At 23.3% G+C, this 144,179-nt stretch overlaps 1 protein-coding gene across 2 annotated transcripts; it reads left to right on the top strand.

Annotated features, from left to right (window-relative positions):
• The first annotated feature begins 45,149 nt into the window (after positions 1–45,149).
• Positions 45,150–139,808, top strand: LOC100871590 (lachesin). 2 transcript variants are annotated; one of them, XM_031919097.2, is made up of 10 exons: positions 45,162–45,231; positions 66,616–66,642; positions 81,992–82,098; positions 90,876–91,061; positions 108,666–108,749; positions 120,925–121,048; positions 126,411–126,548; positions 126,656–126,775; positions 134,498–134,665; positions 139,516–139,808. In XM_031919097.2, the coding sequence occupies exons 1-10, from the start codon at positions 45,162–45,164 to the stop codon at positions 139,806–139,808; spliced, it is 1,317 nt and encodes a 438-aa protein (XP_031774957.1). The 2 variants fall into 2 exon arrangements, with proteins under 2 accessions (XP_031774958.1, XP_031774957.1); XM_031919098.2 differs by lacking the exon at positions 66,616–66,642 and having other exon boundaries at positions 45,150–45,231.
• Positions 139,809–144,179: the final 4,371 nt, after the last annotated feature.

The following is a 144,179-nucleotide window of genomic DNA, read 5'->3' as shown; positions in this document are numbered from 1 at the left end:
TGTGGTATCCTCGTTATTCACATTGTATTACGCGAGTAAATTGTGGATCTGGAAAATTATTCCCATACTTTTCTATTCGTCAAGCGGTTTTTTTCTTCTTTTTTTTTTTTAATAATATCGCAGCGTGAAATATGTGTATTTCGGTTTAAAACGTTTCACACGTTCTCGAATATATGGAGATTTCTATATATAATTTTAATCTATTGTAGTCATCTATTATTGTAGAAAAAATTATGAAATCATTAATGACTTTTAGTAAATTTTATGTATTTTGCATTGCTTTCTTATATTGGAATATATTTTGTTAATAATGTATTTAATGTATTTGAATGTTAATAATAATAATAATAATAATAAAATTATTATATGATTTAATAAAATTAAACTTTTTTTTTTCATAAATATATATATGCTTTTATAATTGTTTCTGTTATTTTTTATATCTTAGTTATTAAAATTTCATTATTTCACGGAATATATTTTTGTATTTGCTTGTAAAAGTTATCATATTTCTGATTTTAAGTATTTTGTTTTTAGATTCGTCTAAAAATTATCTAAAATGATTCTATAATTATAAATATACCATATAAATTTTTAATTTACTTGAAGAATTTAAAAGATTGAATTACTTAATTTAACATGTATTATTAAATATCTATTTTTAAATGTGAATACAAATACATATATGTGGTAGTTGAACAAATATTATTTTATATAATAATAATTTGCGTTATATGCCAATCATCCATTAACATGTTTGTTATCACATATTTTATATATATGCGATATCCCAGAATTTCGTTCATTATTTATTAGTTTTCATAAAAGTTTCTTATATTTAATAAAATTCTTCACGATGACAGTGATATAATTATAATAAATTTATTCAATTTTTTATTCTTTTTATATTACATAAAATTATTATAAAAGTATTTCTCTGTAAACACTAATGATAAAAATAATTAGCTGAAAATTTGAAATTACCTTCCAAATTTTAATTAATTTTATGAAAAATTAATTAATAATAATTCAATAAAATTTAACAAAAATAAAATATACGTTAACAATGTCCTAATTTGAAAAAATGATTAAGTTTAAAATTTTTTGACTCCATATATATTATTGATTGTTAAACTTTTGGTCGATAGTGTGTACAATATATATTCTGTATGCCCGATCCGCTTGAATAACGAAATCTCCGTGGCGAGTTTTCAGTATTTTAATGGATCCACGAGGTTTGAAACCACGTAACCACGTAAATTACGTGATGATGGTAGAAACTCGATTTAACTAAATGATTAAAAAAAATGAGAAAGTCTGTAAATTGAACTGTACACGTTTTAAAAATTGATGAAATCTTTGGAGAAAAGATTTATAAAATGAATATTCCGTGGAATTTCATTTGTTTGAACTTATCTATTTTTCGGAAGAATATTCATCAATTTGAATGATGTCTAATTAACTTCCTATTATTATCTGAATGTTACAAAGAATATTCGCGAAAGAATTGGTAAAATGGTAATTTTTCGAGCTAAAAGAAAAGGAAAATTAAAAATACAAAAATTACGCTTGAGTTGCTTTTGTTATTGATTATGAATGAAAACAATTCTTCCTCCAAAAAATTTTTATCGTGTTGCAATTTGAAATAAAATTAAAAGATAAAATACAAAAATGCAATTTCTTTATTCTTGATTTTTGTCTCGTCTTTCGTTTTATTTCCATTCTATTTTGATAATGAAAAATGTCTGTTTACAGTATTATGAACAGAAGTAGCATACAACAAAATTTTCCATTAAAATATTCAAATAATGAGTATTTGAATACTGAAGATTATATTATAATTATATAATATAGTATAATTTTTAAATGATTAATTATTTCCGCTGGAATTTTGACATGGATGGATGCATTAGATCTCGAGAATTCGTGGAAAAAGACGCGAGAAAATGGCTTTTGTGGCAATTCTACAAGAGTAATGTCCCATCGGTAAATTCGCCAAGTGGAGATAACGAGGACTGAATGAAGGTTGAACCACTTATGTTCACATTTATGGTCGTTTCGTGAGACACATTGACAGGCTATGGTTGATCTTTTTTACAGCATTTTTCGACGACCTTTGCCTTTGTTCCTTTTAGCGGGATATAATCTTTGTCCTCTCTCGAATTTTTCATTGTAATAATCCTAAATTCTTGCAAATATACTGAAACTGAGCGATTTTATTATCTTATTTTTGAATCTTTTCAATTAATAAAAATTATTACGAATGTAACAAATGATTTTAAACCTATTATTTTTTTTCATTCATAAATTATAATTTTAATATCGTTTTGAATTTTTATTTATAATCGTTAAAAAGATTCTGTTCTTTTTTGTTCATTATTTATAATTTTTATTCTATTTCAAATTTTTATTTATAATGATTAAAAATTCTTATGAATCTTTCTTTTTTATTAATATTAGAAATCTCAAATAATTAATAATTAATATTTAAATTAGTTAAATTTATTGTTTTTATACATATTAAAAGTATGTAACTTTTAGCAAAATTAATATTTATTTTTATACAAGCAGAAATATATTTTATGATATATATAATATATCTAATTATTTTTTAAATACTGTTTCAATTTTATTTATTTTTATATTTAACTACATATTATAATAAATTTTATAATCAAGAATTAGAATTACATCGTATTTCAAGAATTTAAGAAAGAATGTCAGAGATGATGTTAACGCAGAAAACTTTTCTATCTAAAATCTATCAAAAACTTATTATTGATATTTAAAACATTAATTTCAAATCAATAATAAAATTAATTAAAAATTTCAATAAATAAATAATTCTTAATTTTTTATCAGTTGTGTATTAAGAATTCTTGATTAAAAATATATAAATATTAATAGTAATATAAATTAAAATTAAACAATTATAAGATAAATATTTATATATTTTATTTTATTTATATGATTATTATATATTATTTCTATTATTTTTAATATAATAATTATAATTTAATATTACTATTCTTATTTTATTTTATACTTTATACGTTATTTTTATATTTTATTTTTTATTTTACTTGATTTTCTAGTGATATTGAATATGGAATACAGATGGAACAAAAGGACGAATTAATTTTCCATAAATCGAACCGATCGAAAGTATTCCCGATTCGCACAAGTAATTATAATGACATTATTCTAACCAATGACGAGAAATAACAGGAATAATCGACAAGTATAAAATTCTTAATCGAATACTAATTGGAGAATAGATTTGCATGAATTTGCTTAATCCAGAAATGGAATACATTTCAGCCTAAGTCTCTTTCATTAAATCGTGATCAATAGAAGATACGTAATAAATAAATAATCTTGATTCTCTAGATGGCATACATTTGAAATTCGAAATATAATTAATCTCATTACAATGTACAATGCCACGAAATACAATTTATTTTAATTTTACAATTTATTATTATATATATATATTATATAATTTTATTACTTAATAACAATTAATAATATTATTATATAATAAATACAATGAGTAATAAATTTCTGATAAAGGAAAATTATTAAAATAATTTCGAAGATTTATTATTTTTAATTATCAATATATATTGATTTAATTATTGTAAATACTCGTGAACATTTAAATTTGATCAACGATGAATTGAATAATTTTCAACGTTAAGACATTGGTTTACCACAGCGACTTGTTCTCGACAATTCCTCCATTCTTTTGTATACACATTTCCTTTGGGTCAAAGCGTAGAGATATAATTCACACATTTTATATACCTTTTCCCATAAATCTTTTAAAGGAATTCCTTATCGTTTGGCGGTGCCACGTACTATGTGCAAACACAAGTTTTATATGTGTAAAACATTTAATATAGCTCGTGTCGTGGAATAATTGCGGTTGTTTTAAAACGAAATATAAGATAATAGAGGAATATTTATTTATATATAGTTAACATTTTTTTTTTCTTCTTAGAATAATTTTTATTTAAATTTAATTTAGAAAATTGTCTTTACATTTCATACTAATTATATTATACAACTATATTATTAATTTTAATATAATTTAACATAATTTTTAAAATATTTAATAATATAATTTTTATGTTGCAATTTTTTTGTTTTAATAAGAATTCTCTAAATACTTTTCTCAAAAATAATATTTTCTCGTAATATCATAAGTTTTAACAGTTCTTAAAATAAGATTCTTCTTATTTCTTACAATAATAGGCAATAATATTTGGATAATCGAATGTTTTATTAAATAAAAATGCTAATAATTGAGCTTCTATTATATCTGGATTGATTGAAAATTAAGTACTTATTTTAATTAATTATCTTATTGTGTAATCATGTAATCAAACCAAATAATAATTTCAACTTTTTTGGGATCACAACAAATATCTTTCTTTTGAATTTTTAATTGCTCTAGTTAAATTTTTCCTTAATTATTACAATTTTTCTTTTTATCGATATATTTTCTTACTTTTATCCATTTTTTTTTATAACTTTGAAGAGCAAATTGCAAATTTATATAATAACGTAGAGTATTAAGTAGCAAACAAGTCTGCAAAACTTAATGCATGGTCTATAATATTCCATAATTGAAAGAATAGAAAGTTGATACAATAGAATTTTATATATATGAACTTGTTGGACGATAAATAAATTTATACACAATAAACTAAAATTCGTGATGCAAATAAAGTCGAAGAGATACTATACAATGAAACGAAAATCTAGAATAACAAAATTCAGTTTCATTTTCATAAAAAAATGAATTTAAAATTCAATCATATCACGTAAATATATTTGATTTACATTTAATTAGAAACGATTAGATAATTAGTACTATATGTTCTATATATGAAAATAAGTATAATTTTTTTTGTTTACGTTCCTTTTTTGAAAAATTCGATATATATATGATGGTTATATTAGTTGTTGATTTAACGTTGTTTACAAATCATATGAATATGTCAAACATTACAAATATCAATACATGTCAATCAGATTTTCTATTCATTTTTTTATTCTTGCAATCTGTTTGAAAATTAGAATGCAAAAATAATCAAATTTATGTGTATTTAACAAATTTTAATAAATTTGATTAATATTTAATAAATTTGATTTTTTCAAAAATAAAGATTCTAACTCAGTGACAATTATCACTTTCTATATCTTTAAAAAAATGAGTTCATTGGCAAATATTAGTTTACAAAATACATTATAATTTCATCAGTTTTGAAGATAGAATAATAAAATTTATAGAGTATTTATAAAAAAAAAAAGAACGTAGAATTAATTTACTTAAAAAATCTGATTTTTACATCTAATAGCATAATTTCATCATTCTTGATTTTTCTATTTCTATTTTGAGTCATGCTGTCTTTTTAATTTTATTTGTCTTACGAACTTTGACTATATAAATAAATTATATATAGAAGTGCATTTAATTCTTTTAATAATCTATGATCTTTTGTTTCAATTTGTATTTATAAAAGAGAATTTTTTTCGAAAATATGTAATAATTGTCAAATATTGGAAATAATATTTATTTTAAATTTTGTAAATTGCTTATTAAAATAGCATTAAAAAATATTAAAACTTTTTGAAAATGTTTCAATAGAAATTGTGTAATCAAAATTGGAATTTTTTAACATAAATTAGCATGAAAATAATGTATTTGAGAAAATATATTCTATTTTTTATTTTATTTTCTATATATTTAAATCAGAAAATTGGATCGAAAAGGAACTTCACAGAAAGTATTTTTATTATGATATTTTATATAGAGCTTTATTATTTATTAAAATATGTTTTTGAATATATTTTATTAAAACAAAAATTTTGGAAAATTGTTTTATCAAATAATCTAATTTAAATATTTAACTATATATAAATTAATTGACATAATTTAAATTCCATTTTTATATATTTTTTATTTTAATATTATTTTATTGTAATCTACAGTTGAATTTTTTTAAACATCATATGCAGATTGAATAAATGAAGCTATATCATTCAATTTTGTTATTCTGTTTCACCTACCATGTTTATGTATAATAATTACGAATATTAAGTAAAAATTCCATGCAGCATTTCTTTTGCAGAAATTAAAATACATAAAAAAAAAAAAAAAGAAACATTTACATACATGTATACACGTATAGTTGCAGTATAGGCAAAAATTTTGCTGCATGATTATAAAATGATAAACAACAAGAGAACGAATAAAAAATTTTGTAGTATATCTTCTTTCAATTTTTATTTTGTGCTAAGAATTCAAAATATATTTTCAATTACAATATATAATGTATTTATTCAGCGATACTTCAAAAAATAAAAAGGATCTAATTGAGCCATCCAAAAGCTAAACTGATCGATTTCGTAAATTATAAAATAATGAAACGAAGTTAATAAATGTTATTTACTTCAAATTGTACGATTATTTGTATAATGCGAGAAAATAATGAGATTAATAAAAATACACAAGACTGCGAATTTATTTTTCTTCTTCGAGCTAATTTTCGAAGAATTCAATATACAGTATCTACATCGCTAGGTTAAATCGGTCATACAATATTAATTTGCCAGTATAACTGCAACTGTTCGAAGCTTTGCATCGCGAGAAATTTTTAATTAGTCGAGTTGTCCAATTGTGTTCGAACGCGATTATTGTACGAATATCATTCGAGTACACACTTTTAATGGGCTTCGACACGAAATTTCTGAAATAAACAATTGAATCGATTTATCGTCCATTCGTGATTATTCATGTTCACGATTATTCTGCTTCATTCAACATAAAAGTTGTAAATAATGATGGGATCAAATATCTCGCAAGTAGATATAAACTTTGATTGAATTGAATCTTTTACTTTGGAGAACAAAATCATTTTAAAAGCATTCTAAGATACATTCGAATCTGTATGAAATAATTGTAAATAGTTTGAAAAATAGAGATTTATATTTTGATATAAATATGTGAGACAATATAATAATAAGAATAATAAAAAAAAGTAACATTTTAATTATATATAACAAATTCTTTTTTTCGTTAAAATAATATTTGAAGAATTCAACACATTGATCATTTATTGTGTGAAAGAATTTAAAAATTGGTTAATTGAATCATGTTTAATTGTTTTATCATTGAATATCAGAAGTTAAGTTGGAATTGTTATTAATTATGAAAAATTAAGAAAAATGATGCAGAAAACATTTCGAAGTATTAAAAACTTTTTTTGATCTGAATTAAAATTGAAATTGAAAGATAAACGATTTCAATTCGTGATTGATATTCAAAAATGTGACAAGACAATTAAACACAAATTCAAAAGCAGAATGACTTTTAAACTGAATTCTTGATTATTTATTAAGATTATTTTTGAGGGAGAGAAATAAATGCAATATTATTATTTTATATTTTTATTAGCCTCGTTATTTTCTTATTATGTTGCTATATTATGTTTATCACATTCATACGAGGTATATTTAAAAAGTAATAAATCCAATATTGATTCTCAATATTTGATAATATTATACAAACAGTATAAATACTACAGTATCGATTTTAATTGAAATAACATAAACAATTTAGCAACGAGATTTGAATAAGAATGTGTATTTGCTATTTTGGAAATGAAACAACGATATCAAGTAGTATTACTATTCAAATTTAGTCAATTAAATTTGGTTAAACGTTTCCATACTCTTCTAATCTAAATCTATGATGACTTTTTCTCTTTCCAAAAATCTTTTCATAACCGCTTCATTATTATTTTAAAGTAATAAGTAACATCCAGAAAATTGTAACTGAAATCAATTGGAAGCAACAGAAGTATTTTAGCACTGTCATTAAGATTTTGAGTTACAATTATTCGATTTAATGTTTAGACAGTCTAATTTATAAAATTACTTTTTATATACTTATTTAAAATACAATTATACAAATTCTCCGTATTTTCTGCACAATAAATACTTATTGTATATCTTCGTTGATGAATAGAAAAGAACTGTTTCGAAAGATATAATATCACAAAGAAAAAGAAAAACCTCTTATAAACAAAATAATATTTATATACTGTTCCATTGTAACCCCATATTTGTTCCTTTTCTATTTTCCTATCTTATCCCAATAGCTGAAAGAAGTAGTATCACCAACCCAATAATCTCACTTTATACATCCACATTTGCAAGGAGTTCGTGCTTCCACTGCCTGAACGTTCTTTCAATCCTACCCAGTCCTTTCACCTTTCCAGAACTTCATTCTTCGCAATTTGCTCTTGATATTTCGACGAATTTGAAGTAGAATTTGCCGCCGCACAGAAAAGAAAAAAAAGGAAAAAAAAGAAAAACCTTCGGCATCGGAAGCCCCCTTTTTTCCTCCATTTTTACGATCGCCGGAAACGGAGCGCGCTAAAGGACGTGACTGTCAGCACAAAGTTTCAAGGCGTGCGTGTTACAAAGAGCTCCACTCTGAGCAAAAACCTCAGCGGATAAGGATCTCGAGAACTGTCAAATTTTCTTCGCCAAACTTCCTCTGGAAATACTCTTGAAATAATGTAGGCTAGAAATTTTCCTCTGTGTACAGGGCGTACGATTTAACTTTCGCACCTCCTTCGTACGAGATCTTCGAGAGAGAGAGAGAGAGAGGGGGTAAAACGTAAAACATCCGGGTAAAGGAGCGGCGGAGTGAATTTCGCGAAATATGCATGCTCGAAAAATTATTCGAAAAATTATTCTCATCGTGAAATTGCTAGCCTTAGGGGGAAGAGCTTTTTGGCAAAACTCGGGAATGCGTGAAATTTATTAAAAATAACTGTAGTTTTTGGGATGCAAGATATTTACAGCATGAATATCAAGCGCGGGGGAATGTTAAATCGCGGATTTGATGCGAACTGGAATACAAAGAAGGAAGAGAAGAATAATTTGAACTTTTTTTTCCTTTTTCTTATTAAAGAGGAAATCTTAAAAGTAAAATAAATAGCAGTAAAAGCTGTTATACGTGGAAATATCGCGAGATATTAGATGGAAAATATTTTAAAAGTTAAAAAGTAAAGATTTGTTTCTTTGTGAACTCTTTTGTCTATTTAATACTTTCATTTCAATATCATTTTGATTTTCAGTTTTCTTTTATAATATACAAAAGTTTAAATTATTTTTTTCATAATCTTTTTTTGAAATTAGATTATTTATATATTTTACGTTTCATTCATTCATTTATATCTTTCTCTTTACACATATTCTCTAATATCATTTTCTCTAATATCATTATCTATATCATATAAATGTTATATCATGTGTTATATTTATATCATAGTATTTTACTTTTAAAAATTATATTCCTTAATGAGTTTCAATATTTGTCAAAAAATTTTTCAGAAATAGTTAAAAGTTTTTCTGATTAGTTACACATTGCAAATGCAAGAGAGAGAGAGAGAGAGAGAGAGAGAGAGAGAGAGAGAGGGGGAGAGAGAGGGAGGGAGGGAGGGAGAGAGAGAGGGAGAATCAATTTAATTATAATCAAATATAACATCGAATTCAGCATTGAATTTTAATTAAATTTTGTGTAAATATTGTAATATAGATTCTTTTATTGATGTATATTAATAATTTTATTATTGACTTTTAAATAACAAAGACATCAGGTTGAGATTTGTCTTGTATTTTTAATTGGGTTACAAAATTCAGTAAAGTAACCTTTATGTATGTGCTGATGTGTAGCTTAATTTCAAATATTTATTATAATATCAGTTGCATTGTTTCTTTTAAATTATACGAGTCACTAAAATTTCTCATTTCTTATTCAATTATTGCAATTATTATTAATCTATTTTAATTTTTAAGTTCAAACAAAAGAATTTTTAAGCATAAAATATACCATTTGAAATTGTTTCTGATTCACTGCCTAATGTAATATAAGGATAAGATAGAAAGAAAAAAAAAAAATAGATAATATAAGATAATATAAATAATAGATAATATAATTTGTAAATTAATGTACATCAACGATCAACAATAAAATAAATGCGATAAGAAAAACTATGATTTGAATTGTTAATTGTAATGTAATTAATTAATGAAACTAACATTATTTTTTTATTGTTAAAACGTTAATTAAATTTAGGTCTGAATTGAATTTTTTGAATAAATAATTTTTCCCAAAAATTCTATTTAAGAAAAGTCTTTTAGAAGCTTCGAGAAATCTTGAATTCTTTTCTGGATTTCAAAATTAAATCTTTTATTCCTTTTCTTATTTTCTTTTTATAATATAAGACTATATAAGAATATGTGCTAATTTGGACCAATTAATATTCTCATATATTGGAAATAGAAATTGACAAAAATTAACAAATAAAAAAATAATAAGAAAAATTATTTTTCAAGAACAATGATTTGATGTGTTATTTGAAATAAATTCTTTAAATATATAAGTATATTTTTCTACATCAAATGATTTTATTTAATGAAGGACCAGTCAAAGAAACTTTGAGAAATTTTCTTGAAATCTTCTCTCTATATACATAAAAATAAAATAAAATATATTATTCTCTTATTTTTCTTTAATCAAATAATAATATTGATATCATACTTAGATTGCAATATTTTTCACATTACATGTAGAATACAAATGTATATATTTTCTTTCTTTATATTAATTTTATTTGCATGATATTTGATATTGTTTTAATTGGATAAAAATCCAATAATCTAAAAATAATCAGTTTGTAATTTGAAATTTTAAAAATTATTTTATAAAAGGTAAACAATAAAGCATCGTGTTTTCTTTATTTTTCATACGAATTTTTCATAAATAACAATATCTTTTAAATTCTTGATTTTTCAACATAAATAACTTAATAGTTTTTTTTATTATAATGAACTGCATCATTTAATGCATAAAAATTATAAAATTCCACTAGAAAAATTAAGTGATCTTTATATGATCTCTATACGTTTATCTTCAGAAAAATAGGCACTACATAATATATTAAACAAAATAATTTTTTAAATACATATTATTTCATATTAGTTCATTTATTTAAATAAAACAAATACTTTGTATATATAATTAACTTGTTTTAACTGTATAAAAATCTGCTGATAACTCATAATGATAAGTTGCAATTAATATAAAAATAAAAATTATTTTTCATTTAAGCTGATGCAAAATTTTAACGAGCAAAGAAATTGTGCAAAAATTATTCTCTAAATATCAAAAAAGGAGAATTGTAAGAAGTGAAGAAAAACGTTCGATACGGCGTGAAATATTAAGCTGTCACTTTCAAAGCAGACGTAGTCTGATTGTAGAGAGCTCGACAGTCATAAAAAAATAAAAATCGAGTCAGATAGCATCACACTTTCGGACGATATCGTATGCGAGAAGGTGAATAACCAGGATATGTGGAGTAAGGATAGTTATTCAAATATTTATAGCAAAATGTGAACCTATCTCGACTTGGACCGACTTTGACATTAGGAAAATATACAGGCCGACATCGTGGGAAAGGGAAATATAGAGAAAGAGAGAGAGAAGTTAAGAAGGATTGGATTCATAAGTTACTGCATTAGTAATTCTTGTGCGTTAGATATACAAAGTGATATTAACAATATTTTAATGAATCTAATTTACTTAATTTATAATTTATAATTCTCAATTTGCATATATTTTGAATATATGTAAATATAAAATTTAATACTTTTCAACTTTTTCCTAACATACAAGATGAATTAAAATTTATACTCATTTATAAATATGTCCTTCATTTATTATGATATAAAGAATATTTTTGATACAATGTTAATGATTTCAAAAAAGAAAAGATCTTTTTTTATTAGTTTTGTCATTTTTTCTTGGATTTTTTTTTATGGCATTGATTTTTTTTATGTAAAAAATATGTATTTTTTAATACATCTATAGAATAAAAAATTATATTTACATATATACGAATTATAATTTTGAAATGAAATTTGAATTATGACTTTCATTTTGAACAATGAGATGAAATTATTAAAATAATATCCAAACTTATTTATGTTATTAAATGATATTCAATCATTTATACATCAATAATAATACATTAATAAATATTACGATCGTTATCAATCTCATTATTATAGGCTTAAATTATCTTAAATTCAAATCATGCCAAATTATATATATATATGTGTGATTCGATCGAATATGATTTAATATTACTTTTTGTTCCAGCAAATCGAGTATAATTGATCAATAAATAATATAAACAAAAATTTTTAATAAATTTAATTGATAAGTTTATATGACATCTCAAATCACCAATTACTATCCAGTGAATAGAACGAAAAATTATATATTATTTTTTTACATCCACAAAAAAAAAGATTAAAGATTATATAATGTGTTCAAATTGCAAAATGGAAGAAAAAAGATTTGTTACATATGCGAAATATATGAGAGATATGCAAGAAGATATTATATTATACAATAATGTTTTACATTATATAATTATAATTAAACTGTGAATGTTTATGAAAAAATTAAATATTTATGAATTAAAGAAATGAAGTTTAAATAAAGATTTATTCTTCAAATATTATAATTTTTTGTAATATTATACTTTGAATATTTTATGTCTTTTTTATGCCAAATGTGTTCTATAGGTTTTTAAACATCTAAATTTTGTATAAAAATAATATATAATTTAATTTTAACTTATATTATATTATAATGTAAATTATAAATGATAATAATTAATTTAATTTATATTTCTTTTTATGTTTAATTTACATTTACATTACATCAAAATATCTATGTATCTAAAATGTTATTCTATTAATTAACTCTTGATTGAAATATTGAAAATAATAGTGACTCATTAATGGTGACTAATTATGGATTGGCTGAATGAAAAATCTAAAAATCCATAAAGGATTAAATAAATTATTTTGTCAAAGAAAGGTTATTAGTTTTTGCTATGTTTACGTCATTTTAGAGCAAATTTGAAATTAACATTGTGATAAAATCGGAAATAAAGGAATTGACCTAATTAGATTGAACATTGAGCTATATTTGCAAATCCTATTTATGATTCGGATATAATTATCAATGATCAAATCAAAGAAGGACTACTTAACGTGTGATATTAATTCACTGATTGTTTTAATTTCTTTTGACACAATTACATTAATATCAAATTTGAATATGAACGTAATTATTTTTTTTTAATTTTTATTTTTATTTTTAAGTAAAAATCTGATAAAACTTAAATTGTCATTTTAAAGTTTTTTCCTCTTGTCTTATAATTTTGAATTTTTAATATAGGGATAATTATTTTCTTTTTTAGATTTTTATTTTTAAATAAAATATTAAATACAATAAGTGATTTAATTATTATGAACATTTAGAAATTACAATTACAAAAATTATTATCTGATGTTTTATCAAGACATTTGATCAGGATAAATTAAATTAGATAATAATTCTTATAATAGTACAATGATATAAATAATAAGAATTTTTTAAACATGTAATAGAATGTATTTTATACTTTTATATGTATGTATAATTTTTAACATTAAAAAAGTACATTATTTTTTTTATTATTATTTTATTATTTTTCTTAATATATATAAATTTAAAAAAGATTAGAAGGACAAATTAGAAGGATAATTTTTGTAAAAAGAAAATATTTGTATACAATTATTTTTTAATAATGTATATTTTTACCGTTTAATTCTATGTTTCTTTTTCATGAAATTTTTTATAGATACATAAAAATATAAAATATAATATATCTGTATTTTATTAATTAATACTATAAATGCTATAAATACGATAATTTTTAAATTCTTTTTAGCTAGATATTGTATGTTATATATTAAATATTAATTGGAATATAAAAGTCTCTGATTAACAAAAATCTTTTTAATAGGCAGTGTCATACATGTCAAACAACATTATTTTCTAAAGTATATGTGTAAAAAAAATTATTTAAAATTAAAATTTTTAAATATTTAGATATTTATTGATTTTTCTCAATTATTTAAATAATCAAAATATTATTTATCCAATATTGTGGTAAAAAGTGGCGAAAAATATTATTTGCTGACATAAGAATTAAAGGCAAAAATACTAAGAATAATACAGAAAATATATTCATGCATTTTTACAACAGATGTTGTAATCTAGTAACAGGATATTCGTTGTTTATTTTATTGTCTCTACACCAGCTTGAATGTGGTTTTTAAAACCTCATCATTTAACAGAAATTCGTCAGAAATGTTTTCGCAAAACGTTGTTCACCAACAACAATGCAAAACTTGGCGTTGCAGACATTTATCATAAAATACGACCTCGTTGCTCAGTTGGAAGTCAAAAGTAGAAAAGCCACGCACATAGTCCCATATGAGAATTCACAAAAAGAAACAATACAATGTTCTAGTTTTTCCATGACGTAAATTTTTATTATTTAAGAAAAAAAAGGGGGAAAAAAGGCAAAAAGTAAATAATACAACAATGAGGAAAAGTTTACGAAATTTTAATTTTAATTTTAATTAATATAATGTTAATATAGATACGATCAATTAATAAATAATACGATTGAGATAAATAAATTTATTATTAATTTTCGTTTAAATAAAATTTGTTGTATTTAAATAAACAAATATATCTATCTATTTATCTATATGTAATTTTAAGAATCAATAAATTTCGAGCTTGATTTTACAGATCATCTAATATTGATATCGTCTTTATTAATTATTATTAGGATTCTATGTTTATGTAATATTTACATTAAACTTTGAATCAATTATTCATTAATTTTGGAGATCTAGATTTGCAAAATTTATTCAAAATTAATGATAAACAATAAAAATATACATTAGTGAAAATAGATATAGATATATACATTTTATGAATAAATGTATATTTTTTATTAAATATTTAAATATTTCAGATATTTTAAAACAGCAATTTTTAGCATTTTCAAAAATTTATTCCATCAAAACTGCAATTAGAAAATTCCAGTATATATATATATATATAATATTATATTATATACATATTATATATTATATACATGTAATAATTTAAAATGTATATATGAAAATATAAATATTATTTTCTTTTAATAAAGTAAATATTGAAACAACCTGTAATTACAATTTTAAAAGCAACATTGAAAATTCTATTATGAAAGAAAATTAGAAAATTGAGAATGTTAGAAATTAATCAAATAATCTTAATATTCTCATAACTATCATTTATTCTAAAAAAATTATGCCAAATCGTAAAAGGTGAATGAATATAATTAGTGACAAGTCTCATATATAAATTATTATATTATGTCTCTTATATCTTTTTGTCTTTATTTATAATTAATATAATTAAAATCATAAATTAATATAATAATAAAATCATAACAAATATTATATATTCAAAAATTTAATTTTAAATTCCAATATTAATTATTTGTAAAATATTTCTTATATTTCTAATCTAATCATAAGTAAATATAATTGTATTATTTGTAAATAAAGCAAGCTAGTTTAATTTCAAAGTAAAAATACTTGATTGATCACTTGATTGATGGATTAATTTTCATTTTCCGCTAAAATTTCGTTTCAATTATACGCCCTTATAAAATTTACGAACGGCCATGAAACGGAAGAGACTGAATGTAGAAATAAATTCCGCCTATGAATCTCGATAAACGAATTTCACGTAGCATCCTCACTTCTAAATTACTTGATTCTTACAAGGCACGTACGAGCACTTGATAATTCGATTCTCTTTGCGTCAATATCGGAATTGATTGCGTGCCCGTGCTGCGTACTCTGACGAATGCGATAATCGGTCTGCGAAACGATGCCCACTCGAATCATGATGCTAGCCAAGCTTTCTGTCACGGAATTTCAACGTGCAGAAGGAACGACAGGTCCCGTTAGTTCTGCTATGTGTTCAACGATTAAAAATAAAAAGGAAAGAGAAAAAAGGAGAGGGAAAAGATATTCAATATATTTATTGTACTCGATTGTAAGATAATTGAAAATTAAAAATTTAATTGTTAATATATTTTTTAATTGAAAATTTTTGAAACAACATTTGAAATAATTATAATATAAAACATTACGTATATAATAATCGTAACAAGTGTGCAACTATATTATTTAAAAAAAGAAAAAATAATAATAATACGAACATTCGAACACTGTATACTAAGAAATCAATTATTTTCATCGAAATGAAATAACAACAGCGACGAACAAATGATTTCTTTTTTTCCAAAACGACAAGTAAATCATTGAATTGCAAATACATCAATTTACTTTTTTCACGCGAAAATACGTCAAAACTAATTCTCAAAAATCTTTAAAAACAGATCTCCCCTTCTAAAACGAAAGCAATAATTCGTATTATTTCAAAAATCTTAGTTATTTCTCAAAAATTTATTTAAAAAGTAATTCTAAAGCAATATAATTCTCCACCGCAACCCAAAATTCCATTTAACCCCGTCAAAAAACCTCGTAGAAACGACAAAGAAAAGATCCCAACCCCTAAAATGAAAGCAACCTTCCACTCCTCTCCCATTCTTCCCTCCTACGTCATTAAAAACAGACCCACCCTCTCCATAATCTCACCCTACATCCACACAACCCTTCCACTCGAGTCACAAATTAATAGTCGATTCATCGTGAGAGCCACACACCAAGGGATAACTCCAACGGAAACTCCACCCTTGAAAACGAATATCTCGGTCGCGAGATCAATTAGGATCGACCCCCTTCCTCGTTCGTTGTATCAAAAACAGGGACACGCAAGATTGGACGCGAGCATCGTTGCCTTAGGTAAGGAATACTCCCCTCTAGAAAGATTTATGAACAACAGAGCGGCCCTGACTTCGACGTGAGCCAAATCTATAGACGACGTCCGTGTCGTCGTTTCCCTCCCTCCCCCTCACAGGAAGCGGCCAACGAGAACTTAAGGATGGGGATATATACCTGACGTCCCCGGGATATATATCGCCCGGTGGATCTCTCGACCCGTGCTCTGATTTATTTTACGCCGACGAGCTTCCGCTTTACACACCACCCCCTTCCGCCCCTCTCTTGTCCGCGATTCCGAAAAGTCAGCAGACTGCCGGCGCGCAACGCGCAACACCACGCGTGTGTACCGGATTTAGGGAATTTCGGGGGGAGGGGATCCTGCCAAGACTGCGAGATAAATACCTCTCGCGTGTCCCGCCAATCTCCTCCCAACTGCTATGACAGACAGACGCGCGTATTGTCTCAACCCCTGAATTTTACCTGGAAGGATACGCGATGTACTGTGGATTTTATTATTAGGATTAGGCCGAATTCGATATGCGAATTTAAAGCTATGCTTCGTTCCAGATTAAGAATGTTAGTGTCTAAAGAAATTATTACTTGTGAAGTATATTTATGTATATTGGATTTTAATATTCGAATTAATAAATTTATATCACAGTTAGTATGATAGATAGGCATAGATATTATTAAAATCATAGAGATATGTGATGTATCGTGAAGCTTATATGTATTACAATTAGGGATGATTGTTATAGTTATTAAATTCGACATATATATACGATTCCAAATATTTATGTTTTGTTTTGAGAATTGAAAATATTACTCTGAAGAAATAATATTTCGATGATAAATTCTTGTGATTTGAATTTATGTTTGAATTTAAATATTGGAATTGTACTAATTGTAAGTTTTAAAAGTCTTACATTGTAAAAAGTATGTAGAGCATAATGGATTATATATGCGACAATTTCTTTTTAATGGAACATTATTTTAAGAAAATGAAGTCAACACTACTTTTTTTGTTCTTTTAAATAAAATTTTGAGTAATAATATATAGATATTATTAAAATCATAGAAATATGTGATGTATTGTGGAGCTTGTGTGTAATATAATTAGGGATGATTAGTATTAAATTCGACATATTAGTTTCAAATATTTATGTTTTGTTTTGAGAATTGAAAATATTACTCTGAAGAAATAATATTTCGATGAATTCTTGTGATTTGAATTTATGTTTGAATTTAAATATTGAAATTGTACTAATTGTAAGTTTAAAAATTTAATCTTTTTAATTTTTTTATTTTTAATGAAATGTTATGAGTATGTAGAGCATTGGATTATATACAATTCAACAATTTCTTTTTAATGGAACATTATTTTAAAATGAAGTCAACGCTACTTTTTCTTTTAAATATAATTTTGTAGTGTAAAAAAATTTAAATCATAAATTATGTTGTGAAATTAGAAATTAGAAAACTTATAGCGTTTATATGTCATTCTTAAAGATTTCTCTTATATATAATTCTTATATATAACTCATTATAAATAATTCAATAAAATCAAAATTTATCGGATAAAGTATAATATAAAATATAAATATTTATGACTGTAAATATTTCATATAATATCAATTATTGGTATATATTATTTAAAATATCAATTATTTCTCATTTGAAAAATTAAAATGGTCTTAATTCAGGAATTTTCTAGTAATTTTGATAAAATTGTTAAAAATACAAATTGAATAATCATTAAAAAAATGAATTCTTACAACTTACAATCCTTGGATTTTTTTAAATTGCAATTCTCTTTTACATTTACGTAAAAATAACACGAAACGTTTTTAAATTCCTAAAATTTTACTTTTTTAATATCGATTTCATAAAGAGAAAAAAAAAGAAAATAATTGTCAAATATATTTTTCAAAACCACGTCATACGTATTGTTTATAATAAAAATTATATATTTTCAATTGAATGTAATGATCTTTGGAAGATTGTAAAGATTGCATATCATATCAATAATGAATTTTTATATAAATCTCTTCACTATTGTATCGCAAAGTTTAAACATCCTTTCGACTTTCGCACAATAGATTCTTTTTTTCCCTTCGATTGTTTTAGATTTCAATAGGACTTGAATAGAACCATAAACTTTGGATTCAATGTTCGTGGGAATAGATGGAAGTTTCGAGGTGTGAAACTTGATGTGAAACCGAAACTGGTCTCGGAGGACTGAGTATAGGGTTCGGCGCGTCTGTCGGATGTTAATCTTGCTCACGAGGGCTGACTAATAGAGCGGACTGCGATGAACGAATTAATCCATTGAAACATTCTTGACTGTGAATTATTTAACCCTTTCCTGTCCCAGTTCTAAATCAGATATGTGTTCCACGTGATATTTTATGCTTTTGAATCGAAAATTAGTATTTTAATGTATATCATATACATTTGAAATTTAATGTTGATAAAAAGTGAAAACTAATAAATAAATAAATAATTGATAAATCTTAAAAAGTATTATAAATAAATGAATAATAAAAAATAACACTGTTATTTATGTAATATTATTTAAATTATACGTATAATGATATTAATATAATATATTAAATATTAATATTTAATATTAACAATCCTACTACATTCTGGATTTTTGAACTAATTTAATTTTTCGTCTCAACGTTGAAATTTTTTTAAAAATTTGTTGTTTATTGAAACGAGGGGAAATTTAAGATAAAAATTCGAAGAAAGGATTAATTAAATTATGAATATGATATTGCATTTTTAAATAATTAAAAAATAAAATAATTTTATTGTGATTCTTGTATCAGTTAGTTCTCTTTGTATATAAATATAACTTTCTGAAGAATAAAATTAATGCTAGTTATAAATTGAAACTATAGAAATTTGAAAGAATATAAAAAACTAAAAATTATAGAAATTTATAAAGACTATAGATCTTAAAAGCTTTAAAAATTAAATTCTTATCAATTATTTTGTTATAATATTAATTTCTATACTAATATCTCAATTATATGTTAGAAAATTTTAAAAATAAAGAATTCTCCAGTAAATTATTAACCATTCTCATTTAAAAGTTAATTGGACTATGGAAGATATTTCAGTAAGAAAAAATCAAATTAAAGTGATTAACGTTGTTACATTAGATTATAATATTTTTTTTATTTATTTCGCCAAAGTTTATTACTTAAATAAAATTTTAAAAATTCAAAGGCTAAAAGAGATCGTGATTAAATAGAGATTCTTGGTAAAAATTATTCTATTGTTTTTACATTGATATTAAAAAATAAAATGTTATAAAAATTTTGATAAAGATTTCATTAAGAAAATAAAATAACACATAGATATATTTATTTTGTTTTATGATAATATGAATCGTTTTAAAAAATGTGATTTTTATTGATTATCTAAATTATTTCAAAATTATTTAATAAAGAAATAGAATTATTTATATTATTATTTGTATTTTAATTTTTTATTTTTTATTGTATAATCGTAATTTTATTTTATTCTTTTTTTATTTTTTTTCTTTTTTTTAAATAAATAAATGTTATAATATAATTTATTTTAATATTTTATATAATATATATATGATATGAAATATATGTAATATATGTAAAAACTTTTCAAATTCTTATTCAAACTTTTTGAATGACTACAATTTCATTAAAATATTTAAAAAAATATTTCATAAAAATATTTTTTTTGATACAATTTTATAATATTTGATGATACTTTTACATTATAACAAAATTGAAAAAATATATTCATTGTTAAATACAAATGAATTCTGAATTCAATTATAATATAAAATTTTTTTTTATAAGAAAAGATTGATTAATGAATTAAATAAAATTGAAAAAGAATTAAAAAGTAAAAGATTCAAACGTCCAATTTTTCTCCATTTTAATAAATTTTATTAAATATTCGCAATAATTAAATATTTTATTAATTTAATTAAATATAAACAAACATTAGATCATAAATGAAATTGAAATTTTTATTAATATATAAATAATAAAATTTTTGCTACTAATATACATCATTATTTGCAACAATGATATAACTAAAAAATTACAACTTTAAAAAATGATTTCCTTCTATCCATTACGAATTAATGTGCATTTAACTAAAATTATAGTAAATTCAAAGCGATGTGTACCAAAAGAATACCTGTTTGAAACGTTTGGTATATAAAAATCTTCGTTTTGAATGCAAATCCATCTCTAAAAAGAGTCTTTCAACGATTGAAAAGATGATAAAACATTGCATAGAACTGTTATTACTATATATTTCCTTGCTATTTATATTATTTTTCTTCAGCAATAAAAATTGTTAAAATGAACACAATATTTTGTTATAAATTTTTCTTTTAATTTTAATTTAAAAATAATAGTAATAACCGTATCATTCTCTGTTAGAAATTTTCATGTTCAAATATTTAATATCGTAAATCTCACAAAATTTCAATAACAATAAACAATTTAATCAACGAATGAAACGGTTTACAATTATCATTATTACAAAATATTACTGTTATCAAATTGACACGTTTAATTATATTTTTTAATCTCTCTGACAATTTACACGCGCTCTATTCCGTTATATTCGCGTTTTTTTCGTTAAAAATTTCGAACTTTTAAGAAAGAAAAATCCCTTTCAACCACTTTCAAAAAGATATTTCATCCATCCTTTACAAAGCAAATATTTTTCACGCAATAAAATTTACGATTGAAAACACGCAAAAAGGACACACACGCCGCCCTTTTCATCCTTTAAAGCGGCCCTTTAACGATCAGTTTGATAAAACATCGTATGACACAGTGTTTCAACGACAAAAGGAAAAAGGAAGAGGAAAAAATGAGAAAGAATGGGGGGGAGGGAAAAAAGAAAGGTTAGAAAGGGTGAGATCCCTAATGGAAATTCACTTTTATTAATTACCGCGGTAAACCTTCCGCTATGCCACGAAAAGGGGATTCATCCTTTGGCCACAGAAAAAGGGTACGTTATAGGCGGATTAAAAAGAAAAAGAAAAAAAAAAAGAAAGAAATCCGTGAAAGATCGTGTTTCTTACGAGCTAGGGGATAAACACGTATTACTTCCGGGTCCTTTGCGGTTTGTAATGCAATGTTTTCGCAATTTTTCACTCTCTCACGTCGCTGATGATCAAACGTCTCGTTGTAAAACTTCTCTCTCTGATTTTAAGTTCGTCGCGCGTGTGGCGCCTCCTACAGCGCCTGTACTTGGGGAGGGGGAAATCGTTTCGAGTCGCCACAAAAGCGTCCTCGAGGGGTTAAAAATTTTAAACAAACTGCGAATCCGCGAGTTTTTACCTGGCTAATCTGTGTGAGGTGGTTGGATGGTGTAATTGTAAAAATTTGGACGAGTTTTAGAAGACATTGAGTTTCAGGGAGCGTATGTTGTTCGATTACTTTTCTCTCTTGTTGCGTCTTGAATAAAATTGGGTGTTATCGAGATAAATTGAAATTATCATTCAAATGAAATTTTTTATTCGACATTTTATTTGAATAATGATGTATTCAAAAGATAAATTATTTTTATTAAATTATTTGTATTATTTAAATATTTTTTGATTATAATTTATGATTATACTATTCGTATAAGTAATTTAATAGAAATTAGATATTATGCCAGATAAATTCTTGTTTATATAATTTTTTGAATGAAATTTTTGTTTTATTCTTTATTTGTTATGTTTGTCTTAAATAACCTTTGTCTTAAATAATGATATTTGAATAGTAATATATTTAGAAGATAAATTATTTCTATATCTTAAAAATTATTATAAATATTTTATGATATTGTATCTATATATATATATATATATATATATATATATATATATATATATAATTTATATATATAATATATATATATATATATATGTATATTATATGTTTATTATTTAATTGTATTTTTTATTTGTTCTTTGATTTTATTAAAAAAAATAAAGATGATTTCATGTAATGGAATAGAATTTTTCTACATTTCTTTTGTCTAAATCGAAGTAAACTGTATATTCCTTCTTTTACATTTTCAGTTACATAATTCTTGATCTGATAATGAAATTTATATTCTTTACGTATAATGATTTTTGTTATTCTTTATCTTTTATTCTATATTATTATTTTGAAATAAGATTATAGAATTTATTTGTATACACTTTAATCTCAGATAATTTTTCTTTTTAAATTATTTCTTTTCTTTGTTATTTTTATTTCATTCTATTATTTGGATATAGATTGGTTCATTGCAACTTGAATTTTCTAAAATATATAATAATTAAAATCCTTGATATCTTGTTTATTTTAATTACTCCTTTATAAAATCTAGATCAAAAATTACGATTATCTATTATTATTATTAATAATATCTAGAATTAAATAAATGATGTATAATAGTTAATTTTATATAAACTATTAATATATTTTATATTTCTAAGAACATATTTACAAGAATCTTTTCTAGAAATTTAGAAGTATTTTTTTTATATTTAAAAATTTTCAATATTTTATTATTCTTTCGTAACTGAAACTTTGATTCTTATCAATTTCGATAAATCTGTCTGTTTTTATTATCAATAACTTCATAATCTTCGTCGCAAAATTTTTTAAACGATCTTTATACTATTCTTTTATTTATGATATCATCAGTATGAAATTTTTCCTTTGAATTTTCACAAAAATAAGAAAAATATAATTGCACGAAAATACATTTTCTTTTAAATCAAAAGAAACGTTGAAAAAATTTAACCAAATATTATATTGCTTTTCTTAAATTACATGTTAAAATTCAATTTTTAAAGTATGTATACGTATATTTTTTTGTCTTAAAGATAGTAAAAATTCTTTCTTGTTGAAAAATCCGATATTATTTACTGGCCAATCACATTGTAATAATTATCCTCCAAGATTTAACGTTCATCAAAAAAAAAAAAAAAAACTACTCCAAGATCACTAAAGAAATCGAAAAATAAAAAAAAAATCTCTTTCTTGTTCTTGTAATAATAAGTTCACGAAACCATTATTTCAAACATATTTTCCCACGTCTCTAAATCTAAATTTCAGATTTTACTACTAGTTTTCGAAAACTGCCGGAAAATCGTAAAAACACCCCGGTCTGAGAACGTCAACTTTCGGACGAAACGGCAGAAGAGAAAGAAAGACAAAGAGCGGGGATATAGGCGAGTGGAAGAGACAGGCGAAGTCGGGAAAAGTTTTTGGGATCGAACACGACTTCCTTCGCAAACCTTCTTTCTCAGCTCCATTGTGAAAACGCGATCCCAGTCGCGTTTGTTTTCGCGATCTACCCCTTCTTTCTTTCACCTCTTCTCTTTTCATTTCGTTGTCCGCCTCGTAAAATTTATAAACCGACCACGGCATTTCAAAGTTTTTTTTTAATTACGTTAATCAATCGATCGTTAGCCACAGAATACGAGATATTATGATCATTAATCAGAAATGTCGAGGACAATTAGAGCTTGAAAGTTGACATCGACGATTAAATAAATCGACGATTCATATTTTCTTCGGTGGGTAAAGCAGATAAGTACAATAGATTTTAGAAAAAAAGAGGTATGTCCGTTCTTTTTTTAATCGAGATGAAGTTTGAGTCTTAAACATGGTTATTTGAATACTAGCCATTTATTTCCTTTATTCGATTTCTGAAAATGGATATCTTTTTGTTTCGAAGAAGAAATGTTGTTTTGTTTTTAGTTCATATATTTTTATAATTGGAATATTTTTGTGGAAAAATCAAAAAAAAATCTTATAATAAATATTTGTAAAAAGATACCATCTCTTAATTTTAATGATTTTTTAATATCAAGATCATCACATTGAATAATATATTTACGTGAAGTATTTATTTAACTCGATCGTTGTTTATTAAAAAAAAGTTACTAACAAAAATAATTTAGATTAGGTTAGATTAACTCGTTATTTATTAAAGTTATTAATCTAATCTAACGTCTTTGTTATTTTAATATGGAAAATATTCGTATATCTCTCAAGAAGATGTATAAGTGAAAATTCTAATGATAAAATGAATTATTATTAAAAAAATTTTTAAAAATAAAATTTTACTATTAAGTGAATATTACGAATTACGTTTGTGAATTATTGATACCAAGATCTATCGAAAGTAGAAATATATTCAAGTGCACGCGTAACCGATGAATATTCAATCATTTTTCTACAAGAAAACTCGCATGAAAAGCAGCTATTTTACATGTCCGATCTTTCTTTTTGAGCAAAACAATTCGTCTCTCAGTTTTATTTTATTATTTTTATATTATTCAATGTATCTTAAGATGTACATTATCTTGACATAAAAATGTAGAAAATATACAAATGAAACATGATAATTAATAAATTATTATCTATTTCTTTTCATTTAATTTAAAAATATTAGAATAATTTTTAATTTTCATTTAAAAATATTAGAATTTAATCTATTGTAAATTGTAATATTTAATAATTTGTAGTTTATAATTATCTTTTTTATGTCAATGATACAAACCTAAAGAGAAAAATATGCAAAACAAAATAATAAATACACTACAATTCAATTACATTACAATTCATAAATATTAGAATATTCATTGGAATATTCTATCGAAGATATAGCAAAACAATTTTTATTTAATACCCCTCAATTATTGAGACAGTTAAAAAAGATTGAATCATGCAAAGTATCCTGAGAACCGATACCAGATGTGATTTTACATTAATTTTACATTACAATGAATCGAAAAAAAAAAATAAAAATTTTTTGATTTGATTATTCCATTTTCGAGTAAGTTTGAATATTTCAAATATAAGTGAGAGATGATGAAATATATCGAGAGATGATTATTTTACAAGTAAAAATAAGAAAAAAAAATAGAATTTTTTTGATTTAAATACCAATTATCAAGAAAGACGAAAATTTATCAATTATACGACTCTGTCGTATTCAATGTCAAAAACAAGCGATCAAATTTTATTCTATATTTTTCTTACTTATTCTTTATTATTTTCTAAAATTAAAAAATATAAAAATACACAAATATATAAATAATCGTTTTTAAAATATTTACAAAATTTTGAAAGATATATCTAAAATTATGTATTCTGTATTATTATAATTTCAAATTTTATTTTAAGATATATCATATACCACTTTAACATGATTCTTAGCCATGTTAAATAATACTTTATTTATTTGCAATCGAATAAAACAAAAATATTACGTATCTGATATTTTCGATAGAAAAAGCAAAACAAGAATAGAAGTACATATCATGGAAAATTCGCACACGGTAGCATTGTTGTTTCATGTACAAGAAAGCATTGGAGGATCGCAAAAGCTATTTTATCAACGGTCTGAACTTCTACTGAGATATGATAGAAATACCATGGATGATCGTCGTTATTCTTTTTATCACAGACTTACCTCATGGTGGGATCAAAACTAGCCAAGAAAGGAAGGCAGAATCGCTGACAATAGCAAAGGAAAACGGAAACAGGCTTTTGAGTATCGTGTACGCCATTGAATTTCCATCCCATCTCTTTTTGTCGGTAGAGAACCTTGACCACGTGGTGATCGCCTAAAAACAGACAAGTTAAAGTTAGGTGAACGAGTTCCTGCAACAAACTTCTTACTTTCACGCGATGCTTTCGAGAATAATAGAGCGTAACTTTTATTTAGTGAATGTATAGTATGTGTATGGTAAAAAGCAAAGTATTTGGCCATAAGAAACGAGAAAAATTGAGTTTGTATTATGAAGATCTATAAGTAATGTTGCAAAATGCAAAAATATATGTAACAACTGAAATGAAAATATTCGAACAGTTTTTTTATTTTTTAACAATTCTTATTGATACTTTGAGTATGCAAAATATAGTGAATATATATTCTTTTTTTTTTTAATGTTTTCGTTTCTTTGAATATAATTTTGTATAAATAAAATAAAATTTTAAATTACGAAATGTTAGATTTTGATAATATTTAATTTTTCTTTCGTACTATTTTTTATTTTTTAAGTAAGTTTTTAAGATTTATTTCAATATCTATTAAATACTAAAAAAAAGAACTATAAAATTACGTAATAAAAAGTTGAAAGTAAGCAACTTTATTGAATAAAATAGGATTTAGGAAAAATTAAATGATCAAGATCAAGTAAATAACCCATTTTACCGAATAAAATAGATAAAGAAAAAAAAATCAAACATAAATAATTAATTTTTTTATTGAATAATATACTGTATATTTAAAGTTATAAAATTTTATATAGATACAAGAATTCTGAAAAAAAAACATTTCGAAATAAAAATGCAATATTTCCTATTTTGTGATATCCTTAAGTTTTTTTTTTTGTCTTAATATTTAATATCTTTAGTAGTTCAATAAAGTTAAAAAAAAATAAATAAATTTAAGTGTATGAATTAACTATGAATCATAAGAAAGCAAGCACTTTGTATTCCTGTATTACGTGAGGCAATGTATCACGTACACGTTTATTAAAAGTGGAAATGGGAGAAATTAGTTCCTTTGTTGCACACGGTGCGCCAGTGTACAACTGCATTTATGTGTGAAATATTGCTGCCGGTAACAAAATTAACGTTAAGCCGTGCAATTTATAACATGTAATAGTTTTAAAGTAAACACAATCCTTCTCTTTTTTTGTTTTGTAAATTACTTCAAGAATTTTTTAAAAAACTGATAGTAATATCATTATAACATTTAATATTAAAAATTTGAATAAAAATTATGCATATAACACGTGAAACGAATAAACTTTTTATTTAAAAATTAAAATTATTAGCAAAATTTCATGTTATAAATTATAAATATTAATTCTTTAAAAGTTTCTTAAAAATCCAAGAATTATTAACAAATCTATTCTTATATAATTTCATAGTTAGATAGCTTTATTTTTTCAATGAAACGAATTTTCCTATCATATTCTTATTATTTCCAGTATAAAATTCTTATAATTATATGAAAATATTATTAAATATAAAATATACTTGGATCTAATTATTTAATTTCAAAATGCTATAATAAATATCACAGTATATAAATAATTTTTGTAACCACAAAAAAGTATATAAACATACGAGAATGCTAAGAATAAATATTCTTAAGCCTTTCTTTTTCTTCTTTTTCTCATTATTTTATCATTAATATTCTGAAACTGTAGTTATCGTACAACAATTTATATCTTTCAATTCTTTGAAAATTACAAAACAAATCAAAATACGCTCCTTAAACAAAAGTATATTAATAAACGATAACATCTATTGCAAATATAAATACAATTTTTCTTCAACTTCATTTTACTTTAAATTATAATCAAAGATTCTACCATTACGTTCTAAAACCTTTTTGTATTTCATCTCTATTTTACTTCGTATTCTTGCCCTTCCCATTAAACAATAAATTATTATGCAAAAGACTAATATAAATAAGTCAAAGTACGAAACAACTTCTAATTCCAACAAGATTAATCAATTACCCGCAACGAACTTAACCTAACCTAACCTTCAAACTAAATTTCAAAGAAAATACTCCAGAGATCCACAATTTCACCCAAGCAAAGAAAAAAGCAAAAGCTTGAAACAAAAGCTTGAAACAAAACGCGACACGAGAGCGAACGCGTATTTTAACGGCGATAATTCAAATTAACCGAGTTAAGAAGACCGTCACGTCGCCGTCGTTGCAGTGGCGTGGCGGGTCGAGGCCGGGCAATTGCACAGGTTTAAAGCTCCGAACATCATTCGGTACGCAACGAAACAGAGCCAGCCGGTTGGATCGAGAACGAGGGAAACAAATATGCGTCAGCCGGAAATTTATCCCCCGGAACAGGCGGCATTAATTTTCCCGCGGGTACACAAACGGGTCTCGAGTCTCTCTTAAAACATTTTCAAACTTGTCCGGATTGTTCGCTGCGAGCTTGTCCTCTTTTTCCCCTACCGAGCGCATAATGGCCAATTCCAACCTCATTTTTTTTTTAACCCTCCGCCCTATTCACCAACGACAATTCAGACGTCGAGGATGACGGAGGATCCGTAATCGTAATTTGTTTGCAAGGGCTTTCACCGTGCCGCTTAACGTCATAAACGGAGAAGAGAGGAGGAGGGGAGAGGAAGAGGTTAAAGAGAGGGAATGGAAGGAAAAACGGAGGATCAAACGGATAAAGCAAGAAAACACGTGCATTGATAGCCTGGAAAAGTTTCTCCATGAAACTTTTGCTCTAACGAGAAAAGGAATATCGAATATTGCAATTGGTGACGAGTATGATCCTCGTTTTCATTTGTTTTTTAACGTACAGTAGCGAGTTTGATTAGATTGATTAATAAGATTGATAATGGATCGAGAAAAATTATGTGTTTAGATATATTTTAGTTAAGAGAGTTTAGTTGGGATAAATATGGTGAAAGTGTATCTTATTTAGATAATGGAGATCAGAATGGGATGGTGAAGTGAAAATAAAAGTTCTTTATTTCTTGCAATGAAAAAAAAGAATTTTTTATCATAATTTGAAAAATCAAACTGATAAATTTTATGAGTACTCTAAAATGTCCAAATATTCTATTAATTAATTAATATAAATAATAATTGGAATTTCTGTAGAACAAAGATTTCGTTGTAACATTGAGATGAGAATAATGTTCTATTTTTCACTGTACGAGATGAATAAATAATATAAATATAGAAAATTATTTTATTTATATACATCTAAATGTTATCTAATTATAATTAATCCTTGAACTATAATAATGTTATTACTAATAATTATTAAAATATAAATCAATATACATTTATTAATATTTAAATAAAATAAAATAGAATAATTAAAATAAATATGATTAAAATAAATTTAAAATTATTTTTTTGTTTCTTCGTATTATTCTTTTGCTTTTCCTTCATTCAACAATTGTACAGTTTATTTCATATTAATAATTTTCTCACTAAGATTTTTTGCAGAAAAAAAATAAACTCATTATGAAATAGTAGTCAAATTTATCATTTTTATGTTTCCCCTTATTTTTTCACTCTTTTATTTTAATTCTCTTCGTATTAAGTGTTCTAATGTTACCAAGATAATGTTTGATCTTCTTTTTCTTTTAAGTATAAGTGATTCGCATCTTCATCCATGATTTTTGATTGATCATCAATCATTGCTTCGTCTAATGCACTTTTTTCATTTGTATGCGTTCTTCATCAATAATAGTCTTCTCTGATATTGAACAGACATCACATCATCTATGCATCTCTTTCTTAAATTGTTCTTTGAGAAATGTCAAAGATTTAAAATGATTCTTGAATGCATTTTAGTTATTTCTTTATTGAAAAATTAAATCTTATCATTTTGGCTTGATTCAATTAAGAATAATAATAATAATATATAAAAACAGATCTTTTTAAAATTAATCTTTATATATCATATTTTATAGATTTTATTTTAATAGAAAAACAATCATTTAAATCACTTAGTTTTTCATATGAAATTTCACATGCTATAAGAGAGATAATTTGAATATAAATAATGCATATGAAATTATTTCTGTGAAAGTTATATGCTACAAACATTCCAGATCATTGTATAATAATTACAAAATTTTTCATTCAAAATTACAATGTTTTTGAACAATGTTGCATAATCAAATATAATCAATATATGAGAGAATTCTTATTTAGCAATGTTCATAGCTTTATTTTGAGGTGACTATGAAATCATTCTTTTGTTCTTAATAATATATCTGTAATAGTAATGGACGAGTCTCTCTCATAATTTTTAAACAATTTTATGCTTTATTCATGCATTTGAATATCTATGTATTTGAATATCAAAAGAATAGGAATCTGGAATCGATACATTATCAGTACATGTCATAACATCAAACTATATCGGTATCTCGACATCAAGAATATGGAAATCATTCGAACCGATATCAAAACCTTGGAATGTTTAGTAAATATGTTGCAATGAAAGCATCAGTAAAAGCATAAAAGTTCAATAAATAAATATATATATATATATATATATATATATATATATATATATATATATATATATGTATATATAGTCAATCATGAAAGTTTTCTTATGTAAACTAAATTAATAAATTATGTTATTAAAATTAACAATAATTTTATTTTATATAAAATATTGTGAATATGTAGATTATGTATATGAAACAATTTTTTTATTAAATATCCCTTTGAAGAAACAAAATTAAGTCTTAAAAATTCAATTCATTTGTTTATCGTTTTTATTGTTGAAATACAATTTCATAATAATAAATTTCGAGATAACGAGAGAGATCAAAATATTAAAATAAAATATTCGAGTTTTATGTCTATCATATTTTAAAAAATATATATCTATTTGCGAGATATTTGATCACTACCTATTGATTTCTACGAATAAATCGAAATAATCTTGACTGGATCAATCGATCCAACTGTAACTCCATTTTGGAAGCATTGAAGTCTACTAAAACTGTGCATTCGAGTAGTGTTCGTACAATAATCGCGTTCGAGCACAATTGGGCAACTCGGCCAATTAAAAATTTGCCGTGATGCAAAGCTTTCCACAGTTGCAGTCATACGGCAAATTAATACTGTATGACCGATTTAATGGTGGATATCAAAGGAGTCCGGTGCAACAATGGTCGATCGTAACAGTGGCGTTGTGTTCGAAATTGGAAACGACGCGTACACGAGCCATTGCTCTTTCGATGAAGTTTGAAATGCGGCTGAGATGGTTCTCGAAATGAAAATGTTGCGAAACTCGTTAGCTGATCGTTCGATAATTAAACACGCAAGCTAATAAAATTATACGTACAATCAAAACAAGAAAAAATTTCAATGTTCGTTTGATGTAGATTTGTAAAATATTGAGAAGAAAATTATATTTATTTTTGACTAGATGGATCTTTTTGTTATTATTTCATTAGATTATAATATTGCTTTTTAGAATAATTTTACAACTAGTTGAATTTAAAATTTATTTATCATTATTATTGTAAATTATGATTGAATATATTTATAGAGATTACATAGCTATCTAAATAAAATTACATAATAAAAATAAGATAAATGCAAAATTAATTATTTATTAATTATTTCAAAAGTTGAACGTAATCTAATAATAATAATAATAATCAAATTAATTGGAAAAATTAATTAGAAAGCTGGATTATTCTTTTATTTAAAAGTTAGATTTCAAATGATCCAGTCATAGTTAATTAAAGATTAATAAAAAAGTATCGTCGTAAAAATTGATAATATTTCATTGATTTATGTTTCTTTTTATTCGTATGAAACGTATAAAAATTGTACACAAAATTTGTTTTATCTAATATTTATGAATTAATTATTTTCTATTTATATTTTCAAATTATAAATAAACAAAATTTTATATTTAATTTTTAATATCAAGTTTCATAAATGTGATCAAGAAAATATTTCAAAATTAGTAAAATGTCTTTATGATATTACGAAATTTTTGAAGATATTCAACTCTTAAAAATACATGACTATGCTTGTTCCTTTACAAATTTTACAACATATTATTACAATATTATATTATTACAACATAATAATCCCTTTATGTTGTAATCCTTCGAGAACAATAGCTTTATCAAAAGATCGTAATATATATTTTATCCTATGTTTGTGAGGTTATATAATTAATAATAAATAAATATTGATCACAGTAATTAATTATTTATCAAATTTTAACAATTCATAGACCGCTCTTTCGACAATTCTATCCTTATGAAAGTGTATGGAAGATATCTTTCTAATTAAGATGGAGATCAGTAAAATAGAAATAACAAAACGAGTGCTAATTAGAAGAGAAATTTTTATTAGAAGTTTTCGATATTTTGAGAATATATTTTAATAATCATTGTTTATTATATATTATATATTATAATAAAAATGATACATCACTATATATATTACAATATAATACAATATGTGTATAATATTGTTTTAGAACTTTAAATAGATAGCAAAAAATTCAAATCTTATACAAAAAAATTGTGTTATTATATAAGATAACAGTAAAAAATACGACAAACATTGCAAAAAGGATCTCAATCTAAATTTTATATGTATAATATTTTACATGGTGCATAAAATGAATCAGTAAAGGAAAAAGAAAAAAATTCTATCTTTTTCAAATCAAAAAAATTTGAAATAAAATACAAGAGAAAAAATCAAAATCGAATCATTTGAAAATAACTATTTAAAATAATGAATTCTTACCTTAAATTAAAATATTATAAAATATTAATTTGATTCCATTTACAAAATAAATAAAGAATTTAAAAAATAATTCCAAAAATTCTTAAATTCATTATTCGAAAAATGATTTTAATTTTTTTAAAAATATTTTTAGACATGAAATTTCAATTTTTATTTTTTGAATGAACTTTGAAAATACATCTCTTTAAACGAAAATTTTTTGAAAACATTATTTACCTGATACTCTTGATATATTTCAATTGTAACTTTTCTTTCCAAATAATATAACAAAACTGTAGAGTTTCAACTTGTAATTAGGTAATTTTATTGAAGTTTCTTGCCGTGCTAAAGTTCTTTCAAGAAAACAGCATGGTATCGCGTTTCACGCGACTACCATAATGGGTAGCATCATCGGTAAATAAAGTGCAAAACTGCGAACTTCCCCTATCGCGTGGAAGCATGCTAAAAGTAATTAATTAACCTCTTTTTGTATCGCGGGTCAATCTCGAGCGAAGTCGACTTGTTTGTTCGTTGGAAGTATGGTTAGATCACGATTAATCTCATTACACATGGGTCACTAAACTTTTTGTCAAGTAATTGGGTTACCATTAAGCGTTACACCGTGCTGAATATTCAAGCGACTCATGGTGAATTATCTACTCGCGCGAAATAACGTATTTCTTGCGATACATTATTTATGACTTGATTTATTCGTACATATTAAATAAATAATGCGTTTAACTCTTTGTTATGTTAAATGCAATAGAGAAAATTAATTTTGTATATATTATTTTAAAATAAATTTTCTTATTTTAAAATTAAACTTATTGAATTTAAATTTACTTAATATTTTATCATCTCAAAATGTCACTTCCTATTAATCAATTAAAATTAAAGTTGGAAAATTATGTTAAAAATTTCTTAACAAAAATCAGAAAAAAGTAATTCTTATAAAATTACCACCACATACTAATAAAATTAAATTTAACATTGAAATTTAATATTATACTATAATATAATATTACTTTTTACAAATTAATTACATTTATCGATATTATTTTTTTTATCCCAAAGTTAATGAAAAATTAAAGTTAGAGGTTGAAATCATAATTAGAATTACAACGAGAAAAAAAGAAAAGTAACATTTGTGAAATAAAATTTTTCAAACAATAGCAATTGACATTTTTTTTAAACTAGTTGAAATCAGTTGAAAAAATACGTCTGAAAAAACACAAAATTTTAACCGCTCTAGATTAAAATTATCTTCGTATCCCGTTCCCTCTATAAAGTCATTTACCTTTCTTTTTCAACGTAATGAATAATCTTTATCAAAATGTTCATCGTAATTTTTTACCCACAGCTGGAATGAATTCTTGGATTTTTTTTTTTTTTATTCCTTTCACGAAAACCATTTCAATTATAATGTGATATTAGTTTTCAAATAAGGCAAAGACTATCCAATATCAATTAATGTCCATCGGAATGACAGAAGGCTTTTCTCTTTTCTTCTTGCCATTTCATTCGTTTCGACGTTTTATAATACCATTCAAAAGTCGGGAACTGCGTTATGATACCGACTGGGATTACATTATTTTAATGAAAAATATCGACAGAGCAGAACTTAACGAGAATAAAACGTAAAAAGATCAACTTCAAACTTTTAGTAACTTTGTCTGTAATTATTAATTGATCGATGTTATTTAATCGCAATGTTTTTTCTTCTTCTTCTCCTTCTTTCTCCAATTCATTGTTATTAAATATATCATGAAAATACAGCATGGAAATACATCACGTTAAGCTTCGAGAGAACTTTATCGAATTTTCTATTGAGAAATTTATTTTAGGATTTAGAATGTCGTGCCGAAGCAGATATCTTTCTTTCAATCTTTTTTGTATTAGTGGATCGGTTGGAAAAATTAATGACAATCTTTTTAAGTCGCAATATAAATGGGATAAATGTAGGATAAATGTATCGAGTATATTTGTAACTTTATGTTCAATTAAAGTAAAAGTGTGATGATTGAAATAAAATTTAATAAGATTATGCAAATTTTTATGCAAATTTATATATTGTGTATTTATATATATATTACATGTAGAAAGTATTTTTGACTATTAAATATATAATCAGATATTTATAAGACTTAATTCGGACTATATATTATAATCCATAAGAAAAATGTAGCAATATAATAATTCAAAAACTATTAAAACTATAATGCAATATTGGTATAAATTTAAATATATTCTTAAACATCTTAATTTTATTTAATAAATCTTTAATTAAAAAAATAACAAGTTTATTTGATATTGAAGCTAAGTTTTGCTTTCATTGAAAGCATATCATATCATCGATTAGTAAATTTAATCATTTCTAAATCAATTTAAAACAAAAATTATTGCATATACATATATATATATATATACTCATTTTTTTCATCGATAATTCATAAAATTCTTATTTACATATATCTTTCATTCACTTTTCAATTTATACAAAAAGAAGTAAAAAGAAATTAAACGATTACGGAAACGTAGATTTTCGAAGTGGAAGCTTATCAATTCAGAAACAATCCTTTTAGAGATCTAGATCTAAATGATAATTCTATAAAAATTTTCAAACAATTTTATAAAATTATCTATGATAATATGATACCATACAAGATTTATTTATTTATCCAATTTATGTTTTATTTGAATGTTTCTTCATTTGTCTGCAGATATTGCCTCTTGTTTTCCATTTCATGGAAGACGAAATACTTGTCCATAGATTCTCCCATTCGTATTTTATCTTCCATTATTCGCGGACTATCCGCAGATAACGTATACGGATTATTTGCGCGTACATATCCGCGAACATTTGTCTCTCACAACCTCTGGACAAGGTTTAAAAATAATCCTAAAATTTGATATCGCGTATCCACAAAAAAAAAAAATAATCCTAAGTCGACTTCCGCTATCCGAAAAAAAAAAAAAAAAGAAGTAATCGCAAGGGCGCAGGATATAAATCCCGTTTTAATCGCGAGCCAAATTAAAATTCCACTCGGTAAATCACTTTTCACATGGCGGAGGTAAGGGAGAGAAGAGAGAAAAATATATGGAACGCGTCACATTTAGGCGAAACTTCGGTATATACAATCTACCAGGGGTTGGGCTAGCCGGATGAATTTCCTTTTTCCTAGGCGGCTGATTGTTCCTGTGGTTTGATGAACGAGCGAACTTTATTTGAAAATTTCCTTAAATTAACGGATCGGCGGAACGCGTTTAAAGAGGCCCGGCCAAACCTTATTCCACATTCGACACGAATGAAATTTCAAATGCAGATTAGCTTCTTCCTGTTCCCGTTTTAAAGAGATACAGAAAGTTGCTGGGGGAGGAATTAAACAGAGGCCGCCGCTTTGACAAATATTTGGACGAGTCTTGGGTGTGCAATGTTGCTTCCGATTTCTAGCCGTGCAATTTCTTAACTTATCGGGGGATCGTCTGGATAAATAATGGCCGTGAAAATTATTTCAAAGGTGTATTCTGATTTGACCTGATCTTATTTCATTTAGCGACAACTCGTGACGAAATTTTGTTGACATTGTTTTCGTCGACACAATTTGAATTGGAATTTGTGTTGATACTATGTTGTGTTGATGATTATGTTTTCAGTGACGCAATTGATTATATTCAAATCAGACTAATTAATATTTTATCAAATTTTTAAGGTTTTAGACTAGTAAATATGTGTAGGAAATTATTTATAACAGGATTTATTGAAACTTTTTTTTTTATTATTTTTATTTATACTCATATGAATGTTTCATTAGATAAATAATATAATATTCTATTATGATACTAAACTATTATGATATGTAAAGTATTTGTATTTCCTTTTTAGAAGATGAAATCTATTCACAATGATTTAATAGCAGAAAAATTTAATACAATAATATATTAACATCTGTTGAATACATTTTTCTTATTTTTCTTATTTTATAAAATATTTTAAATAATATTCAAGAAGTAAATGGTCAAATGTGAAATTATTTACATAAGTAATAAAAATAAACTATTTTATTTTAACATATTTATTAACATATTATTTTAACATATTATTTTAACATATTTTGAAAAAAAGAATTTATTTATACAGAATTAATTATATAATTAATTTATAATTAATTTTGTTAAGAAAAAAGAGAATTGAATATTATTCTTTTTTTTTTCTATTTTGCATTATAAATACTTTTGTCCTTTAATTAATTTCTATAGTGAATATTCTATACAAATTTATTTAAATTTAGTCATCTAAAGATATAATAATGATGAAATAAGCATTGCAAAATAATATAGATCTTTATTTGAAATAAAACATAAAAAGAACAAATTATATTTAAATAATTTATTTACAAATTTCCATTATCCATTTATTCATTGTAAATAATAATAGGAAATATGAAATAATGGAAATTATCAAATCAAGAAAAATAATATATTTAATCCTAATATGTCAGAAAATTTTTAAGAAAATTTTTTTATTATTTTTGATTCTTTTGATTATTAATTCTTGATTCTGATACTTTTATTTTCATTTTATTAATTTAAAGTTTAAATTAAGATTAATTAATAGAGAAAAAGTTTTATTATTATAAGAAAAAATGAAAAAATAAAGGAAAACAAAAGATTCATATTTATTTGTAGAATTTTTAATATTATAAATATCATTTATGATATATAAAATAGACATATTCATATACATTAAAACAATAAAACATATATTGATTAATCTATAATAATTATGAAGTTCAGAGTGTTAAATTAAACTTGACGCGAGATCTGTGTTTGACTAATCTCAGACTCTGACTACTTATTTACTCAAGCAACTTTTGATCTCATTGAAATATTATACATTATATGTCGTTTTGAATATCCGTTATCTTATTAATTATTTCAATATATAAATTTATTATAATATACATAAATTATTGATTTTTTACTATTAATTTTCTACATTTTTTTTTAAAAATATTTTTTTATAGTAACTCAACATATATATTTTTTATCGTACATATCATGTCTTCGGATTTTTAGAAAAACCTTTAGAAACTTATGGTTAAAAAATAAAAGAGCAACGAAAGAAAAATATCGTAAAATGTATCTTATCATGAATATCAAGAGAGTTATAGTAATATATTTATGATAAAAACTTTTTATACAGATATAAATATGTATACATGAAACTGAAAATATTTTCTTTTCATTTTTCAAAATTTTAGAATTGCAATTTTAAATAAAATAATCTTTATAAAGAAAAAAAAAAGATAAAAATAAAAACGAAGAAAGAAAAAAAAGATCGTTTTTATTTTTAGAAATTAGAAATTCTATAAAATACAATCTGTAATAGTATGCTAGAGTACATGTATTTACGACTGTAATATGTTGCATGTATATACATAGTAAAATCGTTGAAAATGTCACACCTGTTGCCTTATAAGGTTATACTGGATTCAAGAGCCACGTGGACTGGCAACATAATTTTCTCTTTTAACTGAAATAATTTTCCAAATCTTTTTCTCACTACTGAATAAATATAAAATATATTGATTTAAAAAAAATTGTATTGTAAATTCTTCTTATGCAATTTGATTATTTACAAAAATAAAATATTATTCTATGATTTAATATTTTGAAAATTTTACATTTAATATATATTTATTAAATAATCAAATCTTATATTATCGAAATTATATTGAAATATAAATGAAAAAAAATTTTATTTTAGATTTAATTAAATTACATATATATATATATATATAATATAAATTTTTTTTAGTTAATGTAATTTTGATATATTTTTTATTTTATTAGATTTTTTTTATTTTAACATGAAATCTATTTTATAATATTTATCATAAACATTTATCAATTGTATATGGATTATTAATGTAAATTTGTAAAACGATATCACATGCCACATATGGAAAGAAATAATCGTACTGATAAAGAAAAAATTAAATTACCTAATTTCATAAGAAAGAGATATCAAATAGCCATTGAGATGCGATTTAACTCCATTAGATTTTTTTATAAAATTTTTTTAAAAGTAAAATTTACATTAATAATTTACATTAATATTTCAATTTGGAGATGTAACATTTAACTTGATGAATCAATATATTCGATATGAATAATTTTCTGTAAATTCATTAATAAATCATTTTTCATATGAGAATTTATTTATACGAAAAAATTTTTCGACATAATCGATTTACAGATTGATTATTCAATAGAGATAAATATATTATTTTTTAGTCAAAATCCAAACTTCTTTCTTTTTAATCAACTTTATAAATAAAGGGGTAAAATAATTCAAATCATATATAAGAATAAATATAATATTCTTTTTTTTATATTTTATATATTTATATATATTTTTTACATATTATTTTTATAATTATTATACATAATGAAAATTGTAATTGATTTTTAAAATTGTTATTTTTTTTTACTTCATTCTTTCTTCTTTGATTATTTGAAAAAGGTACATATCGTAAATTGCGAAATATAAAATATAATGTTATTTTAAACGAAATATAAATTTTTTAATAAAAAATGTTTTTATAATATTTTTCGCTTTCGCATTCAATTTTTCATCGTTCGATTTAGATTTCAAATTATATAAAATTAATGTATTTAAAATTATATCGTAGTATTAAGAATATTGATTTTAATATATTTTGCAATTAAGTTTAAAAATAATCACTATTATATATGAATTTTTTAATTATGTAAAGCAAGAAAATATAATTATAAAATTTTATACTATTAGTTATTTCTATTATCTCTTATTATAATAATATCCATAATTAAACTTATCTGCAATTCGATATTTCTATATGTAAGATTTTTATGAAAAAATAGAAACTATGAAAACGATTAATCTACCATTAAAAAAATTATATTTTATTTTTCTCTGTTAAAATAAATTTCATTTATTAGCGAATTTATTGTTATTAAATAATAGAAGTAGAATTCAATACAGTAACATTCGAATTAATTAGGGGATAAATTCGTAAATAATTATCATTAAGATTAAATAAAATTTGTTAATATTTTATGAAACGATTAAAAATTAAATTTTTAATTAAAAATAATTAGTTAATTAAAAATATGAATATTAAATCAGATTAGAATACATAAATCAAATATATAATACTATTATTATATTTTTTTAAGAAAAAAACATTAAAAAGAAGAAATACAAAAAATAAATAAATCGTTTTTAATTGTCTTTATCATTCTAGAATAGTTTTTAAAAGAATATAAATGTTACTAGAATTGTTAAAATAGAAATGTTATAATAGAATTGCTATTTTATTGTATTCTATATCCAAATAAATCAATCGTTTGAATATCCAAATTTTTATATTATAATATAATAAATTTTATATTTTAAATAGATATTCGATATTCTAATTCAATTGAACTTAATTTTATAATTTGTAATTTATAAAAATTTAATTTTAAAAATACAAATAATACAAAAAATCAAACTTGAATCAAAAAGATTAAAATCGAAATTAAATCCATATTTCTGTTTATCATAGACTGATATAATTTTCATTATCTAATTTCGCTTTTCATACTTTTTTACAAAAAGTCATGATAGCTATATAACTTTAGTCTTTTACATTTTAGTTTCTTCTCGTAAAGTTCTTAATTTATGTTTCTATTATTCTTTACATTTTTATGCGACTTTTACCTCAGAGAAAAAATCAGAGAACCTAAGTTTTTTATTTTTTTTTTTCTAGATTCTTTTAACTTTATGCGAGTTAACTTCACGAGTTTTACCTTCATTTCCTTAAACAAGTCTCTTTGTTCCGAAATATCATTAATGATATAATTTAAGGCAACTAATATGGTGGTAATAGAATAATGTTAAAAGAATAGGATTTGAATTTTATTATCGAACGAGAAATTGGATAATATTTTGTGACAAAAATAGTAAGATAAAAAAAATGATGAACGAATAGTAAATTTTGAACGATAATGGAACATTTAAATTTTTTATTTTAGAACATTAGTGAATCAAATAGACAATATTTAAAATTAAATTAATAATTTTAAAAATTTTCAATTTTCTAAAAATAATTGACAGTTTTAAATAAAATAAGCCTTAATAAAGTTGATATTTTTGGTTTTTTCGTAGTTCAAAATTTTATTAAAGATATTTAGTTATATAATACTAATTAAAAATTTGTAATCAATTTTTTAATTGTAAATAGATAAATTTATCTCTAATTTTATTAATAAATTAATGCTAAAAAGTATCAATATTAATTTCATCTTATTTATAAATATATTATATATAATATTTTTTCTTATATATTATAAATTTTTTTCAAGAAAATTTTTTCAAGTTACAAAAAAAATTTTTAATTTAACTTTTATTTGATTCCTTGTATTTTTGAAAATATTAAAATATCTGCAGAAACTATACAAAAAAATACTATATAAAAATGCGATTAGTCCAAATTGTTATTGAAAATAATTAATAATTTTGTTCATAAACTTAATTTTTTTCCAATTTTAATCAAAATATTCGATAAATTTTTTATTAAATAATAGTGCTAATAAAAAAATTTTTATTTGAAAGTTTTTTTTTTCAAAGTTTACAAATTATAACATAAAATCAGAAGATACAATAAAATATTTGTATGGATTCTATTTATATGAATGAAATTTTCTATTATATTATATTGATTGTTCAAAATTTCAGCTCTTCCATATTTCAACTGAGCATTTATGTGAATTTTCTTACTTTCTATTCTTATAATATATTTAGAAATGTACATCTACAACACAAAATAAACAAAATATTAATTTATTCAATATTAGATAATTATTATTATAAATGTGTTTTTAAATTTATAATATTTGATATATTATTATCTATTTTAGAAAAAATGTTTCATAAAATCGTTAATATGAATTCTTAATTAGACAAAACATCATAAAGAATTAAACATAATAAAGAATTAAACATTACATGAATAACTTGGTTACACGAACGTTTGTAAATGAAAATCTATTGTATCTAGATCTTCAGAGAATTCCTTTAGAATAAATTTGAAAAGTAAAAAATAAAAATTCGTAATTCACATATACACATATCCTTTATTTGTTCTCAAAGTTTTATAATTTTTTGAATTTGCAGAATTTATATAATCTCATATTGCCTTGTAAGTGTTGGAATGGAAATATTTCAGAAGTTAGAAAATATTGAAAGTGCAACAAAAATTACATGTAAAGTATATATATATATATATATATATATATATATATATATATATATATATATAAGATGAAAAGATTTATATTAATGATATTAACAAATAAAAAGGTGCAATCGAAAATTATTCAATTATAAAAATTGATTCATTATCCCTACTATTAAAATTTAAATTTTAAAAAATCATCAAACATCTGATATCAATAGTTCCTACAAATCAGCAAGATAGAAATACCAATATTTTGATTTATGCTATGCAAAGAAGTTTTGGAATTTAATAAATAAATAAACTTAATTCAAATTTCAAAATAAATACTGATTAATTAATAAAATTTAAATTACATTACGATTTTCGAGTGTTAAATATTTCAACAAATGACACTGCAGAAGTTTTCACATTCAACTTTAACTTTTTTAACTAGTTTACAATGATTACTATTGACTGTATTTTCAATAGTTCCAAAAAGATAGAGGATTAGGATCAGATTGATAGATAGATGAATCTTCGTAGGAAAACGAAAAGAATTTTTGGAACAACTCAGTATTAAATAATTTTTTAGATATTATAGAATGAAATCAAATTAAAAAATATATACGTATACACAATGGCATATGAAATATTGGAGAATAGATATTAAAGAAAATTCTTTATTCAATTATTTTATTTATCGATATAAGATATTTAAAAATCGTAAATTATTTATTCTTATATAGAATGATATTTAATAATCAATATTTAATTAATCGGATTGTTAAAATGGCTTTGTTAAAGAAAGTATATAAAGAATATCTTATATCTTTACAAAATATTTTTTTTCTTCTTTCGATTCGATTTAAAGTTTCTTTCAATTTTTCGACTCTACTCGAATCGAACTATATTACGATTACCATGAGAAAAAAGAATTTCAATTCTTTTTCTTTTTTATCTTTAGTTTTTTTATTTCCAACCAGCTCTTTTTACCGTATCTCGTAAAGGACGAAACGAATTGGAATTAAATTGAAGCAGATCGCAGATTTTCTGCCAATATTTCGCACTTAATCAAGTTCTGGTCGAACGGGATATAGCCATTTGAGAACCACAACGAGATATTTAGTAAATTAATTAATATGAACGTGTTCTGAATAATTTTAAAAAGATTATAATTAATAATCATAATACAAGAAATTTGATTTCGATAATGTAATTCTATTTAAATCTAACATCTCTTCGTTTTTTCGACTACGAGAAAACTGTAAAATTTAAAAAAAATACTTATACAATATGATAGTAATTCTCTTTTTACACAAATGCATAAACGAGATCTATATTAATAAATATACAAATCAATTTTGTTTCTTTAAGTGAAATATTCAATTTTTGATAAAATAATGAATATCAAGTATATAAATACTAATTACTAAATTCTTTATTTTTAATGAAATTTTATAAATATGTAAAATATAATGGGTTATGTACTATTTTTTGAAGAAATATTATTTTAAAAAGATGCTCAAAGATGCTTTTAAAAATGTTTTTAATATATTTCTGCATAGGACAAAATTTTAAATTATAAAATATTGTGCTGAAATAAAAAAAAAATTCTAGACAAAATTATCTATGAAGACTTTTGTGGATGATATATTTGAATTTATTTATTCTATTATTTTCATTAAAAAATTAAAAAATAATTTCATAATATTTCAAAAATAAATATATATAGTAAATAAATGTGAATAGTAATATTGTTTCTTAATATATTTCTCACTTTTATTAGTAAATATAAGTAAAATATCAATATAAAACTTTGATTCGAAGAACAATTAAATAGATAAATATTTTCATTTATGGGAGAAAGAAAATTTAAGAAAATTTTAATCAAAGTACAAAGTTTGCATAGTTTAAACTGGTTTATTCGCTATTATCATACTGAATGATCAAAATAAATGATATAAAAAATTGAAAAAAATAAATAATATTGCTGGTTATATTAAAAATTCTATATCCAATGCAAATCATAAAATTATAAATGCATGCATAAATAAATTTTAAAATGAATAAGAGTTGTAACAATTTAAAGATTGTATCAATATACGAAATCCATTTCGAACATTTCGAAAATTTATCATATCCAATGAGAATATTAACATATATTATAAAATAAATATCTCAGAAATAATAATTTTAATTATGAAAAAGTATATCACTATTTTTTTATATTCAGAATTCACTATTTTATCAAAATTCAGCATAAAAAATTCATCAATTCAAAAAAAAAAAATTATTCTTTAGATCTCCTCTAACTATTCTGAAATGTTGAAAATATATAAAAATATTCATAATATGAAAATCATCGAAATAATTTTTATAATATGTATTTTTTTTAATCAATTTTTATATAACATTTTCTCATATTATTTCAATTAAAAAAAATGTTTGACAAAGTTTGTGAGAATATGCAATCGATTTCAAGTTATTTATATTCAAATTCTATATTTATTTACTTATTTTTTTGTATCATTAATTCAACATGTTTAAATGAATGAAATATTCGTGAAATTTCAGTGCATAAATAAAAGAAAAAAAGTTTTAATTTACGTTATTATAACGACAATGAGACAGGAATTTTAACAAGTTAAAATTAATTATTCCATTCGTTAATAAAGAAGAAAAGAATTAATTGTTGTGATTTAATTATACTGAATGTCGTGTTACCTTTTTTTCGTACATTTGATTAACTTTTTCCATTGTTGCAGGATCGATGACCGTGACAAAATGGTGGATCGGCGAAAAGCGCTTCTAATGGTGTTAATAGCTCTCCTAATTTATCCAAACGACATTTTCGGTAAGTTATTTATAAAAGAAAATTTTAATAAAAATATTCTCATTTTATAATACACAAACATATTAGAAATATAGAAACATATAGAAATATTACATACATTACATATTACACGTTATGTAATTAGAAATAATAACATAATTAATTTTTGTATTAGATATTTTTTTATGTAGATATAAAAAATTTGGAATTATTTTCTAAGATATAGAATACATCGAATTTCTTTTTTAATTTCGTTATTAATTCGAAATTAATACTATAAATATCAATACCATTCAATTACGAAGGAAAGCAATATTTATTAAATAATTAATTCGTGATAAATCGACTTAATAATTTAATTTTCGTTTTAAGTTAAATTTATTGTTCAATGTGGATATGTGACATTGCATACATTTTACGCAAATAATCGGATAATGTTATCAGATATTACATGTAAATTGTTTGAAATAATATCTTTCAATCTGGATTAAACTTTAAAGATTCCGAATTTCAAGATTGACAAACTTTACAATTAAATTTGAATTTTTCAAATTTTTAAGAAATTATTTATTTTTCTATCTGCTACGTGATATAAAAATATTTTTGAAAAAGACAAATTCAGAATTGTTAGGAATTTTTTTTTTTTGTGAAATAATAACAGTTTAAATACATTATTTACTATATGCATTATTGGAATAATATTAAACAAATAAAATAGAAATAAAATAATCAAAGTCTATTTAATACCATCGATAAAGAAACTTCTCTTCTCCCATAATTATACCGTTCTAAAATAATCCTCCAGTAATAAGTCATTGTTCGTTCTAAAAGCAGCTGATCGATAATTAATTTCGTCTCGAAGAATGGCCATCCTTTTATTCACTTTTATTAATATCCTAAATACCGCGTATTAATAAAATTGATAAATCGACACGCAGCTTAAATTACAATCTCAATTTCACCAGAATGTGTTAATACAAATTTGTGACAATGTTCTACAGCATTTAATCCGAATTCATAAATCGCATTTGAATATCGTGCAATCAATCTTGCTTTTGCACAGAACCAGTTAAATTTCATTCGAAACAATTAAAATAAAACGATTATTTATATCATGTACCAGGTTCTTTTCGTTCAATCATACGAGCAATTATTGCCAACCTCCCTTTAAAAAAAAAAAAAAAGGAAAGAGAAAAAGATCGAAATAAAATTCGTCTTCCTCCAAAATGTTTAGCAACCAGTTTTCGACGAGTCCGTTGATTGCCACTCTTTCGACGAAAGTCCTCCTCGACGAAGAATTTTCAAAAAACCGACTGGAAAACGACGAATGTCGTGGAGTTATGATGCATCACGAACCGCACGGCCAATTTTGCAACTAAGCCGTTCACTTCACGACCACCTGTAAATACAATACCGGAACTAATCCGCTTTTGAAACGCACGCTGTCACCGGCGATATACGCTGATATTGGCCTTACGATCTTTCCCATTCAGGTGAAATATTACTTTTTTTGCGGATGCAAGCTATGCTGTCCCCTTTTCACAGACAAACAGGATGTGAATCGCGAACTTGACGAAAATATCAATGACCATATGAAGGACACGTTGCAAGTTTATACGGCAATGAAGATCTTCTTTTATTTTTATCTTTTTCTTTTATGCTTCTTTTTCGTGTGGAGAGGAAAATCTTATTGTGTATAATTTAAGAACGATTCTTGGTTTTATTTGGTGTTTGAATAGTTATGATACGAGAAAGGAATTGACGAGTAAAAGTCATCAAATATTCTTACTGATATTGATATTCTTACTGTTCGTGTTCGTGATTTATATCTATAAATTTGGGAAGGCCAAATCACAAAAGTTGTCATACATAAATGTTAGTTAAAGTTTATTTATTAAAGTTTGTATTATAAACTTTTTTTATTTTAACACGTTAATCAAAACTTGATTACTTATTTTATAGTACAGCATTAGAATTGGTTTATTGGATTGTCAAAAAAAGAAAAACAAAAGTATCGAAATTATTTTTAAATTACTATGTTAATAAATTAATCATTTTATAGATATAACATACATTTTTTTTTTTAATGAAACTAAAAGTCTTTTATTTTTGAAGCTTCGTTTGGTGAAAATTTTTTAAGTTTTTAATAAGTTTCATTAAGTGGAGCACCACAAATTTAGAAGATTATTTTCGAAATTGAAAAAGATAAACATTTTAGATTTTTAAATAAATAAATTAATAGTTAAAATTGTGTAAATATTTACAAAAGGGTATCATCTTTCTACTTTGTTTTTTAATGTCAAAATCATTATACCGAATAATATTGAGATTTTATTTGGCAGTCGTTGTTTAAAAAGTTATCTACATAATCTAATTTAAATTTAATATAAATCATAAAAGAAAATTAAATAAATTTTTGTGATATCAATTGATAAAATTTTAATCTTATCAAATTAGAATTAAATAAAAAATTTATCTTATTTAATAGCTTGAATTTTTCTTAATTTAGTCTTCTTAATTAGTCGGCTATCAATTAATACTAATAAATCTGATTAAAACTAACCTTATCTAATGTAAACTTTCAATTTCAAAGAAAAGTTTACTAACTTTTTAATGACCAATGACTGTCAAAAGCAAAATCTTCATAACGACTCGAGTGATGACAATAAATTAAAAAAATTGAATAAAAATGTATAATAAATATAATATATTAAAAATCAACAATATTGCTAATATTACAATTGCTAAAATTATTTATCTTCGATTTGATAATGTTACAATTTATTAGTCAAGAACATAATAAGACATAACAATCGATACAAGTATTCTAAATTTATATGTACAACTCAGTTAATAATGAAAATACACGAAACCTGAAGATGCTCCATTTAATCTGATTCCTCGTCAATTTACGGTCTTTCCATAACGCAAATACATAGATATAAAGGAAATAACAATTATGTTTTCAGTTTCCCGCTTAAGTTATTTCGAGATTCATTAAGTAGACTTCTTATGAAAGCGTGTAACACGAGAGGGCGCGTACTGTGCCCTCTTCGATTCAGTACACTAGGGATGAATTGCGACTTCAACTTTTCCTCCGCTTCATTATCCGTTAATTTTACCGTGAAAGTTAATGAATAATTGGAGCAAACGCAATAACCTTTGCACAGAAGCTTCGTACACTGAATGAAACTACGCCGGCTTTGCTTTAGACGAAATCAATTATCCTCGAGCCTCCGAGCGACATTCCAGTTGAATTTTCCAGTGGTAATCAGACCGTTTGGTAACCATTCACGGAGAGATCATCGTATTGCAACCAAGTGTTTCTAATTAAGTCCTATTCTGTTCTTTGCTTGTACCTTAAACGATATTTAAATAGTTATTGAATGGAGATCAGACTTGATTCGATTACGAAATAGCAGATTGGAGATTAAAATTGTAGGGGCAAACTTACTGGATAATATTTAAATACAATATTTGAAAATTGATTGGTATTATTATGTATAATAAAATATAATATAATTACGTAAAAATAAAATAATAGTTCTTTTATATGGTTTTATATGTTTTCATTTTTTAAATTATTTATATTATACTATTATCTGATTGATGTTTGAAGTTTTATTATTATTTTTAAAATTAGTTTTTTAATTCATTATTATTTATAAATTAGTTTAGGATATAGTTTAGTTAGTTTAGGAATACATTGTGTTAATATTGTACATGCATCAGAATATGTCAGATATAATTATAAGAGGTGAATGCGAAACCAAAGAAATTTTAAAATAAAGAAAAAAGAAAGGTTAAAATAGTAAAAACATTATAGTTTATTATTTAAAATTAAAGTTATGAAAATTAAATTCTCGTTATATCTTATTATCTCTCAATTTTTTATTGTAACATAGGAATTAAAATATCATAATTTTCTTAACTACTCATTTATTATACATTATAACACTTTGAAAATATTGACTTATATTCATTTTTTTTTATCTTTTTTGAATCCTTTTTTTCATTATCCTCCACAGAAGACAAATCACGTTCTCGTTCCAAGAAAATAAAATTTTTAGCAAGAGTAAAAATAAACCTTAAAGTGACATCGACCAATATTAGCATCCTAATTTAAATAAAATTTCAAAAATATTTTTCTAACCGTACAAATATACGACGCTATCGCGATTTCTCGTCAAATTATACTACGACAAAATTTTCACACAGAATTATCCCATTCATCTCCATGTTGTTTTACGCAGATTAGAGCGCAGCAGAGAGGCGCAATTTCTCTAAGGTGCATCCACCACTGATTTCAATTATTCTTTGACGATTTCACGGCCCGTGTTTCCACGCAATTTACAAGCGTGTATTGCACTCGCATTTAAGATCTTCGTGGAAGATGCATAATGCTTCCAAAGTCGCGATTACATCGAATAGTTCACGACGTTGGAACTCGTTTGAAACAAGCATCGGGGCTTTATTGTAAGCGTGGAACTACCATTTCGCGATCACGGTTATTTCGAGTAGTTCCACATTTCGAGGCATCCACCCTTGCAATAAGTGCAGATAGCATTATCTAGGAAGAAAGAGGAAGCAGAGGTATACGAGGAATGACATCACTTCCTCGAATCGAGTATCAATTCCTATCGAAGACAGAAAGGCAAAATGAACGCTATATCTTGAAACTGAGTTAATTAAACTGAGTTTCTTGTATCAATAATCTTGATCGTGTAATACCATTAATATATTCGTGAGAGGATATCAAAATAAATGGAAAGATTTCTATACGAAAATAAAATTTATATTTATTAAATTATAGAAATTGAAGTTAGATGAAACGAGATGGCGACAGAATGACAGAAATAGGGCAACGTGATAGAAATAGAATAGTTTTCATTCTGTTTATATCTTGTTTCACTTGATGCAAACTTAAATTGCTTAATTAATAAATCCAATTAACATATTGAATTCAGAAAAAACAACTTTTGTTTTGACTATTAGAAAAATTTCTGTAAATATATTTTGTATCGAGAGGAAAATCTATTTAAGTAAAAATTTTAGAAAAATTAGAAAAATTGTTTCTAAAACTATTACTTTGACTTAGATTAAAGAAAAATATTTTTATTTTTTAAATTGATGAAATTTTAATTCAAGTTTTGACGAATTTTTTAATTTTGGAATTATGCATTATTTGCACTAAAAAAATTATTTTTCTTCTAATAACAGTAAATAATAAAGTACAATTAAGTGTTATTAGTCAAAAATGGTTAAATCTAAAAAGAATTGTAAATCAAAACACATGTTTCTTTAATGATAACTCCATGTTTATTATATAAAATGATATAGTAAATCGTTTGTTTTTTAAATGATATTTTCGTTTACATCATATGATATAAAAATTTTTCTAGATAATTTTCATATTTTTCATATTTGAGAGATATATTTTCATTTTATTTTATTTTTTTTTTATAGAAATGTATATCTAATAGAAATTATTTTATAATAATTAGATAAATTATGCAATATAATTATTTATATCCATTATTGAATCTATTAGAATTTTCTGTCACAAATAATACGATTTCAGTTATAAAAACTAATAATAATATTTTTAGCAATTTTTTTTATCATTTATAACTTAAAAATCAAATTGAAATTGAAATAATTTTAACCAATTGAAATTTAAATTACATCAGTAATGTTGAGTAATTTGAGAAAGATCAATTTGTTTGAGCGATTGAATAAAAGTAATATTTCAATAAATTTTAATATAATAAAAAAAAATATAATAAAATTACAAAGTAAGATATTATACAAATAGACAAGATGTATACATAGAGAAAATGAAATAATTTAATAAGCTGATTCAATAATGAAGAAATATCGATGTAATTAAATTTTTCAGAATTTTTAAAAATCTAGAATAAATAAAACAAATTTCACGTAGACAATATGTATTTAATAAAATATTATTTTATTAAAAAAATTGTTCAGCCTTAATCAAGAAATTAACGTCTAATTAAATTTCGTTAATAAAATTTATATGTTTGTATACAAAAATTCACTACTGTTTCATACTTTTTCATTATGATTTAAAAGATTTTGGTATGAAATAAAGTATTTTAATATTCAATAACATTTTACCATAACTTTTTATGATATAAATCAATCAATTTTCAATTTTGATCAATTTAATCTGTAAAAGTTCAATATTTTTCGTCAGTCTTCTTTTGTATAACGAAATAAACGATTTATATTACGATACATACATGTTGTAAAAAAAAAAAAAAAAAAAAAAATTGTAATTCTCTAACACTCTATCATACTCATACGAGATATAATATAACAAATAAAATAAAATTCGTAAATTTTTTTTCTTTCCGTAATTTATTTTTTATTATTTCGAAATAAATCGTACATAAATGCCAGAAATAATTCAAGCAAAATAACAATTGTACATCTCCGGATTATTGGTCTGTAATCCTATAGAATCTAAATCTCCATTCATAAATTATACAAAAGTATCCGAGTAGACGGAAGGGGTTCGAGGAGATAAAAAAATAATAAAAAAAAAAAAAAAAAAAAAAGGAAAGAAAGAAAAAGAAACTCGAGTAAATCATACTTATACAAAGCGAGTCTCCCGAGTGAGGGGAGACATTTATCAGAAATAATAATTCCGGTTCCGGTGAAGGGTGACTGTTGAAAAGGGTTATGAACGAAGGGTTGAGCATTTTTCGTTATATCGAATATCGAGCGCTAATGGCCGACAGTGAAAGGGATAAATAAGATTCTGAAGGAACGTGCGAGGTGGTGAAAGGAGACTTCCGGCCAATTGGAAACTTCTGCTTATCGGCTGCTTAACGAACGACGAAGCGAAAGGAGAGTGGGCCATTCAACTCGGCCAAACTCAAGAATAAATTAAGTTGAGTCAATTCCGGCTGCCACTTACCGACTTCTTCGAGTGTCGTTCAACGTTTCGTTTTGACAGCCGCGAAGAAATTATATTTTCAAGCTCAATTCAAGTAATGGAAGTGAGGGAAATAAAAACACGACGAACGAAAAATAAAAATATTATGACAGAATGATGCTCTGTTACTGTTAATATAGATGTGTTACAAAGCTATGTATTTTGTTAGGTTATTATTAATGAAATGATTAAATTCTTAGCAGACTTTTTAATTTTTATTCTGTATTAATTTTAATTTATATAAGGTTTTTTCTATTATATATAAAATATTAATATATATTATTAAATAAATAATACATAATATATTATGTTAATATATTAATTATATAATTGCTTGATTTATTTTTTTATATAAAATTCAATACATTTATTCGCTTTGTTTCACAAAAAAAATTCCTATTCTATTGATTCTGAAATTATTTTAAAATTATGGTGTATAAGATGATAATTGAATTTATATTAACACGAATTATAAGATTAAAAATATAATTTAAAAAAGTCAAATCTGATTTTTACTTTTTGATGAAAAAATTATTTTTTAAACTAACATTGTAGTTTAACTCTCAATTTAAATAGTTTTCTTCTCAAATTATTGAAAATATCTAAAAAATTGTAATTGTATTGTTATTAATTTACTATATATAATTTATAATTAAAATTTAAAATAATTTTTTTTTAATTCGACTACGAATTTTTACTAATGAATAATTAAATAAGAATCAATATTGTATTCAAAAGGAATTGAATTAAAAATTAAAAGAAAGGAAAAGTACTTTTTATGCATAATTATATTTATCATTTTTAAATTTTGAAAACACTAACAAAAATCATTTTATCAATTATTTATTATCTTGAATTATTATTTTTGTTGGTGGTTTATTGTAAAAGAAATTCTCTTGGCAAAAATTATTTGATATAGCAAGTTATTTGAATAATATTGTTTCTCACAATTAATGTTAAACAATTCTCAAACTTCACGTTAAAATAAAGAAATAATTTTTACTTTATTTCAATTTAAAATTATAACACTCCATTTAAATAACTCTTTAGAGAAAGAACATCTTTGAGAAGCAGAGATAATGAACGACGTTCACGTTGAAAATTTTCCAAGATTAATCGAAAAATATCGCCGCGTTATAAAGTTTGTTATGAAAAAAAAAAAATAAAAAAATAAAGAGTAAAAATAATCAATGAAGAAGAAAGTTATTGCGATCCTAAATGGTTTTGCAACTTTTGACCTATCCTGTATTATTACTCCTCCCGTCTTCTCTTTTTTCCACTTTTTCTCACCGGAACAAAAACCAATAATTAACTGCGAATGCATATTTCATTCCTGACTTGTTCCTTCTCTCCTGCTATCTCTCCGTTTCGCGAATAAAATTATGAGGATTTATGTTTTTTAAGCAACCTTACTCGATTGCTCTCTACAGAGAGGAGTGTGCGTAATTCTTCATTTTGTCGTTCGCAGATACGTTATGAAATCTCGTGTTAGAGCTTTCGAAATTAAGAGATCGCGCGTCACTCGCACGGCTGTTAGAAATTTCTCTTTGGCGCGAATTTATATCTGCACGCGTGGCATTTCATTCTCGTTTCAGTGATATAATTGTTTGGACCAAGTTCCAATTAGCACGAGACCAGGAGGATATCATAATTTTTGCACACTCTTGCACGCCCTGTTTATTTTTTCATGATGCATTCGCGTGAAAATAGTTCATTATAAACGTAATTTGCATATTAAACTTCTCGAATAGAGAACCTTTATGGAGGAAAATAATAAATAACTTTGATCCATATACGATGAAGCGATGGAGCGCAGATTCTATGATTACTTTCTAAATTTAAACGTATCGCTCTCGTCGCATATTTATTTCGAAATTTTTATAATTTATGGATCGAATTTTAGAAGTGGAAAATGATAAAAGAAAAGCTTGGAACAATTTAATATGAAAGAGGATGGATCCATACTTTGTATTTTCTAAAAGTATTTTATCTCAATTCAAAGTTATGACATTAATTGAATCGATAAAAAAGATATTGTAAATTTAAGTGAAGGTTAAAAGAGTTTGATCAGCTTGTTAAGCTCCATTTATATGCACTGGAATGGAAATATCAGTCAAAAAAATGAAATACAAAAAAGATATCTAAACCAAAAATCTCGATTATAATGAATATTTAATATATATATATATTGAAGCAATTTTTTTTTAGAATATTATCTGTAGCTGAAATCAAAAGATTTACTCAAAGATTTAGTGACTTTTTCATTTTTAAAATATAACTCTTTAATGATACGAGATAAAGTTTTTAAAAAATTTTTTAAATGAAAAATATTTAATTTTTAATGTTCCATTATAATATTTCCAGAAAGAAATACTGAAATTCACAGAGATTTCCATAAAAAATTCATATATGATTATGCTCTACATATTTATAGTGTTTCATACAAAACTGTCTTATTGTTGACATTAATAACACAACTTGTCGGTTGAATTTGCATAAAATGATGATTTTTCTGATTGATTATCATTAGCAAGTAATAAAATTTTAGTATCTTCTATTCTATTTTCTCTAAGGATGAATAAAAATTATATAGAAATCGTATTAATACAATTATTTATGTCAGAATATTTTGCAAATATTTAAAATGATTTCCTTTCGCAATATCAAACTTTTAGATAGAAATTGATTTACTGCGAAATATCAAAATGACTTGCCCCACTGTAATACGTACTTGTAACAGAGAAAAATGTTATCAGTGCTCGTAATTCTACGTATGACAACCGTAATAGCGGTTGTTCCAGTCATTGATATCCTTGGAAATAGACGATGGGAATAAGTTTCAAATGTATCGAATAAGAAGATAAACCGTTGGACGAATTTTGATTTTGCTTTTTTTCTGTAGGCTTTGTTTTCACGCGATAATAATTCACGAATTTTTTTTGATTCGTTATACGTATTCAATCATTCTTTCACAAAGCGATTGGTAAATTGCTATATCATATAATATTCAGTCGATACAGTATCAGATTTAATGGCACGATTCTTCTTGTTGAATTTCGAGCATATTTTTTAAATAAAATCCGTTGATGAGGAGAATTTGAGATTCTAATTATGTAGTATTTTCTTCTTCTAATCAATTATTTTTTAATGTAATAAAAACTTTTTTTATTAATTAGATTCGCATTTATGTCATAAAATTGTAATTAAATAAATTATGTTAATAGGAGGATTGCTGCAATAAATAATCTTACCAACCGTTATAGTTATCTGCATATTTGTGCTGTTGTTTATTTTTTAACATAAAAAACAATAATCTGTTAAAATTCATAGACGAAATTTATAATTAATATTAAAATGAGGCAATGATGTTGTTTGTTTTGATAAGGACAAAGAAGTATTCATGACGAGAGACGAAGTAATCGATTAATGATGATGATAGATGATAATGAAAAAAGTTATTGCAAAAATTCAAAGAAATTGTCGATTTACGATATTAAAATTATCTATCGAATTCTTTGGTATTTCACGTTAAATTAATTAAAAAAAAATCAAAGAATGGATTAATAATTAATTAATTAAGGCTCTAACAACAGATTTCTTTGATGTTGGAATGAAAAAATTAATGACACACGATAAAAAATCTATTATGAAAGAAAGCAATATGCAAATATTTTTTAATTAAAAGAAATTATTTCTTTTTTTTTTCTTATCCACTTTACAAATGGATCGTATCTTAAAAACATGCCTCTTATATTTTTAAAAATGAACGACTTTGCAGCTGCTGAGAGAATGTTATCATTTGTTTCTATGTTTTATCAGTGATTTCGCTTCGAAGAAATGTCGACAGCCAATCGAAGATATACAAAATTAGAATTATGATTCTGAATCTCATGAAATGAATGTTTCTATAAGCGTACACGTACGATATCCATTATGTATTTAAATTAATCAAGATTTACCATATTATACGTTAACTATGTTCAATAAGAAAGTTACATGGCATCAAGAAACTTTGGGATAAAATTCCAATCTTCATTTATCTTATATCAGGATATTTTAAAATTTTTTCCAAGTTAATAACTCATAAATTATTAAAAATTTATCGTTCGTTCGTTGCAAAATCCTCACTTATTTTTGGCATCATATTTGGTATTCATATTTATTATCAAAAATATATTTTCATTTTATTTGCTTTTTATATAAATATATTTAACAAAGAGTTATTTTATGATAATTGCCTTTATATTCGCATGCATGAGATATGAAAATATTTTCAAAATTTAGATTAAATTGTAGATGAATTATGCAATATAATTATCTTAGATATTAAAAATTTCTATTTTAAAAAGAGGCTCAAAAGTTCTAAATAAATTTTCTTTTATACTGTAATTTATAAAACGTATGATGGATATGGGCAATGAAAGCATTCAGACGACTGTAAAATTCTGTAAAAAACTGTAAAAATACAGTTTCGATTTTGCGTATTCTTGATTGTTACCAATAATTTTCTTCGATTCGAGGTAGTTGACAAAAGATAACATTTACAATATTTTAACAAAATACGATATATCTGAATATCTCTCGGAAAATGAATTATTCCAGAGAGATAGAAAATTGATGCAATTATTCTTTTTCGATTTCGTTCGTCTCATAGAAAATAAAAAAGAAAAACATGGGGTTTATTTGATATAATCAACAAAAAATATTCGATCATCCCTTAAAATAGAATAAATATTTCAAAAATTAAACGATTTGAATTTTCTTGAGAAAATAGATTAGTTTAAATGTATAAAAAAATTTTTGAAAAAATTTCAATTGATCATCGCAAAAAAAAAAAACAATAAAACCTGAAATAAAAAATTAAACAATACATTTTGTAGATTTATATCAATTATATACATGCTGAAAATTCCATCGAAATTAATCGATATAGAAACAAGATATAAAAATCTATAAATTTTAAGAAAGGTTCTATTTTTCTTTGCATCAATATCGAATAATTTTAATTTCTTTTTTTTTTTTACATGTTATCAAGTGATTTTGAAAAACTTTTATCTTATTTATAATCATGCTTTCTATTCAAAACTTTTGGTATTATTACATTGAATTCTGTCTATACGCATGTGTTCATAACAATACGTGCCACAGTATGGCGACCGCCATTTCTCAACTTGTTTGTATAAACACAGTGTAACTAGTGAACAAATATCGTCACACTTATTGTTATCCATCCATAGTGAACCTGGCCATTGTGCAGAATCCGAAAGAAAAATATAAAACAATTCTTGATCGAAATTACAATGATCGAAAATTTTCTCGTTGTTATATATGTACACGTAAAACTGAGTAAGTGTACAATATTAATTGTGTGTATAACGTAATGGTTGTGTATTCACAATCAATTAAATGTAAAGTTTGAATTGTACGTAAGCAAATACGTACGTTTTCACACTTGACTTAGTAAAAATAAAACGCCATGATACGATTGGTTGCACAGATGATATTGTATTTCTCTGATTTTGTTTTTTTGCACGATATATGTAATGATAGAATTACAACGATCGTTTGTTTTATACGAATTGGTTCAATATTTTAATCTATTTTAACTTAGTAAATTTGAAGATATTACTTAGATTTTAATTAAAATTAATGAATTTATTTTAAATTTAATTAATAATTTTATTACTCTATTATAGCAAATGCATTGATTATTTATTATAAATAAATAAAATATTTTTACTGTGTTGATATTTTCATTAAAAATTTAGCTAAATATATGTTATCTAAATATTTACATTGATATTTATAGAAACATATAAAAACAGGATGATGACTATTTAAGAGAAAAGTAGTAAAATTGATAATAAGTGTGAAAGTGTTTTAAGGAATTTTCAAATTGATTATTTTAAAATCACATTGATAATTATAAAATTATTTGAGAAAAATAATTTATTTTTGAAATGCTATAAATATTCCATTAAATATTTCATACAAAGAATAAATAAGTTTAATTTGCAATTAAACAAATTCTTCAACATTTTATGAAATAAATTATTTGTTATTATTATTTTTTATTTAATGGATAGAAATAATTAGTTTTTTTTAATATACAACTATCAAATATATATATTTTTATTGTTGATCAACACAATTACATTTGTTACGATTATTATTATATTTACTTATATACATTGTTATTTCAAAAATAAGTTTTCCATTAAGAAATACACGTTGGCTTTAGCTTGAATTTAATTGATCAAACAAAGAACATAATTTCAATTGAAATATATCATTTATCAAATAATAAGTAGCGTTATTTGAAATAATTATTTTTAAATTATTAGTTGAGATAAACTAAAGCAGTCGCTATTTGTGCAAAATTTCGGATTTATATAATTTTTTTCATCTTAAAAGAATTAAAATACTTAATCAAAATTTGATTATTTATTTCTGAATTGAATTCTTGAACAATTTAATTATAACTTTTTGAACAAATAATAAAATTATAATTCACAAAGATCAAGCTATAAATAACGATAAAAGAAATTTATTAAGAATTATGTAAGAATTAAGTATAATAAAAAAAATATCGGCATCTACCATTTTGTCAAATGAAACAAAGTTTTCGAAATAATAAAAATCGATAGTCGCGAGTTCGTTTCGCACCCGTTCATAAAATATTCACGCTGAAGGCACACTGAATTTCATAAACCTATGTTTTCGCCTCCTGTATCGATGTATTTTGCTATCGATATTTACATATGTGCGACCGAATGCACTTAGCATGCACGTAAATGTGACAGGATCGACTTGAAATCGAACTCACGCTCGTGTCTCCTCTCATTCGCTTTGAATTGATATCTCGTTACGATAGATAGGGGAGGCAAATAAAATATCGAAACAAAAAGCAAAAAAAAAAAAAAAAAAGACAAAAAAAAAGATCGAAGAGAGAATGAAAGAAATATAACGAATATGAAATACGCGAGAAAAATGTGTAAATTGAAACGAAATAAACGGAATGAATCATGGAATTATATGGGAATGTGAAACAATTTCTAAAGTTGTGACAGATAAAGAAGAGAAATGTAAGATTGTGAGGGAAAAAAATGTGAAAAAATGTAAAAAAAGAAACGAGATGAAGTGGATCGGAAAAGAATAAAAGAGTAGGTGGACAAGCAAGGCAAGAAAGTAGAAAATCGATTCATTAGGAAGGAAGGAACTTTTGGCCGAAGATATTAAAGAAACTAAGATATAGAAAAGTAGGAAAAAGTTCTCCGAAACGGAGGCGGAGAAAAAGATATGAAGAGAAACCGAGAAATTACCCAAGAACTGGAACAGTTAAAGTTAAGGAAAGTATGAGTTACAAAATATCAAGATAAAATAGATTAAAATGTTCGAAATAATTAATTTGGCAAATGTTAATAACAAGTCATATAAAAGAATACAAATAAAAATGAATTTTTCTAAATTTTCATGAATTTGGTCAATAATTGATTACAAATTTAAAAAATATATATATATTTAATTTAAGTCGTTCTTTTTACGTAAAATTTATTAAAATTAATATCGATATTATCCATTAATTACATTGATAATTAATTTCGAATTAATAGGAAAATTAGCAGAAAATCACAAATTTTGTAACAAGGAAAGTCATTTTCTGCTATCGATTTAATATTTCTTCTTTGATTTTTTCTTTGTTTAATTTTGTAAATATTAAGAAAAATTTGTTTTTCAAATATTATAACCAATGCCACTTCGCTCTTATGGAAATATTTTAAAAAATTCGCGAATTTCATACTTGAAATTCATTTAAAGTCTGTCATATTCTTAAATAACGTGTGCAGCTTCGTGGAATATTTTGCTACGCTTCTTTGCTCACCTACTATCAGTATAAGAATTCAAAGCATTTGCATCACTTTGCGAAAATATTTAACTTAAAATTCTAAAGTTAATTTTGCTCTATGTATTTAACACCTACACATGTACACACATGGCGCGGTTTTTTGACTCTTTCTCGACCTATTATATTCTCATTTATTATTTTGTGCAATTACATCAATAAATAAATGAAATTTGATAATAATCAATATGAATGTTGCATATGCAAATTTTAATATGCCTGATTATCTAAACTTTAGTTAACCTTTTATTAATTAAACTATCGTTGAACGTCATTTCATTACATGAATATCTTCATTATACAATATATAATTGAAAATATATTTTTATCTTTAATGCAAAATAAATAAAGAAATTATTTATCCGTTAAGCAACTATTGTGATTGCAAAATTTTGTGTTTATTACTGCTATTTAAGATGTTTGTAGCAATAATAAAATTTGAATAAAAATCTCTTATTCCAATTATTAAATATCTTTTAATCAATGTTATTAATCATTTAAATTTAAACTTTTATCAATCAAATTACTGAAACACAATTTTTCGTTTCCTACAACTTTTTTTTATCAATTATTGAAACATAATTTTTCACAAAATCTTTTTGTTAAGTCATATTTATATCATAAATATCATTTTAAAATTTTAATTTTATCTAAAAATCATTCAGAAAAGATTGTTAAAATATATTGAAATTATTCGTTGACAACCAATCTTTCGTGAATAGATATAATTGATTTCCTTCTTTATTTTATATTTTTGGCTATCTATTGAATATTCAATTTCGAAACATACATAATGCATAGCTTCCATCATTTAATACATTTCAAGTTATCAAATTCTTTCTATCTGCACAATAACGAGAATGAATGAATTCTCGTTCGACGAATAAATAAAATTTCCTAAAAAAAAAAAAAAAAAAAAAAAAGAGGAAATCGTTCCACTTATTCTTTTATTTTTTATCAACGACTCGTTTTTTCGACTGCATTTATTTCAAGAAGTTAAAAAATTAAAGTCTAGTGACGCGAACGAGTTTCCATGTAGCGAAAGGAGCCGGCTGTAAAATGCTCTCGAACTAATTTCGGACAGCTGTACACGGTAGTGAAATGAAATCTCGTTTAATTTAATTCTATGGAAATAATTTCATACCAGTTTCGCGATATTGTACCACGATACCTGATTCTTCTGCAATTAATTACTTCAGCTTCGAAATATTATCAATTAATCAACGTTCTATATTTATCTATCTAATGTTCTATTATGTGTCTTTACAATATTTCTTTGCATGAAAACAGTGACATATTTAAATAGATATAGAGAGAGATATACATATGTGTATGAATTGTATGGAATAGGATAGAAATATGAGAAACCAAAGTTTTGATCTGTTGTACAGTTTAATATCTAACAATGATTTCAAATATGATAATTAAAACATTCTTTGATAGTAACTGTTATCAATAATTATCTCTCTTTTGTTTAACGGATATTTTTTGACAATAATAGATAATAGAAAATGTTTATATACGCTTAAAATAAAAATTATTTCAATTTATTTTGTGATTTTCAAAGAAGCAGGATCATAATAATCGTAGTTTTAATATAATTTGATAAAGAAGTTTGAAGTGTTTTTGATTATGATATGATAATCAAAAATGAAATGATAAATTGATAGATACATAAAATACGTAAAAATTTTAAAGATAAATTAATGATGTGGATCGAAAAAGTAGAATTTATATAATGAAATTATTTCATTGTATTTATTTATATTATCTATGCTCGTACATTAATAAAATCTTTCAAATATATTTCTACTTTTTAAAAGAAAATGTCTTATATTACTGCCTGAATTTGTATTAGTCTGATTTTGTTTTTATTTAAAAAAAAAAATAAAAAAATCAAAATTTTATTCTATAAATACATGACACTTATATTTATAGTAGCACATTTCGTATGAAAGTCTTCAAATTTTTTCATTTATTAGCATTCTAAAGTTTCCTATAAAAAATGAAATGGACATCTCATATTTATGCCCTCTTCTCCACACTATTGAAAAAAATTAATGAAAAGAACAGATAATCAATAAATTTGAAAATATTATACTTATATTATATACTTAGAACAGAAAATTTTGCATTCAATGCAATGCATACTCGTTCTATATCCAGTGAACTCTTCGTTTCTTTCATAGTAAAAGATATCTAGATTACGGGACAAATAACTCATGCGAAATCCTTCCACGGTTTAATTAAAGTCATACCTTCTGCAAAAACACCAAGGATTTTTCTATGCAAAGGCCAAATTTTTGAGTGAAAAGACAAAGAAAAGGAGAAAAATAAAGAGAAAGGAGACTATCTTTAATTCTTTCAATGTATATTAAATGTGAATCAAAAATTATTTAATTTATTATTATTTTTTTTTTATTATCTTCATTGTGACAATTTTTTGTTTAATTATTTAATCTTACAAAATTTAGAAAAAAATATTTAAGAATATTATCATGATAAATTATATTTCTTTCTCAAAGAAATCTTATCTTAATTCTATTTAAATGAAGTTTTATATGTTTATATCTAAATTTTTAAATTTCATTTTAAAATTTTTAAATAATTTTTTCAAATTTGTATAATAATCTATTTAACTGTAATATATTTTTTTTTATTTCTTTCTATAACAAAATGAATTACATTTATATTCTATATTTACATTTTTAATAATATTATGCATCATTGTAATTGCTTTATATTTAAATTAATTTATATTGAAAATTCTTCTATATACATTTATAAATCATTCTGATAATATGATACTATAGTAATATGGATTATTAAGATTTTTAACTACATATAGTAACATAATGAAGATTTTTGTGAACTATTTATTTTAATTGTAAAGATAAAGCATTTTAATTTACTATTTTTTATAATATTTAATTTTCAGAATATTTCTGATTGTGATATCAAATATCTACTAAATCTTTTCTAGTTTTTCGATATAAGTACTTTCTTAGGAAATTCTCAGAATCTATTAACGGATCCAAAATTATATAATCCTACTTAAAAACGGAGTTCATCTTGAAATCTTCTCTACTATTTCTTTTCATACAAAAAATAATTTATACTTTTTTAAGCCAAATTATTGACTTTCTTTAAAAACTTTCTTAAAAACACTTTTTTGATAACTTCAATCCTTTATATATGGTATATTTCACTATTCTCGCTTAAAAGAAACACATATATGCACATCGAGTATGAAAAATTTATCAATTCTTGGAATTTCAAAAAAATTATAAAATTCGTAACTTCTACATTTTCAACATTTTAATCAATATTAAATATTTCTAGAATGAAAAAAGGATTAATAATTTCTTTTTCTCTTTACTTGTCTAGAGATTCTCAACGTCGAATAATCAAATAGATATCCTACATCACCTTCTCTACTCAAATAAAAATTTCATAATAGCGTTAGCTTAAGTGAATCTCTTTGAATTCACTTAATCATTCTTGTATATCACTTAAACGAGAAAAGCATAAAAAGCAATGAAAAGACTGCAGACTGACGCGATACCGCATTCCATTCCCTTTTATCGTCGCGATATTGCGTATCACAGATTTACGTTTCGCTCCATAACATATTCTTTTAATATTGTTTACGATTCGTCGCAGCGTGATCTAGTTTTCAATTGAAGATAATAACAGGCGAGGGAGAAATTTTTACTGCGCCTCGTATTTTTCAAAGAAGCGGGAATAGAAAGAAAGATGGAGGGAAAAATTTGAAAGAAAAAAAATGGAAATAAAGAAAATGATCAACGAAACGGTTTTTATTCCGATTCAAAAATAATGTAATGTTATAGTCTATAACTCATAATGAGAGAGAGAGAGAGAGAGAGAGAGAGAGAGAGAGAGAGAGAGAGAACAATGTACATATAGATGATAAATGGATTGATAATGCTAAATAAAGAATATTTATTAAAAATAAGAATTATCTTTTTTTACATCTTATTTATTACGTTGTTAAGACATTGATACGTATAATGATTCATGAAAATATATAATATTTTATAGAGAAAATTCATTTAATTCTAAAATTCTGAAATTAATATATGTGTTTGTAGGAGAGAGTCATCCAATTGGCCAGTTGATTTTCTTTATTTCTTCCATGATATAAACACTTTTTTTTAATAATAAATAAGTACAATATTATAAAAAAGTGTATATATAACTAGAAGTTGATCACTCTTTTTTCTATAGAATAATAATAGGTTATACATAAACAATTTTTTGTCAAGAAGAATAGTAATTATATTGTAATATAATTTACATACAAGAATAGTTATATATTGCTTTATTAATCATTTCTTCATCATAATCATTGCAAAAATCATTTATAAAATATTTCGAAAACGAAAAATGAAATTTTGATTGTTAAAAGAATTTGGTTCGCATGATATTTCGATGAAAAAAAAATATAAAATAATTGCTCCATGGTATATTGCAAGATGTTAATATAATTGATACAAGGACATCTTTCGATTCTAGAGATTAAAACAAAAATATTGGTTGAAGCTTATTTATTATATATATAAGTTATAAACAATTTAAGTTTACAGAATGAAACATGTCTGTCTGCCTGCAATGAACATTGCGAAAATATCTTATGACTTATGCATATTTGTATAATTTATTATACTCTACATACTCGCAATGATGTGTAAATATTTTAATATTTATTAATATTCATAAACTAGTTTTTAGAAAATAAATTCAAAAATTTTGCGAACCGTTGTACATGTTTAAGGCAAGAATACACATGTATTAATATATATTCTTTTATTTCGTGCAATTAATATTTTTAAATAACGTTTCATTTGAGTTATACAATACAAAAACTCAATAAAAATGAATTTTTATGCGTTTGTAAAGAAGAATAATGCCTCGGTTGCCGCCATAAATCGCTCATACCCACGGATTTATCAATATATCACGCAACAGACAACTATCTTACAGCATCCAAACTTTTCACGAACAGCTTATTATCGAACTTTCCTGGATAGCTTATTACCTATATTAAATATCGTAAAATTCTCAACTTCCGCGGAATGTTCGCGTCAGCGTTAGATTAGCATCTTGGATGAAACGTGCACACTTCCTGTTTTATAATAAGACATTTTAATCATGACGCGACAAAAGTTTAATGTGTTACGTGTTTTCTTTTCGTAAAAATTTTCTCACAAATTTTCTTTACTTCACAAATTGTTTATCTCACTTGATGGAGATATTTATATTATTATGTGAAATAATAAAGTATGATATATCCAATTTAATAGTACAGTAATATAGAATCAGAATTATAAATTCTGTCAATATTTCATATTTTGTTTCACGAATTAATATAATTAAAAATTAATATAATTACTAGATTGTTGAAACTTATATAAATCGAAATTTTTATAAATACAGAAGTGAAATTTAAATGGAAATTTATTAATATTATTTATATATTTATTATTGTAAATATCATGATATTTAACTTTGAAATATTTTGTATCTTTTTATATATTAATTACTTATAACTCGTTAAATAAATTTTTGTAAACCAACTTTGGTTTGTCTTGTTCTTTTTATCTTATTCTCTAAAATTCTCTAAAATTAATTTTTCAAAGACTTTGAATAAAATCTTAAAAATCTGGAAACAAATTTTACAAATACAATAAATGCTTATTGCCTAATATAAATTTTATTCATGTAAATAAACTGCAATTTCTACTATAATTTTCTTTTAAATGTTTAATCAGTTTTATAATATATAATATAATATTTTCATTAGAATTTATTACAAAAAATCAATTAATATTTTTCCCTTAATTACTCGAGAAAATTATTTTGTAAAATTATAATTAACAATTCGAAATACGATTATATTCTCTATAAATTTACGTGAAATCAAAATAATGCGTTATAAATAATTTAAGAAGCGATCCAATCGCGCAGATTATATTGAAGAACAAAAGGATTTGTTTTAATATTTCGACGTTTTGATATTTCGATATCGATATTCGATAGAAATACGAAATCGATAAATCAGCCGAGTGAAGCATCCGAACACTTCTGGTATCTCAAATTGAGCGCAAAAATTTCATTCTTCTTCAAATTTCATTTTAGTCAAATCGCGTTTAATATTATACTTGTTTCTCCTTCAAAAAATGTCAAAAAAATTATTATTTAAATTATTTATCACGCAAGAAAAATTTATTTTTAAATAAATACGAATTGTAAAAATTGTATTTCGAATCGAACATTTAATTCAATATTTTGATCAAACATTTCATTAAATCTGCTTTTAATATTTATTTTTATTTAGAAATAAGATTTTTATTTCTTTTATTAATTTAAGATCACTATAATATATCAGTATCTTCCAACGTTTTTTTGAAATATGATCTTCTTTTATAATTAATAAATTACCTGCAATTTCTTTTTTTTTTTACAATTATATTATAAAAATTTTTGACAGGGAAAAATAAATATAATATTTTATTTTTAGGGGTGAATCACACACATCACATACAAGGTCCGGTAAGAATATTATATATTTTGAAATATTAATTGTAATAAAGTGCTAGCAAATATAAAATGTTTATACGTATATGATTAATTTTTAATATTTTTCAATGCTTGCTACGATCTAATATAACATAATTTATTGTATTCATACAAAGATATATTACAATAAATAAATGCTGAAATTTTTCATTAAAGTTAGATATGTAATTACTATATATAGTTGATTGGAGTAAAAATTATTATAGCTTTTAATGTCGTTATTTATAGAAAATATTATATACATATATTTGAGAATCCAATTTTCTTATTCTAATAAGAATATATTATATATTATAAATATATATAAAAAATATATAGACGATTAAATTCTTTGTAATCAAATGTCATTCAAATTTCTTTTAACATGAAAAACATTCTCTCTTATAACATAAAAAAATAAGATTAAATCAAAAATTAAAATTGATTATAAGTTATCCTATAAAATATTCTATAAAATACATTTATTCCGTAAAACAATTGAATATAATATAATAATAACTCACAACAACTCAATAAATGTCTAGTTCAGTGACTTGACCCAATTTTAACAACGTCGTTTTAGTCTTTTTTTTTTAAACTTTATTAAAATAATACTTTAATCGGAAAAACAAAATATATTTTTATTCACTTGGTTTTGAGTTAACCTTTGAATATTTCATCATTATAGGATATCTTTTACGATTTATAACTCGAACTAATTATATTCCATTGTTGGCATTTTATGTTTCAACGCAATTTTGTCGTTCTAGTCATTTTCTCGCTTAAAAAATTGCAACAATAGCATTAATTTTGCTAAAATTATGTAAAATATTTCTCATTTCTTATTTCTTAAAATATCGTCTCAAATTTTCAAAAAGGAAATATCAATATTTTCAAGATTCATAGAGACCATTACTAGACAAATTTTCTCGAATTACGAATATTTTTTTTATCCACTTTACTTGCAAATGATTCGATGAAATGTAAAAGAAAATGCAAAAAAAAAAAAAAAAAAAAGAAACCAGACTATTCTCCCCCGAATAACTTCTCGAAAAGGAGGAAAACGGTGAACAAGAAATGCAAGCGCTACTCGAGAATTAATGCCGACCTTAAATTACAATAATACGAAACTCTTTTCCCGTTCGAGACTCAATACAAGAATTTTATTCCTATCCGAGTGAACGTTTATTCCCCGCTTTTATTTCCACGTAATGCCGTCACCATCAATTTACTTTTGCCCCCAGCCACTCGCCACTCCGCTTGTCCCACGGCGATTGTCACTTCTACTTATAATACTTTCCGATCCTATTACCTCTGTTATGAGACAAATAGGTCAAGCTTGCCTCCTCCAAAGATCCCACGGCTCGACTTCAGGCTTATCTTTGGAAACCGGAATTTCCCTCCCCTCCCCTCCCCTCCCCCGCTCTTCCTATCCTTTTGTCGCGCAGTTTACCTCGATGCCTCGTCCCTCTCCTCAACTAAAAAGTGTCGTACCTCTTATTTCATTATCCCGCCTCTTAACTTTCTCCTCCCTCTTTCCACTATCTTTCGTTGTTGTCGTTTGACTCGTTTGTTTCCTTCCTACCTGTGCACTTTCGACGTGGCGCGGAAAAGAGGTTTAAATGTCTGGGAGGGGGGGAGGAGAGGTTGGACAACATCGAGCTAATTATTGTAATTTCATGCCTTTGGGATACGATCTCCCACCGGCCGCCTCTAATTGGACTTACGCTCCGACTTGTCGACAGCAGCTTTTGAGCGGGAATATTTTACGCGACAGCGCAACTCAAGATTTATTCCACCGTTTTTTTTTTCTTTTTCTTTTTTTTTTTTTTTTTTTTTTTTCGTCTCAAAGATAATTGTCGTGAAAAGTGAAGTGACGTTTCTTTTCACCACGTGTCTTATTTAAGTGTGACAGAATTTTTCAATCGTGAGGACGCGAAAAAATATTTTACATGTAATTCGAATGATCTGATAAATTGAAATTTGTATTTGAGAGGATTTTGTGAAAACATTTGAAGAAAACAAGTCTGCAGAATTAATTATTGAAATACACAATTAAGAAAAATATTCGGAGAGTTTAAATGAGACATTTCTTTATACTTTTTGTTTATAGAAAAAATTCGAGAGATATATATATCAACAGAATAATTTATTATATTTATAAATTTTGTGAGATGATAATGTTGGATGATAAAGAAGAAGAAGAGAATGAGAATGATTTAATTTTGTAAATATTTTATGTGTAATTCGAATGATAAGTACTTTCAAATGATCCTGAATAAATTAAAATTAGTATTTGAAAAAATTTTCTTCAAAACACTTGAAGAAAACAAGCCTGCAGAATTAATTAATTAATATTGAAATACCATTCAAAATTATATATAAAATACTATTTGTGCTTTCACAATTAAGAAAAATATTCGGAGAATTACATTTAAATGAGACATTCCTCTGTACTCTTTGTTTGTAGAAAAAAATCGAGAGATATATATATCAACAGAATAATTTATTATATTTATAAATTTTCTGAGACGATAATGTTGGATGATAAAGAAGAAGAAGAGAATGAGAATGATTTAATTTTAGAGATACATGATTCAGTGATATGGAAATGGTTGAACTTTAAAGAATAAAAGAAATATTATATTCAATGATAAAAAATATTGAAGATATATTACAATATAATATATTCCATTATTATATATGAGGTTTTTCTTGAAATGAATTTTTTTTAATGTGCATTTGTCTAAAGAAGAACGTTTTAGTACTCGTCATCGACCTAATTTTGCTATTACCAAAATTTTGTCACGTGATTAACACTTTTTTTTAGTTTATGTTTAATACATAAACTAATACCAAAAGATTTAAGATGCTGAAGAATGATTTTTTAATTCAAAATTAAAATTTGTTAATCTCCATTATAAAAATGTATATGTTATAAAATAAAAATATCTAATATAGTCTAGTGAAAATTTAATCGTTGTCAATTAAAAGATAATTGATATTTCTATATCTAATTACTCTTGCAATAAAGTGAAATTATTACATTTTATATAGAATAGATAGAAATTCAAAAAAAATATAAGATATGCAAAAATTGGAAATTATTGGAAAATTTTCGAAAAAGCATCTTAGTTTTTTCGTCAAAAAATATTGATTAATTCATTTATATATGATAAATAAATACATATTTTATTTCAATATATAAAAATTTGCAAAATACATGATATATTGTTACAAGATATATATATATTTTTTGATATTATATTAGAATAAAATTAATCTCTATTTAAACTTAAATTTTTTAATTATGTTCATAAAAACATGATTTCTATTATTTGAATTATCAAGCATAACAGTATAATCAGAAATATATATATTATATGATACAAAATAAAAAAATTAATTCATTAAGTATTTAATTCACATACAGTTATTATTAAATTTGCAAAATGGCAATTTTTTAAATTTATAATATTTGATGTACTATTATATATTTTAAAGAAAATTTTCCATAAAATTCTTTTATATGAATGTGAACTTCTATTAATTGGATGAAAAATCATAGCTGGTGGAGGAATTAGCTGAAATCCTATTATATAAATAATTTGGTTACGTGAACATGCTCGTCTCTCGACAAATTCATATAAATGGAGTTCCGTACCAATGATAGTTGAAACTGCTCTCGATCCTGAATATCATCAGAAGATTTAGTTAATACTAGGGAAATTCTCGTAAATAGTCTAACGCAACCTCGTGTTATCAAATGCATTTCTCATGGTGAAATCGACACAATGTCGATATAGAACCAATGCAGGATTTTGATATATCTCGTGATATTTATTTAACTCGAGCGAAGAATTAAGAAAAGAACGAAGAATTAACGTCAAATCAAGAATCACAATTTTATAAAACAGAGATAAATTGCAAAAGCGAAAAATAAAATGATAATAAGAATGGTAATAATAATAAGAATGGAGTTTTTATATAATTTTAATATAATCTTCTGATAAACACAATATATTGAAAATTTTTATTTTATTTAAAATGCATTGAATATCATTTGGTGTAATGTTCGATTGTTAGTATTACATTTTGTATCACTTAGATTGTTGACGAAAATCAGAACAACTAAAAGAACGAATATAACAATATTGTATATAATGTTAAATTATTTTTATACATATCTTTACCATTTATTTATGCTATATATAGCTATGAAAACGTTCTTGTAATTTTGCATTAAGATATTTACAAAAATATATTTATTTTAAAAGTATAAAAATAGTTTATTTCATATTTTTAAAATATTTTATTTTTGAAGATGAATTCAGATTTTCAGATATTGAATAAATAATTTCTTGAATTTCGCAAATTATATGCTATTTACAATAAATATCACACAGAAATTGTAATCATTTTAGAAATATCTATACAAAGAGTAATAGAATGCTATTAAGAAAAATATTTGAGTATTGTTAAATTATTTAAATTTTATTATTAATCAGATTTTAAAATAAATGATATATCACACATAAAATTTTTAAACTTGCTTTTATTGAACGTGAAATACTATTATCACGGTCTAATAAATTTTTGAAAGTTTACAACTTTAATTCAGGAAAGTTTACAAGTAAAAAGTTCATTAGAAAAGTTAAGTTCCCTTCTTTTTTAATTTTTGATTGCATGAAATTAAAATTTTAATATTTTTTTTTTTACACATATTTTTCTAATTCAGTAGAAAAGTAATTTTAATGCTTATATTATATTATTGCAATATTACATGCAATATTATTAGCGACTATATTAGAAACATGATATCATATAAGTATCGTCTTTTCTTTACATCTACAAGCATTTATTACTGGAACATGCTAGATAACTTGAGTCTTTTATTTCTTAGAATATTGAATAAATTAAATAAAACATAGTATCATTAAGTAAAATATTTAAAAGTTATATTTTTAATGAAAGTAAAAATTCATTTTAGAAAAAATTTAACAATGGAATTTATCCTCGGTTCTCAATAATTCATATTGTCTACAGAGAATTAAAAATTTCTGTACTCTAATTCCTACAATTTTTAATATAATGTATCTGGATATTGTTTCATATATATATATATATATTATTTCGCGTGAATTTAATTACACATGTATTAATATATATTCATATTTTAATTATAACCTACAAATTTTTTATACAGATTGTATAAGAATAATCTAAAACGTGATGGTTAATAATCTAAAACATGGTCAATTTGTGAAAAGAATGTTGTTTAAAGTTAATCGATGTTTTCATATTTTTGGAATGTATATTAAATCCGTATTTCCTAGCAGTTTAAAAACAACGTTAAATATTTACAAATACTACATATGTTATTAAATAGTACATAATATTATTATTAATTATGTATTATTAATAGTATATTTATGATTGCAATATTCAGATATATGTTAGTTATATGTGTAAATGTAAAATAAGGATAATTTTATTGAATTAAAGATATAGTTTAAATTGTTTAAAGAGAAGAGAAACAGTGAGAAAATTACAATATATAATTACAATGAAATGAGGATTTTTGTTAAGAAAATTAACTAATTACACAATTCAATATTATTAATAAATCATAATAAATAATTAATTAAATAAATAATTGTTATAATTAATTGTCTTTTCAAATATAATTTCTTTTATAATTAATTGAAATAATAGGGATAAATAAATTGACTTCTAATAACTTTCCCCAATTATTTAGTTATGAAACAAAAAAATCACAGTTTCTGAAACATTGAAATATTTAATAATGGTTTCGTATCGAGCAATGTAATAAAATAAATTGAAAAAAATAAATAAATAATTAAAATAACGAGTTTGAGAAATTAAGACTAATATATAAAATGTATAAAACAGTGAAAAGTACAACGTTTAACGAGTTTGCAACGCAGGTTTTTAAACGTGAATAGAATAGAATAAAACGCGGGAATTAAATAAAGGCGAGCTGGAACAAGAGAATTTTATTAAAATGAAGCGAAAATATGTAAATGTATTTGGTAAAATAATTTAATTCAAAATAAATCTGCAATAAACAGTTGATTTAATTTAGTCTGCGCAATATTTGTACTTCAAAACAACTGCAAACTTATTTGCTACAAAAAGAAGAAAACTGTTAACAAAAAGAAGATCAAGCAAGGAATCTGATTGTCGTGGTTTTATATCGAATATTTCTTGTTTCTTCTTTTGGATGAAAACGATCGTGAACGAAACTCGATTTATTTCTTAGACAATGTCAGAAAAAGTATCATTATTGATCGATAACAGAAAAGCAAATAATAGAAAAATAATATTGTTTTTAAACTTTTATTATTATAACATTTCTGATGGAGAAAGAAATATTTATTTAAAAATTACAATATCAAATTAGCAAAAATGATTTCTGTTACATTAAAATTTAATGTCCTTATTTTTATTTACGTATTATTTATTAATCTTGGCAAAAGTTTTCGCTAAATGTAATACAAAATTCATTAAATGTATTATAGTTTTTTTTAAAATGTTGTGGTATAAATATAAATCACAGAGAAAAATATTAAATCTGCATGATAAAAAATAATTCCAAAATAGATTAAATTTTTATATGTTATAAAAAAGAACACAGTAAAAATATAAAATGACAATTACAAAGAAATATTTAACTGAAAGAAATTTCAAAAAAATAATTATTATGAAAAAAATATACATATAAAAAGAAATAATTATTTTTAAAATTAAAATAATTATTTTTTATTTTTATTTCTTATTTAATATGTATTATATTATATTATATTATATATGTATTATTCTATATTATATATATATATTATATTTTAAGTTTTTATATCAACTTGTTTTTATTATACATACATCTTAACATTGAAATTATTATATATGCAATTAATGTTTTGCTTTTTCATTATTTTTTTTAATAAGAAAAATAATTAATAATAATTTAAATTATTTCTTTTTATATTTTATATCATATTGATTTAACATTTTATTTTAAATCATATTTCAAATCATATAACATTTTCATACATTTGATATTATATAATATCACATTTTAAAAATCTTTTTATTACTCTTAATAAATTTCTTGTTGTTACAATTGGTAACAACAATCAAAAATTTTTCATTAAGTAGAGATATAAGTAGAGATATTGTTATTAAATATTGATAAATATTTTTCTAAAACAATAATATAACAATAATTGTAACAATATTTTTATAAATAATTAAGTCTATAATAATTAAGCTTATTTTATGAACAAGGTTCATCTTTTTTGGAATTGTTCGAATAAAAAGAACAAAAGCATTGAATCTCTCTGGTACCAATTAAAGCATTCAATAATTTATCTTTACAACTTCTAAAACTTCGATGGTTGCTTGGAATGCTATAAACGATGACAATTATTCGAAATAACGATGGTTTTTTTCTCAAAACATGTTTATTTCCAAATAAATTTAAGAAACAATAAAACTTCTTTTAACACTTGAAGTTAATAGTTAAAAGAATAAGAAAATTTCATTCAGAAAAATAAATAATAATTATTCAAACTGAATAAATAAATAATATAAAAAATTCTAATTATTTTCTTTAATGAAAAATTGCGAATTCCATTTTCCATTAAATAATAAATATTTAAAAGTAATTAATTATAAATTAATTTAAAAGTAAATTCAAAGAATTTTTCAATGTTCAATGTTCAGTTTAAATCGCTATTAAATTAATATAATATAATATTTATTATGAAATAAACTAAATTAAATTTAATTATTACTTTTTTTCATTATTATACTTCTATTTTATTTATAATGTACTTTAAAATTTATACCATAGAAATGAAGAAAAATTCGATGAAAAATTTAAAATGTATATATGAATACATATTAACGTTAAGAAGCGAATCTTGTACAACATAAAAATGTTTCAATAAATGTAAATTAAACATTTTATTTGCCAATCTAATAACTTTTTGTTGACAAATTTTGCAATCAATACTGGAGAATGGTTAATAAATTAATAAAAGAGTATTGATACTATCAGAAATTTTAATGTTAATTAAAATTGTAATAAAATATCAGAATGTTTATAAATTCTGTTTTCATTCCCAAATTAAATTTTATTATAAGAATAAAAATAGAGAATAAAATTTGAAATTTCTTTAATACTAATTATAACATGCTGCATTTTTAAAAATCTTCGATAAATATTTAAAAAATTATAAACAATAATAATTATTTGAAATAATAATGGTTTCAAAATAAATTAATAAAATTTATTAAAGAAACTACAATAGAATATTTTTTAAAGAAAACCTCTTTTAAGTTCATTGCTTTTCAATAATATAATTTCCAATAAATAAATTTTTTCCGAAATTTATTATTTTAAATAAATAAATTTTCTTTTCACATTTTATTTATCCTCAAAGCGAAATACGAAAGAAATTTGAGATAAAAGGATAATATTAATAAATCTAATAAATCCTTCACTGTCTTTCAGTTTCATCTTAATACTATAATATAACACTAACGCCGCGTGATTGTTAGTAATTATTATATTTAAATATATTAGTATATTAAATTAATTAATATTATCAAATTACTTAAGTTAATATCTGAATTAATTAATAATTTAAATATATATAAAATATTCGCAAACATTTATTGGTCGAGATTTATTCTGAGAAATCTCTATAGAAAATATAATAGAAAATATAATAGAAATCTGTCGCAGATCTCTATTAAATCTAAAAAATGTTATTTAAAAAAACTATCGTTTCTACGAATTTAATCGACACTTATAATTATATATTTTTAACACATTTCAGTCTTGCTGGAACAGAACTCGATCCCAAAGATGACATATTCCAGACACGGCTAAATTTAACGACACTAACATCATTCTGGTTTCAGAAATTTTCCTCTAACTCGGGAATGTCAGAAATCGGACACTGATCGCGATGTTATTGGTTATTATCGTTCACCGAAAAACTTCCTGAGATCTTTCCAATTGAACTAAGAAGGGATTTTCTGAGGGCACGAGCTTCACTGGTAAAGAGAGTTTCATTGTAAACATGTCGTAGTTTCACCGCCAGATACGACGATTAGTTTGTAAACACATCGTACTCTAACCGTCAGACACGATTACCTATCGTTACTGGTAAAGAGAGACTCATTGTGAATACATCTAATCCCGGGATACGACAATAGATAGTTTCTTTGTAATTATCATCTGCTGTGAGATGATTCTGAGAGATCCTGCTCTCTTATAGACACGTGTACCGCACTAATACAGTTCACTCAATCTTTAAGAAATATATTAGCAGTTACGAGCTTCTTCACATATACATCTCAATCGAAAGAGTATTCGACATATGTATACATACTGTTTACGCCCGAAGCAGTGTCGACGTCGCTGTAGACTGTAGACAAATGTAACTGCTGGGCGCTGACTATTGGAGAGCAATGTCTCCCACGAAATGTATAAGATATCGTGTCTGAGCATGATTCTATTCAACTCACTAGTTGCTGACTACGACGTGCTCTGCTCGAGAGTTTGTTCTGTGCCGATTAGCTACGAAGAAAATGTCTTAACTTGACTCTCTTCCTAGTTAATTGGGAGTGTCCTAATTCTAAGTGGGGAACCACTAACATCACGGGTGTTGATTCGCAATATGGTCCAAGAACGAGAAAATTCGACGCCTAGCCGGTGGCTTGTATACAAAACATTGCATGGTAACAACCACGTGTCTTTTCTAATAGATCTAAACAAAGAGCGATGTTCGTACGCAAAGTCAATGGTGCGATCCAGGAATCGATTCAGGCTGTGCCGTATCAAAACACACAGAAAAACGGAGCGAGGATTAGCTTTTGTTTTAGGTCTATAGCGGCCTGCTGGCCGTGGGAACCTTGACAGAGAACTTTCCCGAAAGATTGTCTGTTTACAGTTCGCGAGCCATAAGCACTTAACGAACACACTTAACAATCTAACAATATTACTTATTTTTACAATATTTTTATTTTTTATTATTATTGTAATTCTACTTGTAGACGTAAACAATGTATACAATAATATATTCATAAGATACATGTGGACAATTAATTTTAAAGGCTAAAATAAACATAAAAATTGGTATATATAAAAATGTCGATTGAAACTTATTTATTAATTAAATTAGTTTGTATGAAATAGAGGGATGAAAGGAGATAAAAGAATTATTCATTTCTATAGAATTGAATGATTCTATATTCTATATTTCGCTTCATCTAACGTAAACTTCATTTCAAAGATTTTTTAAAGATGTCTTATAAAAATATTAACACTTTGTATAATAAATTTTTCAGACGATTAGTATAATATGATCTTTCTTCAGATTTTTTTTTACATATATAACGAGAAAAATAACGAGTCTAAGTTTTAACTTTGGCTATTATAATTTTAGTCGTTCAAAATTGTTTTATATTTTCATATTCCAATAAATTATAAATAATGATATTATTATATTTATTATATAAGGTGTTTCGTGTTATAATAATTCTTCATGAAAAAATAAATATTAAAATTACTAACTAATGAAAATATAGAATAATGATTTTTCATTTTCGAGGCTTCATTTTAGAGAAAATGAACTTTTAAAATTCTTTAAGCATACACTTGTTACGCTTTTTCTTATTAAAGAATTTATGTATGCTGAAGATCATAGAAATGAAAAAAAAATTGATACAGATATTTGATGAAGACAGAAAATTTATTAGCTATCGTGATTCAACAAGTAACAATTTGTTTAACATTTGACAAAATGGACACAATTTTTAACAATTTCTTTACTTAATAAAATAAATTATATATAATTCATCATAATTAACGTTAATTTTTAAAATATTAACATAAAGTATAATTTATGCCAAAAATTTTCAAATTTCATTTTTTCGAAAACGAAATCTGAAATGAAGAATCATTATACTATAGTTTCAATTTATTTCTTCATAAAGAATCATGTAGAGTTTTATTATTCTTTTTGAAATATATTAAATGCTAATATTTTGTTATATATATTCATAAGCAATTGATAATTAGTGATCACATACTGTCACATGTCACTAATGCACTTGTAGATTCAATGCTATATTATCATACATTATTCTTTTTACAAATAACACGAAAACTGAACTCGATTATCTAAAAGTTATTTTTTATATTTCAAAATTATCAAAGTCACTGAGAAAAGAGCTAATCTGTATTGATTCTTAAATCGTTTTCGATATCCATCATTTGAAACAGTATATATTTTCTCAAAGCGAAATGCGAGGAACAAAAATATAAAACATACATGCACATAATTAGAAAATTTCTGGATGAAAACTCCAGTTAATGGTTAATCGAGTACCCTTTAACATCACAGGAAATGTGAGGCATTTAATATTACGTAATATTGCGTAGACATGGCTCGTTTATTCTGTATCAAATTACCCTTGCGCCGCGTGCCACGAAAATGAAACATGAAATTCGATGTATAACTGTACTGTAAGTACAAAGCATCAGTACTGCGACGTTCTGCGTTTTCGTGCAGAATATCTTATCAACACATATCAGGAGTGTGAGTGTTGTTCACGCTTTTTGCAAATAAATATGCGCAACAATATTAATATAATCCGTTCTCGCTGATGAATGTAAATATCAGATGGAAATTTCATTGAGATCCGTGAGTGAACGTAGCGCGAAGTAAATAACAGAAAATCAATTTCTACGTTCTTAGTGTTACCGGTGGTTCAAATCTTTCCTCTTAGAATAAAATCTTCTCTACGTGTCTGCTTTCTTAAACGTCGGGTAAATCCTGGGCCACGTTTCGAGTATTAGATTCACTAAGTGCTTGCTTATGTTTGATAATTAATTATGAGATGAAAGGAAGTATTTAATGGTTTGATAATTTAAATAATAGCAGTTTATTTTATGCAACGATGAATCGTATAAAATAACAAATTTTTTTAAACTTTTTATGAAAGGTTTTACGAGCGATTTATATTAGAGAAATAATTTAAAACATTTTATTTAGTAATATTTACTATGTTTAATTTTTAATAAAAAATAATATTTATTATAACATCAAATAAAATTTGATTCATGAATTGTACAACTCTAATTATAAGATTTATCAAACTTTATGATTGGATTGAATGTAGGTTTTTTGCAATATTATTAGATCTAGAATCTAATGCTTTTTTAAAGCAAAATTATTGTTTATTTGAAAAGAACTTTTAGTCTTTGAAATATTCTTTATTATATGATTTTTTTATTTTTTGAAAGTGTATTTGTAAATGATATTAAATTGATCTCAATCGATAATAGTAAAACGAAATCAGATTAGTTCAAGGAAGAAATTATATTTTTTTTATCTTCTTTGTAAAATGATATCTGAAAAATTTACACAGGAATTAAATTCTAAATCTAATAAATAATTTAGTATTCGTGTAATAGTATGTAATGAATATCTTACTAAAGAAAATTTAAATTCACTGTTCAAAAATCAAAGATTTTGAAATATTTTTATATTCTTCTGAAAAAGGGACAAGGTTTATTTTTAATACGAATTATTTACGTAAAACTATTTTAATAACACTTAATCTTGATACACATTTAAATATAATGTATTACATTACAGGATGTTATCATACTATAAATCAAAAAGAAAAATTCAATAAAAAAATAATAATAACTAAATATAATAAATATAATAAAACTAATGATGTAAGTTCAACTAACTTAATTAACTTAACAAAATATACTCGAATTTTTAATTTTCCTTGAAAATAAAATTTTGAACAAAAAAAATTATAGATTTTCTTCTTATATAGATTCATTTCTTTTTTTGTTTATTATATAGTTCATATTCTGCACACAGTTTAACATCATAGCGTAACATGTATATTTGTATTCCCTTTTTAAAAATAATTAGTTTTATCTTACCATCTGTTTAAGAAATTTATTACGACATTTTAAATGCCATAATTACGTATATCATTCCGCACACGTTGAAAAGAATTCGCATACGTTAAAGTCAAAAACAATGGTAATGCTTACGTCAGGATCACGGGATATTATTCAGTATATTTTACGAAGGGCAGGATAATGGATTCGCATAAATAAACGCGTATAGTGTAGGGGACGAAATGGAAAGAGGGGAAAGAGAGTAACATCATACCTACGCGAAAAATATTTGAAATGTCGTTCCGTGCAACCGAGCCATTAAATAATAAATAACGATTCCGTGTTAACTACAAAAATAATTTAACAGAAGCATTAAATGTGAAATATAATATACAAACTTGAATGTTATTTCGTTTTCGAAATAATCATTCTATTATTGTATTCTTCTTGTTTGTACATCATGTACTCGAATTATATTTTCGAATATAAAGAAAAAAAAAGGATGCATAAATGTTTTTGATCAAAAAGCAATAAGTATTTGGATGATATTATCATTTTTTTCTTATGGATATCGATGGTTTATTGTATCATTTTTTTAAGGAAATTCGATTAAATAGAAGTCTTATTCTTCTTTATAAAATTATATTTAAATTTATTTCAAAAATTTATTGAAAATTTTTTGTTCATTGTATATTCCTGAATAATTATATATTGTATTCTTTGAATCAATTGTATCATTGAATTTTTAAATCTATTGTTTTCTAAAATATTCAAAGTAGATATACAATATTCGTGCAATAAGTCATCGATATTTTCTTCAGTTTATTATTTTAATTATTAGATGACGTTCGATTACCATATATTAATTGGACAAAATTAATTTTCAAATATAGAAAAAATATATATTATATATGTGTAATGTAATCCAAGTAACCATGTATTAAAACTTTTGTACGTTAAAAGTTTAAATCTTCTTTTAAGGTTAAATAAAGTTTCTTTTTAAAGTTATAAATTATATAAAATAAGATTTATAGGCAGACAATTAATCGATATCATATCAATAGTCAAGAGAAATATTTTTTAAATTTATCAAGATACGTTGAAATTTCAAATTTATGAAATAATATCTCAAAATATTTATTACTTAGAATCTATTTTGAATCACAATTTACAATAATTTTTTTATCTTTTTGTAAATCGAACTTCGAGTCAAGTAATTAATTCATATTAATATATAATTAACGTAAGAAAATTAAAAAAAAAATTGATCGTGAAAAAATAATAAAAATTGTTTTTTACAATTTTTTTATCTGAGCCTATAATAAAAAATTAGTCAATATCTTTTGTAAATTTATATATATGCTGAAAATTTTATCAAAATCAATTGATGCAGAAATCAAAAGATGTGAAAATCTATAGATTTTAAACAGAGCCAAATAAAATACTATTTCAAATAGTAAATAATAAATAATTCTATTTATTAAATAAAATTATTAAATTATATATAATAAATAATTCTTATTTTAAAATATTGGTATAATTTTGAAAATGAAATATTTTATTTACATTTACAAATAAATTTTTAATATAGTATTTGAAAATAATATTTTACTTAAAGAATATTAAAAATATTTCAATATTGTCTCGAATTATTTTATTCCTTTTATTTTAAATATTAAAATAAAAATGATTCGAATTCAATACATTTTTGAATACAAAGTTTTCTAATTTTTCTTTATATTTATATAGTATCGAAAATCATGGTATAGTTGATTTTTCTAAGTGCAAAAATATCTTTTATCATCATTATTTACTTATTTCTATTTTAATTTTTTTCAATATTTAATTTTTTGCACAGAAACTCTTAGGTTTTACTAAGAATGAATCGAAAAAATATTACTTATGAGACTAATAAAATATTTTATTTAAAATTTTATCATTCTATTCTATTTAAAAAACCATCTTATTTAAGCTGAAGAGATTAGATAATATTTGAAATATCTATTTCGTCAAATATTATCTAGCATTGAATTTTAAAAATTGATCAAATATTTTTTGCCAAATAATTGTACGTAATAATGTTTTTCTTTAAACTTATATCTGTCATTCAAGGACTCCAACAAGAAATATAATGATGAAAACTATTCCATTGTCTTCATTCTCAGAATGTTTTAATATACACAATTGATTTTTCTGATCGATCACAAAATTTTCCGTTTGCTTACGAACTTATCTCGTTTCTTGCTCCTTAGTTCGATCATTCTTCACCCAAATATGTCTCTCTTATACAATAAATGAATGTCTCTAAACTATACTAAACACGATATGCAAATCTGTGAGAGTTTTTCACATGCATCGTATATATCTGTTTCAGGCGGTGCTTTCCCACCCGAATTCGCCGCCCCTATCTCGAATCTAACAGTGGCGTTAGGAAGGGACGCAACTTTTACGTGTCTGGTCAAACATTTGGGAGGTTACAGGGTAAGTTTCTTCCTATGAAAATTCATCAACCGCTGATGTATGAAATTCTTGCAACGATGGCAGAATATGTGTAGCCGTCACTTTTACTCACTTTTAGCATATTTTTATTTCAATCTAACATACATGTTTCAATTATTGTGAAAAGATTGAGAACTGTTATAATAGTTATAAAAAAATATTTGCATATACGTTTATTCTTCAATAGAATAGAATATTTTTTATCACATTTATTATCACATTTATCGTACATCAATTTTTTATGGAAATATTATTGTAATAATTAATATATTTAATTAATAAATTTATCTGTTAATAATAATAAGAAATTTGAAAAGAAATTTATTTTGAGTTGTAATTATAAAATTGAGATTGATTTAACGATTTTGTTTTAATATATGAATATTATCATGGACATTAAAAAACTTTAAATGGAATTTAAAATGATATTAAATATAATGATAATTATTATTATAATTGCTTTTATAAAATCTGAAAATCATGATTATTGAGAATTTTATTTTTAATATGACACAAGATAGAATATAATTTTTATTTTTATGAGAATTTAAAAAATACCTATTATGACATTTAATTTTTATGTATATGTAACATTTTTTATATAAATCAATAAGAATAACGTATAACTTTTTTTATTTTTTAAATTATTTTTATATTTTTGAACTTTTGTACAGAAAGTAAATTCTATCATATTGGCAAAATAATTATTATATCAATTACAACCTTAAATTACCAAACAGAGCATAACAACATGAAAAAACATTTTATGTTACAATTTACAAAAAGAAAGAACATTATAAATTGTTAATCATACACGGTCACATTTTAAATTAAAGATAAAAATGTTATTCAAGCTAAAAAAATCGATAAAAATTAAAAACATTTAATTTCTTAAATAAAAATGTGAATTTTTATCATTACCAAATAATTATTTTAAAAAACAACATAATTTATATATTTAATGAGCTAGGTTTTTTTATTTTAATTTTACAAAATTTGCAAATAAATCACATTATTTATTACGAATATATTGCCTAACTAAAAAATAAAAATTTCAAATTTTTTGTGAGATGTCAAAAATTAATTTTATAAGAACTATTTAACTTAACCAAAAAATCAAAATTTTAAAATCTTTGTGGAATTTCAAAAATTAATTTTGTAAAAAATATTTTTTTATATGTGAGATCTGAAAAATTAAAGTCATATTTTTAATCTTATAACTTTTGATTTTCTGTCTACAATATTAAAATGATATTATTTTCTATAATGTACTGTTCAATCATAAAAATATTCATATATACATGAACTAAACTAACAAAATTTTTCGAATAAAATACATAATATATTAAATACATTAATATGTCAAATAAAATAATATATGTAATAGCATAATAGATTATATGTATATAGATATTTTTAGCAAATTGAATATTGAAGTGGTGAAATCAATTTTTAAAATTTCAATATTCTTTTCATTATTTTAAAAGAAAATTTTGTATTTTAGGATATTGAAATATTTATATTGATCTCTGTCTCTGTCTCTCTCTCTCTCTCTCTCTCTCTCATTAAAAATAAAATTTTCAATTTAAATAAATTTTCTTTTAAGATGATATAAGATTTTATATTTATTATATTGAAAAGATTTATAATATATTATGTTAAAACTCAAATTATTTATTTTTAACGTATGATATCTTCAACAAATAATATTCGACGATCACTTTTTTAAAAATCGGTCGTAGCGAATTTTACATCACTCTCTTTTGTCCAAATAAAATATCTTTGTCGACAAAACCAATTTCTCAAACAACCTGTATACCAATAAATTCCACAAGCACTCTTCTTGATTCGATATCCTTCCTGCTGCCACATCCTTATGTTTGAACACAAAAATAGAACCATTTCCCCTGTCGTATTGGATTTCATATCCGCAACCATAAAGACAATTTCATTACGCGTCATCGTGGTGTATTTTCCCTATAGGAAAAGAGGAAGTATTACAAGAGGAGGAATAACAATTTGAAAAATCTTCAACTTCCTTTTTTAATGAAGTCAGCGCTGAACGATATAAATTTAATTATATCTTTATCCGCGTTGCAATATTATTAGATTATTAACATTTTTATCCAGAATTCTTAAATAGTTTATGGCCATAACTGTTAGAGATATATTTTTCTCTTATAAGATTGTTCAAACAATTGTTTCAAACAAGACAAACTTTGCTTTTCCATTTGCCAATTGTAAATCCAATTTAATATATACGTACATTCTGTATGTCGTATTATTTTTTTTAATAATTGATGTGTGTATAGCATAAAGTCTATTTTTAATAAAATATTTAAAAGGTCATATTTAATTTTTTTTTCTAGAAGTCAAAACGAACATAAAAGTTAATCTATAACAATGTCGATTGAGATTTATTTTTTAAGTTAATCAATTTAAGTTCGCATTAGATGAAACAAAGCAAGAATGAAATACGAGGAGCATGTAATAGAAATAGAATCTCTCTTTTCTTTCCGTTTCTTTCATTTTATTTAATACAAACTTCAATTGGTTATAATTGAATAAATAAGCCTTAATTTTTGTACATCAACTTTCATTCAGTTAATGATATTTGTTTTGATCTCCAAAAGTGTCTCACGAATATATTAACATCATATATAAAAAATTAATATTCATATATTCATAAATAATATTCTGAGAATCGATTGGACAAATGTAAAAATTAATATATAAAAATATCAGCTAAAATTTATTTTGAAATTATAAGTAATTTTAAGCAGAATATATTACTTTTATAATAGATAGCTTTGTGAAAACACATCCATATTAATCACAATCATAAAATAATTGGAGTATAAGTACTCTCTTTTTGGTTACATATACTAGTCTATAAAAGTATTCGAATACTATTTTAAAAATTTCTACTAAATTCCATTTAACTCGAAGATTCTGATTTTATTAAAAGTTTATTTGTATGTGAAACATAATAGATTGTACATGGAGTAACTTTTTTTGGAAAAATTATTTTAAAGAAGTAAAATTCATTTTCAAAATTTCAGTTTTCAAATTTATGTTTTGAATACAATTTTGTCTGGGAATATTTCTTTCAAAAATCTAAATATTTTATATATTTAAAATTTTGCTATATATCATTATTATTATATTAAAAAAAAATTATTTAAAAAAAGATAGTAGAAAAGTTATACAATATTTAAATTATTTAAAAAAAGAAAAAACAAATGATAATCAAAAATGAATGATAAGCTCTATACATATATTACATACAATATTACAATAATATAATAGAATTTTAATATTCAAAGACAAATTATTTGAATTTAAATTTTTATCTAATCATTATATTTTCTTGTCTATATATATATATATATATATATATATATATATATATATATATATATATATATACATATATATAAATAAAATTTTAATAAAGACAAAAAAATAAATATTCTACATTTTGCTATCATGATTTTTATAATACAAATCAAAAAAATGCCAATATTTGGATTTATTCTATGCGAAAAACCTTTCGAATTTAATCAGTAATTAAACGGAAATTCAGATTTCAAAGCATCTGGTTGGTTAACAAAATTTAAATTACGTCACACTATCTGAACATTAAATATTTCAGATGACAAGTTTTCAGCAAATAATGATGCTGTAAAAGTTTTGATACTCAATTTTAATAAATTTTAATCAACTAGAAGTATTATTTGTAAAATATATACAACGTTGATGAAACGAACTTCTTTTGGAAAGTGAAAAAGATTTTAGTTTCTCATAAAAAAAATTAAGGCTTTTGATCGTAAAATTAATAAACATTGAATTATAATATTATTATATAATATTATTGCTCAAATACTGATACAACTGATACCAATGATTTCAGTATTTGTGATAAAAATGAACATTTATAATTCAATTTTTAATAAAAAATTTTTAATAAAGAATGTGAACGTAAACACATTATCGATTATATACACAAATCAACAAAATATTTGGATAAGATAAAGAATTATTTTTTGATTCTTTTTGAAAAATATAGTAGTTACACATAATAATTATAAGAAAAGACAAATATTCGAAAATTTCTGTTTTATGTCTATTCTTTTATTAAAACCTCCATTATATTCGTATTTGACAATAATTTCTGACACATTAAATATTAATTAACAATATTTCAGAACTTAAATCTAACATGTACAATTTTATTATTAACAATTTTATCTAAACAATTACATAAGCCACTTTTAATTTACTATTTACTTATTGCTTATTTCCTTTAATTACATTATTTTACAAATTATTTTGTTTATTCTATATATAAAATTGAGAGAAGAGAAATATCAAATGTCAACAATATATTAAATTTTGTTCAAATTTAAAAAAATTTGTTAGGAATGAAAAAAAAAAAAGAAAATGAAAAGAAAGAAACAATTGGATCGAAAATAATCTAAAGAACGTAACAAAGCTAAAACGATTATTGCCCACTTTTCCTAATAGGAGTTTTAATACGATATTTTCTACGCTATCACCGTTTAAAGTCATGGTTTTAAGTAGAAATGAAACGGGAGTGGATAAATTTGTGTTTACTAAGTCGAAATAGGAACAAATTCCATCCTATAATTCTTGCTACATACAGAAAATTTTGCGGTTTACCACAACGAGTGGTGTAAAGCTTGTTTCAATTTTAACGAGAGCCAAACGAAAAGGTGGATAATAAAAGGATGTTAAAAATTCAAAAGGGCGTGTTCAGGTGGTGAACACAGGTCGTGTAGCAACAAGCCTGCTCCCTCTCGTTAAGAACGCTTTGGCACGGCTATAAAGAGATAAATAATCTGGTTACGAGCGTCTAATGACATTATGCGAGAGTAAAGTGGTAACGAGCAACTGCTGCTAATTTTTCATTTGAAACTTAATGCCGAGCCAGTGTAAGTCCGACGATGCGAATGAAGCGTGCATTCACAATTTCTCCCAGATTATTTCATAATTCAATACTTCTCTCTGTCCAACGAATATTAGACCAGACAATTAAACTAATTGCAAACTAATCATATTTTGAAAATTCCATTAGGATTGTTGGAGTTCTACATTTATATTTTTTAACATTTAATACTAGGAAGCATTTTTCATTTGAATTTTTTTTTTTAATCGAAAAAAAATTAAAATTTTTGTAATATTATAATATTCTCAATATAGGATATTTAAAATGAGAAAAATTCATTAAAAAGTTGTTCAAAACACAAAATCATGTTAATTTCTTAAATATGTTAATTCATGCTAATTTCTTCAATAAGATAGAATTAAAACATTAATATAGCAAGAATAAGAAAAATAAATATTATCTAGAGAAAAGTTTTCATCTAAGTATATGATAAAATGATATATTAAATCAACCTATGTTATAAATTATAGATACAATGTACGAAAAGATATATAGCAAAAATAAAATATTCAATTTTTAATATCATTATATTAATTGACGTACTTTAGTTCAACTTTAATTTGCAGAATTTCAGAAATATCTTTTTTTAATATTTATCTATGAAATACAATATATAAATGGATACTTGAATCGATTAAATAATTAAAATGCTATATTTTAAGATATAAATTTATGAAAATTTAAATTTATTATGAAAGGATCTTTTCAAATCGTTTTCTTTTAAAAAAAATTATAGATTTTGATTCTAATCTTTATTGATTGTTAATAAGAAACAAATAAAATTTAGAATGGAATAAAAGAATAAAATTTTATTCTTTTATTTGAAGTTTTATTCTAATATAAATTATAACTATTAATGCATTTTCCTATTTGTTTAATTTTTTTTATTTAATATATTTAGAATAAAATATATGACTTTTTTATTTCATAAATTCTAATTTCAGATTTATAGTTTCATTATTATTAATTATTATTAATTTATATTTAGATTAATATAATAGAATATAATAATAATAAGAAAGGATATATATTATATTATAATATATAACTTTTAATCTTCTTAATTTATTTATTTTTTTCTTTTTTCTCTTCATCACTTATTAAAATTCGATTTAAATAAGTATGAATATACTATTTTAAAATTATAAATATTTAAGATTTTTCTAGCAAATTAACTTTATAAATATAATATATATGATAGAATTAATCGTTAATTTCATCAATAACAAAATATTGTCAATTTGTTTCTTTCCTTGATATTTATTTAAAATTTTTGAATTATATTTTTCTAAAGAACATCAAATTGCTATATGATTTATTTGAATTCTATATTATTTATTTATTATTAAAAATTTATATTCGATTTTAATAAAAAATTAACAATTTATAATAAATAATAAATTAATTATTTATAATTAATTAATATTTTCAATCTATAATAAATGAATGACCATTAATATTTATAAATATAGTAGAACATCGATTATCATATACATTGAATTTCATTATTCAAATAATTTATAAAATGAATCATGTATGTATGTATAATTCATTGATTATATTCTGGAATACATATCCTAGATCGATATAAAACGATTAATTTAATTTTTACACTAATACATTTCTCTTATTAAATATTTTCCTATCTAATTTGAACGATTCATTGCTCTCATAAGAATCAATTAATCTCATCGATATTGATGCATTATCCGACATATATCTTGTGCTCCAAGATTATTTTCGAAACTACGTTTGATAAGGAATTTTACAATGCTGAAGAGGCACAATCTCGTTGCTAGCCGTCTGCATTTGATTGTACACACGGCAGGAATAAATTTCAATTACATCTTTCCGGGAGCGAGAGCCACTTTCCAAAAACAATTTCGAACACCATTACGACATCCCTCGAGCACACCCGGTAACCCCTTTTCTATTAATACAAGCGTTTCTCGAGATCCTCTGTAGTACGCCTCTGCGACTTCGCGAGATTTTGGAATATTGTAAGGAAAATGCAAATATCGTCCCGAAGTTTGGCTAAGGAGATAGAAGGCGCGTACGCGCCGCCTATACGTGTCTCTCCGGCCGTGGCGTAGGTATCCGGCTTGTTTGTATTCCGTATTCGGCCTGTCTATAGGGAAATTGCGGTGTTCTCGACCGTCGAAATCCATGAACACGCCCCTGCCCTCTGATCGTCCTCGTTTGCTCCGTGTGCTGCCGTCTCATTAACCCTTTCGACCTGACCGGGGGACTTACACTTGACTAACAGGCTCAACCTGCGTGGCTGTAGTAAATTGCTCGCTAAATTGAATTAACCGCTTCAAAAACTTGACACCATGGACACATCGTGATTTCATTGCTACTTAAATGACGCTGTTTCATGAGCGATCCTTCCAGTTGGACAGCTATGCGGAATGCATCTAATAACTGGGACGAGCTATGACTTTAAATAGTTAATGGAATTAGGGAAAAAATGACAAAGAATAATTTTGCATTGTTTGATTGTGCTTTTTTTCCCATTAATTGAAATCTTACAATTTTTTTTTTTTTTTTTGGATTTGACATGATGAAAACTTAAGATTTTTGGAAATGTTTTATTTAATTTTGAAAATTTTCAACAAATGTTCAAATATTCCATATATTTTAAATATTTCCCTTCTTTCTGAGAAATTTTTTATTTATTACATCTCTTATTAATATAATTAAGATTATAATAATAATAAAATAATATAAATTAATATAAATAAATTTTAATAATCAATAAATTCATATAATCTGATATTTTTATTTTGATATCTTAGCCATTATCTGGCTTAAACTCTCTTGAATTTTTTTCCTTGTAAGATTAAAGAATAAAGTGTATTTTTCAAGAAATTAAAACGCTTTTTAAATAAGAATATCATATTAAAAATTTCGAAATTTTAATTTTAATTAAGTTAAAAATTTTAAGTGATTCATTATATATATGTATTAAGAAAAAACATAATTCTTAGAAGACATATTACATAAAAATATATTTTTATAGAAAATTGATAAAATATGGAACTTAAACAGAATTTTGTTTTGTTATTGCAATATATTTTATAAGCATAATTTTTTATTTTGCATAATGCTATGTTATAATAGGTATACGTTTAAATAATGTTTGTAGGATTAAATATTGATTATTAGTAATCAGAATATTATTTAATCGATTCTTATATTAATTCCATAATTAAAATAGAAATTATGAGATGAGAAGGATATAGGAAAATATATAACATGAAATATAACATGAAAATAAGTAATATTTCAATTTCTTCATAGTAATTTCAGATTTTATAATTATAATTTAAAAGATCTGTTGAAAAACTATAGTTCATTTTTCAATAAAATATGTACATTTTTTCTATTCAAATTGTTAAATTTTTATAAATTTTTTTAAAGTTTTAAAATTTGATAGAATTATAAAATAGGATTTCTAAGAAACAAAGTAAAATTTGAATTTTTATCGTATTTATGAACGAAAAAACATCAGAATTTTTAGAAATCTTTTTAAAATTTTAAAAAGATTGTCAACATTATAAAATATTATCTGCAGAAAAGTAAAAAATTAAAATTAAAATTTTTATCTTATTTAATTTTTTTATGAAATGAAATAATAATTTAGTTTCATTTTGAAATATATTAAAATATTCATCATATAGATCATCGTATAATAGATAAAATATACATCGTACAATATAATAGAATATTCATCTCGATGTTCTATCGTTTATATTGGATTTCTAATAGTAAATAAATATTTTTGCAGGTTGGCTGGCTGAAAGTGGACAGTAAGGCAATTCAGGCAATCCACGATCACGTAATAACTCACAACAACAGAGTCTCGGTATCTCATAGTGATCATACCATGTGGAATCTTCATATAAAGAATGTACAACAAGAAGACGAGGGACTCTATATGTGCCAGATTAATACAGATCCAATGAAAAGTCAAGTAAGTTCATACTATTATTATTTCAAAATTATTTTAAATTTTAAACTATTAAATGTTGCAATTATATTATATTATATGGATCTTTTGGTTTTCCTAATTTCAAAGATTTATGATAATTAATTGCAAAAATTATGAATAACAGTTTATAATAAATTAATTTTATTGTAACTCTGGAATATTAAAAAAAATTTTAATTTATTAAATAATTATAAATAATTTATTAAATGTCTTATGAAAGATTAATATTCTGTAATTAAAATTTTCTAATCTTGAGCACTATTGAAATAAAAAATGTCTTTTAAAAATGATAATTAATATATCATTTTATTCAACTAAATATTATTTGAAACAATCATGTGTTATTTAATCATGTTTTATTTGTTATTTGTTCATTACAAATAAATAATTTTTTTTAGATCATTTTGTTATTTCGTTTTCAAATAATTTTTTTATTTCATTTTTTATTTGAATAACGTCAAATAATTTTTCAAATATTCTTGAATATTATTCTATCTATGTGATGAGATATTATTATATCTATTTTTTTTTTATTTGCTACATTAATGAAATTATGAATGTCTTTCTAACAATGTAATTACATTGTAAAAGTTCTCAAATTAAAAATTCAATCATTTATCATATTGAAAAAAAAATAAAAGTTAATTTATTTAAATAAAATAATTAGTAATACTCATCCATCATATAATAATAACTTGTTATTTTTTACTTTACTTCAAATGAGTCTAATACTCGTATATCTAATACTTTTAATTACTTTTATATATAAATGACACTTGATGACTCAAAAGAAACGAGGCTATTTGTTTAGGCGCAAATGGCTATCAGAGGAGTTTAGTTGCTTGCTGTTTCGAGCGTTTTCAGTAACTAAGCGGTTGGAATCAGAGCTTTCTGCGCACAGTTTAGCTGGTAGGACGAATAGTGGTAAGCCAAGAAACTTGGCGAAATAACTAATTGGAAACGGTATCACCGACACTATTTAGATCGATAAAGTTCTAGGATGCATATCGGTTTCGGAGCGCATCAATTCCAATTAAGTGGCTCTCTACGATCTTTTACACGATATCAAATTCCTTTGCTATGATAAATCTATACATATATGTATTCCTTATTCATTATTATGTAAAATAACAGAATTATCAGAAAGCCAATAAAAACATATATAAATATAATCTTAAATATTACAAAAGAGAGAAACTAACTATTGATAAAAATTTAAAGAAAATATATCTTTATTTTTCTAAAAAAATAACTTTTGTAAAATTTTTAGGAAATTTTAATGCTTTTTATCAATTTTAAAAAAGTAATTAAATTATAATGTTTTATTAATTTTTATAATTTAATCCTATTGTTCTTTTCACTTATACTATATATTTGTATCTCTTATAGTCATAATAAAAGAAAGAATTATAATTTTTATGAAAATTATATATAATTAAAAGTATTCGTATAAATAAATAATATGTAAATTTATTATGTATGTATTTATATAAATGTAAATTTTATTTCATAGATAGATCATATAGATCTGATGAAAAATAGTTAAATAATAAAAAATAAAATAAAATTATATTTTCTTATATATATATTTTTTTCTTTTTTATTTCAGTTAATTTTCTTTGTTTTGAGAATATCCAATAAATATTATTTATCATGATATATTTTTTAAGTAATTTAAAATAATTTTAAATAATATTATATTTTTGAATAGTTATTTCTATTTTATAATAGAATGATATCAGAATATTTTTTATTTTAAATTTTTATTATTTATAAAATTATTTATATTATGCAATATTAATTGAAGTATTCACAATAAAACAAATTATCAAATGATGGAAATTTATCAATTTCTAATGATAGTCGCTGATGATAGTCGCTGTACTATTAGCTAAAATATGGAAATTTGCCAGTATTATCTATGGTGTTACAATCTCTGCAAGGTATCGAAGGCATTTCTCCAGAAGCTCGTAGAAGCACAGCATACCAGGAAACTTAACAAGCCGTCTTCACCAGTTCAGGAATGCCAGTTCTCGCTCGTGAACACTTTCGAAATAACACTTAAGCTTCAATCATTTTCCCCCTAACGGAGGATAAGCTCTATTAGATGTTAGTTAACCGCCTCTTGCATTTTGATTAACAAATAGTTACTGAAATCCATTATAAGTCTTTCTGAATTCATTATACAGAATGAATAAAATCACTTTGTCAACTGCAAAATAAAATATCTCCATTATTTTTAATAATATTTAAAATTGCTTTTTTTCGCAAAAAATATTATAATTGTTATTAATAACTTTTATGCAAATAGATGTATTAGAGTTTATATAAAAGTCAATTTTTTTTTAAATAGAATTATTTATATAATTTTTAATGCATTAATTAATGTAACATATCATTACAAAATTAATAATAATAATAATAATAATAATAATAACAACAACAATAACAACTTTTAATATAATATTCTTTTTTAACAAGAATTATTATTTTAAGAAATGTTTTAATTTTAAAATCTATTGTAAAACTTGTTATATAAAAGATTGCAAAATACAAATTATAATATCATTTAAATTAATTAAGTTTCTATTGAAAATAGAATTAATATTTTTTTTAACAACATGCCATTCAATTAATATATAAACAATTAATATTTCTATATTATTCAATTTCTATTTGAAATATTTTTTCTTATAAAAAATCAAATAAGATATTCAAGATTATGAAATCATTTTGTTTACTTTGTACAAACCTAATCAACTAAACTAAATCATCCTCAATTTCTCAAAATTTCATTAATTTCAAATTCCTCAAATGATAAGCAAATCTTTCATCTAAATGATAAGATTACTTTAAGAAATAAAAATACGATCAATTTTTCGTTGTATTCTTATTAAAATTTTAGATTTTTTTCTTAAAACTTTAAAATTTATATGAAATTAAGATAGTTTTTTATTAAATTCGTTAGATTACAATGTCTTTTCAATAACTTTAGCAGATGATTATTTCACGGTATGCAAAATCATAGAATTGTTGGTATTTATGGTAAACGAAGTTAAATTTTATCTGTGGTCTGCGGCTACGAGAACGATGATCTAAATGCGAGTATAAAAATTTATATTTTACCTATTTCACCAAGTTTCTCTGTTTCAGACGCGTGGAAAGCAAATAACCTTGTATAAAATTGACGAGGAACGAGACGACCCATTTCCTTTCCACGCTAAAAATTTCAACGCACTCATGAACACAGAATTCACGGTAGAATAAAATTTCACTCTTGAAAAAAAGAATACAATGCAATCGCAATTCGAATAAAAAAAGCAAAAAAAAAAAAAAAAAAAAAAACAGAATATTCCTCGATCGATCTCTAACATCTATCATATAAATGGTACCACTGTCATATTCTATAGTTTTTCTCAAAAGCAAATAAAGTAAAATTTAAAGAAGTCTTATACGCTATATATTTCAATATTTTCTTCAATTCTATTTTTAATAAAAATTGAAAAAATTAATAATGTATTGTAATTTAGGTTATGAACTTTTTGTTCATAAACAATTTACAATTTATATTTTAGGATATCTATGTTCTAATGAATATGTTGTTTATAAATTTTATATTATAATATAGTATATAATTAATTCTATAATACAGTTTATATAGTTATAATAATAATAAATATTAAATAATATTATTTTATTTTTTATTCTTATTCTATAATGAAATTATATGTTTATATTTAAATTCATAAAAGCATGGACTATATCTTTTCAATACTGTATTGTCCAATAAACTTTCGTAATAAATATTCTTAATAATGATATTTTATCAGTTTGACTAAAATTTTATAAAAATTTAAAATATAATTTATTTTTAAAAAATTTTTCAAAAATAATATATAAAATTATTTAGTTATTTTAATTAATCAGATTTATTATATTTTAGATCCTCTATATTAATAATTCTATATTACTATTTTACAATTTAAAATATTAGTTATTAGATTATAATTTCAAATTTTTTTATAATTTTTAAAAATTACATTAAAAAGACCTACTATTTCATTTTCAAACCTATAATTGAAAAGATTTCTTTTTAATCAATTTAAAAAGAATCACATGTCAATTTAATTCATTACAAATATAATCGAACATCGCGAGCATAATTTTATATAAAATTTTTTCTTGTTTAAAAATTCTTTTCAAATCTTTCCTTTATTAAATTCTTCATTATACTATTACAACTTCTTGCATTTTTCGACTTCTAAAAATATGCTTCTAAAAGTAAAACCTGGTAAGTTATTCTTCTCCGTTGAAGTTCCCCATTTTTGTTTAATAGACGTGAATATATCAAATTGTTCGAGTATAAAATTGATCATAAGTACCATTCCCTGTGACTTTCGCGTCACAAATGACTTCCCGTATATCACGTTCCTTTCGTACATTTCAATCGTACCAGATCCAGAGAAAAATTCTACGTTCCCCGATAGGTGCGAGAAGGAAGGGAAGTAAGGGTGCTTAACGAGCTATTTTCTCTAAAGCACAAATGTCACTTTTCATTCCTTCGACTTCCAACCAACCAACCAACCTTCTCATCCTAGTAGCATCGAGCACGGTTGCGCCATACGTACACACCACTCGGCAAAGTATATGACCCTCTTCCACCCCATCCTTTTACCTTCGCCTCGCTTCGGCAAAGTGTGATACGGTGCGAGATAGACTCGAGTTTCTCTTTGAGATCTAATTTTCCGACGTTTCAGATTGAATCCAACCTTCCCCCACACACCTGTCTAGGAATCTCTCCTCTATCTCTCTTTCTCTCTCGATGAAGAAACAATGCAATCTTGAATAGTGCAAGAAAAATTACGCGGGTCGCCAACTTAAATGTCCATCCTAACTCTCGCTTGTTACAAGAGCAAGTCTAAGTAATGAACGTGAGAAACATTAGTAAAAATGTCTCAGTCAATCGAGTATAAAATCTTTTCAGCTTTTCTTTTGTTCCTTCATCGTCTCTTTCTCTTTCTCTCCCAGTCAATCGGTAGGAAATCTTTCCAGGTTGAATATATACGTCTCTCCCTGTCCCCTTCGCTTCCACCGACGTTAGGCCATCTCGAAATTCGTTTCTCTCTCTCTCTCTCTATATATATATATATATATCCCCCTTTCTCGAGTGGTAAAACTCGACGTCGCTCTTCCGCAGGGGGGAGTTCTGAATGAGCAGTTTCGTTTCGGGTAACCGTATTTCCCTGCTCGTTTCCGTGCGACTTCAACGCGCCGGCTTCTTTCGAGCGTGTTCTCGTCGTGCGCGGCTACAACAAAATGTGCCACGGTATGAAATATGTTTACAGTGAAGACGGGTGAAATCTCATCCGGTTGCTTTGCGTAATACGTTTAATAGGGAGGACAGTCTCTTTGACTATTAATATTCAACGTGGTGTTGAGCCAGCGATAAATTGTTGTCCGAGATCAGCTGAAAATCTCGGAAACGGTATTATTTTTCGAACAATCGTCGCCGTTGCAACAGAAGGAAATTTTAGGGCATTCCACCATGGAATAAGAATGGATCCGTGAGGATAACGCGAAGCTTTCACTCGGATTTATCGTGATATTAATACTGTGACAGCGAGATGGTAGATCTTCGAGGATTTTATAAAGATTATGTAGATCTGGATTGGGGCAGATAGATGACGTCAATTTGTATGTTTCTTCCTTTATTGATCTGTTCTTTCGTTTCTTGGGGAGTGTCGGGATTGGAGAAATGAATTTTTATACATTATTTCAATACGTTTCGATATATTAATATTTATGATATGGAATTTGTTTTAGAAATTTTTGAAATATGATATCGTTCGAAATTTTGTTAAGGATATAACATGAAATTTTAAAATTTCGAGAAAATGATAATTTAAAATTTTATTTGAATTTATTTGAATGATAATTTTATTTTTAGATCTGATTCTTATTATTTCAAATTTCGGAAAAACTTGGAGAAATTTTTATCAAAAATATATATAAACATTGTAGTCCATATTTCTTAAAGTCCATAATTTAGCAAATGATCGTTAAATGAAATGTTTAAAATTTTTTTCAATAAAAATAAAAGCTCGTTCCAAAGAAATGAAAGAATAAAACTTCCTTTTATCCCTCAAAATAACTCAGGTTGCTAATGGTAGAAAGAAAACATTTCAAAAGGTATTGATAAATAATGATTACATTGATTGTCTATTCTTGTCTCGTTTCTTCGATTCTTTTTATATTTCATATTTTTTTCTACCTTTCAAAGAAACTTCAAACGCCCTTTATTATATAAAAATTTCTTTTTATTTAAACTTCTGTATAACACGTCATTTATAAAAAAAAATTTGTTATAGGAAATAAACTAGAATTTCTTTTATATAAAGAAATATTACTAGTAGAAAAATTGAAATTTTTAAGAAAAAATATTTCTTGATAAATCATTTTTAATTTATCATTATATACAATGAGTATGATCAAGTTGTTATAAGCATTTCGAAATTATCATTTATTTTATTTAAATTTTTTCAATAGGATTAATGGGATGTATCCTAAATAATATCTTTTTAGTTATAAAATATATTTTTATACTTTTAACGGTATAGTACAAGGATTTTAAAGTTTTTAAAATTTAAAGAAAAATATATATCAATTTAGTCATAGAATTTCAAATCTAAAATTTTTTCAAATCTGTGGAAATAAATAACAATAATATAAACATAAAAGATAATAATATAATTTTTTAATATTAAATATTAAGTTCTAATTGTTACATGTATAGATATATATTCTATTTTATATTTACCTAACAATTTCTTTACTATACATTATTATCATAAATAATAATTTGTATAATAAATAAATATTATTATGCTAGATATTAAGCATTATTAATAATTAATTATTTTTAATCAAACATGAAATAAGAGTAAAACGTTGAAATGTTCACAATATAATAACACGTAATATTTATTTACAAATTTTATTCGTAATTGATAAATAAGATTTTTAAAAATTTTTAAATATTCCAAGAAAAACTTTTGTTTAATTAGGAAATGCAAACGCAAGAATATACAAATGACAAAATAACAGGGAATTTCCGAATAAGTCTGATTCCCACTAATTGTATTTTCTCTTCGTTTCCGTACTGTCTCGACGAAATGTCGCGCTCTTTCCCTTCTAGTTTTTACAATTGTCTCTCTATGCGAAATATATTCAGTTCGTGTAATTAGTATAAATTATTACGCAATATTTTTTAAATATGACTCGTTTAAACATCTGGAGCATTTTGCTCTCGGGACGAAAAAAGGGATAATTAAAACTTGAGAATATTCAACCAAAGATACAACTTGAATTCTGTCGAAACATGCTAAAAAGCATTTCATAATATTATTTCTTTTTATACTTGTTAATATTTATTTTGTGTATATTTTAACGATAAGCCTGCTTATTAATGAACTGGCTCGGTTAAAATACCTACAATTGCATTTACAAATGCGACGTTTCGTTTCAATTAAATATTTGCAGAAATATTATTCTTCAGAAAATAATTTTTCAACCAAATATAAAAATTTTTCTCGAAGATATTTAAAAATTTTTTATTATATTCAGATTAAAATATTTCCTGATATGTCAATCAAAGTTATCCCTTCAATTATCACGACACTGTCATCTAGTTTTTCGTTAAAGTTTTTGAAATAACTAAAGTCTTCAGAATTAGATGGATATTGACATAAGCATTGTTAACAAGATATTTATTATACTTTTACTTCATAAATAAGAAAATACAAAAAATAAGAAACAACACATATAAAAAGTTTATAAATAAGAGGTCTTAAGATATTATAATTTTAATTTATTTTTAATTTACTATAGAAATATAATTAAATGTAAAAATTTATTATATAATTAAATATAATTAAATATTTGTAGAAAATCAATTATCAGAAAATAAATAATATTTCTCAATATTTTATTTATGCTAATAATTAGCTTAATATTATATTCTTCTTACACAGAGGAATCAATGTGTTATTTAGTATCAACGAAAGATTAATTTATATAATTAATAATATTAAATTACGTAAATTACGTAATATTATAATATTCGAAAATGAATTACGAATTATCGTACTATATAAAAGAAAAATTTTAAAATATCTGTAGAAAATAAGCAGAATTGAATGCAATATTAAATGAATTGAAATTACAAGGAAGATATAAAATTATTATCAATTTGTTTGAAAGAAATTAATATATGAAATTGATTTTAAATTATCCATTTATACACATTGAAATATAGAAAATATCAAATTGAACAATCCTATTGTGAGGATGATTTTTTTCAGAAATTATAACAGAATATTAATTATATTTGTAAAGGGATCAATTCTAGAAATTTTAGAAAACGAACACAAAAGTTGACATACAAAAATATCGATCGAATATTTATTTATTAAGTTATAAGCAATTTGCATTAGATTAAACAAGATAAAGATAGTACAGCTTTGTCTTTGTTACATTATTGCACTCTGTTATTGCATTATTTCATCTGACGTAAACAAATTGCTTATAAATTAAATAAAACTCAAGCAACATTTTTGCATATCAATTTTTCTATTTGTTTTATTCTCTAAAATCGATTTTCTAAACATGTTCCATGCATTAATAATTTGTACATGAGAGAAATAAAAATAGTAAAAATATGTTTTATTTAAAGAAAAATAAGATAATGATATTTTCGATATTTTTTTCATTTGAAGAAATATTTTTATAAAGACTTTGAATCAATGTTTCTTTTTATAGAATCTAATTGTAAGAATTTAAATATTTCATATTTTCTTGGTTTTTTTATCAAAATTCTTTTTATTATAAATAGCTTAATATTTTTTAATAGAAAATAACGCAATCTGCATTAGCATATTAACTATATGATTATTTTGAAAAAACAATCTAATGGCATTGAAATATCCTTCGAAGCCATTCAATTTTTATTTTAAACATTTTTCAATATTATTAAACGGGATTATCCTTATAGATAAAAATTATTTTCATTTTCTATGTAAATATAAAATTTTAATTATCACAACATAATCACACCAAATGAATTTTCAAATTCTTCAAATGAATAATTCTGAAATGAATAATCAAATTTCTCAATCAACTAATATATTTACATCCAATCGGTCCATGTTCATATACGCATATTTAAAATACCGCTAACGAGGCACTTTCCAAGATAACCAGTAATTCTTGCCACGAATTAAGCTAGCTTCGTACAGCTTCCGGCTATCATCAAGATGAACGATCCTTTAAAAGCTGATTACAGGCCAGCTGGCCTTACAGTCATTAAACAAATTGATCGATCATACAGTATTTCGATTAACGTGTATATTTATCAACATCCTCATAGACTCATATCCTATTAGACGATAATTAATTTATGGAATAATGCGAAGTTTCATAATTCACTCGTGACACCGGCAAGTTTATGCGCTCAGGCACGTGTCTACCTGTCACTGAACTGTCACGTGGCAAGGTAACAGATAAGAGAGACGTATAGAGACACACGCGTGTAGAGAGAGAGAAAGATAGAATGTGAAGGCCACCAGAGGGAGGCACTGTTCTCCTGTGTTCCCCAAGTATCTCCCTGGCGACGTATTCGTTGAGACTGTTTTAAGCAGTTCGGTGACTTGCGAGACAACTCGGTTATAACGATTGAAGTTTCGTCGTAGCGTAGATTACATCCTCGTAATTACGTGCACACCTCGCGGTTGAGACGTAAGAACAGGTGTCTTCTCCACGTTCTGCCGACTGTTGGCTGGCTTCCTTAAACCTTAAGTGGAGTGTAAAGACATTAAAGGCCAAGTTCCTTCGACTGTACAAACGTTTCGCGTCTCGACTCACGGCCATTTTGGAAAAGTCGTGGATTGAGGTGGATTGAGGTTTCGTGGTTATACTGTCTCGTTTATATCCACTTGTCTGCGGATCCCGGAAGGAATCGTGATGGATTCGCTAAATAATGTGGAAGCTCGTTTGCTGTTGAGAGATACTCGTAACGTCTTGTAATGATTTTGGTTGCTGAGTGATTGAAGTGGAACACGATTAATGAGGATAGTTCTAGACCTTTGTTGGTATTTGAGAGATCAAGTTTTTGGAGGATTGTTGAACTTGGTTGATTATTTGGTATATATAGTTTTTGTAAAAAGAGAAGGAGAGAAGAACAAAAGAATTTTTGTATGATATACAATGTATAAGATTGTAAATATTTTTACAAACTTAGAATGATATTGATTTGAATGATATTGATAAATTTTTAAATATAATGTATAAAATGCTTCGATATTAAAATTAATAAAGAAAAGCAAATGGATAAGATACATTGAATTTTGTTGTATTTATAGCAACAAAAAGAAATATTTGTGAAAAATTTTGTTTACAAAAACTTTTTTGAAAAATTGCAAACTTTGAATTTAATTTGAATAATAATGCGATTTTTAAAAATTAATAAAGAAAGAAAAGCAATTGAAGGAAGAATTTTTTGTATGGAAGAGTAACAATTTGACTTTTTAGACTTGATTTGATTATGTGATTAATCTTAAATTTATTCTTTATTCTCTTCTGAAGACTATTTAACTAGAAGCCAATCTTAGTCAATCTTAGTCTTAGTCAAGATTATGATATCACATTGATAAAATAATATTTTGATAATTCTAAGCTAGTTTTAAACTAATTTTAAATATTTCAGTTCAAATTAAAATTAATTAAGTTAAAACTAATCTAATTTAAATTAAAATTATTACATTTCTTTTCAGTTCAGCACTATTATGAGAGTGAGTTATACAAATTGATTCTTTGAAATTTTAATTCTCGTAAATTCCTATAATTTAATATTAAATATTAAATTATTTATAAATTATTTATAATCATATAAATCATTTATCAACGAGATATTTGAATATTTTATATTAATATTATATATAACCTTAATCAATATTATATGTAATCATAAACAGTCATTATTATTTTACATGTTCAAATGTTCTTCAATTTGAATAGTTTAATAAATTATCTATTAATTTTTTCTAACATATCTAAATAAATAATAAATATATCTTAAATACGCGTTCCTTTATAAAAAAATTTATTATTCCTTTAATCGTTCTTCGAAATCAAATAATAGTATTCATTTATTGAAATATTCTTCGATAAATAGTTTAGTAGAAAAAAATTTAAAGGAATCGTTTTAAGTGACTTCCCATATAATATATTTAATAACAAGATATTTCATTGTTCGTGTGAAAATACATTTTATTTTTCAACATTTTCTTCGCCAACAATTCTACGCAAAATGATTCCCGCACAAAATTCGTTTCAATAACAGCCATCTTTTTACGAAACTTTCTCGACCATCGTTCAGGAACCATTCGCAAAAAGAACTACCATCTATATACTGAACCATTCCCGAACGAATCTTTCCGCGATCAATCAGCGCGCACCAGGTGTAACAAATCTTCTAACGCAAGAAAACGACGAATGCATCCAGAGAAGAAACTAAGAAAAGATGTTCTCTCATCCCTGGGAATGCACCGATTTTTGAAAAGAGAGAACGACGGGTAAAAGTCGATCGCTTGCACCTCGCATAGCTAGAAGCGAAATCAGCCAGTAAATGAGTAATGAACGAGCAAATGTAATTTCACAGTGGAAACGGCGAAAAAGAGAGAAAAAGAGGGGGAAAAAAGAGAAAATAAAAATTCCTCCAAACGTTTCTATTTTTTCTTCATCGTCACTCACTTGTTCATACGCCTCCTACGTGTGGTAGCCGTTTAAAGTGATCAATTTTTTCGGCCATGAATTTAAGTGAAATTTAATTAATGAATTTTGTATATTTTTAGAAACGTGATATTCATTCTAAAATGAATAATGTTAAATAAAACAATACACAGGTTATTAATGTATTCGTGGAATATCTTTGGAGAGTCTATCTTATTAAAAAGGAAAATAAATAGAAAAATTGGTATTGATTCAGACTTACTTATTGAGTTATAAACAATTTAAATTTGCAAGTGAGATAGAGAACGGCTATGTGATTATAACTATATTTGTATACCAATTTTTTCGTTTTGCTCTTTATAATCGTAATTATAAAAGATATTTCGTAAATATTATCTAAAATTAGAAATGATAAAATAAATAATATTTTATTTTGATACATGAAAAAGTATAAAGTTATAAGTTACAAAATAAATTTATATTTTTTAAAAAATGAAACTTGATAATTATATTTTTTTTCTTCATATAAAATCGTCTATTGTTATTAATATATTAATACGGAAGACGAAATTAAAAAATTTTAATTTTAGGATTCTCGAGAAACAGTAAAGTTTGTTGTTTTATACAAAATGTTAATATATTCGTAGGAAATTTTTTAATTCTAAAGATCAACAAAACAAAAGTTGGTATAAAAAATCAATTTCAATTAAAATTTATTTATGAGTTATAAACAATTAAATTAGTATTAAATAAAACGGAACGGAAATGAGTGATGCAGTTTTATTACTGTCATACACTTTCTCATTCAGTTTCTGTCTCGTTTTAGCTAATACAAACTTAAATTGCTTATAACTCAATAAATAAGCCTGAATTAACAATTTCATATACTAACTTTTATGTTTGTTTTCACTTCTAGAATCGAATCTCTAAAAGTGTCTCGCAAAAATAATTTATAATATTTAATTCTATATATATTTATTCATAATTGCGAAACTTTGTTATAATGACTGAAATGCTATTGGTATTAAAATTCCAAGTTTAAAAGAAAATCAATAATAGAGAATGGTACGAAAAATAATTTTCCACGTTCCACTTAATTATAATTTACTTTATACAATTTATAAAAAATAAACAAAAATGCATACATTATTTTTATATATTATTATAACATCTCTTTGCCACCTTGAATATCTCACTTGTCTTTGAAAATATTAAAAAAATGTAATTATATAAAAATTGAATGGTTTGAATTGAAGCGTAATTTAATTTCTTTTAGATAAAATTATCCGCTTTTTAACGCACGAATAGGTGTATCTTGTTATTTCAAAAAAAAAAAAAATAATAAACATATAAAAATTATTAATTTTATCATGCAAAAACAAAATATAGCAATTGATCAAAAAATTACTATCTCTACTCGTGAAATTATTATTTCCAAAATTCAATAAATAAATCGACTGAAAAATTTAATTTAATAAAATTTAATAAACGACAATATTCAATCACATCGAATCGGTTATTATTCACCGCATGTCGTTAATTAAAAAGCTGCGGTACGCTCATTTAGTAGTTTTCTTGGCGAGTGAAGGGGTACACGTGCACCCCTGAGTCGCTTTACAACCCCGTGATATGTTACTTCAGTGCAAGGGAGGCGAAATACAAGCAGGATTTAGGGGCTCTTATGTTATTCAGAGTCCCACTCGCGAATAGAGTAATGCGCACGGATATAATTTAGAGATTGGGTAAGAAAGGAAATTTACTTGATGCATTGTGCAGCCGTTAAGCGTATCATTAACATTAAATTCTGGCTGGTTCCGGTGCGTGTCGGAAAATATATTTGGCGGGGGACGAGTTTTGGCATGCCCTGTGAAATATACCGCTCTTGGAGGTAAGGTGCGGCCCCCCGGTGCAATTGCACGCTCGGCTTCCACCCTCTGAATACCGGCCGACTTATATAATTTTATGCAACCATATTTTTGGAGAGCATAACGGATTATATTGGAGTCTATTTAAGTTCATTCATTTTAAAGTGCTGTAATTTAGTCGAGATGTAAGGGAGACTGGGGCCCCCGAGTGAATACGTTTTTCATTTTTCAAATTTTTATATTTGAATTTTAATTATATACTTAATAAAAAATAGACAAGAGACAAATTAAGTCGAAGTAATCAATTTATGTTTCAATCAATCAATTGGGCTAATCTTTTAAATTTTTGTATTAAATTATATGAATTTTTTTTTTATTTTTTCACATCTTAAGATATGCAGGTTTTATTATTTTTTCGATTAATAAAAATTCTTTCTATATAAAATGATTAAAAAATTTTAAATATTTTTGAATAATAGAATAGTTATAAACTAATTATTGTGTGCTTAAAGAGTGAAGAATAAGTTACGATAAACTATTTATTGTTCTCATGATGTACCAGATATTGTATTATCGATATTAGAATTATAAAGAATACTATGCTTTAATTTATCGTAATTTTATTTATTTATTATTATAAATAAATTATATACATATGTATTTTACTTAATATCAAGAAAAAAATGAAAATTTCATTTATATATATTTATTTATCCTTGATTATTTATGTTGGCAAAACCACTAAGAGCTATATTAAATCTGATATGACATCTTTGAAAATACACAAAAAATTGTTTAAATATTAGATAGAATAATAGAAAGAAGTTCAAAAAGGACTCGTAAATGATTAAAAGCATGATAAATAATATTACTGATTGCATCTCGAAAAGATTGAAACAGAAAATATCATAATAAAACTGGGTCAAAAAAAACTATATTTGTTTGTTTTTATATTTTTAGCAATATTAAATTAAATTATTAGATACTTAAACACGTTTCAGAATATAAAAAATGTAATATGATAATGTAATATCATATAATAATTATAATATAATATTATACTAATTATCTATTTATGCTATAAAGAAATTTTGTTTTAATAATCCTAATATAAATTTACTTTACATTACACTACATTAAAGAATAATAATAATAATAACATGTAACATTATTGAAAAGTATACATATATTTAATAATTATTATATTGCTATGTTAATGTAAAAAATGTAATGAAATGTAATAAAAATATATTATATAAATTTATTAATAAAAATTTTTAATTTAAATAAAAATATAATTTATTTACATATATAGATATATAACTATATAACTATAAATATTTTTATTTTATCAAATTACGACTTTTATAATCTTCAAACTTTTATTAAAATTTTTAAAATTCAAATTTTACGATTTAGATAAAGTTTCTATGAAAAGATATAAATTATTCAAAAATTTATAATTACGAAATTAAAAATACAAATTTACAAATTAATATTAATTATTAATAATTTAATTTATGTTTAAAATCAAAAATTATCTCATGATTTATGAAAATATACCATATTAAATGTATTAAATGTATCATATTTCATGTATCAAATAGATATAATTTAAAATTAAAATTATTGATATCAATCCAAACTATAAATTATTATTTATCATTTTAGTGCATTTTAATTTGTTTATATATAAATTTGATTGTGAAAACAATCTTATTGAGATTAAGAAATTTTTGACTTGTGAAACAAATTCTCAAATTATTCAAAATTACAGATGAAAAATTTTAATCAGGTTAAATAATGATTTGAAGAATTTGAAATTATCTAATACAAATTTTATTAATAATTAAAAGACAATAAAAGTCTTATTATTTAAATAGTTTTAAAAGAATATAGTGTTAAATTATTATATAATGATAATTATTTATAAATTGTTAAAAAAATAAAATAAACAAAAAAAACATGAAACGAAAATAGATATTTTAAAATTAATCGATATTCAAATATTATTTTGAAGAGTTATATAAATTTTTTGAAAGAAATTGTTTAAGTTTCCTTTTTATAGTCATTCTCAATAATATAATTTAAATAAGAATATTGATTTTAGTAATTGTTTAAATCAGATTGTTATATGAGTTATCCAGAAATATATTTCTTATATTAAAACTAAATTTTGAAAAATTAATCATTCATTCTATTGTTAAAATTAAACATTTCTTTTGAAAACAAAATACTTCTGTGTATTTGTATTCAATAATTATTTTATGAAAATCGAGTCCTTCTTGAACTTTATAATTTTTGATTATTATAATTTTATTATTCAAATCTATAACATTGGATATATGTAATTGTTTATGTAAATGAAATAATCTTTTGACAAATTTATCAAAACTAAATAGATAAGTATTTTTCAATTATATTTATTTAAAATATATAAAATATAAAATAATACAAGAATATTTTAAATTTTCTAAAAAAGTATTTACATTTAAAATGAGTAAATGTTTTCTAACAAAAAATAAAAATCTTTCGAAACATTTTGTAAAATTTCATTATATAAATAATATATAAAGAAAAAAAAATATATAAAAAAAAACTCAGTTGTATTTTTGAAACAAAAACACAATTATCAAACTTATTAATTCTAAAAATTGAATCGTATATACATTATATTACATTATAAATTTTATTATATGTATATTAATGTAAATATATTAATATTAATTAATCAATATAAATAATTAATATATTTATATTAGTATATACTTTAACATATATATACTATATACATTATGTTACACATTATATTACACAATATTATATAATATAAATAATTAAATGCATATAATACATTATTATAATAATTTCAATACTAGTAAATTCTTATTTTTTACTTATTTCCATTTATGCTATGAAATTTGTTATTTATACTATATTATAAATATTTGTTCATTTTTTAGAACGTTACATTTTTCTAATATAATTATCTCTTAATTATAGCTTATGGTCACGTTCCATAATCATAACTTTCTTTTTTACAATTTTTAATCAATACGTAACATTTCAATTATTTCTATCGCAATTTTATTTTTAAAAATTTGTGTAGTTTTCATTATATACACAGAGATATTAGAGAATTCTGCTATGAGTAAACTAATTTAATAAATGAAAACTAAAATGGTCAGATAGAAAAATATTTATAAATGTACGAGTTAATATAGTCCAAAGAAATTTTCGTTTAAGATCTTTCATTAAAGTGTGCATAAAAACTGTAAAAACCCTCGGGGTTTAATTAATCGACGAATACGAAATTCGAAATAATTGTATTGATTTAACACCATCTATAACGAAAATCCATCATAATGTTTTCGGTTACGAGGATTTTATCCCAAAACAACGTCGTGTTGTTATCATTACAACGTATTTTCATTAGCTATAATACGAAATTTGTTCATGTAATATTAATATTAATGCATTCGTTATTGAATGAAATTCAATGTTTTCATTAAAATTTTCATAATATGTTAAAATGTTTGTAAAGATATTAAAAATCTTGCTTCGGGCTTTTAATATATTATATTTCAACATATACAAAGTGTTAGTATATACATGAGATATCTTTGGAAAATTAATTCTAAAGGTTATATTAAATAACATAAAAATGTTGCTCGAAGCTTATTTATTAAATTATAAACACTTTAAATTTACATTGAATGAAGCGAGACAGAGCGATCTCTTGTATTCGCTTCATCTAACTTCAATTACAAATATAATTTAATAAATAAATTGATATTTTTGTACATTAGTTTTTGTTTTTGTTTTGGTCTCTAAAATTAATTTTCTAAGATTCTTATAAATATATTAGCATTCTGTATAATATAATGATAGCATAATAACCATAATGCCAGTAATTGATAAACAATTTTTTTTTCAGACAGGTATGTTGTCAATCGTCGTGCCACCAGATTTTATTTCTGAGGATACTTCGAGTGATGTCATGGTTCGAGAAGGAGGACAGGTAAATTAATAATAAATCTTTAATTAAATTTATTGTAAGACTTCGTCCTTGAAAAATTTAATTAATTTTTGTACGAGGATAGAATCGATAAATGATATATAAACTTTCATAAAACTTTCCATAATTGAAACGAACATTTTTAATTTCTGAATGAATGAAATCACGAAAAATTTTTAGTTCTTATTATTTTCTTTTTGCAAGAAAGAAATCGCATTTTTTATTTAAGTTGCTGCTTTTATTTAAAATGTTGATGATTCTTAAATGAAAGAGATATAATTATAAAAAAAATTTTATGGTATCAGATAAAAAATAATTTATTAATTTTTTAAAAATTTATGGCTCTCTTTGGAAATAATTGTTATTTTTTTTCTGGTGTATTTGTTGTTATTCATAATTTATAATTAAATATACAAAAGAAGTGACTTAGATTTAAAAAATAACATAAATTAAATAAGAAAAAATTGCTAGATTAAATCAGTTAATAATTGCTCAATGTTTTATAACATTAATATATATTATGTCTTTCCTCATAAATGATGGGATTAAGTTTAAATATATTTAAATTCAAATCAAATTCAATACAAAAGATTCATTTCAAAAACATAAACATAAACAAAAAAATAAATAAATATATATATATATATATATATATCAAATATCTTAGATTATTAGAATATTAGAATCAATTAAACTTTTTATATAATATAAATTATATAATCAAATTAATAATACAGAATTATAATAAATAGAATTTCTATAATTTTATTTTAATTTTTTTATTTATAATTGCTTAAAAATAATTTAATTTATAATATTATAGATTCATTAAAAATAGTACAAAGAAAAATAATGTTATTTTATAAGCATTTGTCAATAATGAGAATTACATTATGGAAAAATTTAAAAAAAAATTAATTGAATTGATAATTTTTAACAAAATCTAATGTTTAGAATCTATTCAACTAATTCTTGATTATATTTAGAAGATTATCTTTTTACTTCTAGATTCATAGAGAAAATTAAATACTAATATCTTTTTTAATTTTATTTAAATACTACTCTTTTTCAATTTTTCAAAATAATTCAAAATAATTTCAATCTGGCTTATTTCCAATCCATGTTTGAATTTCTTTGTTCTTATTATTATAATCATAATTCATAAACTGTTATTTTAGTCTCTTTATAATCAAATTTAATCATCCTAAGTATTTTTACTTGACATATTTTTCCAAATCAATATCCACACTGTCCGTATTACGAAAGAAAAAAAATCCTACGAATATTGCTCAAGAAAAAACAACCTGTTGCTTGTATATATACATCAAAACAGAACATTTCCTAAAAACATGCGTTTAACACAATATGAAAATATTTCCCTTTTCCCGAATTTCCTTATCAAACCTGATGCAAGAAATATTACTTTCCACGAAAATTCATCGACGAAGTGCCTTTAAAAAGCTCGTTATCGCGGAAATCACGCGATAAAATTCTATACCTAGTCATAGCGCTGAATTAATTGTGCCTGTATATCGCGTTAGCATTCAATCTCAGTGAAATTCGGTAATTAAAACTATAGATCGCTCACTAAATTTCGCTTGAGCGCGATTAAAAAGCCGCGATGAAATGACGACGTAACTCACGGTAATATCCTTTAGGAACGAAAATTCATGTAACGAGGGCGAAGGAGGATTTGTATTAACCCTTGCTTGTAATATGATAAAATCACTCGCCTAATTAGAGGGGAGAACAGATCGACAAGATTTACGAACTTTACGCATATTGTAATTTGTTAGGGCTGAGAACTATAATAACTTAAGAATCTCGTATTTATATGGGGTGTCAATTTTATTTATAAGTTATATCTTTTAAGGGAAGAATGTCATGAAAAAAATATTTGTAACAAAAGTTATCGGAAACACGAATCAGAAAGATCATATGAAGATGACATTTTTTTCTTTATAATGATGTTATGAAAAATATCAAAAATATTCGTGTCGAAAAATCATAAAATTTACTGTATGAAAGCTAAGAAACGCGCAAAATGATATTCTACTTTTCATGCTCTTTTTGTCTTTTATATAGTAAGTTTTACAAACTGTAGGTTAGAATATTTATTAAATTAAAGATTTTTCATATGAATAATTTAATAACACTTTTTAAAATTATATGATTTTATTTAAAAATTTTAAATTGACTTTATGTGACATACGGTCTTTATGTATCAACCTATTAAAAAACTATCAATACTAAATGAAAATTTGCTAAGCATCTTTTGCTTGAAAAGATATTTCACTATATTTAATTAAAACAGACACCGTTTGTTATTGAATAATACTATTTTATAAAACTTTTTTATTTTAATATTTTTTTTTTCAATATTGGTAAAATTAAAACATAATAAAGATTGTATTTTTAATATTAAAAGAAAATACATAAGATATTTTTTCCAGTTTTTAATCTATTATTTTCACAAATTTTCAAGAAAAACAATTTTTGAATAAATTTAATTGAACATCATTATTTATAAGACAAATTATATTTCCAAATTTAAATAAATATGTTAATGTGAAATTAGAATTTCAAAAAATAATTTCATCGATAAAATTGCTAAGAGAAATAGTAAGATATATCACAATTGCCAATCTAGTACCTATTTCGTTGCCATAGCATCCTGAAACGTGAGGTTTATCAAAAATGAAAATTTCAATTCCGTCGTTTCTAGCTAACTCGACTATTGAAATGAATAGAAGATACACATCCGGTTGATAAATTGCTATTAATTCATATCACTAGCTTCAGCACTAGAGTTAAGTCCTTAATGAACTATATTTTGATTTTTAATTGATTATTTAAAAATAATCAATATCATGGTAATCATTACAATTATTATTTGAATAATCATTACAAGAGATAATTTAATTATCTTGCACAATAAATTACAATTTGTAATTTATAATCATTAATCATTATAATTAATATATCATTTATAATTATATAATGAATTAATGATTTGCATATACTCATTTATTTAATATATTTTGTGAATTTTTATGTAGATATTTTATTAATATATATAAAATGTATCAATTATAAATGTAATTCAAAATATATATCAAATAATATAAGACTGAATAATTTTATTATTTAGATTCATCTGGATAAAATTATAATAATATTATTAAAAGTTTTTTCATAATTTTTTTATTAATTAATTAAGTTGTTATTGTTTAAAAGAATTGAAAAATAATTGTTCTATAAAAAGCATATAACATATTATTTCAATATCATATTGAATATTCTTTTATTGTTTTTACAGATAAACTATTCAAAATTTTTTAATACTTTCATTATCATATTGTAATCAAAAGTTTTACTTAGTATATAATTAAAAATTTATTTATTATAATATTCAATTATCAAATAAAATTAATATCAGAAGCAAAATATATAATTAATTTATGATATTTACGAAAAATATGCCAAACATATATAAAAAATATATATTTGTATAAAAATTCTTATTTATTCATTATTATATAATTATATAATTATATAAATTGAAATGTAAAAAGAAAGAAAATTTGATACATTTGATTGAACTTAATCAAGAAATAATAATAATTAAAATAGTTTCAATTTTGCATAAGAATTTCTCAAATCGTTTTTTCTTAAATTTTAACTTAACAATTAAAATTTAAAAATTAATTTCAATAAAACTTTTCGATTATTATATGATCTGGCCATTGTGAAATACGCAAGAAACATATATAATATGCAAAAAATATGCATTATACAAAATAAAAAATATATTTCTAAAATCATTTTATGATAAAATGTATTTTTATTCAAGTTTCATTTTTTTTTATCTGTTTCATATAAAAATATTACGTATGTATAAACATCCACAATCTGATCACAATCTTCAATCATTAATCAGATTATGTTTTTTCCTAATCTTACCTAACTTTATATAATATTCATTTTAAGAAAATGATGTTGCGTGTTTGCGTCACGATACATTTCTACTTTATCTGAATTTCAATGGGCAATTCCGGCTAGAAACTTTGAAACTCGTTTCCTATATCATCCCACACATTTAAGATATCGGTCGATGGCCTATCTGTGTCCTTAATTTAAAATTGATAAATACATTTTCCAAGAAACGATCCTGCAAAATCTGGAGCACGATTTGCATTCTTTTCTCACGAATTCGTATTACTTTTTAAATTCGTAGAGCCGTGATTTGTATCTTATCGATACAAACTTGGTTTAAAAAGAAACGAATATTTTATTATTTTTGACTTAATTAATATCAATTTCAAATTAACTATTCGTATGAATTTAGATGAGTTTGCTGTTGACTTTCGTGTCTAAAAAATTACTAATACTAAATATAAATGTCAGTGCACAATATATACTATATTTAATAAAAAGTTTTTGAAACATGAGAATATCTAAAATAATTTAAAATAATAAAATTAATTAAACAATTATTAATTAATTAAAAATAAATGATTCTGATATATATATTTATAGTATAAATATCAAATGTATAAGGATGATAAATTAGTCTAATAATAAATACAAAAAAAAACTAATTTCTTTCTTTTGTCAAAGAAAAAAAATAAATAATGAAAAATTTAAATTTTAATTAGCTATTATATAATATACAATTAATAATTTCAATTATTGCATATAAAATTGCATATAAAAATAATTATATATGGATATGCAAATAGTTCAAAAATAAGAAATATTATAAATATTATAAATTAAATAAAAAATACTATAAAAAATAATAATAAAGGAAGAAAGATTTTAGGATATTTTGGATAGCAATCACTTTATTCAAAAAATATTTTCTGTGGAAAATATAATGCTATAGATATAAAACGACACAAATACAATAATATGCTTTTAAATAATTAGCTTTCATTGCTATGTTTATAATAATTTCAGGAATTATTATAAACCTCGAAATGAGATAAATACCTACTAAAACGAAATTTTACATCTTTATTTAACTCATCTTCTCTCTTCTAAATTCTCTAGAAATTATTTGCCTAAATAATCGTCCATGTTTAATTTCAGATTACAAATGCTAAAGATAGATAATATTGAACAGATATGCCATGAAAAGTCGAACTATTGGTAAAAAAAAAAATTTTCTTCATATCTTTCATCATATATTTCATTCATCATGTCTTAGTTATATACAAAAATTTTAAAATAAAAAACAACATTATAATAGTATTCCAAAAATGAACAATCATATTGAGTTTGTTAAATTTTTAATTTTAATTATCTAATACACACATCGTATGATTTTTTATCATACGATCATTCTTTTTTGAATTGAAATCAACAACAATTGAAGACAGATGTTTAATTGCACGACTCTTTAATGAAAGTAAAAAAACAATAACTTTGAGATAGAAAGATCATCAATTTTTTTATATTTCACTGGTATTAATGATGTTATTGTTCATGATAATAAAAATGTGTTTATCTAGAAATTAATGTAATTCCTTTCATTGTAATTACTAATTAATGCGAAATTAAATTTACATTTATGAATCAAAATGTATGAATCATAGTTTGAAGTGTATAATGAAAGAGAAGTCAATATAAACGATGATAAGAACAGACTGTCTTATCTTCATTTCGTGGATATTTCGTTTATATGAATTCCATTTATATGAACGAAATCTTACATAATATCCAATTATCCAAATTCTAGCTGAGCTTCTATTATATTATCGTCAACCATTATTTCAATTATATAAACGTATTATTATATAATTAGATATATACATTAAATTTATGATACAAAATAAATAAATTTATGATAAATATGTTAGAAAATTAAATCATTAAGTATCAGACAGTTATTATATTTGCAAAATTATTTTCAAATGTATATTTAATATATTGTTATATATTTGAAAATGTTTCGTGAAGTTTTTTTATAACTCCTATTAGTCAGATAAGAAATCATCATCTAATTAAAAAATTAGCTGGACTCCTATTAATCTATTATTGTAATAGTAGTCTTTTTTTCTTTTTATCCTAACAATATAAATAAAATATCCATTTTTATTTAAGTTTTACTCTATTTTCTCTCACTTTTCCAATAGTAAGATTTTTCGCAGCAACTCTGTTATAAGATACAAGATGTGAAATTAAATATCTGTAGAACTGATCACTCGCTACACATTCGTATATTGAAAATTGATTATATTTTTTTCTTGTTTTTTTTTTTTTTTCTATTACATGGAACACGATATGGCTTCCAAAAGATAAAAGATAAAGAAGATAAAAAAATTCCACATGGGAAAACTATCGAAACGAGATGTCGAACAAGCGTGTTTCAACGTGAGCCGATGAAGAACCTCATCGCGGAAATGAACGAAATTTTAAGCCGATTCCATTTTCAGATACTGTAAAACGTGGTTCAAAACAATCGAATTCCAAGCGTGCACTTGAAAATCAGTTTTTGTTTTTGAATGAAACGCGAATCAAATGGAACATTGACTATTGTCTAATGGTAAGTTGATTACGATTTGATCAACTTGGGACCCGATATTCTTTAAGCCAATAGAAGGAACTTTATCTTATCCCGAAGAAATTAAATTGCGGGAGTAACCTCGATTATTCGAACTTTGTCTTTCATTCCGTCGGAACAAGCAGTTTCCATTATTTTATACTTTTTGTTTTTCTCTTAAATTGGGTAATATTATCAGGTTAATGAATTTTTTGCGAAATGAAAATTCATCGAATTTTTCACTTCGCTATTTATATAACACTAAATATCGCTTCCCCAAAATACAATTACCATTGAAAACAGAATTTAAACTTAACTTTAATTAAAAATTCATGAAACGTTTATAACGTAATAAAATTTGAAACGAATTTTAAATTCAGTTTTGGAAATTAAAAATTTATACAATTAAAAAATAATTTCTCTCCCATTATTTCTCTACTACAAATGAAATATATCTATAGTTGAGGCAAAAATATCAGGATTGGATATTTTTTTATTTCAAATAAAAAAGAATATATAATTATTTCACGTAAAATAAAAAATAAATTTGTTTGAAATAAATACATTTGCAAGTTAATTTAAAAATTTTATTTGAAAAATAAATTTTCAAATAATTTAAAAATATTTCAAAATAATAATAAAATAAAAAACAGCAGACGATAATGCTTATATTTTAGAAAAATTTTATAAATATATAATATAAATATATATTAAATATAGAAATATATATTTAATAGCAATTAATTTATTTTTTACAATATATAATTTTACATATTCTTTTGCATATAAAACATGAATTCCAACTGATTATCTGAAAAACTGCTTATTCAAATAAAATTAATGTCTCAATTAATTCAAATAATCTATCTAAATGTTCTATTGTAAAATATTTCTCGACAAATTTCAAAAGTTAATTAATAATAATTTTAATTTAAAAATTTAAAAGAATTATAATAAATCTATTGATATCATAATAAATTTTGTATTTATTCTCATTATTTTATATGCGATCAAATCAAAATTTTTTTACAGTTACAAATTTTATCATAAAAAAAAGAAGTATATTGATTAATGCATCATGCTTTTTAAGAAGCTATTTTAAAATAAGAAAAATATTTTTAAATATTTTTTATTAAATAAATAAATTTATTGTATATGTTTAATATTTGATCTTTTCATTTTAACAAAATGTATTAACAAAATTTTGATAAATATTAGAAATATTATTCAAAATTACAAATTTTGTATTATATTTTAATTTCTTCTCAAGAATTCTCAAGAAATATAATCTGATTTCTCATTTGCCAAGAAATGTCCAGAAATCCGGTACACTAATGACAAAGACAAGTTTTATCTCAGATCAAGATGTGCAAAATTCAAAACTCTAACAAAAGAAAAGATGCTTTGGGCAATAGAAATTGTAACAAAACATCTTATATATTTTCTTAATGAAATCAAATAGTAAATATACATGTTTCAAATAAAATATTAAAATATTAAAATAATTTATCTTTCAAATACATAATTATTTAAATAATATTATTTAAAACAAAGTAATATAAAAGAATAAAATAAAAAAATATATACAGGATAAGACATACAATAGATCAATATGTTATAAACAATTTTCAAGAATCTGTAAGAATGTACTCATAGATAAATAAAGTATTTTATCATTTAGTAATCTTGAATGATCCTAAATCATTGTACACATTATATATATATATATATAATATATAAAAAAACATATTATTTAAAAAATAAATTGATCTTCATATGATTTCTATTATATTCATTTTTTAAAAAAACTATTCACAATTATATGTCTCTTAATACTGTAAATTTGATCTGACATATCTTCTAACAGCAATAACAAGCTGAAATATTATTGTGACCTGTTTTACAGATATCTCATCTTGTATAATAATATCATTTAATTTTACTTAAAAGTAAAATAAAAATTTCATTCAAAAATTATTAGATTTATTTTTATAATGTCCAATTCTGATATTAACAATTCGATTTATTCACTTACATTTGATATTTTGTTGCATTTTCAAATATTCTCCATCATTTCATACAATTCAAAAATACGTATGTAGGAGGAATAAATTCATACGTGTAAAATAATACATTTGTCACTCACCATACAGGGGATAAAAGAAATGATAATGTTTGCGTGTCTCTCGAATCCTTTCTTCTTTTAAGTTTTCTCATACTTCAACGATACGAATTTCGTTCGTTCGTGTATCGAGCACGATTGTTATGGAAATATTCTAGTATATTCGTTAAATGTGATATAAACTGATTTGTAAAATTAAAAAAAAAAATTTTTTTTATATTTTAACATATAGATGTAAGATAATCAATAATTGTGGTAATCAATAATGTGTGGTGTATAATTAAAATTAAACACAAAAAGTTGTTTTCAAGAAATAATTAACTGTTATTAGGAAATTCAATAATTATTAACTTTAGAAGTTATTTTCGTCTACAGTCTAATAATTAATTCTTCTAATAATGATATATTTGTTACATTTAGTCTATCTTTTGTATACATCGTTTTTCTTATTATTGTATCTAATTTTTATTCCTAAATTTTAGAATAATAATTCTCTATTTATTGTATTTATTATATTCACAAAAATATTTAAACACTATTTTATATGAAAATTAATCTAAATTAATCTAATTCAAATATTTTGATTTGAATGAAAGCTTGCGTACGTAGAGCATAATAATATAAATATTATATATAAATAAATATTATTTAGATTATAAATGAAATATAAAACAAATAAAACAAATTCACAAATATGCATAAAAAATTATAAAATATTATAAAATATTTATTAAAAGTATTTCGCAGAATATAAGTTTTTGAACAATTAATACATTTTTAATACATTTATATATGACTTACAATTTTTTTCAAATTTTAATGATATAATACCTATATTGTATTCAAAAAAAATATATGAATATGTTAAATATTCAAATGTTTGCATGAATCATATTGTATATTCGATAAAATAATAATATAAATAGTTTACACTGCATAAGAATTTCATGCTTATTAAAATCATTGTGTGATATAATTTTGTTTATAAGTATATCAAGTATAAAATACAATTGTATTTCTTTTTTTTAAATTAGAACTTTAGAATATTTTTTTATCATTTATATAATTTTTTTTTATTGTCAATCTGCATAAAAAGATATTGAATATGCAAAATCAAAAAATTAATATCACATACAATATTTCAAATTTTATACAATTTTAGTATTAACATTGAATTTCATTGAAAATTTTATAATACATTATATGATATGTTATATGATTTCGCAGAATTTTCAATATAGTTTATATATATATATATCTTTTATCAATCAATTAATTTTCAAATATGATCATTAATAATAATTGATAGCAAAAAGTATATTCCAAAATTAGTGTTATTTCTTTCATAAAATGGAAAGCTTATTCTATTCTAAAATATGGTGAAAATTTATTCTGCTCGTATGATATATTTCCTTTCACGAAATCTTGTCGTAGCGAAGCAAAGAATATTACGAATTGAAGCTATTTATGATTTTCTTTAGCATACTTTATGTTGAATGATATATTCGTAATTTTATGATTGAAAAATTTTACTAATTTTAAAATATCTATCAAATATAAAATATATATAATAATTATAAAATAATTATTAGAAAATAAATATTATTGGAAAATAAATATTTTCCATTAATTGTTAAATTAGGAAATCCTTGAATAATAATTTTATCGCATAAAACTTTTAAATTTTAATTTAATTCCATAACAGTTCGTCGAAAATTTCAAGGTTTTTTACAATTTTCAATAAAATTAATTAGATAAAAAATAGTTTTTTAATGACTGCTGTTTTACTTTTTATTACAAACTTATAATATCTGGCTATTGAATTTCAATTAAATATGTATAATATATTTATATGTATATACAAAAATTATTTATGACTGTTACAATAGTCTTTAATTTTTTTTAATATTTATTATTATTTTAAAATTTAAATCTTTAAACTTGATCTTTCCATACTATATCATACATATGAATAATATAAAAATTAAATTAAATAAATGAAATAGAAACCAAATTAATTTATTGCAACAATGTTAACTACTCAATTTGTTAAAAGATAATAATAATAATCATTTAGCAATAATAATTAATAATAATAAATAAGCAATAATAAATTAATAAATAAATTTTTTAAAATTGATAATAATAATATTTTATAAAAAGAAAGAAATATAATAAAGGAAAGATATATGAGAGAGAAGAAATATAAATTATTTTTTTTAATTTTTAACTCAAAAAATTTTAAAATATCTATAAACAAATAAATCAAACGAATACTTTTAGAAAATTTCAAAATTTAATTAAATTAGAAATCTGCGTAACTTGAAAATTTATGTCTTTCAATTCGAAATTTATTTGATTCAGATTTGATTGTATACGTTCAAATTCGAATTTCAAACTGTTATCCGATTTTTATAGAAAAAAATCATTTTCCATCAATTCATAAAGTATATAAACGTTAACCAATGATATAAAAAATTCAAAAATAGCTCTTACAATCTCTTTATACCAATAATATCTTATACCAATCAATTTTCATAAAAACATTTTTCTTGTAGCTTCAACCCCTTAAGAAATATTCAACTGTTCTTATTCTAAAAAAATTTATATAATAATTTTAAAAATTATTAATTATTATATATATAAGATATATTTCTTTATTTATATTTCTTTCTACACGAGATAAATAATTTATTTGCTCGATGTTAATACAACATATCTCTTTACATCAACCATTTTTCTTCTAATCTCTTCGACACTTCCTTAAATACATTTTTCTCATTTAAATCTAAAACTTTGTATAACAATTTTAACTATTTCTTCAAATCCTCGTTCATTCTTTTTTGTGATCTTTCTTTGATCAATTTCGAGTTACTCATCGGCGAAATACGTCACAAAGAATGTTACAAAAATGTAAGAATATTAATTAAAGATTTCTGAGGTAATTTCAAACAATTATTTTCCTTTGCAAAGATTTTCGTTACGAATTATTAACAAAAATAATTAGTTAATCACGCATAGTCGAGCATTAGTTACATGTTGAACCCAAACAAATGCAAGCAACATATATCCAAAAAAACGTGTTGAATATTATGATTTATTCATTCTTCGTGTTACAATTCGATATAATTTTTCATCGATAAAAAAATATACTTTCTTCGGTATAATTATTTTATTTGAATTTGTTCATGCTCGATTGACTCATACCCAACACTACGCTATTGACCGCTATTGACAGTGTTTTTTGTTAATAACTCGTTAACAAAACGTTCGCAACTCAAGTTTTTGCAAAGAAAAATATTGCTTAAAATTATCTTGCTGAATTTCCAGTTAACGTTGCCATATTTTTGGAATATTCGTAATCTTGAACGAATAAAATAGATTCGGTTAGGGTACCGTGCATGGACCCTAATTTTTCCAAACATATTTATACGTGACCTAGCCCCACATTGCGGGCGGCAATAACGAAGTCGATTCTCTTTATAATTCTAGTTTCATAACACGTACAGGTGAAGTTAACGTGCCGTGCAAGAGGCGTGCCTCCACCCCGCCTATTGTGGAAAAGAGAAGACGGGAAGAACATTGTAATTCGGAAGCCATTTGCAGGAAGCGCCTTGAACCAGAAGTCTCATGGTAAGATTTAATATAGATGACGCTCTTCCACCATTTCGCCGATATAACATGGAATATACAATTATGTTTTCCTCGTAACCAGCCACAGGAGTCGGTGGATTCGGTTCGCTATTTTAATTCCCTTATTTCGCCGCGAACGTAGAGATTCACTCGCGGAACGAACCGCCTGCGGGAAACGTAACTTTTCGAGAAATTGTTAAGTAACACTCTGTGAAACACGCCGTAAGGATGGATTTTTACGTATTCGCGATAAAATTCGAGTAATTTTTGAAAATCATATTTATCGCGCGTTTCAATTTATATATCTTATAAAAAAATCGTTTTTAGTAAAATAAATGTATTTGTATATAATTTCTCATATTATAGAAGGTTAATAATATAATTTATGATTGCGATAGTGTATAAATTTTTTATTCGTTGGTGAAAAATAGACGTTAGTTTTATTTATTATTATTTATTTACAATATTTTTGTAACTTTCAAATCTTTTTATTTACTATTTGTAAATTCATTAATTAATTAAAATATTTAAGAAGATATTACTCTTAACAGTTATCGAATTATTTTTATTTCTGTCACATTCACTATCCTAATTGCGTTAGTTATATTTACATTTACATTTTTTAATTTTAATGATTTATTCGCACTATTATTAATATATTCATGAAGAATCGATTTTAGAAACTGTCGCATGCATAAATAAGAAAGTGTTCACTTATAATGCAACTGATTCAATTAAATTATTATATCATTAAGAATTTCATTTTTATTTTTTGTAATTGAATTACATACATCATATATAGAAGATGTTTTTATGATGTCACGTGTTTTTGTCAAATTCTCTTAAAAAAAATATAAATAAAACTAAAATATTATGTGAAAGAAATCAGAAAATTCTTCATTAAAAATTGTACCAAAATTATAAAATGTTTTACAAAAATTGTAGATATTTGTATTTATCAAATTTATATCAAATTTATATCAAATTATTTCACTTTTATGAATATATATTTGATATTTGAATAAGAAAAAAATTCTCATTTTTGCAAAGACAATAGAATTCACATTTTCCTTTTTTTTTTTTTTCAAAATAAAATCTAAATCATTTCATAATCGAGACATCAAAATATTTTCAGAATATTGGAAGAAATTTAAAACATAGTAAACAATTATGGTAATTATATTTTTAGTGAATAAAAAATTTTCACAAATCTAGTTTCAAACTAGTTAAGTTTTAATCACATTTTTCCATTCAATATTTATTAAAAGTAACTTTTGTCTAAAAAATATTTAAAAATATCAAATAAATATGAAAAAAGAGCATTCAAATAATAAATTTATATTATTCATTACTTTTATTATTGTTATAATTTAATAATAAATCTCTAAAAAAAAACTAACATTTCTATTTTTTTAAAAAATAACATAATAATTTACATTGAATCCCTTTATAACGATAATTGCAAAAATTATACAATATTTCGATTTTTATTTTTTACTCTCGACTACTAAATTCATTTTGCCAAAATTAAGCATTCCTCTGCTGAAAGAGAGAAAAAAAAACGAAAAAGAAAGAAATACACTCTCGAGATAGTGCAGCCCTTTAACAATATCACCGGCCATTCATACAACTCTATTACGCACTCGAAATATCGCGTAATAACCCCTGTTGAATACAAAACGCAATCGTTGAATATAGAAGGTTGGATAGTCAGTCTGGTGAAAACGATCGACAGATAGCGAATGGTAAAATCGCATAATATTTGATGGATAGAAACGTAGTTGCTCCTCCGTCATTTCTACGTAGATGTTTCGCCCTAAACGACGTATTTAGTATTCACTTCAGCATGGTGTTACTAATAGCAGGCGAATTACAGCGCACTGTCGACGATGTATGTGGGCACACCCGTTGCAACACGTGCTAAGTGCAGTGGCCCTGACTGCGTAGGCAAAGGTAGGGTAGCTTATTGTTGCCCTACAATGGTGATAATTATTGAATATTGCGGGAGAAAAGTTGCGAGCCTGCACAGAGTTTGAAACTGTATCATCCAATAAGGCTTCGATTTTGTATGGATCAGAACAGAATTATTTATTTTAATAAATACGAGTGTAATAATTTTGAAAATGAAATAAACGTTATGTGTTATATTTGATATACAGTAGATTTTTAAAAAATAATCGTAGTATTTGAAAATAATCGAATGGTTTTTTTTCGTGGAAAAATATTTTTTATTATTATAATTTGTTTGCATCCTCAATTTCTTTCGATACAAACTTTTAGACTTTGGATTAAGGAATGAATAAAAAAAAAATTGCATTTTGAGATGAGCCAATATTTTAAATAAGATTAAAGTATTTTATTTAAAAAAGATTATTAAAATAAAATACTTTACTTTCTTCTAAATTCTAAATATTACATTACGATTTTTCTTCTATTTTGCATTTTGGATAAATTTGAATGTTCTTTATACAGTCTTCAGTAGTGATATCTCGAAGGTTTTAGTTTCCTTCAAATCATTCTGAATTTTCATCCATAACTCTGACCATCCATTTTTAATTTTTAATTTATTACCGAAGAGACGGTGCGTTTCTTGGCAAGTCGCGAGTTATATTTTTGTAATTACTGACGTTATACCATGTTAATCTAGCCTTGTCGGGAATTTAAACGGAATTCGATGATTTATGATTTACAAGCTCATTAATTAGCGATTTCCGTTGGAACAGCTAACAAGCTGTTCGACGGATTTACGGAAGTTTGCTTTTCAACTGCAGTTTTCCTTACGTAAAATTAATCCCTCCCACAGTGTAATAAAATTACGAGGAATTTAAAATAAACAAGTTAAAATATAATTGAGGCGAGGGAAGAACAGCTTCATTTTCATTAACTTTGGGGAAATTGAAAAATACTTCTTAATAAAATTATTATTCTGGCTTGAAATTAAAAAAGGAAACGTAATTAAAAAAATATTTTTTTTTTTTACACGATAAATATTGATCGTTAAATCGATAAATCTTAATTTCGAATTTTCAACGAATCTTTAAAATGCTCTCGATTTATACAAAGATATACAAATTATTATTTTGTATTGATAATAAACAATAAAATATATAATTTATTAATTTACCGTTTTCTTATAAAAATGAAAAAAATATGTATATTGATATTTTTCCATATATTGTTTCATATTATAAATCATTTAATAAATAAAATCATTTTATATTCGTATTAATAGAATAATGAATCCAAAATTAACAATAAATGGTTTATTTTTTATTTGATCCGCAAAAGTTGCATCAAACAATAATATAGAATATTTTCTTACAAATATTAAATATAATAATTTAAAATTGATAAAAAATTATTTTCTTCTATTGCAAGATTTTCAAATATTTTTTTATTACTTACAAAAGATTTTATATATATGTTGTAATCATTTTGATCAGTGTTGTAAAGATTTTTTTTATTTGGCAGTCGTTCATTAAAAAATTATTAACAAAAATGTTTCTTCGAAATAGTTTTTAGGTTAATTTTAATCAGATGTATTACTAGACAATGAATGGACATATAGATTAACAAAACTAATGCAAATCATTAAAGTTAAATGAATTTTTCTAATTTTGATTTGAGGTGAAAATTAAATTTAGAATTCAAACAAAAATTTATTTAATTTCTCATTTTGTTTGAATTAGCTTAATAACTTTTTAATAAACAATAACTACTAATTAAAATTTTCATAACACTATGATGACTTGACAATATATTAAAAAATTATCTAAATCAGATAATAATAATTTCTTATTGCCATTCCTTATTAATATCTGTTATTATCAATTTTCTTATTATTCAACTTATTATTCAAGGATTTTTAACATAATTTCATATAAATATCATACAAAAAATTTCTTCATGATATCTTCATAAATTTTTATTATTTGTAATATTGTAATGTAACATTTAGAATATTATAAAATAGTTAGTTATTAAATTTTATTTTTTTTTACGAAAAGACGTTTATTCTAACGGGCAAATTACATTACAGTGATATTATATTATATCGTAATGACAGCATCTCAAACGATAAAGTAATACAGTAATACAGTTTCCTTAATTAATTCTTACGGACAACATCTTAAAGAGAAATGACAGCCTCGAGGACCTTCGTAAATTTTAATAATGAAAATTTCTACGTAACAATGGTAAATTTCAATGTCATTAACATTTAGACAGAATGCTACGATCGTTAATGAAAAGTTGAGAAATACACGATGCACGTTTGCTATTCGAGCGAACGATCGTATTATTTTGCGCTATTACGAAATTAAATCAAAGATTTACGAGTTTACGATGCTACCCTTGTATCTCGAAATTCCTAGGGAATCGATGTTTTCGCAAGTTTAAAGCAAGGCACATTAAGAATAGAGCAAGGGAAAGGATAGCTTGTGCATCTCTGTGCATCTCTGTGCAATATTCTGGCAGAGAGAAAGAACAGGTGTAACAAATTGCATTAAAACGTTTACTCTCAACTAGTTTTTTCTCGGTCGGTATAAATGAATTTTAGTGTAACGGTTATGAGGTGAATAATTGAAAAATGTTTAAATATAGTATTTGTTTGAAACAGATCTTTTAATAAATTAAAAAATTAGAAAATTCTTGAATAGAAAATATGATATTTCGTATCTATACGAAATATTTTTTCGTTTTAGATTTTAAAATTTTGGGATATTTATTTTGAATGCAATTAAAATTATATTTCATTATTATTAAATCTCTTTATAAAAGTTCTTTAAAAATTCTTTCTAATTCTATTTTTTAATAATTCATTTGAAAGATAAATTATTTTAAATAATTTGTTATTTGAATAATACTCATATTTCTTTTCATATTTTTTTATTTACATCATATCGTTGATCTGAAATATAATCTAGTTTTTTAATTTATGTAAAGAGAATTTTAACATTAATTATTTTCTACTTTTTATTATTTTTTATAATCAAAAATTTGATAAATAAATCAATTGCAAATAATTTATTTCTCAAATAAAATTTCACAAATTTATTTTCAAGCATCTTTATTTTTAATAAATTTATTTTTTTTTTTTATTTAAAGTCTTTTCTTTTTTTTTTTTATTTCAGATAAAAAGGTATCCAGTCCTGATATCAAATATCCTGAAACTTTAAAAGTTTACTTTTATATATACAACAATTCTCTTCTTATTCATAGATATATATAATAACAAAAATATATGAACATATATATAATGCTTTGTTATTATATTACATAAAAATAAAAAAATCTTGAAAAATTCTATTAAATTCTATTTAATCAAACTAATAAAATCTTTACGAGTAATTATCTGATTTAGTGTCCGCAGTGAGCGAATACCAGGGCGAAGAGCTGAAACTGACAAAGATTTCAAGGAACGAGATGGGTGTTTATCTTTGTATCGCGAGCAACGGTGTGCCACCGGCGGTCAGCAAACGTATTTTTATCAACGTTCATTGTGAGTAATGGTGATTACACCGGTTGATAATTTATTGATCGCATTCTATACGAAATGAAGGGAAATATTGTACGATTACAAATCCTATTTGGGATTCTGTTTCACAGTCTCGCCGGTAATTCATGTGCCTAATCAACTGGTAGGTGCTCCTCTAAGTACAGATGTGGTCCTGGAATGTTTTGTCGAGGCTTCGCCCAAGTCGATTAATTATTGGGTCAAGGATAACGGTAAGATTCTCTTTTCTAATAATTTCTGATTTTTCGTGAAATATTGCAAGAGGTTGAGACTATTTTATGATGGAGAATAGAATAAAATGGAATTTAACTTTTTTTGTACTGAAAAAAGACGAAAAGCAAAAATGTTATTTATTGTAAATAATTATTTCATTTTGTTTTTTTTTTCTATTTTGAATTTTATATTAAATGGATCTTTGATTATGAGAAAAAGATATTTAGTTAAGAAAATAAAAATGGGAAAGAAAAATGAAAAGTGTTAAATATTAAATCTAATCAAAATGAGTAAAATAAAGAATATTCGTTTAAAATTGTTTGAAATTAGAAAATTTTTATATGTAAAAAATTATTAATCTATATGAAACTTTAAATTTTAAGATGAAAGCTATTAATTTATATAAAATAGTTATAAAGATGAATAGAATATTTAACATTTAAAGTGTAAAATATTAAAGTTAAAAACTCAGAATTTTTTATGAATAAGAATACAAATATTATCTTCTTTTTCCATGCTGATGCGTTCATACACAGGTCAACAATCAACATGTCTATTCAATCAAATGGTTTTAAAACAGAATAAATATGTATATTTCGCAAGAAATGTTTCCATTTTATTCTACATAAAATATTCCTTAAATAAAAAAAAAATGTAAAATTTATTGGAAAATTATATAATAAAAACAAAAAGAAGTAAACAAGAAGTAAATAGTTAAAAACTTGAAAGAGACATAACATAATTAACTTTTTCGATAATCAAGTAGATCTTAAATTTTTAATAGAATCATATGATTTCAAATACAATTTCAAATCGATCTCGACATTGTCTATTTATGTCTTGAAAAATTATTAATTTAGAAGATATTACAAGACTTAAATTTTGTCAAATTTAATATATGAAAGACAAAAAGAATATAAGAAAAATCATAAATAAGAATCGTGTTTCTATATAACAAATTTTGCAAACTTTGCAAACATAATTAAATTAATACTTTTTTGTAGAAATATCGAATGTATTTAAAACTACATGATTCCATTTAAAAAATATATGTCACCTTATGCGATTTTTACCTAATAATCTACAAAAAACTAATTATATCTTTGAAACTATTCAATTCTTATCTGTTTTTTTTCAATGATAAATTTTTCAATAATTTGCATATTTTATTTGTAATCAGATATCTTTATATGTATTCCACTTTATTTTAATCTAAAATTATCTAAAACCTTTCATTTTATTATACATATATCCATATAGATACAAAAACACATTTTTAAAAAGCTTCATTATTTACATTTTAACTTGAGATATAAAAAATAAGGTTAAGCTGAAAAATACAGTATAAAAATTATAAAATGGAATGCTTTACTTATCTTAATATTTTTAATATTTAAATTATAAAATAGTTCTTATATTGAAACTTCTATATTTTAAATTTTTTCACATTTTGATATATATAAAAAAACATTTTCATGAGATTGTGATGAATCATAAAATGCTTTGATAATTTAAATTCATATATGTATTTTGTTTTGTTCTTAAAAAGTAAACTTTATTTTACTTATTCTTGTTTTTTCCTTAAACTATGTACAATATAATAGTTACGTAAGATAGTTTTAATAGTTATCGAAATCAAATGATTACATATATTATATTAACTATATTAACTATATTATATTAAAGAACGGAATTAATATGAAAATATGAAATAAGTTAAAATAAATATTCGAAAATTGAAATATTTCCATAAGCAAATATTACTTGAGAATATTTTATTTATTAAAATCATAGATAAATATTAGATAAATATTATTTTCTTATTAATTATATTTATATATAATTTCATATAAATGAAATATTTGTTTTTCATTTAATTGAGTCGTAACAAACAAATCTGAATTTGTTTTATTTTTATTACTTATTATACTCGTATAACTAAAACTAAATTTTTTTATATGTATGTTAAACATATGTTAAATATATAGAATATCCGAAAGTAATATATATTCAAGAAGAAGTTTTAATTAATTTTTCCTGAAAAACTAACTAAATTGAAAATATAGAATAAAATTTCTTTATATAAACCTTTACTATTTTATTATTATTTTCGAAAAACAAAATTTTATATAAATGTCGATTGAGTCTTATTTATTAAATTATAAACAATTTAAATATACATTAGATAAAGTGAATAAAGATCGCTTTGTCTCCATTACATTATTCTTGTTTCATCTAATATGAATTAAATTGCTTATACTTTAGTAAACAATTGTAAATATTTTTTATTTAACTTTTGTGTTTTTTGAAATTTTTAAAATCGATTATCCAAAAATGTTGCACAAATATATTAACATGTATATATGATAAAAAAGTCATATTTAAAAATAATAACATATGCCTTTCTGAAAATCTTCTATAGAGAAACATAATTTTAATTATTTAAACATATTTTAAATAATAATTTTAATAATTTTAATTTCGTTAAAACATATAAAAATTGCTTTAAACGTGTATCATAAAATTTTTTAAGTTTTGATATAAATATTATTTCCTGCGTGCACAAATGAAAAAGAAAACATTAAATATATTCATTTGCTATAATAGAAAGAGTAAAACTTATATAATTTTTTTTGATATATTATTTAATTTTTAAAATTCAAAAACAATGTAATTGTTATAAAAGTGTATTCAACTAATATTATTCTTTTTCGATTTTCTTTTTATTCTTTGATACATTTCAGATCCAAAATTATATAATAATTATATAATAAAATTATATAATAATGCATTTTATTTATAACATTTTCTTATACTAATCAATTTAAAAGTGCTCTCGATCTATCAATCAAAAATAGGAGCCTACTCCGTTAACATTAATGTAATTATAGATCGTATCTTATCCGTTTCCTTTCGAAATCGATACCATGAAAAACTAATTTCGTATAAATCAAGATCTAAGCAGGAAGCTATTTAGTTCTTCTACTATCTTTTTCTATTATAAAGGATAAGGGATTATCTGATAAAAAGAAAAACTGTTCGAATATTTCAAACGACTGTTATTTAATGATATTTATATCGACATATAAATGAACAAAGTTACTCGAATTTTATTTCATATAATGAATGAAAATTTTATCTATTTTTTTTTTTGATTTAATGTTTTTATAAATATATAAATGAATAAAAAAATAATAAATTATAAATAAGCATCTGATAATAATTTTTGTAAATAAATGAAAATAGAATAGAAGTATCATTTTTGAATATTATAATTATATATTATATAATTTATTTTTGATATATTTTGTCATATCATTTATATTTCAATATTTTTAAATCTTCTATAAATATATGTACAGTTGCTCACAAAAATATTTGAACATTATTTAAAATTTGAAATTTAAAGTCAATTTGACAAATTTATTTTATCAAAAAATTGATTTTCGATTAGGAATTTTTGGTTTATCAAAAAGTAACTTCAAATAGTACAAAATAATTGTGCTTATATTTAAAATGTTTTAAAAAATTCAGTCTTGTAGAAAATTAATATATAAAATAAAAATTAATATATAATATAGTAAAATATTTATATTAGTTGTCTAAATTTTGATTATCTTAAATGATATAAAAAGAATATATTTAAACTATTAAAATATATTAATAATTTTATATTAAATATATTATATATGTATTTGAAAAAGAGAAAAAGATTCTGATGTAAATGTTATATTGGAAAGATGTCTAAAAATAATTAATTTATTTTGCATATATTTCTTTCATTATGTATATATTATTTTAAACGTTCATATTTGAAAATTATTTAATTTCTAACTATATTTACAAATTTTCTTTCTAATCGATTATCCGAAAAACACTTTATCAGAAAAATTTCATTGCTTTAAATAATCAAAATTTTAAAATTAATATTTAACTAGAAAGAAAAAAACAAATTATTAACAAGTTATACAACTTATATATATACATATATCTGTTTATTTTATATATTTTATATATTTTATATATGAATATTTATATATTCATACATTTTTTAATAATGTATAAAATAGTGATTATTATTATAGATATTTATATTTATATTATTATAGATATTTATTATTATAGATATTATAGATATAATGAAATAATCGAATATTTAATAATTTAAATGCAATTGCGATACAATACATAATATAATATACGAATATGTACAATCTCGATATTATAATTTGCTCATAATATCTTCATTACGATTTCAATATAGATATACTTATACATTCAAATATCTGTAATCTATAAAATCATATTTTTATTACAATTTAACTAATATACAATATCCATATATTTCTATATTAAAAATTTTAGACAGATGTAAATATGGATATATTATTTATACGTTTAATTTCTTTAAATTAAAATTATTCTAAATAAGAAAAAATTAAAGTTTGAAGAATTCTTTACTAATAATATTTATTTTATTTTATTTTAATTGCTTTGAAAATATCACCTCTTTGATATCTCATAGCAATACATTTAATCTTGAGGAGGTTAATACGTTTAAAATCATAATTTCCACTCATTTTCATTCAGAAACAACGAAATCAAGAGATTATTTACATCTTAGCGGAAAGATCGCTTTAATTAAATATATTAATTCGTATGACTGATCGTTTATTTGCGATCTATTCTCGACTATGGAATCACAATAAGAAACAGAATGCGTCTTCTATGCTTAAACAGATTTAATATTTCCTTGCAGAAAGTTGACAAAAAGTAACAGACGAATGCAGGAATGAATTACACTCGGCCCTTCGCAAATATATTCTCCGTGCAGTTTGTAGCCTGGTACCTGTAGACACACTTTCGCTTCAGTGCAACTTCTGCAAAACACTTCGTTCCAATGTATTCGTATGTAATTTTCACCTCGCATGGAAAATCCGCTAGCTCCTTTTTCTCTATCCTGTTTATGTATATACGTATAGGGTGTTCCAAAAATGTGGCAATATAGTTTAAATTTTTTGAGATTTCTGAGATTCGAACGAAAATTTTCGTTTTTATTTTATTAAAGGATTAGGAAAATGAGTTAGGAAAAGAATGGCACAGATAGAAGAGATAATTTTACATAAAAAGATAAGTAGTAAGTATACAATTTTTTCATTCGAAACTTCGTTTTTGAATAAAGTTTGTAATTAAAAAATTTTTAAATTTGAATATATATATATAATGATGGAATAAAATTTTTATTACTTAAATTCTTATTTTTGTGAAAATTGAGATTGAATAGAGACATATTATTGAATTTTTTTGAAATTCGATTTTTAAATGAAAAAATATATTTTCATAGAATAATTTTCTATCAACAATTTATTTGCTACAAGAAATTATCTAATTTCAGTTATATTTAAAAAAATTTTCAAACTTGATTTATTTGAAAACAATTCCGTTATTCTTGATTTTTATCTTATTTTGAGCTAATCTGTCTCTGTAATTATAAATTACAGAAACATATAATATATACAACGAAGAAATTATGCAATCGGCGAATTTTCAAATTCAATATTCCCGAAAATTAATTTTTACATGAAAAAAATTTATTCTATATTTTTTGTCGAAAACTTATTCATTCTATTTTAATCGAAGAAGTAGCCAATTTCGCTTGAAAACTAGAAAATTCTTTGAATTTAATTTATTCAAAAACGAAACCTTAAATAAAATTGTATTCTATATTTTCGAAATTAAGTAGAATCATTTTTCTATCTCGTATAGGACATTCTATACATATGTATAGTATACAGCATATATGTATAGTGAACATTTCAGACTGTAATAAGGCGACTCGGGACACGTTTAAGGAGTGAATTTTCGCATACTTTTATACGTCATTTCGTATTCCTTCGCTCGTTTGCAATATTCTCAGACGACCTCGTACATATGAATATCTAGCTACGTATACACCTTATCTTACACTTATCCTCGTCCATTGAAATGGTGAGTAGGTTTCTTTTGTAGTGAAAAGGCAAATTTGTTAACCTTTGATAATTTTAAGCAAGAAGGAAAAAAGCGAATGAGAGTGTGAATATTTGTAATTCAATCGATTTACTTTTGAGGATCTAATATCAGTCTAGTTTCAGCTTAGAAGTCTTTGTATATTTCATGCGAGCTTGAGTAACAAATTGTACTACAATATAACTACAATATAATATAAGTCATGAGAGTTTTCACTCTATACTTCTTGTTTGCTGAAATTTGTATGTACAGAATGCTACTGGATAATCACTATGTTAATACACATGTATTTTGTATATTAAAGTTATTTAAAATAGTATGTATATATATGTATTATAAAATGGATAAATTAAATGAATAATTCTTTTTTTCTCTCATTAAGTTCAATAGAAAATTAATTATTCGAGTAAATTGGAAGACAAATACTTTGGATAAACGTTTTTTGATTGTTTATTTTGATTATTTTTAAGTTTTATTTAATTATTACATTTATTTATTACAAAAAAATGAATTATTTATTTATTATACATTTTATTGTATATTTTAGTGTATTATGAAATTGGAATTTCTAAAAATAAGAGTATTTATTTACTTATAGGGAATTTAAAGATATATACAATGTTCATGTTATATCAATTATAAAATAAATTAAATAATTATAATATTTAGAGATGAAAGAAACTTATTAATATATTTGTTAATAAAAATTGTTTATTATTACATACAACTTTAAAAAATTTAAATATATAAAATTTATAAATTATATAAGTACAGAAAATTATATTAGAAAATTTTTTTGTATATTATCATATAAAAAATTTCATTTAATCTTAATTTTGAAACTTCTATAAATGAAACTTTATGTTCAATATACATATGTAGAACATAATGATATAAATAAATAATTTTTTTTATGTAAAATTTCTTTGAAAGAATGAAATCAATATTTCATATTTTTATCGTTTTCTTCAAAATTTTTAAAAATATATTTTACTAACAATAAGAAAAAATTACTTTATATATAATTCTAATATATAAGTACAATATTTCAATATAAAAACATAATTATCTTTGATTTTAATAACAAGTTTTGGATTGAATTTTTTTTGTAAGATATATAAAGGCTTATTTTATTATATATTATTATAAATTTAAATTAATAACAAAATATCAAAACTAATGAAAATTCGTTTTTATTAAATATTTGTTAATATATTATTATTATTATTATTATTATTATTATTATTTGTTTATAATTAATTTTTAAAATTTCAATGTTTTTCTTTTTTGTTTTTTTAAATATAGAGCAAAACTTTAAATATATAATACGTTTTAGTTTTATAATCCCAGTAAAATGTTATTAAACAAAATTATATTTACAACGAAAAGTAATAAAAATTTGAGACTAAATAAGACTTACTTAAAATATTTTTGTCAAAAAAAAAATAATTCTATATATAATCCAAGTACAAAATTTAAAAATTTTCATTAAAATCAATTTTTTTTTAGATTAAGTGAATTTTTTATAAGATTATGTACGAAAATTTCATAATTGACAGAAATCTGTACACAATAGATCCATAAAAGACTTATTTATTATTTTCATATTGCAATTGATACAAAAATATAATTTATATATTAATAAAATATAAATTTTCTTTTGTTTTTTAAATAAATGTCATTTTTATAAAATTTGTCCGTTTTATTTGTTGCAGCGATGATAATATCGAGTCAACAACACGACGTGCAAGCAATCATGAAATCACAGTTCGAGGTTCGGATGATGTTAACCATTCGTAATTTGCAAAAAACTGACGTAGGTAATTATAAATGTGTGGCCAAAAATTCTCTTGGTGATGTTGAGAGCAGTATTCGATTGTATGGTGAGTATTCATGAACTTATCTTCAATCAACTATATATAGATAATAATCTATAACATGTTAAAATAATTTTATTCACAATATTTATAATTTATTAATTTATTTATAATTTATTATAATACATTAATTTTAAAACATTACATAATACATTATATAATACATTAAATATAAAACATTAATTTATAATTAATTCTGACATTTTTCATTATAAAATTAATTTTTAATTTCAAACAAAATTTGTATTATCTTGTCTCTTTCTTCTTATTTTTTATTTTACTTTTATTCATTTTTATTACTAATAATAATACGATAAGCAATTCGATATTATTTTCCAAATTTTAATGTAAAAATAATTTTTTCCTTTAATTTTATACAATTATTAATTAATTTGCGCGAGATCAATAAAGGATAGAATAATGTATGAAAATGAATCTCTTTTTGAAGTTACAATACTTGCTGTAGATCGCTTATTGCATGATTCTATATTCCCTTTAACGATAATTCCATTTCCAATAGATTCATCAAATATAACTGTACGAGAGTAGGTTAAAATATATAATATAAATATAATACCCTTAAATAAGCCACTTTAAATAAAAATGAGATTAGATTTTTAATTAAAGAAATAAAGATTAAAAGTTAAAATACAAATAGTATACAAATTCTATTAAATTTTATGATAAATTCTACATTATACGATTATTTTAAAATTATACACGACAACAAACACTATTCTCTAAAGATTTGAATTAATATCTACATTAATATTTGACAACCTTTAATACTTATAATAGATTTTGATTGCTTTAGAGAATGCACTCTATAATTTATATTGTATATCGAAATACATTATCACTATCGAATAATAAAGTTATTATAACAAAATTGTAAAAGCTTGTTAGTATTGCTAATACTCTATGATATTATTCAATTTATCAAAATAAATGCCCTCTTAATATTATTTGCATTTTAATTTTCATATGCAAAAAAAGAAAATAATTATTTTATTCAACTAATGAAAAAAGAATTATAGATAATTATACAAGAAAATGAATATTACAGGTGATTTTGAGTTTTATATTAAAAAAAATCAAATTTCATCGTCTTTTTAAAATCATCTCATTTCATATTACAAAATAATTTTTAATTATTTCAATAATAATTACAAGAATTGATATAATTATATTAGGATAATTTTATATTTTAAAAAAAAGAAATACGAATTATTTATCATCTTATAAAATTTTGATTATAATATTAATAATTATTTGTAAAATATATTATATTTCAAAAAAAAAAAAGGAAAAGTTAAATTGTCTATTATTTCAAAAATCTGATTGCTAATAACTAAAGAAATAAAGATGGACAAACATAATTGTATCTCAAATAGAAAAAAAAAAACTCTATTTTGTGGGATGAGATAATTTAGTTATTTTTTCCAAACTATATATATTCTTAAAAGAAAAAAATATCATTTCATAAAGTAAATTTTAATTATTCTATTTATTATTAAATTGTTTATACACTTATAAAAATTTCCAAAACACGTATAATGTACAAAGAAGAATATTTATTCGTTTATAAAATCGAATCAAAATCTTTTTCCAGATGCTATTCACTTAGTCGTAATGATGAAGATATCCGTAATCTGTTATAACAATCAAAATGCTTCGAGGTGATCCTTTTTGTAATCTAAAAAAAAAAAAAAAAGAAATACAACTCCACGGAATAACAAACCGACGACTAATAATACTAAGATCAGTGGCCAGTTCAGCGAATAAGATTTAACAATTGGCGACATTCGAAAATCCTGACGATAACGATGGCAGTTGACTCGTCGAGAGCTTACTTTACTAGGTTGATAGCTGTTGCACAGGAAATTCGTCTCCGTTCTGTGTTATTTCACGGGTGATACGCAGCTAGGCTGGATGGGTTAACGAGTCTTTGCGGAGGATCCGAGTGGAAATTGTTGGCTGTCGGTGCATCTTGGATGAAAGACTGATCGTGATAGAAATAAAAGAACACGCTCGTCTCGAACACGCTTTACAAGCATCCTCACTTTTCCACGGAATCCTCCGGAGGATTTTCTTCTCAATGTCTGCCTCCTTTCGGTCAATCCTCATCTTTGCGCATACGATCCTTCCAATCGGGTCAGAGCACTCGAGGGAGCACATGGAGTCGATGCACTCGGCCTGAAGAGTCCATGCCCTTCGTAAAAACGTCACGTGGATCCTTTTGTGTCTTAGGAATCAATGTTGTTATATAGGGATTTATTTAGGACGGCATAGATTCTTGTTTAGACGCGAAAGCATCGATGATGAGTGGATGATAGGATCAAATTGAGTACATGTAGTCTAAATATTTTGTTGAAACATAAATGACTTTACAATAGTGGTTGTACAAAAATTATTTTGAATTATATACTAAACAGCTATTCATTTAATATGATTCTTTCATATTATAGTATATTTTTTAATATCCTTTTATATTTATATTATATTTTTGATTATTTGATTTATATTATATTTTTGATTATTTATCATAGATATACGTATATTTATTAGTAGATAAAAAATATAACTTGTTTTATATAAACAATTTTTAACATTTTTTTGATTCATTATTTATTTCTAATCATATTTTTACAATCAAATTAGAATTATATATCGATGTTTCGAAAAATGGATTCTTTTACATAAAATATACATTATTTGTCTTTTCTATCTTTTTTCTCAAAATTAAAATTTTTTACTTGTTTTTTTCTTCGTGTAATTTTTGATAATTAGATTCAAATATACTAATAGTCATTCAATTTTTCTAGATATTTTTCTAAATAGTTTTTTATATGATATATTTTTTCAGATAATTTTACAATTAGTTAAAGGAGAAAAATTTTTATAATTTTTATAATTTAAAATCGAAATATTTCTATGTTTTTAAAATAATAAAAATTTTAAAGTATGATTTATAATTTATTCTGATTAGATAGATATACTCAATCATTATATTCAAAATACTATAAGATCGCAATTCTATAGTGTTATTTTTAAATTAAAGAAGTTTAAAAAAATATTATCAAGAAATCATTTATGCTTTTAAATCTTAACAATTATATTTAATAAAAAATAATAAAATACTTTTAAATATTTTGAAGAATCGTATCTCATAAAAATAATATTCTCATAAAAATATTGAAAGATAATTGATATAATTTCGTTTTCTCTCTTTCTCTCTATTATATCTATCTATCTATCTCTATATCCACTTCTCAATTTGAATATTGGATGATTCGATTACTAATCTGATCCGATATTATAAGGCAAGAGCTTAATATAGAGAAAAGAAGAGATTGAGAGTTAGAATATATTTGAAGACTCATTGAAAGATTTTTAGATATTGTCCTTTCATAACTAATTGTTAAAATGAGAAATAGTATTCGTGATACAATTATATAATGAAATCGATACATATATCTGAATATTATTCAATTTTAATTTATATTTCAGAAGTAAATGATAATAATCTAAATATAATAGAGTGTATGTAGATACATATGTAATAGTAATTTTTTAAAATCTGTTGGATCTTTTAGAAAAATTATAATCTATTATTCAATTTGTCAATTAATTATATAAATTGATTATTAATTATTCTATCTGATTTAATATAATAATGTAAATTTATTGATAATTAATTTAATTAGAGCTTTTTGATATGAATTGATTTATTACTTCTCGAATTATCATTGAATGAGTTAAGTTGAAATATTTGACTTTTACTGCAAAGGTAGCAAAAAGCTCATGAGAGACGAGAAAATTAGAAAGTAAACTTCTTCAGTATGAGTAGGACTTTAATTAGCCAAAGTTTTTTAAGAGTTTCATTCAGCCAAAGTATTCTCTTCCTCTTGCTGCTTTTATCCAATTTAGGCTTTCTCTGTAATTAATCAAGTACAGGAATACTTTGTTTAGTCACGGTCGCAACCAAACTTTGTATCAATCTAGTTTCTGACTTTCTCATAGAGAAAATTTTCTTAAGAATAAATATCTGTTAAAATTATATATTTTTTTGGTCGAAAAAGATTTTGATTAATAATTTTTTAATAATTTTCATCATTTTATTTTTAAAATTGTAATAAAAAGTTTTTAAATTCGAAATTATAATCGATTTATTTTTTTTTATAATTTTATTAAATTATACAATAGAATTGTTTTCATAAAAATGAAATTTATATAAACAAAAATTTTATTAATATCAATTATTAGAATTCTAACTGAAGTTCTATTATTTGAATTATCATTAAGTACTATACAATTTTAAAAATTAAAAATTAAATGAATATTATATGGCAAAAATTATATCAAGCATTATAGTTAAAAGAAAAATCCATTTTCGACCATTTTCCAATTACTATTTAACAATGTTTAATATCCATAAAAAATATATAGCATCATCTATAAGTTTTATCATAAATTTTATATAATAAAAGATAAAAATGAATAATTTTGTAATATTGTTCTACTATTATATTGTTTCTGTAATAGAAGATAATGTTATATTTCTGTATCTACGAAAAAAAATCAATATGTTTTTCACAAAACAACAATAAATCAATAAATCGTGTATATATTCGTGAATATTCATTATTAACATAAAGTAATCTTTTTCCTTTTTTTCTACATTTTAGTCTATCTAGTGTATGTATAATAATAACTTTTAGAATTTATCAAATGTTTAATTTTCCACAATTTTCACGTACGATTAAATAAAATTCGAGCAACAATTTACAATTCTTCCTCTTGCCTCAATCTAAAAATATAATATCCAAAGAGGAATGTCTTCTGTCTTGTTTCAGAGATCTCGGGCCCAACAAAAACGCAAACAGCAGCACGACCATCCTTCTACGACGAGGAGGATGAGACCGTGTATGGTTCAGCAGAGATGGAGAAAATGGAGAACAAACCTCTATCCGTGGACAATACGATAAATGGACACCATGTTGGATATCCATCGGTCGCCACACCAGTGCCAACTGTAAGAATGGGTAAGAAGAGACCAGCGATCACGAGTTCCAAAGCGGGACACCATCTAGTTTCTAATATTCTCATCGTTTTTGCGCTGATCGTCGTTCATCAAAGATGTCAGTGAATGGACGGATAAAGGTTTGGTTAATCTGTTATATATATTATATATACATACTGAAAATCTTAACAGTGTAAGAAAAAAATCGACGTATGATGCGCTTTGTTCAGTTATTCTGGCGCAGATGAAGCGATTTCCCTGATTGAATTATTTTTACATCGTGATTTTATTCGGGAATGGAGAATGTTTTTGAAAAATGTTGAATTAGAGGTTCGTGTGTTGGACGTGATGTAGGAAAAAGATTTCTAAATTGAAAGGTTATGGATTTTTTTGTAAAGAATGAAACGATTTTATTATTTATTTTATTAAAAATTGAAAATTTTACACAATACAAGTGTATTAAATTTTACACAATACAATAATTTTAAAAGTAATGTGAAATATTGATATTTAAAGTAAAATGATATTTGAAATTGTTTGAGATTTTATTATGAATAAATATAAAGTGGAAGTACTTCGTAATAATAATTTTTATTTGTTCGTTTTTATTTATATATCTTATATATCTTATCTTCAAAATTTTAATTTTATAAAATTTTAAAAGATATTATTTATTTATTTACGAGAATTTTATTATTTATTTTAAGAAATTATCCTTAGAGTCTGACTCTACATTTTATTTACATGATCAATATCGCATATGACACATTTTATAAAATTGTTACAGCCAAAAATTATTCATAATTTAGATATATTTACATGTTTCTGTAGCCAATAACTCACCTATGCTCATATATTTCCATAAAATGAAATTTTGATATATAATAGAATATCGATTATCTGAACTAATTCCATTCGAATAAGCGATTTTATTAAGAGAAATGCATTACAAAAATGAACGAATCTCTATTAGATACGTTATAACTTCGATTAATCGATGCTTTTTTGTATTCTAAAAATGAAGGAAAAATAACATATCATATATAATGATTTCAAATTTCTATGAGTTTATCTTTTTTTTTTTCTTTTTTGAGTTAAACATTTCATAGCTAATGAATCAGAAAAGATTGTAAAAAAAATTGGCAATTTTAGAATAGAAAAATTCAATCCAAAAAATTAATTTTGAATTCTAAAAATTTGAAACATATAAATTATAAATGTTGGATCACAGCTTAGACATTTTATCGCTTTCAATATTTTCAAATTTCTTAAAATACATTTCCTATATAAAGACAATTCATGACGAGATATTTCTTGTTATATGAAACGATGTATCAGCTTTGGTTTTACGTGACTGTGTAGTTGACGAATGGTTTCATGGAATCCGTATTTTTACGTGACTAGCATAATGCGTTATATATCTATATAAATATAGATTAATCTTTTGTTCTTTGAAAGTATAAATAATTTTAAGAAACGCAATCAGATAATATATGTAATTTTATTCAAAACTTATTATTGTAATATGTTCTTATTTAACAAGTTAAAATTATTTAATAGAACAAATTTGAAAATAAATCCTGCATACGTGTTTTATACATACAATTCCTATCATTCATCATGAATAATGTTTAATGAAAGAATATAATAAAAGGAAAAAATGATATGATTCTCATACAATAATTCACAAGCTACAAGTTATAACTTATAAACTTCTCTTTCTACAATTTTTTATGATTCTTATTTAAAGTCTTAAAATTCTTATTATTCTTCTTAAAAGTCTGAAATAAAATAATGAGATAACTTTGTCAAATTTATTTTGCTTTATTATGAAATTTATTATTATTATATAAAATAATATTTTAGTATAATAATTTATAATTTGCGATTTAAAATGTATTTGTTCAATTTTGATAAATATTGAAAATTGAAAATCTTGTAAGAAACTACGATGTAAGAATGAATCAAAAGGGGAAATAAACAAAAGTGCAAAAAAAAAAAAGATAGAAGAAACAAGTAAAAGATCCTGGCATACATACGCATACACATTCACACTCTTTATACACATAAGACACATACAGTCAGTCACAGAAGTCTTCATACGTAATCTTAGAAGAAAAGAATTCAATTAATCCAAAAAATTCTGATAAAAATTTGTACGTATGAAAAACATAATGTATTATAACAAATTCGCAATAGTAAATTTTTTTCCAGTAAAAAATTTCTATAACAAAATAAAACCTTATCATTTTTATCATTTTTTCATATTCTGAGTACAATTTTTTCCGGTAACATTTTTTATAAGAATAACAGAGCCCTGTCAAATATTTTATACATTTGAAATTTTGTTTCGTTTCATATTATCATGAATCATATTTAAAAAAAAAGAAAAAGAACATTGAAATTTTAAGGATTGATTTTATTCTCTCTGTAAATAATATCAAGCAAAGAAATTATTTCTATATGTATAACTAATTGTGCTGTTTTGTTAAAAACAGAATTTTTGATAATACAACATTAATTACAGTTAAGCTGAAGTAAGATATACGAAGACTTTTGTGATTTACTGTACATACGCATACTCGCGAATCAAGCCAGGTGTGTACTTCTCAGTTTCAGCGGCAATAAATTCGCGTGATGTATATGTACATATATTGTACACATATCTATGTATCATACACACGCAAGCTTGCACGTGTACATGTGTGTGCATACTGCGACGCAGGGTAACTAAGGTATCTGTATAAGTAGATCTCGTAAGCAAGCGTAATAGGATGTATCGCGTTTTTAATGACTGCCGGCAGCTTTTTATGTGTCGAACGAGGAACACCTTGGTTAAGCCTTGGGTGTTTTAGCGGATTCCTTCGATCGGACCAAGCGATTTTAAAGCGAATATATATGATCATATCGTGACCTTGATCAGAAACGTGCGATCTGGAGATAATTCCAACTATTTTTCTTGCCTTGATTTTATTTGATTCTTGCCTTTCTTATTGTTATGAATGGAAATGACAGAAATGTGTTATATGTTCGGATAATAAAATATGTTACGATATAGAGATATTTAAAGATATTTATTTACATCAATAATAAGTTTTTTCTTTAGTTAGTTCGTACAGTTGTTTTGTTTTGAACTCTCAATTATATCGAAATATATTTTTAACCAAGGGTTTTTGGAAAATTTCAAATTACTTTTGTTAATACGAAAATATTAATTTAGTCATTAATAAATTTTTTTAGTAAATATTAAATATTTGTCATAAAAGTTTGCAGAAACGTGTATTTTGTCTTTGCATTTTTGAGTTTGCATTTTAAAAGATCATTATTCACTTTTTCCATCTAAATTTATGATTCTTCGTAATTAATTTTTTTATAAATATATATATGAATATATGATTAAATAGGACTTTTTCATCTTTATTTAAAAAATTTACATTTTAGTCCTAATATGTTTAAACTCTTTAAATATATTAATTCCAAATCATAAATATTTCTAACCGATTCGTTAATTCGATGGTATCGTAAACTTTAATATTGGAAAATAACTGAAAAAGGATGCGCAAGTTAAAATCCTTATTGACGTTATTTTGATATTTGAAAAAAAATTTTTGAATTTTGTTAAAGAAATGAAACATTATTATATAAAATGCAGCATAATAATACGATATTTGTAAAAATAATACTATTAAAAAATTGTAAATAATAGAAAGATTTACAGATTTCATTTTTTAATGGATTCTTTTTTGGTTCTTTCCTGTTTCGAAAGATATTTTTATTTTTTTTCATAACATTTTTTATTTTGAGTCATTGATATATATGTATATTGAAAAAATTATGTTTTTTAATTTTTAGTTATATTTACATAATAAAAAAGCATAATAAAATAATGAAATTGGAATTTCAAATTTTTCATTATTTTAATTTTGATATATTAAAATCCTTTGATATATTAAATCCAATTTAACTACCAGATGTCGTAAAAAATAAAAAACAATTAAAAAATAAAATTTTTACGTTTTTCACTTTCACTTCATTCCTTTAATTTTTAATTACTAATCGAATATTTATCATAAATTCAAATTGTCATTGAATTTTTCATATATTTAATCGAATTTATTCTTTTTAACTATTATTCCAGAATTTATTTCAATTTATTATCTTCAAATTAATTTATCAAATATATTTTCAAGCATATTACGGAATTTAATATTATAATAATTTTTTCTAACTTTCAACATATCTAGAACATTAACATATCTAAAATTAAAATTTTACGAATTTTTTTCTCATTTTATTCCTTATATTTAAATCTTTTCCTATTCTATTTAAAATAATAATTAATATTATATCGATATAATTATTATTTCAAATAATAATCAATCAATAAATAATTAATAATCATAATTTACGTTTCAGGAAACGATTATTTGTTAAGAATAATCGTTTCCACATTCTCTTCACATATCCATGATCGCACGATCTTTCATCGAGGTATTC

This window comes from Apis florea, unplaced genomic scaffold (genome assembly GCF_048593485.1).
Source record: "Apis florea isolate Af1SG1 unplaced genomic scaffold, ASM4859348v1 contig_3696_pilon, whole genome shotgun sequence".
In the NCBI taxonomy this organism is placed as follows: Eukaryota; Metazoa; Arthropoda; class Insecta; order Hymenoptera; family Apidae; genus Apis; species Apis florea.
This window is presented reverse-complemented; position numbering and strand designations above follow the sequence as displayed.

Bases quoted from the DNA above. Each gene is read 5' to 3' on its own strand.
- LOC100871590 (XM_031919097.2), top strand. From the start codon at position 45,162: ATGGTGGATCGGCGAAAAGCGCTTCTAATGGTGTTAATAGCTCTCCTA. The intron at 82,099-90,875 runs GTAAGTTTCTTC...ATATTTTTGCAG, and splicing joins AACATTTGGGAGGTTACAGG to GTTGGCTGGCTGAAAGTGGA. The intron at 121,049-126,410 runs GTAAGATTTAAT...TATCTGATTTAG, and splicing joins CTTGAACCAGAAGTCTCATG to TGTCCGCAGTGAGCGAATAC.